This window comes from Schistocerca piceifrons, chromosome 2 (assembly GCF_021461385.2).
Source record: "Schistocerca piceifrons isolate TAMUIC-IGC-003096 chromosome 2, iqSchPice1.1, whole genome shotgun sequence".
Lineage (NCBI taxonomy): Eukaryota > Metazoa > Arthropoda > Insecta > Orthoptera > Acrididae > Schistocerca > Schistocerca piceifrons.
This window is the reverse complement of record NC_060139.1, coordinates 869,765,965-869,910,143: the sequence shown is the minus strand read 5'-3', so window position 1 is coordinate 869,910,143 and position 144,179 is coordinate 869,765,965. Positions and strand designations below refer to the sequence as shown.

At 39.2% G+C, this 144,179-nt stretch overlaps 4 protein-coding genes across 4 annotated transcripts in view; 2 read left to right on the top strand and 2 right to left on the bottom strand.

Moving 5' to 3' along the window:
* Positions 1–35,426: 35,426 nt before the first annotated feature.
* On the bottom strand, positions 35,427–52,876 carry LOC124776887 (60S ribosomal protein L34-like). The gene is made up of 4 exons (XM_047252073.1): positions 52,806–52,876; positions 52,604–52,677; positions 35,942–36,139; positions 35,427–35,579 (listed from the first exon to the last, which is right to left on the bottom strand). Exons 2-4 carry the CDS (start codon positions 52,666–52,668, stop codon positions 35,483–35,485), a joined length of 360 nt encoding a protein of 119 aa, XP_047108029.1. The 5' UTR covers positions 52,669–52,677; positions 52,806–52,876; the 3' UTR covers positions 35,427–35,482.
* On the top strand, positions 46,361–48,711 carry LOC124776886. Its single transcript, XM_047252072.1, has 2 exons — positions 46,361–48,418; positions 48,651–48,711. The coding sequence occupies exon 1, from the start codon at positions 46,650–46,652 to the stop codon at positions 48,402–48,404; it is 1,755 nt and encodes a 584-aa protein (XP_047108028.1). The 5' UTR covers positions 46,361–46,649; the 3' UTR covers positions 48,405–48,418; positions 48,651–48,711.
* Positions 52,877–53,187: 311 nt separating the features above from the next.
* On the top strand, positions 53,188–96,016 carry LOC124776923 (vesicle transport through interaction with t-SNAREs homolog 1A). The gene is made up of 5 exons (XM_047252137.1): positions 53,188–53,574; positions 53,696–53,754; positions 73,277–73,418; positions 95,423–95,634; positions 95,717–96,016. Exons 1-5 carry the CDS (start codon positions 53,487–53,489, stop codon positions 95,876–95,878), a joined length of 663 nt encoding a protein of 220 aa, XP_047108093.1. The 5' UTR covers positions 53,188–53,486; the 3' UTR covers positions 95,879–96,016.
* A 12,589-nt stretch (positions 96,017–108,605) lies between these two features.
* LOC124776279 (long-chain-fatty-acid--CoA ligase 1) overlaps positions 108,606–144,179 on the bottom strand; it is a 188,157-nt gene continuing 152,583 nt past the window's right edge. The window contains exons 8-12 of the mRNA XM_047251182.1: positions 133,532–133,682; positions 126,151–126,429; positions 125,918–126,061; positions 114,374–114,547; positions 108,606–109,711 (exon numbers count right to left, since the gene is read on the bottom strand). Of these exons, the coding sequence (XP_047107138.1) occupies positions 109,574–109,711; positions 114,374–114,547; positions 125,918–126,061; positions 126,151–126,429; positions 133,532–133,682 (886 nt within the window). The 3' untranslated portion in view covers positions 108,606–109,573. The remainder of the gene's footprint in view (positions 109,712–114,373; positions 114,548–125,917; positions 126,062–126,150; positions 126,430–133,531; positions 133,683–144,179) is intronic.

Here is a 144,179-nt window from a genome sequence, read left to right as displayed (position 1 = left end):
CTTTTTACATTCTATCATAGACAAAAGAGTTGAAGTTCTGTTTTCAAAGTCTGAACATTGATTTCCAGGTATAGACCTACCACATCATCTTTGTTTTCCATTCACACTTTTTCCAAGAAAAGCCGTTTCTTCATGCCTAGTTGGTCAAGTATTCGATATCTAAGCCCTTGGACAGCCACATCAATGACTTCAAAATATTCCTGCTTGTAAGTTCTTCAAGCGACAGAAATTCATGTAGGTCCTTGGACAACCACTTAGGAACTTCTTTTTTTTTTTTTTTTTTTTTTTTTTTGTTTTTTTTGGTAGTTGCAGCTGTTCTAACATTACATTCTTCATATAAGGAAGAAAAATTCAACTGATAAATAAACTGTTCTTTCTTCTCCTTGGAAACTTGTTCAAGATTTCTAGAAGCTCAATTACTTACTTTCTCATTTTGAAAACAAGGTATGATTTGTCAACCTCAAAAACAATAAGTACGCCATTGGCTCCTTCGTATTCTTGTTCTGTTAGTTCCTTCAGTGTCTTGAGACCCAAAGGATATCTGTTCAAAATTTCATTGATTTGTGACCACCGGCATAGCCTAGCCATCTAGTATGATAACATTACTGACAGGCCTTCATCCACATCTTCATTAACATGTATGAACTTGCCTATTGTTTCTGTGTTTGAAAAAAATATTCGTAATTGATAAGCTCATTTCATAGTTTTTGACAGTTCTCAGAATTCTGCAGCTTGTTTCAAAAATAACAGGCTACAGTAATGAGTGCCACAGTGTTTAAAATGTGCCAAAGGCTGCTTGTCAATTATAACTGATCGAGTCCCTTTATGAATGCCAAGCGTGTTTCCTGCTACATCATATGTCTACCCCCAAAGGTTACTTACAGGCAGCTGTAGTCTAAGAAGACTATCACAAGTGAGTACAGCTATGTCTGCTCCACATACATAATAAGTTTTATAGAATACTAAAAAGCTTTTACAAGTATCTAAATTGTCATTAGATCATCTTACACAAAAACTAAGTTGTTCATCACTTGAAACATCCCTTGTGTCATCACAAATCACTGAATCCATCAAAGGAGTCACTGACCTAATTTTTTTTAACTATACTGTTAACGATTTGTTTTTACTAAGAATTTCAGTTAGTTCATTTTGTATTTTTGGATGGGTGAACTTCGTTCTCTTTGAAGCCACAATTTTGAAGATGGCTTGTCTTCACTACAGCGTTTTGACAGTTCCATTAATTTTCCTTCAGAGTTTGTGTGTCCTCTAATAGCCAATACTTGCCTGGTAAGATATTTAAGATTACTAATAATCATAATCAATGATTCTAAAGACATTTATTGTTACTAAAATTTCAGTTGAGACAGTTTCCCTTCAGTAGGTGCTTTTAACTGACTATGGCTCAATGCAGCATGACAATGGGCTGCACTCTTCTTGTTTGCTTTAAATTTTTTAATATCCTTTCTCCATTTCTTAAATCCTTTTCCAGTAAATGCTGTATTTGTTCAATAAAACAAGCTTAATCCTTCAGAATCAAGTCCAACTATGTGAAGCCAAGCAAACATTCTATATCAACTTTTCTGGAACCTAAGTACTTGGCCTGGAAGATATTGCACTAGGAAACAGTCTGGTAGAATTTCAGGCTGTTGTGGAGAGGGGGGAGGGGAGGGGGGGCAATCAAAGCTAGTGTTAGGCATTACCAACTCTTCTGCAGTTGCAGTCTCTCAGCTGTTGATGACCGTGACAGTGACAGGATCTGCTCTTCAGATTTTCCTTCGGGTGAAATTTCATCAGTATTCTCTTCCAAATTCTCTGAGAATGAACACACATTTTATGGGGCTGGGGTCAGGATTCTAAATGAAATCAGGAGTTTTTTTGTAGTCCCCAAAAGTGGTATTTTAAAATAACAGAAAATATTCTGTATTGTTATGGTCACCTAGTTGGTATACATAAGGAATACACACAGATAAGAAGAATATTTTTCACAGTTCTCAAACTGACCCAAGGAACGCTACAAGAACATAATGGTATATCATTTCTATTTTTAACTTTTTTGTGATTTTGTGAAACAGTTTATGAAGGATGTAGTCCCTAATGATTGAACTTCGGTTCAATATTTACAGTTTTTTTCCCTTGAATGTATATTTAGCCACTGTTCACAATGGAAACAAAGAACCAGGTTCTCTCATCTTATTTATCACAATGCAAATCATTGAATTGGCTATTACCATGAAATTGTAAAATATTTTGAAACAGCACTGGTACTAAGCTCTTTCCACATGTAAAAGCTTCATTCATGCAAAATTTCAGCTCAGTCAGCTGAACAGTTTGAAATGCTGTATTAGTTTGATAGTCAAAACCAGTTGAAGAAAGTGTAAATAATCCACTACAAAGCAGAATGTATTTCATTGTTTAAAGTAGAGACCTATGCTTTTAAAACATGGACAACACTGGAAAACTACAACTTTACAAGAATACCATCCAAAAATTTACATTGCATGATTACTGAGTAATGTGGATGAAGCTGTGATGGATAAATTGTTATTTTGTTATAAACCTTCTTGTAGGGAAGAATCAAGAAAAAAATAATGTGTGTAGGACATAATACACTGTATGCCATATTTAGATCAATGCAGAAAATAGTTGATAAATTCCTGTAAAGTAGGTGTTCTACTACAGTGTAGTAGTAAAATTGAGTAAACTGGAATACATTTTGTAATAAATATTTGTTTACTATCAGCGCACTGTTTTTTTTTTAAAAAAAGGTAGTATTAATGAATTGTCTTGACCTCTCTTCATAGCAATTCCTCTTGACACATGCACTCACTATATCTTCATTGCTATACCAATGACTATAAGTGATTGTTGTATGGCATTCAGTTCTTAACTGTCTGCCTCCTGGCCACTCGTCTTACAAACTCACAGAAAACCAAGCAGATTCGGGCTTATATACCCCGCTCCTCCATCACTCATAATTGTGTCAACACAATTAGTTAAAACTTAGAATATTGTCTTTTTAGGGAATAATGCATATGGATTTGATTTACTGGCACATTAGTAAATCCTGCAAATCATTAATTCTTACGGCTCAAGAGCTTTCAGTATGTGAAATTAGTTGAGCAGCTAGAATATATTCATTCAATGCCATCATTTTTTATCAACTAAGACTCAAAAAAGCATTAGTGTTACCCATGGATTTAACCTGTGCCTATTTTCAACATTCCCTGATGTGGTAATGAAAAAAATTTGCGGCTGTCAGTTCAATTCAATTTATTGCTCATATCACGTAATCTTACATGCATGTGCATTTTCAACTAATTATAAAGTTCTTACAGTTACCATTTTTTTAGTTTGCATTATTTCTTATTACATTGTTATTCATGACAAATTCAAGTTGTAAGGGCATTTTTGGATAATCCACTGCTTGACTCGCTTTTTAAAAGTATTCCCTGTCAATATCTTAACTTCATTTGGTAACAAGTTATTAAAAACAGCTCCTTTGACATGGGAGCTTTTTACTGTTAAAGTTCATCTTCTTTTAACTATATGAAAATCTTTTCTATGCCTTGTTTCATGTTTGTGAAATCCATGTTTCTTTTTGTGATCTTATTGTCTTCTTTCACTAGCATTATAGTTTCTTGTATATACATGGCATAAACTGTGAGAATATTGTATGTAATGAATAGCGGTTTGCAAGAAGTTCCTGGTTTTACTTTTGCTATGATCCTCAAGGCTCGCTTCTGCAGTATGAAAAGTCTTTTCATATTAATTTGGCATGTCCCATCCCACAGTACTATTCCATAAGACAAAAAAGGATACACTAATTTGTAATATACAGTCCTTAGGGATTCAAAATTGAGATATGGTGATAATCTTCTTAATACATATAGACTGGATGTTATTTTTTGACAGACTTAATCAGCTTGCTGCTTCCATGAAAGTCGATCATCTACGCATAAATCCAAGAATTTGCAATTTGTACAGGTTTTTGGTAGCATTTCAGCAGTCACAGTATTTTGTCTGTTTGTACTAATTGGCTTAAAATTAATAATGTTAGTTTTTTCTTTGTTTACTTTTAGGTTCTCTCTTTCAAAGTGAACTCTTGCCTTTTCAATAAAGTTATGTATCTCTTCAACTAGGCTGGGCGCATTGTCTGCATAGCAGACACCAGATCTATCATCTGCATACACAGTGATCAATTGCTTATTGTTAAGAGAACTTGGGAAATCATTTACATAGCATATGAATAGGACTGGACCTAACATAGAGCCCCAAGGAACACCGAACTGTACAATTCTTATACTTCATCTTCTCCTCTCCAGTATTTCTCCATTAGAGTACATAATCTCCGTGCACTGTTGTCTACTCCTTAAATATGTTTCTAGCAATTGCATGAGTTTTCCAGACACCACTCTTTGCAATTTTTTATAAGAGCACATCATGATGTACTCTATCAAAAGCCCTTGAGAGGTCCAAGGATACTCCTACTGCTTGGGAGTTTTCATTTATATTATCAAGTAAATTATGGACAAATTGTTCTGCTGCTGACATGGTACTTCGATCTCTTTTGAAACCATGCTGGAAATCACTTGATACATCATCATTGTTGTAATGTTCCAACGTTTTTTAAATATTATTTTCTCCATCAGTTTGCTGAAAGTTGAGATTAGGGCACTGGATCTGTCGCTATGTAGACGATTTATTTCCCCCTTTTTGTATAATGATTTCACTACAGACAGTTTCAAATTGTCAGGGAACACACCATCTTCGAGAAAACAGTTTATTAGATGAACTAATGGTTTCATTAGTTCATGTTCACATTTCTTCAATAGATATAGAGAAATTTCATCTCATACTACTGATTTTTTGTTTCTGAGGTTATCAATAAGTTGCAGAATGTCATATGTGCTTACTGCGGCTAGTGTACTGCAGTTCTGTTTGTTGCAGGACTCAAATGAATGCTGTATATTTTGTTTCATAGAGACATCATTTTCGACAGTATCTATGAAGTAATTATTAAAAATATTGCTGACTAGAAGAGGATCAGAGATATCTTCATTATTCACAGTTAATTGTACATTATTAATTTTAGTTCCTGTTTCATTGTTTCTGATTTTATTTACAGTTGACCAGCAAGTTTTGAAACGTTATCTGAACCTCGTATCTGTTGGCTGATTCTTTCTGATTTTGATCTCAACTTCTCTGTGGTACTTATATTTGTACTGCTTGTATAGTTCTTTATGTAACTCTGAGTTAGTCTGTGTAAGCTATACATGTATTCCATTTTTTCTTTCAGATTTTTTGTTTTAAAATCTAATAGCACAGGTTTTGATTTTCGGATACTCACTTTTTTTAATGGCATGGCTCTATTTAAGTGCTCAGTCATAATTTCTGTGAACATGTTTCATTTATTTTTGACCCCAATGGTAGTCATAAGTGATTCCCATGATTCCTGGCTTAAACTGTGTCTTAGTGTGGCAGCGTTGTTTGCAGATAATATTCCCCTGCGTTTGTACATTTTTCTTGGTTTGAATTTGATATTACATTTTAGCACTAGTGTTTGGTCTAAATGATCTGGAAGGTGACCATTATTACATCTGTTGAGATGATGTGGTCATAATTTGTGATAACATGGTCAATTGAGTTACTATGTGCGTTAGCTATTCTGGTGGTTACAAGTCTAAGAAGAGCTTTAGCCCCATAACACAGGATACAATCTGTAAAACATTTGCTTTCCTGACTATCATGTAAAGTGTTGATGTTCAGATCTCCCAGTATGACAAGATTTACACTTCTACAGCCTGACATTAATTTACCTAAAACTTCATCAAGAGATGATTACAGAAAAGCATCAAAGTTTCCACAGAAGGATCTATATACACCTATGACATACAAAGGAACAGTGCAAAATGTGATTTTAAGAATTGCAATTTCGAAATCTCTGTCGACACAGAAACTGTTCCCCTATAGCACTTTTTCTGTGTGGTTATGAAATTATATTTTGTTGAGTAGATGGCAACACCACCACCTGTATTGTGAGTTCTGCAGTAGAACATAGCTAGGCTGTAGCCTTCTAATTTGGAATATTGAATGTTGTTCACTGTTTTATGGTGTTCTGTAACTATTACTACATGTGAAGATAGTAGTCCTGTGATAAATGATTCAAAAGCATCTTTTTTTGCCCCAACCCTGTACATTATAATGCAAAAGTGACAAATTATTGTCATGTGGACTGACGTCTGCTTGAGGCACATATGAAACACATACACTTGCTTCTAGTGTTGCAATGGTGGAAGGTTTTATTGTCTTAAAAATATCGCTCTTGTTTTGCCGATGTATTGTTTTACTGACCTGGCATTTTGTGGTTGATTCTCCCAAGTATTCGTTATTTTTGTCCTTGAGAGAGATGGCCTCTGTAGCTCAACACTACACATTCAATTTGCTGTTCACTATTTCTTGGGTCCATTTTATAACTAAGTCCTTCCCTAGTCTGTTGAGATGTAAGCCATGGGATGTGTGGAATCTTCTTCCTACACAGCTTACGAATGTAGCATTATTTAATCTCATGCTTATATTTAAGATCTGTTTATTTGCACTTCATGCTTCTTTATTAACACACAACCAGATTGGCAAGTCATGTTGATGTGATACAGAGAAGACGATCATGTTTGAACTTCTCAGCTCATGTAGCCTTCTTTTAAGTGAGATCACTACGTCTTTCATTTTGTTTTTTGCTACGTCATTTGTTCCCGCTAAGAACATGAAAAAGTCATTATTTGTTGCTGCTGTTTTCATGTCATGGTTCATGGAAGTCACTGCCTGAAATTTTGCACTGGTTTCACTACATTAGTTATTTTGTGACTGCTTCTAGACTGAAATTCGGCTGCTAAGTTCTGTCCTTGACTGTCTGCAAATAGGTTTATTTTGCATGTTTTTGTTGGCTGGTGATAACTGTTTTTCAGCCTTCTGGTACTTGGACGTTGCATGGTGGCACTGTTTGTTTTGTCTTTTTTGTCCATATTAGTCAATAATCTAACTTGAGGAACACTTGATTTTGATTCACTGTTGACGACTGCACTCATGTGGTTGAATTATTATTATTATTATTATTATTATTTTCCTGTGGTTGAAAGTGAGTCTGTCATTCTTAGTTTCTGATGCCCTTTTTCTTTCCATTTGGTTCAACACAGCATGTTGAGATATGCACTCTGGGTTGTATCAATACCAGCACCTTCACTTCAGAAGCAGATCCACTTCTGTGCTCCTTCCACACTTTCTTGAACAAGTAATGCTGAAAGTTCTGTTTTGTTCAAATTATTTGGATGACATCAATGTGTCCAGATGAACACCAGAACAGTATATCAAGAATTTAGAGTCTCTGTTTTAAGTTAAACTGATGCACGACTCAAGTGCAATACAGGAATGTTCATTTTTCAATACCAAAGTTGAATAATTGGGACATCTTTCTGATGCCCACAGTGCTCATCCCCAGACTAGGCATTAGAGCTCATCCAGAGATTATCTTCTCCTCAAAATGTATGAGAACTACAAGCAGTTCTTGGAAAAGTAACCCACTACATCAATTTCAATCTGAACGCAGTGCAAATTGCTGCTCCTTTTGCATCACATTAAGCATAAAAATGTTCCTTGCGAGTGGGCTGTTGAATGTGAATGATTTCAAAAGTTGAAAAATTCATTGCTTTGTCACCTATGTCTTAATTGATTTTGACCTGCAGAAACCAATAGCACTTGCAGTTGATGCATCACCACATGGGGAAGGAGCAGTTCTGTCTCACGAGGTTGGACATACTGAATATCTCATAGCATTCATGTCTAAGATGTTGAATAAGGCCCCAGTTAACTGCAGCCAGTTGGAAAAGGAAGCCTTCACCTTGATATATGGCATCATGAAATTTTATCAATACCTTTACGATAGAAAATTTTCTCTCATGACTGATCATAAGCCACTGACTCCTGTTCTTCACATGAAGAAAGATGTACCTGATCGTACAGCACAGAAGCTGCAACACTGGTCATTACATATTTCAAATTACCAGTATGGAATTCTTTTTCACTCTACAGCACAGAACACAAATGTAGACATTCTGTCTCACTTAACTAAGGGAGGTGATTATAAATTCAGTGCATCAGAAGCTTCTTATCTCCAAATCGATCAATCTGATTCACAAGCACTGCAAGTTTTTCCCATCAATTTTTGTGGGCTTGCAGAAGCTACTGAATAGCATCAGTCACTATGGTCAATTACTAGATTCACATGGCTTGGTCTTGTAGTCTGAAATCAATTTCAGATGCTATATTGCAAAATACCATTTACAATGCAACATCTTCTCTCTTCAGAATGGCGTAATTTTATTGCATACGCTCAATGAACAAATGTGCATCATTAATCTCCCATCAGTCCAGTAACATCTTGCCACAATGGACCACTGGTTCCCGTCAGATCGCTGAAGTTAAGCGCTGTTGGGCTGGACTAGCACTTGGATGGGTGACCATCCGGTCTGCCGAATGCTGTTGGCAAGCATGGTGCACTCAGCCCTTGTGAGGCAAACTGAGGAGCTACTTGAGTGAGAAGTGGCAGCTCTGATCTTGTAAACTGACATACAGCCGGGAGAGTGGTGTGCTGACCACACGCCCCTCCATATCCACATCCAGTGTCACCTGTGGGCTGAGAATGACACGGCAACTTGTCGGTACCATTGGGCTTTCATGGTCTGTTCAGGTGGAGTTTTTTTTTTTTTGCAGTAACATGCTTTGAAACTTCTACGTAGTGGACACAGTGGAATTGTTAAAACTAAGTAACTAGCACACCAGCATTGTACATGGCGTCAACTTGACAAGCAGACCGTACAGATGACTGTTCACTGCCGCACATGTGCTGGTGACAAGGCAGCATTGCACCAAGGATTTTTCAGTTGGCCATGACTTGACAGTCCTTGGAAATGCATCCACATTAATTTTTCTTGCCCTTTCTGGGGCACAAGGTGGTTAATTATCACTGACGTATGAGATCTCTTCAAAAAATTCCAGAACATTTGTAATTTCACACTAATGGTGTGTTGGAGTGAAATACAGTTGGCATCCCGGCACATGCCTATGTTTAATGTATAACTTCTGGAAGTTTCATTGATGTATGTCCGTTAGTTATTGCTCAGTGCTGTATTGAGTAGAATGTTGTGTCACATAGTTTGCAAATTTTGATATGGCAACGCGTCTGCATTAAATTTTGCGTGAAACTAAGAAAATCTTTACAGAGACACACCAAATGCAGGAAGCTTATGGTGATGAGTGCTTAAGTGATACTAGATGTTAAAATGGTTCACACTGTTTAAAAGTGGCCAGATCAAAGTTAAAGATGACCCTCATTCAGGATGCCCTTCAACATCTACCAACGATGCTCATGTCAGGAATGTTACCAAAATTGTGTGTGCTAATCAAGGACAGACTGTCCGAGAGATTGGAGAAGAATGTAACATTTCAGTTGGATCATGTCATGAACTCCTGGCACAGCATCTTGGAATGGATCGTGTTGCTGCCAAGTTCAGTCCACAGCTCATGAGTCAAGGCCAAAAATACTTTCACCTTGTAAACTGTGAAGAATTTTTGATTGTGCAAATGAGAACAAGATGTTCCTTAAGAGGATAATAACTGGTGATGAGACATGAGTCTATGGTTATGATGTTGAGACCAAGGTTCAATCTTCACAATGGATCAGGAAAGGTTTCCAAGACCAAAAAAAGCTCGTCAGGTCAGGTCAAATGTCAAACCTATGCTGATAGTTTTCTTTGACTCTGAAGGATTGGATAACCATGAATTCATGCCAAAGGGATAAACTGTTAATCAGTGGTACTATTGGAACATGTTGTGATGCCTGTGAGAAAATGTGAGAAGGAAACAGCCTGAAATGTGGTGAGACAATTGCATCACAATACTGCACCTGCATATTCACCCCTATTGGTGTGTGACTATTGAAAAAAAAAAATAAGGAAATCACTGTGCTGTCTCATCCTCTGTACTCTCCAGACCTGACGACCTGGCCCCTGTGAACTTATTTTTATTTCCAAAGCTCAAAACCCCATTGAAAGGAGGAATATTTGCAATGACAGATGATATAAAAGAAAATTTGCAGATGGTGCTTCATGCAATCCAGCAAGAGGTGTACCAAGACTGCTTCTGGAAGTGCAAATGATGTTGGGAGCAGAGTATCAATGGTGGAGGAGAATATTTCAAAGGAGACCATACACAATAAGTAAAAGGTAAGCATGGAAAAATTTTGTGCACAAAGTTCCGGAATTTTTTTTTAACAGACCTCATATACAGCAAATATTGACTTGTATTTCCAGTGAATTCAACATCTAATGCTAGCATTATAAAGGCACTTGCTTCTGTCTTTTATGTAGAAGGCTTGCCATAGACAATCGTTTCAGGCAATGGTCTGCAGTTTTCTTCACTCAAATTTCAGCAGTTTTGTCAAGGAAATGGAATTCAACATATTCCAATGACTCCAATCTTTCTTCAATTGAAAGGTGAAGCTGAACATTTCATTCACGTTTTCGTGGCTTTCCAATCTTCTTGTTTCACAGTCGAGGGAAAATGTTTTGTTGTTCTTGCTCAGCACATATCAGCCTCTAACTTTTCACAACACTTTATGGGCAGAATTGTTACATGGACGTCATCAACACTTTGCTGTTTCCAATGCCAACTTCACAACAAAGCTCCGCATGAAAGAAAGTCTTTTGACATGTCTATAATAAGCATCACAACTCGGAATATGGCATCATCATTCAGATAACTGGTCAAGCTCATTATACCATTCATCCACACTGCTACCTCAGCAGCTTTTGGGCATGCTTCACATTCAGTTACATGGGTCAACAGACAACTCTGCTGGGGAGGTTGACCACCATATGCCTATGCAGTCACTGCCACAGCCACCATACCTGTTGCCATTCAAAGTGGGTTAGTCATGGAGTTCAAGCCTGCATCAGCCTCACTGCCTTTGGTGTCCTCAGCAGTGCCAATCGCGCCCAATTCGTGCCACTGGATGGACATCCTACTTCTGGTTTTATCGAAGATGTTTCCAGCGGTTCACAATGTAAATGATGGAACGTGGGTTGCTTGACACCATCTGCCATGACACTGAAACCAGCTTCACATTTTCCCCATGTCATCATCTAAACAAACACCATGCAACCAAAGGGTGCAATTTTGGGTGAGAGAATGCAGTGTTGATATTTTATTTGTTCACTGCATATGACACTCCATGCCACACACATCAGTGCAGAAGAAAATACATTTAAATAGACCACAGTGCACCACCACCCTCACTCTCACCAGAGCTTGCTGGTTTTGGATGTATGGCACCACAGATGCCACTAGAGGGCCCCGTCTTCATTTAGACTCATTGATTGCAAATGTACCTTCTGTGTGTCTTTTTAAGTCACCGCAAACCAAGCTGTGCCCAAATCTCAAAAGACTCTCAGTGAAAAATAGAAGGACCTAGCATGATGCTACTAATCTCGTAACAGGTAGCAAGTGATAATACATTGTAACTGCCTGCTGGTGATCCACTGAACGAAGCCAGTGAAGAATATTTAGAACCGAGGGTCTCAAAGTTATCTATAAAAACTTCTACCTCGTAAATAGTGTAAATGAATATGCTCATGTTTCAATCATTTAAATAAATGTTGACATGTCTTGCCCTCTTGTTGACTTATGGCCACAACTGTTGGACCTGAGGAGTCCAAGTAGTCGTGGTGAAGGACAATTTGATGATTACAGCAAAGGAAAAATGATGCAAGGGGAGAAAGAAAGATTTTGAGAGAAATAGTGCTGAGAGGGAAACCTAGAGAGGAGTTTGTGTGAGGTCTGAACATAGATTCAAGGGTCTGATGAGCTGATACCAATCAAACAGGAGATGAGAGAGGGTTCTCAAATTATAAGGGAAAGCCTTTCTGAAGAAACAGAGACCAAAAGCAAAGCTCTATAATGAGTGTTGAGATTAAGGGTAGTGAGGCAGTAACAGTCATTGATACATGTAGTGAATTGTGTGATCTTGCAGAAGGGCAAATACTGGAGAAAAGAGAAGTATCGTGTTAACAAGCTAGTTTCTTTTGATGTCAGCAACTTATTCACTAATATACCTGTCCAGGAGCACCTAAACATTCTCACAGACATATTAGATAAATCAGGAGGTACCTCGTTTGTCACAGATGACAAAGTTAGCTACAAAAACCTGTCTACCACAAAATTATTTCCATTTCAGTGGCATGATATACAGTTGGATGGTCTAGCTATGGGATCCTCCCTCAGTTCAGTTCTTGCTGAAATCTTTATGGAAAGTTTTGAAACTGTAATACCTGCCAGTTCTCAACATCCAGTGACCCACAAACATGCTACTTTTCATTCAATGATACATTGCCTAATATCTGTCCCCACGAGTGAAGATGACTTCCAAACGACATTAAATGCAATTAAATAAATAGCATCAAACAATGACTGCCATTCTATATTATTGGACTCCATAACACAAAAAAATAAAAAAAATCAGAAACTATGGTCATACTATCTTCCTTGCCCTATTCTTGAACCACCATCTCAAGAATTCACTTTTAGCCCGGTGGTAAAGACAGCACTCTAGCTTTCAAAAAGAGTGGAATACATACATTACTTGTAATTGTAGCAAATTCTATATTGGTCAGTCTGGCAGGGCAATATGTACCCCACAGAAGTTGGAAACTTAAAGAAGACTCTACTTTTGCAGACCACCAGCTAAAAGAAAGCCTTAGTTAGAGGTGAAACATGAACTATTGTATCACAAGCATAAAGGAGGGAAGATGAACTATATTGAAATTAATAAACGTATGTCCATCAGCCCCAGCTTAGTACTGAATGACCAGCCACAGTTAATCATCACTTCTCACTGCAGGCACAACTTATAGTCCCATCCAGGGGATGTTGTAAATTACCTCTCTTATCACATGCACCATTTTCCTTTATTTTAGTTACTATTATTTCTCTTTTTGCGTTAAAATTTTACCTTGTATTATATGTTATTTTGTACAATCACAGCTGCTTCATTCATTCACCTGCTTAATATCATTATTATATCTCATCAGTAGTCCACATGCTTAGCTGAGTGGTAACGTGTTTGCCTACTATGCAGTGGGCCTAGGATCGATTCGCGGCCAGGTTGGAGATTTTCTCCTCTTGTAGACTGGGTGTTGTGTTGTCCTCATGATCATCTCATCATCACCGATGCACAAGTCGCCCAATGTGGCGTCACCTGAAATAAGACTTGCAACCTGCCAGCCAAACTTTCCGATTTGTAATTTAGGACCTTTTAAAGACATTATTATTTTATTCAGCCACATCTTTGGAATACATCACGGAAGTTCATTGTTCAGTTTGTTTTCTTCTATGAACAACTATTCTAATTTGCATGCAGTTCATTAGTTAATGAGTCACATATTTTATCTCAGTTAAATAATCATACATTATATTTACACTGAAATAATCCATTGTTTTATCCCTAAATCTAACATTAACATTTTTCAACTCTGGAAATGGAGATACTCTGTATATGCAATAGTTCAAAATCTTTGTCCTAACAAAGTTTAATTACACCACATACTTATCTTTGTACCACATTATGGCATAACAGCCGAAAAGTAGTTTATGAAATAAATAATAAACATTTTAGAGTATTGTACCAGTGTTGTGTGTGTTTTCATTCATAAAAAATCAGTGATAATGGTCTTCGGTTTTTATATAAACCTTGGAAAGATAGACTGGAAAGGTTATATAATTCTCAAATAGGGGAGAATGTAACAATATTATGAGAAGGAAAGTTGCTACTCACCATATAGTGGAGATGCTGAGTCACAGACAGGCACAACGAAAAGACTCTCACAATTATAGCTTTCGGCTGTTAAGGCTTTCATCAACAATAGACAGACACACAAAGCTATAATTGAGAGTGTCTTCTTGTTGTGCCTGTCTGCGACTCAGCATCTCCGCTATATGGTGAGTAGCAACTTTCTTCCTCATAATATAGTCAAATAGGAGAGAGCTAAGTCTGAAGGGGAAAAGGAAATTAGCTTTGAACAAGCTGTTAGAAAAAGGTGACTCTTGAAAATCTAGTTAAGAAAAAAGATTTCTACATAAGAGTAATTGGTAGGCGATATTGTGCTAATTAGAACATGGGAAGTGAATGCAAAGATAAGAAAATTTTTGAAGGTCCATGTGTGGTGATCACCTCATTGAAATGCTGTAGTGCCACATCCTATGTCCAGTCAGTAAAATGATTGATTTCTTTATTAATCCATGTAACAATTTACATTGTGTGGATTTCGTCAGCCAAATCATATACAATACAATATACCTACAATTATACACATAAAATTAGTATTTACACACATTTTTGAGGTATCTTAAATTAGTTTTATCTCCTTATGTAATTTTCTTATAGTACTGTACAATTCTGGATTTCATATTATAATTATTTCCTCATGTATTACAATGCAGGCTACTTTAATTACACAACATGTTTTAATTCAGATAGTCCATTACTGCGTAATAACTTTTATTTAATAAAAAAAATTTTAGTTTTGTTTTGAACTGTCCAATTGTGTCAATATCTTTTTTTTTTTTTTTGGGTAATTTATTATATAATTTAACGGCATTGTACAACAAGCTCTGCTGAGTTTTAACTTTATTTTTCCTCTTTAGATGAGGATTGTATTGGTTTCTAGTTTCATGGCTGTGTACTAAAGAATTTTTCATATAGCAGTCAATATTTTTTTTTTTTTTTACATACATAATACTTTGAAAAATGTATCCACAGGGGAAAGTTAGGATTTCCAGCTTTTGGAAATGTTCAAGACAGTGAGCCCTACTGCCACTCTTGGTTATTATACGAATTGCTCTTTTCTGTAATTTGAAAACTATTTGAATATTTTTACTGTTGACTCCCCAAAATAGTATTCCATAGGTAATAACAGAGTGGATATAAGAAAAATATACAGATCTGACACATGTAGTATCACACACTGCAGTCAGAATTCTAAGAGCATAGCATGCTGTAGCGATTCTGTTACTAAGTATTTTAATATGTTCTTCCCACTTTAACTGACTGTCAACATGCATACCAAGAAATTTTGTGTAGCCTACACATTCTATAGTTTCATCGTTTAACATAAAGTTGTTATAGTGGGGTTTTTTGCAGACATAGAAGTTAACACCATTTTTTTTATTCATTATTATTATTATTATTATTATTGGATGCCCACTCACATACACTGTTTAATGTTTGTTCGGCTTTTTCTTTCAGTGCATCTGGAGATTTGTCACTGATTAGAACATTTGAGTCATTTGCAAACAATATTGATTGTCCATGCTTGATGCTCTGTGGGAAGTCATTTGTGTAAATGAGAAATAGTATTGGGCCAAGGACACTACCCTGTGGGACACCTACATTTACATAATTTTGGTCTGAAGTATACTTTACAATATAGTTTGAGCAACTTGAAATATGTGAGATTTCAGTTACCTGTCTTCTATTTTTTAGATATGACTGGAACCACTTTTTCACAAGTCCCCTTATTCCCAGTTCATCTAACTTATTTAACAATATGTTGTGGTCTACTGTATCAGATACTTTAGCTAGATCAAGAAATATACCTGTTGTGTAGTTCCCTTTATCTAATGCTTCTAGAATGTGTTTTGTGAGGTGTGCTGTTGCTGATTCTGTGCTTTTCCCTGATCGAAATCCAAACTGGTCAACAGACAGTAAGTTGTATTTATTTAAATAATTCATTAGCCTATCTTTCATAATAGTTTCTACTATTTTTGCAAAGCATGATAGTAGAGAAATTGGCCTATAATTTTCAATTTTTCCTGCAACACCTTTTTTGAAGAGAGGTAGTAATTTCGCATATTTTAAATAGTCTGGAAAGTAGCCCTGCTTGAAAGATTGATTTATAATATCAACTAAAGGTGGAAGTAGGCTCTTGATACAGTCCTTAATTATAAAAATGGGGACTTCATGCAGACCAGCTGAGTTTTTGTTTTTCAGTTTGCTGACCGCTTTATAGACTTCTTCCTGTGTTGTAGGGAATAACACCATTGAGTGTGATGCACCATTATTTGGCTTCTTGACCTGAGGGGCTGTTAGAAAATTTCCCTGTAATTTTATTCCTATGCTACTAAAATAATCATTTATATAGTTTGCCAAATACATTGGGTCTTTTATTAGAGTCCCTTCCTCTTAGATTTTCAAGTTTGACAGATTCATTTTCCTGTTACCAATTTCCTGCTTCACAATCTTCCATACTGCCTTATTTTTCTTTTCAGCAGAGAACACCAGTTTGGAGGTATGAGCTCTCTTTGCTGCAAGCAATATTTTCCTATATCTTTTATAAAAGAGTGTGAAAGCAGGATTAGTTTGGCTGTGTTTAATGGAGCTCAGGTACTTTAGTGTTTCAGACGATTTTTTGATGCCTTTTGTGACCCACTTGTTTTTTCCTGCTGTTGATAATCGACATAATACTTTAGGAAATGTTTCTTCAAAATTTAATTTAAACAATGTCATGAAATTTTTGAATTTTTCATTTGTATTTACCTCTGAGTGTACTGAGTCCCACGTTTGTCCTGCTATCTGTTTGGCAAACTCATGTCTATTTTGTTTAGAAAAAATTCGTCTGTAAATATGCATTTTCTTTGTTTCTTCTGGAGCCACTCGAGATGTCAAAAGATAATGTGATAATAAAAGAAATCTGCTTAGCTTTGGTAAAATGAATACCATATAGAAGAAGAAGCATCTCTTTTGTGGATAAAAAAAGAACTGTTGGTTCAAATGGCTCTGAGCACTATGGGACTTAACATCTGAGGTCATCAGTCCCATAGAACTTAGAACTATTTAAACCTAACTAACCTAATGACATCACACACATCCATGCCCGAGGCAGGATTCGAACCTGCGACCGTAGTGGTCTCGCAGTTCCAGACTGCAGCGCCTAGAACCGCACGGCCACTCCGTCCGGCAAAGAACTGTTATAGAACATAATATTAAGTAGGGTTAATAGTATACGAGGATTGGAACTTTAATAGTGGCAATTATTTATTTACAGCTCGTACAAAATAGATATGTGTTTCAAAGTTTTACTGACCTTCAAAGTAGTCACCAGTATTGTGTACAACCCATTGCCAGTGATGTGGAAGTTGTAGGACACTCTTGCTTGCACTGTAGGTCCTTGAGCATTGTCCCGCAAAATGATGGTCAGGTCCTGCAGAAAGTGTCATCACTTCTGTCTCTATGCTGTTCATTTTTGGAACACCCTGCGACCAGCTTAGAGACTTCCTGTAGGACAATGCTCAAGCACGTACAGTTACTGATTTGTTTGACTGATGCGGCTGCTAAGTGCTGTACCACCTACTGCACTCCCCTGACTCATGCCCTCGTGAGTTCAACTCGATTTCTAAAATGAAGGAAACATGTCACGGCATTCGCTTCAGAACTGCTACAAATTCGTCAGGCAATAGACCGCGCCACTCGAACTGTCAACACAGCTGGCACTGCTAAGAGTATCCTACGACTTCCACATCACTGGCAATGGGTTATACACAATGCTGGTGACTACTTTGAAGGTCAGTAAAACTTTTAAACCCTTATCTATTTTGTACCAGCTGTAAATAAATAGTTGCCACTATAAAAGTTCCAACACTCATATATTGTAAACTAACAGGACATGTTTCACATGAGATCTACATCTGCATCTATATTCTGCAAGCCACCAAGTGGTGTGTGGCGGAGGGCACTATTCGCACGAAAGTCATATTCCCCCCCATCTGTTCCACTCGCCGATCGCACGACGGAAATACTACTGTCTGAACGCCTCAGTAGGAGCACTAATTTCCTTTATCTTTGAATGGTGATCATTGTGCGATTTGAAAGTCGGTGGTAATAATATATGCTCTACATCCTGGGCGAAGATCTGATTTTGGAATTTAGTGAGCAGCCCCTTCTGTTTAACATGTTGTCTATCTGCAAGTGTGTCCCACTTCAAACTTTCTATGAGATTTGTAATGCTCTCACGATGGCTAAATGTACCAGTCACGAATCTTGTCACTCTTCTTTGGACCTTCTCAATCTCCTGAATCAGACCCAACTGGTAAGGGTCCCATACAGAGGAACAATACTCTAAGACTGGACAAACTAAAGTATTTTAAGCATTTTCCTTTGTTGAAGGACTGCATTGCTTCAGGATTCTACCAATAAATTGCAATCTACAGTTCGCCTTACCCGTTACTTGTGTAATCTGATTGTTCCATTTGATATCATTTCAAATAGTCACACTCAGATACTTGACAGATGTTACCACTTCCAAAGGCTGGGCATTTATTTTATACTCATACAGGGATTTTCGCTTTGTTATACGCAGTAGGTTACACTTACTAATATTGAGAGACAACTGCCAGTCATTACATCAGGCATTTATTTTCTGCAAGTCCTCATTGATTTGTTCACAACTTTCATGTGATACTACTTTCCTGTAGACTACAGCATCATTAGCAAACAATCTAATGCTGCTGTCAATACCATCAACCAGATCGTTCATGTAAATCGTAAAAAGCAGCGGACCTATTATGCTGCCCTGGGGCACACCTGAGGTTACGCTTGTTTCTGTTGAAGTCTCCCCATTCAGGTTAACATACTGCTCTCTGTCTGTTAGAAAACTTTCTATCCAGCCACATATGTCATCAGCTAGACTGTAAGTGCACACTTTTTGGAGCAAGCAACAGTGCGTAGCTGAGTCGAACGCCTTTCGAAAGTTGAGGAATGTGGCATCAACCTGGGAGCCAGTATCTACAGTATATCATGCACAAACAGGGCCAGCTGTGTTTTGCATGACCGCTGTTTCCTAAAACCATGCTGGTTTCTGCAGATGAGCTTCTCGGAGTCTAGGAAGGTCATTATGTCTGAACACAAAATATGTTCGGGGATACCGTCTCAACCAGATGCTTTCCTGGCGTCTAAGAATCATAAGTGTTTTACAATCCCAGATACACTAAACACTATGTCAGACATCCATGCATTTGTTCAATAATTGAATGGGGGAATGGTGCTGCAGTGCTCTATTGTAAAAGAGTTTTTGAAAGCTAGGTTTAGAATTTTGGCCTCCTGGTTATCACCATCCGTTACGTTACCCATACTGTCAGCAAGAGAAAGTATTGAATTATTTGTAGCGTTCATACATTTTACATGCGACCAAAATCTTTTGGGAGCATTTTTAGAATCTGCAGATAAAATATTGCTTTCAAATTCATTAAAAAAATCTCTCATTGACCTTTTGACAGCTGCTTTCATTTTGTATAATTGCTGTTTGTCAGTGGGGCATAACAATGTACAGCTGTACATTAATGAGCCAATAATTATAGGTAATATTTGTTTTGTTTAATGTTTATCAATGTATGAGAGTAGTTCACTGCTTAATGGAAAACCTTATGAAGGATAAATGAAGCAGAGTACAGACTAGCAAGATGTTTAAAGGGCAAAAGACAGGTGTGTGGCTATACTAATACGAATGGAATGTCACAACTAACTTTCAGTGCTGATGCAAGCAGGGATTTCATAGTGACATATGCAAGGGCATGTCACAGTAGGTGGTGTATGTAAACAAAGTGCAGAAATTGACTTTATCATGGGTTCGACTGATATCCTTGTAAGACAACTTAACTAAACTGTAACTAAAGAGTATTATTTTATGTATTAAGAAAGTAAATTCTATAACTAATTACCTGGCAATTTTAATAATATGTGTGAGTCACTTGGTCAAGATTGGATACTAATACACACATCAAAAAGTTTTGCATCGTCTCGGTTTCGGAACCGGTGAAGAAAATTGGGATAGAGATCAACATAAAAATCATTTCCGCTCTTTTTATTGCTCATGAAAACCACACATTGCACGTTGTACCAACATACAGTGAGACCTTCAGAGGTGGTGGTGGTCCAGATTGCTGTACACACCAGTACCTCCAATACCCAGTAGCACAGCCTCTTGCACTGATGCATGCCTGTATTCATCGCAGTATACTATCAACAAGTTCATCAAGGCACTGTTGGTCCAGAATGTCTCACTCCTCAATGGCGATTCGGCGTAGATTCCTCAGAGTGGTTGGTGGGTCCATAAACAGCCCTTTTCAATCCATCCCAGGCATGTTTGATAGGGTTCATGTCTCGAGAACATGCTGCCCCTTCAGCTGAGCGATGTCGTTACCCTGGAGGAAGTCATTCACAAGATGTGCATGATGAGGGCACGAATTGTCATCCATGAAGACGAATGCCTCGCCAATATGCTCCCAATATGGTAGCACAATTGGTTGGAGGATGGCATTCATGTAATGTACAGCCGGTGCCTTCCATGACCACCAGCAGTGTACGTCAGACCCACATAAAGCCACCACAAAACAGCAGGGAACCTCCATCTTGCTGCACTCGCTGGACAGTGTGTCTAAGGCGTTCAGCCTGACTGGGTTGCCTCCAATCACGTCTCCAATGATTGTCTGGTTGATGGCATATGCGACACTCATCAGTGAAGAGAACAGGATGCCGATCCTGAGTGGTCCATATGGCGTATTGTTCGGCCCATCTGTACCGCGCTGCATGGTGTCGTGGTTGCAAAGATGGACCTCGCCATGGATGTCGGCAGTGAAGTTGCGCATCATGCACCCTATTGCGCACAGTTTGAGTCGTAACACGATGTCCTGTGGCTGCATGAAAAGCATTTTTCAACATGGTGGCATTGCTGTCATGGTTCCTTCGAACCATAATCCATAGGTAGCAGTCATCCACTGCAGTAGTAGCCTTTGGGCGGCCTGAGCAAGGCATGTCATCGACAATTCCTGTCTCTCTGTATTTCCTCCATGTCTGAACATTGCTTTGGTTCATTCTGAGACACCTGGACACTTCCCTTGTTGATAGCCCTTCCTGGCACAAAGTAACAATGCAGGCATGATTAAACCGTCGTATTGACCCTCTAGGTATGGTTCAACTACAGACAACACGAGCTGTATACTTCCTTCCTGATGGAATGACCGTTACTGATGGGCTGTCTGATCCCATCCGTCTAGCAGGCGCTGCTCATGCAGGGTTGTTTACATCTTTGGGCAGGTTTAGTGACATTTCTGAACAGTCAAAAGGACTGTATCTATAATACAATATCCACAATCAACGTTTATCTTCAAGAGTTCTGGGAACCGGGATGATGAAAAACTTTTTTTGATGTGTGTAATTTATAGCATTATGGAAAATATAAAAATATTTTGCATACACTGTCTAAAATACTTTTCTTTTGATACTTGTAAACCTAATGTAACCAAAGATGCCTCAAGTCATGGGAAAAATTTAAGCCATGATGACCAAAGTTCAGGGTCAAAGCCTAAAGAAAAAGATACAGTTCCAGGCTGTGTGACATGACAGCCATCACTACCATTGAGTCATTGTGGAACCACAGTACCAATGGTCACTATATTCCATGAAAGAGTGAAAAACAGTTTTAAAAAAATCTCAGTGGCTTGTGTAATCAAATGATGATTTCAGGCTCATAAGTGTTTCAAGAAATAGTTGTGATGAATGGGAATGCGCTGTAATGAAGTGAAAATAAATACTTATCTCCTGCTTGTAGTTAAATGAGTCATGAATGGCAACAAGCCGAGATTAAAGGTATTATAAATAATATTATATGCTTCTGAAATGGATCACTGCTAAATGGTAACCTGGCAACAGAAAAACATGAGTGTATTGCCTTTGCTTGTAGAGATACAGTAAAATTGAGATTTAAATAAAGATTATTATCAATACTTAAGTTAATGAGAGTAACTGAAATTTTGTGGAATGCACATCTCAAAAAAGAAAAATTCTATTAATTACATGGCTTCATTCTGCATGTGTAGAGCAGCATCTTCGTACAATGTATTATCGTATTAATCAATTAATAAGAAATACTGCATATTCTATGTAAACATTATCGTATTTGTGGTTCATTGAACTAAAAATGGTAATGAAAACCAGTAATGTAAGAGAATGACAAACAGCATCTGAAGCTTATTGTAATCTGAAGAGATGAATGTTAGTATGAATCCAACATATTTACACAACTTTGTAGTAAGACTCTCAAGGAATCAGTTAATGAAGAATTTGTGTATAGTGAAATTTGCAAGGAGAGTCCATTTCTTAATTAATATAGTTAAAGGAACAATCAGAAAGCTTCATTTAAAATTTTATTTTTGATACTTAGAGAATGTACAATTTACTGCATAGAGAAAATACAAGATGGAAAGGTTACCCTAACATACTCTTAAATACCATGACCCTACTTATTTTCAACAATGGAATTTTGTGGGTATGTGAATTTCCTCTTCATTTGCACACTTTCTTTAACACTGTATTGGGACTATGAAGTTACTAAGCGTAACTTGATATCTTACACAGTAATATAGATTGCTACTGTGGCAAACAGAAAAACAGTTTCCACAACTGGAACACGCTCAGCGAGGCTGGCATTGTAATATGGCACTAAAACTCTGCCAATGGTGTTACGAGCTATGAGTAAACCATGAGAGCAGATCCAATTTGGTGATCTTAAGTGCCCGGAACTCACTGAAATTTAGCTGTGAACCAAAAACTTTCCTATGTTAATCATTAAATGCCATTTCTGACATCTTAAGTGCTAGGGGGAGCCTAATTGTCATTAAGGCTTTATTACTTTAATTCCACTATACAGTAAACTATTTACGAGGGCGGTTCAGAAAGTAACCTCCGATTGGTCACAGTGCGGGTTGTGGGGGGAGTAGCGACGCCATCTGTGCGTTCACGCACTCAACAGGTCAGTCGGCATCAAGCCGTGGTCGAGTGAACGTCGTACCTGCGCTAGTTTAGTTTTTGTGGCAGTTTGAAATGTGTGCTGCAATAGAAAACCCCGCCAAATGTGAAGTGCGTGCTGTCATAAGGTTTTTTACAGCCAAAGGATATTCTGCAGCAGCTATTCATTGTGAGCTTTGTGCCGTGTACGGACCAAGAGTTATGAGTGAAGGAATTGTCTGTGAATGGGTACGTTTATTTAAAAGTGGACGAGAAAACGTTCATGATGAAGAGAGGAGTGGTAGACCATCATTGGTGACTGACGAACTCGTTCAGACAGTTGATGCAAAAGTTCGTGAAAATCGACGTTTCTCAATGTCGGAGTTGTCTACTGGTTTTCCACAGATTTCTAAGACTCTCTTGTACGAGATAGTGACAGCAAGATTGGGTTACCGTTAGTTCTGTGCACGATGGGTGCCCAAAATTCTTACCGACCACCACAAAACTCAAAGAATAGCCTCTGCATTAGACTTTCTATCACATTATGAGGACGAAGGAGAACCATTGTTAGACAGAATCGTGACCGGTGACGAAACCTGGATTAAGTACGTGAATCCTGAGACAAAAGAACAATCAAAGATGTGGGCACATTCAAATTCGCCTACCAAACCAAGAAAAGCCTCGCAAGATTTTTCTGCCAGAAAACTGATGGCAACGGTGTTTTGGGATGCCAAAGGGGTGTTGTTGGTTGAATTCATGGAACGTGGTACGACCATTAATCAAGACGTGTACTGTGAAACAATAAAAAAGTTACGACGGGCTATACAGAACAAACGCCGTGGTATGCTGACTTCCGGTATCGTTTTTTTGCACGATAACGCCCGTCCTCACTCTGCTCGCAGAACAATGGCCCTTCTTGAATCCTTCAAGTGGGACATTATCAACCATCCACCTTACAGCCCAGACCTGGTGCCAAGTGATTATCACCTCTTCATGCATTTGAAGAAATGGCTCGGGTCACAGCGGTTTGATGATGACGAAAAGCTCAAAGATGCGGTCACAGGCTGGCTCCAGGCACAAGCGGGTGATTTTTATGCAGAAGGAATTTCAAAGCTTGTGAAGAGATACGATAAGTGCCTCAATCGCTATGGAGACTATGTAGAAAAATAGTGCAAAGATGTAGTTGTAAGATGTATATATTAAAATATTTTTATTTACCTTGGTGTATTTTTTTAAATCAACCGGAGGTTACTTTCTGAACGGCCCTCGTATATTAAGAAACAAATGATAGGTAACATTCTGATGGCAATGTGTGATTCGTGCCAAAGTTATGTGAAGTGTGCTAGAGAATTCTGTAAAGCACCAAAATCTCCAGTCAGCCATCAGCTCTTCTCTCACATCATATAATAATAATAATAATGTAGATAGTGGCCGATACAAAAAGAATTTACAGGTGTACAAAATACACGTTTTGTGATGCAGTGAGTTCTGGGGAGAGGAAATTTAAGGAGACTGGACCACTAAGAACACTGAGAAATAAGAAAGAGCTGGTTGGAGAGAAGGACGTATACAGATAATAAGTGTGTACAGGGAAAACGCAATCATTATTGTTGCACTAGCAGATATGCATTAACTGTCTTCTGAATCTGGACATGTTATTCAGCTCTTGAATATAATGCAGGAGGTTATTCCAGAGTCAGGTTCCTGCTACTACATCTACATCTGCATTTATACTCCGCAAGCCACCCAACGGTGTGTGGCGGAGGGCACTTTATGTGCCACTGTCATTACCTCCCTTTTCTGTTCCAGTCGCGTATGGTTCGCGGGAAGAACGACTGTCTGAAAGCCTCCGTGCATGCTCGAATCTCTCTAATTTTACATTTGTGATCTCCTCGGGAGGTATAAGTAGGGGGAAGCAATATATTCGATACCTCATCCAGAAACGCACCTTCTCGAAAACCTGGCGAGCAAGCTACACCGCAATGCAGAGCGCCTCTCTTGCAGAGTCTGCCACTTGAGTTTGCTAAACATCTCCGTAACGCTATCATAGTTACCAAATAACCCTGTGACGAAACACGCCGCTCTTCTTTGGATCTTCTCTATCTCCTCTGTCAACCCGATCTGGTACGGATCCCACACTGATGAGCAATACTCAAGTATAGGTCGAACAAGTGTTTTGTAAGCCACCTCCTTTGTTGATGGACTACATTTTCTAAGGACTCTCCCAATGAATCTCAACCTGGTACCCGCCTTACCAACAATTAATTTTATATGATCATTCCACTTCAAATCGTTCCACACGCATACTCCCAGATATTTTACAGAAGTAACTGCTACCAGTGTTTGTTCCGCTATCATGTAATCATACAATAAAGGATCCTTCTTTCTATGTATTCACAATACATTACATTTGTCTATGTTAAGGGTCAGTTGCCACTTCCTACACCAAGTGCCTATCTGCTGCAGATCTTCCTGCATTTCACTACAATTTTCTAATGCTGCAACTTCTCTGTATACTACAGCATCATCCGCGAAAAGCCGCATGGAACTTCCAACACTATCTACTAGGTCATTTATATATATTGTGAAAAGCTATGATCCCATAACACTCCCCTGTGGCACGCCAGAGGTTCCCGTCTGTAGACGTCTCTCCATTGACAACAACATGCTGTGCTCTGTTTGTTAAAAACTCTTCAATCCAGCCACACAGCTGGTATGATATTCCGTAGGCTCTTACTTTGTTTATCAGGCGACAGTGCGGAACTGTATCAAATGCCTTCTGGAAGTCAAGGAAAAAAGCATCTACCTGGAAGCCTGTATCTAATTTTTTCTTTCTCATGAACAAATAAAGCGAGTTGGGTCTCACACGATCACTGTTTCCGGAATCCATGTTGATTCCTACAGAGTAGATTCTGGGTTTCCAAAAACGACATGATATGCGAGCAAAAAACATGTTCTAAAATTCTACAACAGATCGACGTTAGAGATATAGGTCTATAGTTTTGCACATATGCTCGACGACGCTTCTTGAAGACTGGGACTACCTGTGCTCTTTTCTAATCATTTGGAACCTTCCGTTCCTCTAGAGACTTGCATTACATGGCCGTTAGAAGGGGGGGCAAGTTCGTTCACGTACTCTGTGTAGAATCGAATTGGTATCCCGTCAGGTCCAGTGGACTTTCCTCTGTTGAGTGACTCCAGTTGCTTTTCTATTCCTTGGACACTTTTTTCGATGTCAGCTATTTTTTCGTTTGTGCGAGGATTTAGAGAAGGAACTGCAGTGTGGTCTTCCTCTGTGAAACAGCTTTGGAAAAAGGTGTTTAGTATTTCAGCTTTACGCGTAACACCCTCTGTTTCAATGCCATCATCATCCCGGAGTGTCTGGATATGCTGTTTCGAGTCACTTACTGATTTAACATAAGACCAGAAGTTCCTAGGATTTTCTGTCAAGTTGGTACATAGAATTTTACTTTCGAATTCACTGAACGCGTCATGCATAGCCCTCCTTATGCTAACTTTGACATCGTTTAGCTTCTGTTTGTCTGAGAGGTTTTGGCTGCGTTCACACTTGGAGTGAAGCTCTCTTTGCTTTCGCAGTAGTTTCCTAACTTTGTTGTTGAACCACGGTGGGTTTTTCTTCTACTGAGAAGGACTGAGATAGTGGCCGAATGAGGGAGTGGAACAAGAAGGAATTTGCTGTGATAGAAATGAGTGTTTCTGCCATGTCGTACTCAGACAATAGTGTTATGGTTGAGGCGAGAGAGGAGGGACAGTGTATGTTGATAAGACACTAGAGAAGACAGAAGATATGGAAATTTCTGTGGTTGTATGCACACAGCAAGGATAGCTGTGCATACGATGGTAAAATATGATCAAAGAGTAGAACATTATGGATATAATGAACACAGGCATTCATAAGCAATTACAGGTGCCAAGAGCTTTTTGTGAAATATCTTGCAGGATAACATCACTGTAATCAGTAATTGGAAGTATAAGTGTTTGCACAAGATCCTTTTTCAATTCAAGAGGGATGAGCTTTTTGCATTTTTGTAGTGCATGGAGAGATGTTAATATAACACAGATGTGTGTTCAGACAAATTTCAATTTCCATCTATTATTACTCCTAGACTTTTATATCAACATCTTCCATCTTAGCCCATTGCTGTTTTCCTTTTCTCTATTGTTTGACTACTCCTAGATTCTTAGCTGAGGAAGAGAAGTTGATACTTGTCCCATCTAGGATTGAAGATGATAGGGATTCCTGATATTTTGGAGTGACATGCCTAGAATGACCAATCAGTAGTTTTTGGATGAATTAAACTTTAACCCTGTATCCTGTGCCAATTTTGATTCTGCACACAGGTCGGTATTGAGATTCTCAATAGCTGTCTTCAGGTTTATTGGTATTTAATTAAGATAGAACTGGGGATCAGCAGCATACACGTTGTCTTTGAAGTAACGCAAAACTGATGTCACATCATTGACATACAATGGAAACAGTATAGGACCTATACTCCATCCATCGTAAGAATAAACCTGATGTAAACAAATCCAAATGCAATGATTGGTCAGAAGCTGCAGCACACGTACACTGCTGGTGTTACGCTCTTGGAAGTAGATCTTACTTATGTATTAGATATAAAATTACTAAGTTACGTCAAGTGAAACTTTAAGAGATTCAAATGTGTTAACAGCTATAAACACTTTTCTTACTCACATTTTACTTAGGTAATTTTTATTTCAAAAAATGTTTATAGCCACAGCCTCTGCAGTGTTGTGCTCCAATTGTCGTGCTGTTAATACGCAATATTAAAATGGCTGAGGCTGCCTCCTGTTCTGTAGTGAAACATGCGTGTGGAACATGGCAGTCTGCCTTCGGCGTTGTAGCGGCTCGGACATGCCTAGTGCACCGGCCGTGCCATGTTTAGCATGAGCTTTGTTTATATCTGTGAGGGTTCGCAGTGGTACATTGATTACTATAATCACAATGGCTCTTTCTTATCAAAATGCGACTACCAAGTTCACGTTTGATGCACAATATGAAAGACCAAAGGCACACAAAATCGAACGTTTCATGCACGACGTGGTGCAACTACATCCCTGGGAGCTGACAAATTCACCTACCAACAGTAGAGGGCGTCACACATGTAAAACTCATAGACGAGGCTGCATGCATCAGACTCATTCGTCAATCCACCAACAATTACAATTTCTGCCACGCCAACAGGAACTGGGTGTTGTTTCTGTTGATAATGCTGGTCTGGGAATGAGTACAGTATGCGTATTCAAACCTCCGTCTAAAGTTCTTGCGGACGTGGTTATCACAGCACTTCGCCCCTATGTTGTGAACCTTAATCATGCTGTGGAGAAATGGACCAGCTTCGAGATGTATCCCGCACTCAGCGGAGTGTAACAAATAAGAATTGAACTCCAGAAGCACATACCATCTTATGTGTCAATAGGTGGCTGTCGACACATCGTTATATACGATGATCAAGAAAAAACCTGCTCTGGCTGTGGGCAGGAAGGCCGTGTCCGAACTGACAGTCTTAATCGACATCTCGTACAGCTACCTCAGAACACCCACTACCCGCCACAGCAGATGACATCGCTACCTATTACGCACGTGGAAGCACTATGAAGCGACTTGCATGAGAGGCTGCTGCCCATAGAGTCTGCGAGTATCGAAACCGATCCCATATCACTGACAGTGCGAATGACCTTGCCAGATGCCCCAAACAGCTGTGAAGTCATGGTCCTACCACACTCCAACTGAACCCATCTTCACATATGGAAGTGGATCCGGAAGATTGCACTGAACAGCATCCCTTAGCAGACGTGGGAGTTCCATCACGAAAACAGCAGTCAAGTAAGCGAAAGAAGAGGCACCACAACCGAGGCTATGAACAAGACAGTGGGAATGATCATGATACGTTTTGACCGACCGGCCAGGACGACGTCACACCCACAGCGTCTGTGCTACGGACCATGGAGAAGCCGCCACATCAAAGAGACACAATGGACACAGTTATGCAACAGGATGAGGCCCCATCTGCAGATGAAGGTCCGTCCACAGCGAGAGTCCTCACCAATGCTTTATGAGATTGGGCACAAGAAATGGAACAAACTGATGAGATGCAGGAGGTCCAAGTTTAGTTACTGGCTCCCACTGACAACAATGAGGCCGTGTCGTGTGGTCCCAGTCCAGGATGAATGCTCCATGACAGGAAATTCCTTGGTGCATGACTACCCAGCAGTGCACAACTGATATCACACGTCTACTTGTAATGGATCTGGGAGATTTATTATTTTCTACTGGATTTGTCGACACCAAATTTAATGAGAGAAGTTGTAAATGTTTTCTTATATTTTTGTCAGAATTTTTTAAATTGTAATTTAGCTTTTTTTATGCTAATTTACTTATATTTTTGAGAGTGACAGCATATTGATTACTATTAGCAGATGTGACGAAGACTATCAAAGAGACTGATTACAAGTGGAAGCTTGTGTGTTGTGTAAAATGTCTTTGACGCTGGAGTCGTCTTTGACTGTAGTCAGTCGGCAGTGAACTCTTGGTGTGTGTTGACGGTAGAACATTGTGCAGGTCGCCGTCATAAATATTTGCTAGTGAACAGGAAAAATTGACTGTTAATACTTTTTTTATATAAATGTTAAGAAGAAACCACATTTGAAGAAATGGTATTTGAAGCACCAAAAATGAGGCAAATGCATTGAACCAGGTCATTTCCGCAGCCGACAAAACTGCATTGTGGAATCATATTTCCACTAGACGACTGAAGCCAAGACAAATATCATCTTGTAAACATTTCACGGAAAATGTACTGTCACGAAATATGCCAAATTTAAGTAAATAAAAATAGTGAGCTTATTTCATACTGTATTGATGCAGTTAACATCAATGGTATTCGCACCCCAGTAAAGATCCAAATGCTACAAGATATGCTGTGGGCAACAGATGTCAACATAGTTTTTCTGCGGGAGGTGCAAAACAATGCCACAGTTGAGTTTTATGGTTATGAAGTCTATCGTTTAACAAGTTATGACGGTAGCGGTGGCAAAGCCATACTGTTACGAGAAGGAATAGTGGCGGAAGATTTACCATTGACCTGACTGTAGGGGATGTCAGCTTGGTGAATGTTTATGCTCCATCTGGCACGACAAAGAGACAAACACACAACCATGTACACGGAGTCAGTGTCACCGCTATTTCGGGGATGTCATTGGAATTATATTATCAGCAGTGACTTCAAGTGGTCTCTGCAGCCCGAGGACTAACGACCACACTTTGTCCCTTGCCTGGCATGTTTAGTGGGCTAGAATTTTGTCTAGATATTGTGAATTCCAATAACTTCTGTATACACAGTGTGTTCCATGTAGTTTCAAGAGAATGGACAAATCAATCTCAATGCAGAGGCCTTTTCTGTAGTGTTAATTCTTTAGTTCTACCTGCTGCCACTGTCTCTTTTATGCTTTTAATGTTTATTAATAAATGAGTAGCTAAAGCAAACTAGTCTCCACACACATTTCTACTACAGTGGTGAGTGGTGGCTTTGTCTACCTAACTTATAATAATGCGGCCATAGTTGATCGACATTCCTATTGGTTACTGGATCCATTTGTACATTATTTGCATGGAATCTGTTGATAACAACAAAATATCATCAGCTGTTTCTATGGATGATCATAGCACATTTCCATCATTCAGACTACTAGATTATAACTATCAATCAGCTTGATCACGAAGGTCCCAGCCGCATCAGTGGTTGCACAACCCAAAGTTGTATGTGAGTATCAAGAGCACGGATAATGAAAGGAAACCATAACCTGCCAATAAATTGTTGTATTAATAGTGATTTTCTTGTGAGGATACATGTGGACAAAAGGAATAGTAAAATTACCTGAGGTTTAATTACTTCAATTGCTACTGCTTGACAGGAATCACTAGAGTTCAGTAATATTTTATTAAAGCCAACTGTTCCTTGTATTAATATTGTTACACAACTTCTCTTCCTTCAGATGTCATCACTAATGGCATGAAATCCTTTTAAAACTACATTTATCTGAGATTCAAGCCACATTTCACAAAGTGCTACTACCGTATTTACTCAAATCTAAGCCGCACCTGAAAAATGAGACTCGAAATAAAGGGGGAAAAAAATCCTGAATCTAAGGCGCACGTGAAATTTGAGACTCTAAATTCAAGGGGAGAGAAAAGTTTTAGGCCGCACGTCCAAATCGAAACAAAGTTGGTCCATTGTAATATGAGACACAATTTAGGTAGAATGAATGACGATACAGCTACAGTAGTTTGGTTCGAGTCGTAAGCTTAACAGTCAAGCTTTACCAGGTAGCCATTGCTAAGCGTCAGGCGCTCCGTCCGTATTTATACGGGTACCCTTCCTTGTTTACGTGCTGTCTGGTTTCAATCGATTGCTTATTTTGCTTTGATCTGATAAGTGCCGTTCTCTTTGTTATAGGTGTTTACGTCACTGTAAGCTGAAAATTCGTTACTGTACTGTGTCATGCATTGTTTGTTTCATTCTGATAGTGCGTGTTTACGGCCTGTCGCCGCTCGCGGCATGGCTCGCTTTTGTGCGCGCTACCGCCGCTTTTTTTTTTAAAAAAGGAGAGGAATCGTCTCATTAGCGAAACAATGACAAGAGACTGCTATTTGTTGTTACTTACACTGCTGCTTTCTTTGATACTGATCAACAAGAACCAAATAATAGACTGCGTATGATAGAAGATGTTCTGAACGAGAGTTAGGCGAAAATTTTTCTCCGTTTGAAAATCTTTGCGGCCACTTCTTTAGTAGATCAAATTCTGCACAGAAATTAGAGTCATCTTAGATTTAAAAATTAGTCAGTTGCTGTGCTTCATTTCTGACTGTATCACTATTAGGCATAAGAATAATACGAATATAAACACGACACGATATGTATATTCTCCCGCGTTTGCTGTTGCCTCACTCTCGTTTCGTAGTTTATTAGGCAGACAGGATTTAAATGAGATAGCAGCAAATACGAAACAATACATGGCATAATGTTTATCTTCGTATTATTCTTATGGTGAAGAGAATACTGCATGTGATTCACGATTCATAGAAGTTCCTATTAGCAACCATCTCTTCTCACAGGTAGGAAAAAATTCAGAACGTAGAGTTGGCCATATTGACAAACATCCCAAACAGTCTTGCCAGTCTGATTTTGGTAGTACATTGAAATTCTGCTACATTCGAAGACGAACAATACGGAATTTGTATTTACTTCGTTGGATAATGTATGAAAATGCAGTGGTCAAAACTCGGGGCGGAGAAAAAAAGCTCGTCTTTCACTTTTTTTTTTTAATTTATTTACTGATGCAGAGGTTTTGGCGCCAGTGCTTTGTGCCTACACAGCATGCCTGTGCAGCGCTACATATATTCGACGGCAGAATTTAGTTGTGGCGGCACCTACCAACATTTTTCAGAACTTCCGCTTACTTTGCACTCTAAGCCGCAGGCGGTTTTTTGGATTACAAAAACCGGAAAAAAAGTGCGGCTTAGATTCGAGTAAATACGGTACTCAAATTTGACCAGAAGTAATTATTTCCTTAAGTTTCATTATATATAAAAACAAAGATGAGGTGACTTACCGAACTAAAGCGCTGGCAGGTCAATAGACACACAAACAAACACAAGCATACACACAAAATTCAAGCTTTCGCAACAAACTGTTGCCTCATCAGGAAAGAGGGAAGGAGAGGGGAAGACTAAAGGAAGTGGGTTTTAAGGGAGAGGGTAAGGAGTCATTCCAATCCTGGGAGCGGAAAGACTTACCTTAGGGGGGAAAAAAGGACAGGTATACACTCGCACACACGCACATATCCATCCACACATACAGATGAGGCAACAGTTTGTTGCGAAAGCTTGAATTTTGTGTGTATGCTTGTGTTTGTTTGTGTGTGTATCGACCTGCCAGCGCTTTCGTTCGGTAAGTCACCTCATCTGTTTTTATATATAATTTTCCCCACGTGGAATGTTTCCTTCTATTATATTGATTTCCTTAAGTTTCTCTATATTTGAAACAGCTGAGTGTCCATTTTTTTATACTCGTTGGCACCCTTTCTTCAGCTGAGTTTATATTTCTCTGAAAACAAATCAAGCTTGTTTGTCAAATTCACTGTTTCCTATCAACAAGTTGGTCCGACAAGCAGGCGTAGCAATAAAATTAGTCATGATGGAGTACCTTGATGCAAATGGGAATAGCTACCAATGCAAAGAATTTAATTTCTTGCACTGACTTTAGCATTTTGTATAAAGAAAGAAAACAAGACATGACACGTGTCCAGGAAATGGCTGAAATTGATAAATAAACATACCCAACAAAATCTAATGAATGTCCATTTAAATATCACTATGTGGTAACATATACCTAGTTCATTTATTTTATCACACTCCCTCTTATGCAGAAAATTTATTTTCTGCTTAACATCTCCCTGTGAAATATATGGCAGGGAAGGATCCAACAGCTCAACCATTTTGGTAATAGCCAGTGCTCTATCATAGTTAGCACAGTTGTGGAAACTCACCATACAATGGAACAAAACACCTCACTAAACATCCACAGAAGATCATCAACAAAAACACTCAACATCTTGTCAAATTGGCCATCAATCAGGATATCTTGAACACACAATATGTTTGACAAGCATATCAAACAAAGCTGCACTCTGTCACATAATCTGAGAACCAAGAGAAGTGTGACTTTACAGTGGCTTTATGATTACTAATTATTGTGGGTTTCAAATAAGTTATTCTCATAATGAGCCATGTTACTTTTTGGGTAGTATAATGGAAACTTATTGCATACTTCTACAGGGTCCACATTTTTTACTGGAAACGGATTGATGTGCTGTATTTAATATATAAGTTTGTCAGTCAGTGATGTGTTCTTGTCTTCTCTTGTAGTACTCCAACTTTGTTAGCCACTTATTTCAGCCTGATAAGTTTGAAATAAATGTGAGGTTTAGGTACAGAGGAACTCACCACAACAGCACTAGTTAACAAATGTATCCTCGGAAATAGGGGAGCAAGAGGCAGGGAAGACTTTGTAGTTGTAGACAGAGAAGGTTTTCATTACACAAATTCACAATTGCAATCAGTCTTGTTTTTAATCCAGTTTAATCCCATTGTGGTCTTCTGCGTAACTTGGGCACTCTGTCTCTTCCTCTGCTTCCTTACATCAAATATTGACAGTCTCTGTTTTGTAACTTGGCGCTGTTCGAGGTAATCTCAACAGGATTTGTTTCTTTCATTATCTTTGGTGTCACAAACACTGTGGTATTCATAAGTGCATCTACCTCACCCTCCCTCGAATCTTTAAATGTCAAACCTCTACTTATATATCCTAAATTAAAAACCAATAGAATTTGAAAATACATGTTTACAGTTCTCCTGATTTTCACTACTTTTAAATAAATTCTTTATAACCACAACAATATTTCCATACCTGAAAAAAAGGAGACATCAGAGTTATAATTACAACAGTCATCATAACTGCAGTTGTGCAAGGAATGTCATAATGCCAACATCAACCCTATTTCTTCGATGGAATCTACAGCCTAGCGAGTAAAAATGGAATCTATAGAAGTATGTCAACTAGTAGCAGTTACTTTGTCAATAACATGATTTATTCACAGAACGTACACTAACCCATTAAACTGCCATGTCACTCATTGTCAATAAGCATACTCAGATCTATCTAGTAAGCTCTGAGATCATCACACCAGTTATATTGTAATACCAATACTTCCCTACTAGGCCACAAACAGATGCAGATGACCCCTTCGTTTTATAGGAAGCATGGTAGTCACATCATGCTGACTCCAAGTGCTATTTCACTGTGCAGGACATAGCTGTGATGTCCCCTAAAGTGTCAAACTAAGAGGCCTCTGCCTGTCAGGCACAACAGAAGAACATTATGTTAGTACTGTAAAAACCATCTACCATGTGTACCTCATGTAACATACTAATAAATATGTTTCTTACAATGAAAGACTTATTTTCAGAAGGACAAGAGAACTGCAGACTTTCCAACATCCTATGCACTTTTCATCACAAAAGGCAGACCTTAAAACTGAAGTTACAGCCTACACTCAATCTCATTGATGGCAAGAAAGTATTTTCATGTTATGCTTTCCCTTTTTTTTTAAAAAAAAAAAAAAAAAAAAAAAAAAAAAATGTATGCTGGGCAAGTCTGTATGTGACTGGTATGAGGCAGTTAAGTGAAAGTTTAAAGTTTCGGTGTGTGTGAAGGCAGCATTCTCGCCCAATCTTTAAAGATATAACAAACATCCAAACTAACAAGAGAAAACCTCAAAAATAAAAGAAAGCTTTTGTGTGCAAAATGCCATTCCTGAATAACCTTTCACCCTTCTCATATTTAAGACAAAATTCACTATTGTCACTAAGTTGAAGGAGCTATTCTGATCAATGAGCAGATCCTCTCCACGCAAAATTGTAAGTCACGAAAGAATACAGGTATCATTACAAAAAAATCAGTTTAATAACTTTTATAGTTTATTAAATATGTCCATTGATAATTATTTATCAGCTTTCTTTGCATCTCCAGATGACTGACGAGCCTTCAGCACCTCAACGACGATCTTCTGTTCTTCAATGAGGAATGCACGAATAATTCTGGAAGGAAAAAAAGGTGCGTTCATTAAACTGACACAACATAAGAAGCAAATATCAGATACTGTGATTCAAATACAATTTGCACCACAAAAATAACCTCACTGCATTTTATAATACTGGCTTGAAAACAAAAATCATTACCAGACATTTAAATGCACAAATATGTCAAATGATGACTACATGTTACCTCTATGAAATTCATCTGTGCCAAAACCAATACTATTCCACCAAACAAAAACTTTTTAGAAAGATTCTGTTGAACAAGGCAACATAACTTGAGCATACTATGCAAAACAACGTTGACGTATCTTCTCGCTGTTCAATGTACAATAAATTCCTAGTTAACAAAAAGCAATACTAACCTTTCCTTTACACATTTATGACACAAGACTCCACCATATGCCCTTTTCACAGTCTTTTTCCTGCGGCACATTCTTGATCTTTCCATTGGCCTAGCTGGAATTATGCCCCTCAGCTTGTCCTTGCATTGTCCACACCTTGGGATCTTCTTAGGTTTTTTCAAATATTGGTATACCAGCTTTCCACCAGGAGTACGGACACTGCAACAAGCAAGATATTTTATTTTACCTACTGCCCATTCACATCTAAATGAAAACAAATAATTCAACAAAGTTTACTGCGAGAGATTTTTTTAATCAGTCAATTCCCTTCTCAAATATGATGGGAGAACTGCAGAATTGTCTAAGAACTTCATTGCATTCCACAAACAGAATAATAAATAGCAAATATTTTGTGTAGGCAGTGTTTGCCAATTGCCAGTAATGTTAGGAACTGACCATATAACACAGAACTGTAGCTACGTATTTTATTCTGACTATGCATTTCAGTCATATTCATCTGTGGGTCATCCCTGTCAAGGCGACCAGAAGGTCCCCATTTGACCACCTCCAAATCTAATGAAATTTTGTGTGGAAGTTATATATAGTGTTTGATGGTTATATACCAACTTTCAGTCCAGTATCTTTAGTGGTTGAATTTTTAGGGGCTTTTAAAGAGAGGCCACTCCTCTCCACATCACATATGAAGGTGTAAATGTGCCAAGTTTTCTAGGCTTCTGTAAAAGTTCTAGCATACATTTGGTCATTTGGTTTAATATACACAGATAACTTTTTTATGCTGAATCACACCACGGAAAAAATTGGGAATTTAGTCATACATAAATATAGATACAAGCCTGTAAAGTGGATCAAAAATTTGTCACACTATTCTGATAGCCAATGTTTGACCGACAACTGCTACTTCTCATATGAACCAATCACACCACAACTTCAGAAGGTTATTCCTACCTATGATATCTACATATGGAAAAAATTAACAATGGATGCCTAGCTGAAAATATATACATGCATCTGCAAAGTTGGCCAAAATTTTCTATATGCAAATTGTTCCAAAAAATTCCATTTGGCAGTGATGCCAAAATCCTTTTCATGCAGACATGAATTGATGGAATTTTTGAAATTCTTATACTAAGCAGCTGCAGCTGAACCATCACAAAAATAATAAACATTCTTAATGTTTTCAATCTTTGTCTTTAAATATACTATTAACTTTATCTGAAACACATGGACAGCAATGGTATCATGACGAAGCAGTAGCTGAGCACACAAATGCTACCAAAATAGACAACAAATATATGTGATGTGTCCTGAATATTAACTCAATGAAATCCTTGCACAACTCCTTGAACAACAAATAATTCTTAGCAAAATCCATCAATATAATTATTTTCTGCAAGATTTCTTTTTAGCTGTTTAATGTATAGTCTTTAGTGTGTTCACAAAATGTGAAGGCTTCTTAAACCAGTAATTTTCAAAATCAATGTCTCCATGAAATCTTGAACAGTTCTCTGACATGTTTCCAATGTATCTCTGTCACTATGAACCCACTGTTTGTATTCCATTGTTTTTTTCTGGGTCATAGTCTTTAAAAGTGTCTTCAAGAAAAACCTATAATTGCATTTTTCCTGGACATTACTCTCAATGTTGCAGCATATAATATTTTGATTCCAACCTGCATACTTTAAAAAAAATTAAATCCTTTTAATCACCTTGGTTGGATATTGCTACACACACACACACACACACACACACACACACACACACACACACACACACACACTGAATGTGATTCCAGAAACACCAACTATAGAACAAAATTTCGGCCTGAGCTCAGTTGATTTCCTTATTGCTTACAATAAGCAATGAACATTTCTTTCCAGTCGCAAAGGAGTAGGTGTTTCTGCTTATGAATCTCTTCGCCATTTATTCTTACGCAACACAATGCTTTTTGCCTCGGCATAAACAAGAGAACTCCTATTTTTAAAAAAGTGCGGACATTTTGTTTTACTTCATCATTGAGATTTTCCTCTTTTCGGTTTGCAGGTGTTGCCAACCCATCTTCTATCTTTGATTTCCTAGCCTTCTTCGCCATTTCAGTTGAAACAGCAAATTCTTTAACAGCTTTTTCAATAGTACAATTGCACAGGGCCAGAGTCCAAATTCGAACTTTACTGCAATTGCTTGAAGTCTGAAGCTTAAGATTAAGCTTTAGCAGCTGTGGCAAATACGTTAGTAATGCTACCTTTGGCTTACAGAACTTTGTGCTTTATGTACCCCACTGAATCCTTTTTGCTGATCTGCTGAAACTTTAATGGTGGGTCTCTGAGTGATGATAATTAAATATTAGCAACAGCACAAGCATCAACAACATCCATGTCTTCAGTGGATGGTGATTCTTGCTTATGCTGATGATTCTTTTCGGGCCATTTCAAAGTCTACACCTGGTAGAAATTTTGTGACCAGGTTTAAAAACTTGGCTAGTCACAAACTTCAGCCCATCAGACATTGGAATTGTTGCTTCTTGGTTACATGTTTTTCCTTACCAAATGGGTTGCAGCGTGTCTTCTGCATGAATTGAAGTTTTGTCATCAACAAGACATTATGGTAAGAACAAACTTGGGCATCTTCAGTAAAATCAAGCCCAGGCCTATTTTGTACAAACTCTTAGTCCTTGTCACATTTCCTTAACTGATTGTAGTCGACGTCTGCCATAATAGAATGGTGATAACTTATTACAATCTTCTCCATCAGATCCCCCACAGTAGCGGGTGCAATGGTCTCTTGGTTCATTTCGTACTATAGTTTATTAACTTGTAGTAAGCAATTTTGAAAGGTCATGAATATCCTGATTCAGTCATTGTTTTATGTAAAATATACAAATGAACCTACCAAATCATATTGCTTTAGTGCTTCAATTCAGCTACAACAATGGCTATTGATTATTCAAAAACTCAGCACTCAACACTAAGATTGCACACAGTCCACAACACTTCCACTTGTGTCGCGATTTAGTTGCAGTGAGTCTGGGCGATCGCTGCGCGCTGTGTTTGTTTTGTAGCAGTTTAGGCGTTACTGGATTGTTTCTGTGACAGTTATTTGTTGTGTCTTATTTAATATGTCAGAAGAAAGTACATTAAAAATTAGAAAAGTTTGACATCATTCTAGTGGACAGGGGATTGCTGCATGAGGAAAGTGTAGAGAAATGGTTTGTCTGTTAAGAAATTACTTTGAGAGTGAAAAACTTGATGGTGGCCCACTACTCTCCGTTAGCAAGGTAGTATATAGAAAGGCATCAGCTCTGAATATCAACAGAGACACAGTCGTAAAAATTGGGAAGGAACTGTTTGAGACAGAAAAGGAAGTTGGAGAACCATCCAAACCTGGTACTCCCAGGAAGAAACCTTCTATGGATAGGCGTGTTACGAATTTAGATTCATTCGCAGAGGACGCAATTCGTCGTTATGTTCACGATTATCATCACAGAAAGGAACATCCCACACTCTCAAAGTTATTGGTTACACTTAAAGAATCAGGGCTTTTTCAGGGTAGTCAAACATAGTTATTCACAGTTTTGCACAATGTAGGATTTGACTACGGACAATTTTGTGGTCATACGCTATTGATGGAAAGGGAAGATATTGCTGCATGGCGATGCCGAGCTTTAAGACAAATGTTTAGCATAAGAAGTGGTTTGGCTCGATGAAACGTGCTAATTCTGGTCACGTAGTTAATCAGGGGCGGACAGACAACACGATTAAAGGAGCAACGCAGGTGCCGTCTGGTAAGGGGAGCTGACTGATTCTACTGCATGCAGGCACCTCACAAGGTTTTGTACCAAACTGTCTCCTTCTCTTTAAATCAAAGAAGACAGGAGATTATCATGAAGATATGAACCACATTACATTCACAAAGTGGTTCGTAGAAGCTCTTGCCCCATCTACATAAACCATCAACAATTGTTTTAGACAATGCTCCATATCATTCGGTTGTTGATAAAGCACCTACCATGGCAAAGCGGAAGGAGGAAATGATTAATCAGCTTGAGCGTCTTAACATAAATATATCTCATGACCTTAAGAAGGTCGAGCTTGTGGAAAAAATAAATTTCCATAAACCGCAATTTCCAAAATATGAAATCGACGAACTGTCAAAAAAAATATGGGCATACAATCGTCAGGCTGCCACCATACCACTACTACTTCAACCCTATAGAGTTCATATGTGCCCAAATTAAAAGGTTCCGTTGCCAGGAACAACCAAAAATTTACACTCTCTGCAGTAGAAGCACGCACTACAGAAGCTATTACTCATGTTACCACTGAAGATTGGAAGAAAGCCGTCAAACATACACACAACATTATGGAAAAAGCATGGAAAGATGAAGGTGCTTTGGAGACTTCAGTGGAAGAGATGATTATCTCTTTAAATGACAATAATGACAGTGAAACTTCAAGTGTCTGTAACAGTGACGAGAGTGATGTCAGTGGAGTTTTATCATTATCCACATAAAGATGCAGCACAAACGGATCCAGTTACACATTTGGAGTGCGTAGTTTGCACTATTAAGTACTGGCAGAACAAAATCAATCCACACTAAGTTTTGAAATTTGGTGTGATTCAGAATAAAAAGTTGTCTATGTATATTAAAGACAATGACAAAACATTTGCTAGAACTATTAAAAATGTCTAGCAAGCTTGGCACATTTGCACCTTCTTATGTTATGAGAAGGTGAGTAGCCTCTCTTTAAAAGCCCCTAAAAATTCAACCACTGAAGATACTGGACTGAAAGTTGGTATATAACCATCAAAGACCACACAAAACTTTCACATCAAATTTCATTACATTTGCAGATGGTTGAGGGGAGGGGGCACTTTTAAATATCGGGCCCTTTGATGTGGAATGACCCTGTATCACATAACAATTCATGAAGTGCAGTCTCATTACTATACTTTCACTGGGACTTATGACAAATCTAATGTTAAGTACACGGTCAACTGACCTTTTTGACAACCTGGATTTGTTACTGGTAGCTTCTATCAATATGCAAGCATTATAGGTACGCTTCCTGAGCTCAAATAGGAATTTAAAAATGTTGTTGTTGTTGTGGTCTTCAGTCCTGAGACTGGTTTGATGCAGCTCTCCATGCTACTCTATCCTGTGCAAGCTTTTTCATCTCCCAGTACCTACTGCAACCTACATCCTTCTGAATCTGCTTAGTGTATTCATCTCTTGGTCTCCCTCTACGATTTTTACCCTCCACGCTGCCCTCCAATACTAAATTGGTGATCCCTTGATGCCTCAGAACATGTCCTACCAACCGATCCCTTCTTCTGGTCAAGTTGTGCCACAAACTTCTCTTCTCCCCAATCCTATTCAATACTTCCTCATTAGTTATGTGATCTACCCATCTAATCTTCAGCATTCTTCTGTAGCACCACATTTCGAAAGCTTCTATTCTCTTCTTGTCCAAACTATTTATCGTCCATGTTTCACTTCCATACATGGCTACACTCCATACGAATACTTTCAGAAATGACTTCCTGACACTTAAATCAATACTGGATGTTAACAAATTTCTCTTCTTCAGAAACGCTTTCCTTGCCATTGCCAGCCTACATTTTATATCCTCTCTACTTCGACCATCATCAGTTATTTTGCTCCCCAAATAGCAAAACTCCTTTACTACTTTAAGTGCCTCATTTCCTAATCTAATTCCCTCAGCATCACCCGACTTAATTAGACTACATTCCATTATCCTTGTTTTGCTTTTGTTGATGTTCATCTTATATCCTCCTTTCAAGACATTGTCCATTCCATTCAACTGCTCTTCCAAGTCCTTTGCTGTCTCTGACAGAATTACAATGTCATCGGCCAACCTCAAAGTTTTTATTTCTTCTCCATGAATTTTAATACCTACTCCGAATTTTTCTTTTGTTTCCTTTACTGTTTGCTCAATATACAGATTGAACAACATCGGGGACAGGCTACAACCCTGTCTTACTCCCTTCCCAACCACTGCTTCCCTTTCATGTCCCTCGACCCTCATAACTGCCATCTGGTTTCTGTACAAATTGTAAATAGCCTTTCGCTCCCTGTATTTTACCCCTGCCACCTTTAGAATTTGAAAGAGAGTATTCCAGTCAACATTGTCAAAAGCTTTCTCTAAGTCTACAAATGCTAGAAACGTAGGTTTGCCTTTCCTTAATCTTTCTTCTAAGATAAGTCGTAAGGTCAGTACTGCCTCACGTGTTCCAGTATTTCTACGGAATCCAAACTGTACTTCCCCGAGGTTGGCTTCTACTAGTTTTTCCATTCCTCTGTAAAGAATTCGTGTTAGTATTTTGCAGCTGTGACTTATTAAGCTGATAGTTCGGTAATTTTCACATCTGTCAACACCTGCTTTCTTTGGGATTGGAATTATTATATTCTTCTTGAAGTCTGAGGGTATTTCGCCTGTTTCATACATCTTGCTCACCAGATGGTAGAGTTTTGTCAGGACTGGCTCTCCCACGGCCGTCAGTAGTTCCAATGGAATATCGTCTACTTCGGGGGCCTTGTTTCTACTCAGGTCTTTCAGTGCTCTGTCAAACTCTTCACGCAGTATCATATCTCCCATTTCATCTTCATCTACATCCTCTTCCATTTCCATAATATTGTCCTCAAGTACATCGCCCTTGTATAGACCCTCTATATACTCCTTCCACCTTTCTGCTTTCCCTTCTTTGCTTAGAACTGGGTTTCCATCTGAGCTCTTGATATTCATACAAGTGGTTCTCTTATCTCCAAAGGTCTCTTTAATTTTCCTGTAGGCGGTATCTATCTTACCCCTAGTGAGATAAGCCTCTACATCCTTACATTTGTCCTCTAGCCATCCCTGCTTAGCCATTTTGCACTTCCTGTCGATCTCATTTTTGAGACGTTTGTATTCCTTTTTGCCTGTTTCACTTACTGCATTTTTATATTTTCTCCTTTCATCAATTAAATTCAATATTTCTTCTGTTACCCAAGGATTTCTACTAGCCCTCGTCTTTTTACCTACTTTATCCTCTGCTGCCTTCACTACTTCATCCCTCAAAGCTACCCATTCTTCTTCTACTGTATTTATTTCCCCCATTCCTGCCAATTGCTCCCTTATGCTCTCCCTGAATCTCTGTACAACCTCTGGTTCTTTTAGTTTATCCAGGTCCCATCTCCTTAAATTCCCACCTTTTTGCAGTTTCTTCAGTTTTAATCTACAGATCATAACCAATAGATTGTGGTCAGAGTCCACATCTGCCCCTGGAAATGTCTTACAATTTAAAACCTGGTTCCTAAATCTCTGTCTTACCATTATATAATCTATCTGATACCTTTTAGTATCTCCAGGGTTCTTCCATGTATACGACCTTCTTTCATGATTCTTAAACCAAGTGTTAGCTATTATTATGTTGTGCTCTGTGCAAAATTCTACCAGGCGGCTTCCTCTTTCATTTCTGTCCCCCAATCCATATTCACCTACTATGTTTCCTTCTCTCCCTTTTCCTACACTCAAATTCCAGTCACCCATGACTATTAAATTTTCGTCTCCCTTCACAATCTGAATAATTTCTTTTATTTCATCATACATTTCTTCAATTTCTTCGTCATCTGCAGAGCTAGTTGGCATATAAACTTGTACTACTGTAGTAGGTGTGGGCTTCGTGTCTATCTTGGCCACAATAATGCGTTCACTATGCTGTTTGTAGTAGCTTACCCGCCTTCCTATTTTCCTATTCATTATTAAACCTACTCCTGCATTACCCCTATTTGATTTTGTGTTTATAACCCTGTAGTCACCTGACCAGAGTCTTGTTCCTCCTGCCACCGAACTTCACTAATTACCACTATATCTAACTTCAACCTATCCATTTCCCTTTTTAAATTTTCTAACCTACATGCCCGATTAAGGGATCTGACATTCCACGCTCCGATCCGTAGAACGCCAGTTTTCTTTCTCCTGATAACGACATCCTCTTGAGTAGTCCCCGCCCGGAGATCCGAATGGGGGACTATTTTACCTCCGGAATATTTTACCCAAGAGGACGCAATCATCATGTAATCAAACAGTAAAGCTGCATGCCCTCGGGAAAAATTACGGCCGTAGTTTCCCCTTGCTTTCAGCCGTTCGCAGTACCAGCACAGCAAGGCCGTTTTGGTTATTGTTACAAGGCCAGATCAGTCAATCATCCAGACTGTTGCCCTTGCAACTACTGAAAAGGCTGCTGCCCCTCTTCAGGAACCACACGTTTGTCTGGCCTCTCAACAGATATCCCTCCGTTGTGGTTGCACCTACGGTACGGCTATCTGTATCGCTGAGGCACGCAAGCCTCCCCACCAACGGCAAGGTCCATAGTTCATGGGGGGGGGGGGGGGGGGGGAATTTAAAAATAAATAAATAAAACGCAAATGGCCAGCATGTAGCCATATTTATATATGAATGTGAATGCAAAATAACATGTTCCACCCAACTAACACCTGGAGGGAAGAAATTCTTTTATGTAAACAATACTGCAAAAATTTAGAGAAGCAATATTTGCAATAGACTGCAGAAGGATTCTACTGCCACCAACATATAATTCACATAATAATCGCGAAAACAAGTCCGGGGAAATTAGGCCATGTATGGAGGCAAACAGGCAAATCATTATTCCCCTAACTTCATTTGTGAGCGGTACAGGAAATATAATGACTAATAGTAGCATAAGGTACACTCCACTATGACCAACAGGGTGGCTTGCAGAGTATGAATGTGGATGTAGATAAATAAATTACAGTATTCTTACAACATTTGATGCTCAAATTTATGAACATACTATGAGAAATCACAACAATACCACAGCAATCAGTGTATTCTGCTGTCTGAAATGGCAGCTGACATGCCTGAACTATGCTGCTATCACATTATTAAGCAATACACAGTCGACGTGATAAAGTCCACTATATTATTAAAACTACTTCACGTTCTCTAAGAAGTGCAGTATACAACATTCTCCATTCCACGTATCACAGAAACTAATCTTTTTGTTGCTAATGAGAATAAGTGCTCTGCATATCTGTCTATCCTTGGAACACAGTATGCACTGCCTTTCATGATAAAAAATAGTGATATATGGCCTACAGCTGCCAAAATCTACAGATGGTTGCACTACAAAATTGTTGGTGCATATTTCTGGATTACATACAAGTATTTATTTACGTTCAAACTCCGAAACCCATTTAAGATAAATGGTAACTTCCAACCGATTATCTGTATTATTTGCCCCAAAGGAAAGATACTATCAGAAGTCCTCTGTATCCACCAAACACTTATCTGGCACAATCCAAATGAAGCAGCAGAACTTGGCATTGAAATGCTCTTCTGACACCAACAGCCTACCACAAGTAGAAAATAAAGTGCAAGTGACAAACAATACAAAGCGACCTTGAAACATTAGATAGTCAACATATGACACTTGACTAGCACAGAACAAAAATAATACAAAAAATGCCAACTTTTAGTTCCTATTAGGCCTCTATCAGTTATCTTGGCAATCAAAGCTGCCTCACCTATATTGCATTGTGAAAATGTAAGCAGGCAATTTGTGGAGAAACACATTTACAACATCATCCTCAGCCTCAAAAGATTCCACTAGAATACACAACAGAAAACATTCTGCAAAGAGTTGAAGCAAATTCGTAAAAGTTAAAATGTTGCTGGAAAGATTAACATCCCATAAATGATGAGGTAATGTGGATGGTGCATACTTTTGGATTGGAGGAGGAGATTTACCCTGCCCTTATCAAAGAAAACTATCATAGCACTTGCCTTAAGGGATTTAAGGAAACCATTAAAACCTTACACCTATAAGGGCAGGCAATGATTTCAGGTATTGTCCTTGGCAGTGAGAATCCAGTTTCTGAACCACTTTGTACACTGCTGGGTCAGCCAAGCATGAATAATATGCTACAAACCAACCAGTGGCAGCCAAATCTGTGGAAAGAACATATTTATGCAAATGCCTCCTTGCGTTTACATGTTACTCCATGCGTAAGTAGCCTACTATGCATCCCCTTCTTTTCTCAGGAGCTGGTGCTGCATTTACTGTGACAAAATGCAACATAAAAAGAATAGAGGAACAGAAAAAAGTGGCAACTATTTGTTTGCAAATTTCAGGTCACAGCAAGATTTTAGATCTAGATTTTCAGCGTGGGTAACTGCAGTGATAAGGCTGACAATAACTTTTGTTAGCTGGCAATGAGTGAATTATATACCTGTTGATTTATTTCACACTTCAAAACAAAACATTTTAGTGACTATACTTAAGGGGGGACGTACATGAAAATGACCAAATTTGTGAAAAAAATTTTATTGGCTCTTCATTTACTACATGGTATTGAAATTTCAATTACCAAATATTACGTTCCAATTCCGCTTCTAAGGGGGAAAAAAATAATAATTTGTAATAGCTTGCACAGGGCGACGCCCCCCCATCTTGGTCTTCATCCTCTCGTATATCTATTTATACTGCGTTTTTTTCCAGTTTTGTGCAGTCACAATGCAGGGAACGTTTGTGTACTACATCAAGAAGGCTGTGGAATAATATCTCTGCCGCTGGTTTTATATTCTTTGATTTATAGCGTTTGTTTACGAGTGTTTGTTTGGAATACATTTTTACGAAAGTTGTAAGTAGACTTGTTATTATATTTTGCAGCATGCCGCGTTCTAGTAAGGTGTTTAAAAAGGTTAGAAAGTGTCAAGCTTCTCGATGTAGTAAAGACAACTTGAAAACCAGCCCCATAATAACAAATGGAAACGATACTTCAACCAAGAAAGCGAGTGCTTCGAGAAGGAAAATTGACAGCTGTCAATCACTTGATGATTGTGGCTCAGACACTCAAGCTACTAGTGGTTTTAGGCTTATTGATTTGAAAATACTATCTGATATTATATCATCTGCTTGTGTATGTGCTGACTGTGGTGCAAAAAGTTTGAGATTATATGACGAAGAAAACAGAATTGGAATAGTGTGTATGTTGCATCTTACTTGTGAAAGCTGTCATTCAGACACTGCTTTTAGAACTTCGGCATCAAGTAACCGGATATATGAAGCAAATATGCGTTTAATATATGGCATGAGATGTTTGGGCATAGGCAGGGAAGGTACCAGACTGTTTTGTGGGATCATGAACATGCCACAACCAAGTGCTAGGTACACCACTGGAAATAAAACACTGCTAAGTGCTCTTCAAGAGGAAGTGGAAGAAAACTTGAAGTCCTCTGCAAAGGAAGCTGTGAAGATGAATAGTGAACTAAAGACAGAAGCAGATAACACGCCAGACACCGATTTGTGTGTGTCATGTGATGGAACGTGGATGAAGCGTGGACATACATCACTGTATGGAGTATCATCTGTCATTAGTGTTGATACTGGAAAAATTCTTGACGTTCAGGTAATGAGCAAATATTGCTATAGCTGTGTACTCGGAAAGAGAGCTGGTGAAGTGGAAGAAAATAAGTGGCAGGTTGAACACAAGAAAGTGTGCTGTAGAAATTATTCTGGTTCTAGTGGTGGAATGGAACCTGCAGCTATGAAACTTATGTTCCATCGAAGTGTGGAAAAGTACGGTGTTAGATACACAAAATACCTTGGTGATGGTGACTCCAGCTCCTTCAAAACTGTTTTGGAAAGTGAACCTTATGGTCCCCATTGTGCTATAGAAAAGTTGGAATGTGTTGGACATGTGCAAAAACGAATGGGAGGCAGACTTTTAAAATTGAAACGTGAATTGAAGGGCAGGAAACTTGAGGATGGAAAACTTTTAGGTGGTCCCAACAGACTCACAGACAAAGAAATTCATTCTTTACAAGTGTACTATGGCAAGGCAATAAGGGACAACAGTGGAAATTTGAATAACATGCAGAAGGCTGTGTGGTCTATTTATTTTCATAAACTATCCACAGATGACAAACCTGTACATAATTTGTGTGACATATCGTGGTGCAAATTCAAGCAGGCTGAGCGTGATGGCATGAACTATTCACACAAGCACAGTTTACCTGTGGCTGTTTTAAGTGCTATAAAACCAACATTTAGGTGTTTAGCAGAGCCAGACCTCCTACGAAAGTGTGTGCATGGAAAGACACAAAACCCTAATGAAAGTTACAACTCACTGATTTGGAAACGTTGCCCAAAAACAACATTTGTTTCAACAATTATTGTTGAAATTGCTGCATATGATGCTTGTTTAGTTTTTAACAATGGTAATCTTGGAAGAATAAAAACTCTACAGAGGCTAGGATTTCATCCAGGAGCTTTCACCTATTCAATATTGAAGGACATCGATGACAAAAGAGTTGCTGCGGCTGATATTACAGCCAATAAAATTGAACAGCAGGTTAACCAAAGAAGACAAGCAAAGAAGAGACTGCTTGCAGATGAAGAGGAGTATGCATATGGCTTGCACTAGTTCACACAGAGACGGTAAGACCTAATACAAACACTATCAAATCATTGATTCAGTTTTCCCGTAACTTACATTTTTATAACTTTATGTACCTTTTTCTCAAAAACCACAAAAGGTAGAGAAGTGAAATTTGGTATATGACTAGTCAGTACTATAGTGAAAAATTCTGTGGAAGGAATTTTCATTTAATAAAATAGTAAGGTATTTATGGTAGAAAATATTCCTTAAATTTGATATATTATTTTTCAGGGAAATTGGGAGACCCGTAAAAACTGAACAAAAGAAGATATAAAAATTCTGCTCCACAGAGTTTTGTAATTATTTGGTATGAAAGTGTGTACAAAAATTCATTAACATTGCTCTCACAGTTTTCTCAAAAAAGGAACATTTGTAATTACATTGTTGAAAAAAAATTAATTGTTAATAATTAAAGATGTAAAAGGTCAATAAAAATGAAAATTTAGGTTCATATGCGCATAACATTTCTTAATAACTGTACCAAATTTGGATTGATTATCTTAAAAAATTAGAGTTTTATAAAATACTTTTAAAATTACTGCAGTTTCGTGTACGTCCCCCCTTAAGTGAGGTTCTTAACCATTGTGCGAAAGTAAATTGACTTTCAACATGCCAAATGTGCTGTATTATATATATATATATATATATATATATATATATATATATATATCTTATGTAGGCTAATGATGGGCTATATAAAGAATAATAACCCTGGACTCAAATTTGAGGATGTTGCAAACCCCAGAATCCACTGCAACAGAGATTTCATTCTCAAGTTTAGTATTTTTTGCATCACCAATGTCCATTTCAATTTCTAGTCATTTGTTGAGGATCTACACATAGGCTACCTCTTCTTTTGTTCATATGTCAGGCTCTTCAACTGTTGTGCTATTAAGTTGCCACAGCATGAATACTTGTTCATAGTTTTCACTCACACACTTCATAAATTTGTAGACTACGACTCCTCCATTATCCTATTTTGAGACTTATCTTATTCTCTACAGTTATATGAACAGAGATTTTTTACCCATTACTTGAGGCTTAGGGCACCAAATCAAGACTTTTTATTCCAATAATCTTCAGAAGCAGAGTTCCACGTGACTTCTGTGTTTGTTATCACTATAAATTTCAGCATGCTTTCTTTGGCGTCTATGTACACTGTTGCAGATAAATTGCCATAAGACATAAAATGAAACATGTGGTCCTCAGCTACCTGCCATCTGCTTAAGAGCACAAGAGATTGCCATCTAACCTGGGAAGCAACACACACACACACACACACACACACACACACACACACACACACACACACACAAATGCGTGTTTGCACTGTTGGAAAAGGCATGTGCAAAGCTGAACAGAAAAATAAGCACTTTGTTCATGCAACAGTAATACTTTTTGTGGTGGGAAGGCTGAGTTATTTGCAATATTTAATGTTTAATAATATATATAACTATTTTACATAGCAATCTTTCACACAGTTACCAATTGTGACACAACAATATGAAAATGTCTGTGCACCTATATTAGACACAATCTACCTGCTTGAATAAAGCTACTAAACTTTCCACTACACATGTTTATGTAGTTGAGATCACATTAGATATAAAGACTGCCATTTTGTATCACTGTAAGCCTTACATCATTGGCTCAAAATAATACGCTATCAAGGGGATGTCAGTTATTTTAGTGCTTTACTGCACACACCCAGCCAAGTTTGTTTGCTTTTTTTTCCAAGGTATATTTACAGGGTACCAAGGAAAAAACTTTTCAATGCCGAAAATTTTTTTCTTTGTACTTAAAGACAGAAAAAAATCAGCTGAAGAGTATGTGTAAAATGCCACAGAAAAGTTGGTTCAGGATCTTGATTGATCAGCATTCAAAACTAGTGATCCTGGGGAGACACCATAAATTAGTGTCCTGAAATTCAGTACATTTTTCACAGTGAAACAGACAGAAAACAACTTAGGAAATTGAATAGTAAAATATTCAACGAGTGGACAGTATGACACTATGAATGGAATCATGGTGTAAAACCAATAGATAAGATAAAACAGAAGATTGCAATGTGTACAACCATCAGCTCATCCCAGAAACGAGGGATTGAATATCATTGTGTAGCACACACGAAATGGATTAACAGGAATATCTGACAGTGATATTAATGATTGGCTTTGACAATGACACAGGAAATGAGCGACAAATGTTGTAAAACATATGGTAACCATAGTGTCTTATCAGTGGCAACAGGTTGTGCTACATATCAGCTACCACATCCAAGGTTTTTGTTTCCACAAATTACCATTCAACTGCGAAATACACACCAGAAGATGACATGATAGCAATCATTTACATTACATCACTGGTCGAAGATGAGGTATCGAACATTCCTCTTGACCCGTGCAAACTATATGCAATCGTATACTCCTGGATAATGAGTGACAAACAATACAAGTGATTACGACAGCAACACCAACGAAGACTAACATTTAATTCGTAGGTGACAAAATCAATACACATCTTGTTCTGAGGTGACATATATACTCAACTCTTAACTGGCAGATAAATGACTGTATGTTGCAATTACAGGGAAAAGGTAAACTATTTAGAGCACTGAAGGTCAAAAGCTTCATTCAACTTTCATGACCATCACAGTTCGGAAAAAAAAATTGGAATCAGCAGGAAACCAAATAAAATGCGGTACTAGATACTAGTCACGCAGAAAGTATGATGTAGGTATCATAAGGTATCACAATTATGTTGTGCTGTTATTAACATAGCCATCTACAAAACTGCAAACAAAATATTTATTAATAGAAGCATGTTTCAAAGCCAACAGAGAATAACAAATTGGCATTTAAGAAAGAGCAAGTTGTTGCACTGTAGGTGATTTACAAAGGAAGGAAGTATTAATTATCACAATAGCTGAATTTAATCCACATGAAGGTGTATGGAGTTGTTCCTATGAACAGACCTGGTTATCTTCAATAGCATAGAACCTTAGGGCAATTTAAAGTCCACACAAATTTGTAACATCAAATGAACCAAATAAAATGCTGAATAGTATAGCCTGAAAGATGTAGACTGAAGACCAGCCACCTAACCCAGAGGACAAAAATGGACTTAAAACTTCAGGATTTATTGTAAACAGCAAAAGAATTTAAGAGCTAAAATGTACAAGTAACATATTTATCCAAGTATCAATTACAAAGATATAGGACCCATCAGCCTAATATGAGGAAAATTTGAATAATATAAACAAACATATGAATAAACAATTGAGGAAAAACACAGTCAACCTAATTCACTGAATGAAATACCTAAGCTAGTTTTTAACAATAACGAACCTTTCACAGAACAATTTGGGCTTGTGTTACAAGGACTTCCAGTAGCACGTAATGTTCTGATCATTAACAGTTACAAAAAATTACCGAACACCACTTGTATTTTGGCAAACTAATTTATAAACTATGTCTTGCAAATACTTCCACACAGAATCATAAGTTATCCATTCAGCAAAGGAAAAATGGTGATGTTACTGTATTAAGTAGTATGAAAAGCAGTTATCTGTACACGGAGATTCAAGATTCTTTCAAAACTAAGAATGTATTCCTACTTAATTATACAGCAGTATGTGACAACGAAACATCTCGTCCAGATTTTAATGGAACCTATGATTACATCATAAGCGAAAGCAGTTCGAATACATTTTGAAAATCTTTTGGCTCCGTAATTGCTTCTTCCACAAACAATGTTTTGGGGCATTTCACTTTTACGAGGTATCCAGCAACGCAACAAAGAAAGTCTATCACCTAACATTCTATATCACCATGTACAGCAGCACAGAGTGTCTTAATCGTGTATCCTCAGGTCAGAATTCATCTATTTCCCAGTATTTTACGTATCGTGTTTTTTCACTAACAGTACAACGAAAGTAGTAGTATTCTTCGCCAATCGCCTAAATAACGGACACTGCAGTCTATAATCAGAATAAAATGATCTGACCACACGCGATTCTACTAAGTATGCTAGCAGGCATTTATGATCGCGGAAGATCCGTATAAATTACAAATGCTTTATTTAGAACTGATTTTCACATCTTGGGCAAATCTGTTTCACAACCACGTATCGGGCAAATATTTACTCTCTCTACGATATTTTAATGAAAGCGTTAAGGTACTTACACACGCCTCCTGTTGCTTTTCGTGTTGTACGACAGGCGTCGCCGATACACCAGACGCTGAACCATTTTTAACACCTATGACAAAAACTAACAGTGAAGTAACAAGATTTGGTTGACTTACGTACAACTAACACCAAACACTCAAAAATAAAAAGCTCTCCGTAAGGATTGTATCAGATACTCGTGACAAATTGCACACATACCCCCTAGACCTCCACCGGAAGAAGAACTGATCAAAGAGTAATCTCTAATACAGTCACCAGGGGTACCAACAGTGACTTGTGTTCGAAAAGAAAGATCCAGTCTGAAATCTTTCAAATAAGTGTACCTGAAGAAACATGTAAATTTCGGATAGCCAGGATTTAGACATTTTTTTAATGTATCAAAGGAAATTACAAGACAAAATTCGATGGACTCGAAGAACATATCAAAAATTTATTTTGGATTGTCTTTTTATGGCTGATACATGTACAGGATCAGCAAATAAAATATGGGCACTCGCTGTATTTACAATATTATGTGAACTTGTCACAGATAAGAAAGAAGTTTCTGTTCAGTATCCAATTACTTGAAACAGCTGTTGAATGACAGTTCAGAACTCCAGCGCAAATGAAAATCGTTGGTATTTCGTGGAAAAGAATGCATACAAAACTTACAAACTGATAGGCGTGTCTGTTGTAGTGTGAAGTGTTTGTAGGGAAGGTACAATTTCTTATTTAATTATATACAAAAAATAGGGGTACGAATATGGTAGTGTAGATACTGTTACGTCGGTTTAATTACGTGGCAGGACAATCGGGTTTGTGAAATGTTATAGACAAAATAGATTTGTATGGTTGTGCTATACAAATGAGACAAGTTTTGCGAAGAAAAACCTCGGGGGAATGGCGTCACTAATAGAAAGCCACGCGCAACAATATGCTGTTTTGACAGCAGATATCACAGCCAAAATAGGAAAGCTGGCAACTCATGGTGGGCTGTAGTTTCTAATTCAGTCGGGTTTCCATTTGAAATATGAATATGGAATGAACTGTGTCGAAGTGATGTAAAATTACAGCTGCACATTTAATTTTATTTCTGTTGAATGTTATAGCGGATAAAAAGAGTATTAGTCAGGAGATCGAAAGACATGTCGAAGAGGCTCAAGAGCTGGTACGTTTATTTTAATATTTAAGTGTGTACAATATCTTATTCCGCAGCATTTTTCTGGTGTGTCACGGTTTGGTACAGCCATATGTTTGATTGCATGCTTGCCCTACAATCGCCACTTTTCATCTTTTCACTTGGATTAGAAACTTTCCTGCGCATAATACTTAAGGTTGCTGGTTTATTGGCCCAACAGACAATGCGTATCACATGTTATGTAGTAGGCATATATTTCATCCAATACATAGTTTTGTTTACCGTACACATACTCCAAATTACTTGATACTGAGATGTTCATCCAATAACCATGAGGAAAACACTTGTTTCGAAATTTTGAAGAAAGCATCCCTAACTTTAATCATTTTGAATACTAAATGTACTTCCTATTCTTTCTTTGTAGTATACAGGGTGCCCGAGAAAGAATGATCAGTGGTCTGGGATATGACGCGAACAGTCATTCAAAGCAAAAAGTCGAATAAACATGGGCTCTATAATGCATACATTAAGAGCTATGAACATTTGTTCACCATTTCTGCCGTGAAACACATCTCTTTTACTGAACAAGCACTCGTAACCGTTAAGATATGCAACTTGGGAGCTCTTGTTTTCTAGACCTTTCGGCTTTGAATGATCATTCCAGTAGTATCCCTGAGTAGTGACCCTTATTCTTGGAACATCATGTCTTGTTTTATGGTTACAATTACAATACAAAGTAGTGTCTTTGTTGTTGATGATTGAAATATAGCAACAAAAATAGTTCTGTTTCTCTTGTTCAAAGGGCAACTAACAACAATGGTTCACGGCAGATTGTCGAGTTTTTGCAAGACTTTGTTTACATTTCTCTTTTTTTCATAGACCCTATTCGATTTGAATAATGAAATGCAAGAAACTATTTCATTAGTGACTTCAACTATTTTCTGTATAGCAATATTGGGGAGCAACTATAGGAAAACGGAAGCGTCCGATTCCACCCGTCTGCTTTGACCCATGACGTCACAAATATGGCGGAAACTACCATACACTACGACTCCAGTATGGCGCCTATGACGTCATTTCGTAAACATGACAATACGAAAATACATTGAAAAACCAACACACACATTCCACAAATAACCTAATCAAACTAACGGGACAAGTGTGTGAAATTGGGAGTTTTTGGGTTGGGACAAAAAATAAATATAAACAAATTGACACAAACCACCATACCAAACCACACAAAACTCCCCAAATTCCACTAAACACATACTTTGGAATCAGACACTTCCCTTGACCTACATAGCTCAACAGTAACTCCTGGTACCGGAACACCCACAGCCACAACCACCCATTAGAATCGAACAGTTCCCTTCACCCCTATAGGTCAACAGCGACACCCAATGCCAAAAAACCCACAGATACGACCACAAATTGGAATCTAAAAGTTCCCTTCAACTACATACCTGCAAAACAACACACAATACCAAATCACCAATACAACAAACCACACAACTCAGAACCACCCCACCAGCCACAACAACACACAACAAATACACTAAAATAAATAAAAACTTACCACAACAAAGTTCCGGCGCCGCAACCTAGGTCAGCCACCACAATCTCTCTCCCTCATCCAATAATAAAATACCTAAAAAAAAAAATTACATCATCATCATCTTGGACAGTTTCCACCCACTGGCTGGGTCTGTTGGGAACACAAGCCTCTCCATCGTGTTCTGTCTTTCCACCATTCCCCCTCTTCCACCTTCGTCCAGTTCTCTCCTCTTCTCGTCACACATTCCTTCACTCCCTTCACCCATCTATCTCTTGGTCTTCCCCTGGGCCTCTTCCCCTCCAGTTGCAGATCAAACATCCTCTTTGGAATTCTTCCCTCATCCATTCTCTTCATGTGTTCATACCACTGCAGTCTTGATTTTTCTATCCTGTCCTGTACTGGTTCCTCCTTTAGTCTTTCCCACACATACACATTTCGCAATCTGTCTCGTCTTGTTACACTCAACCTGCTCCTCTGGAACTTCATTTCACTAGCTTGTATTCTACTTTTGTCGCTTTTGTGCATTACTCATGTCTCACTTCCGTGTGCCAATATGGGGACAAAGTAGGTTCGGTATATAATTCCCTTGGATTTCTGTGGCACCTCCTTGCTCCAAATAAGCCCCCTAATGCATTTGAAGAACTGCCCTACTTTTCTGCACCTTTCATTTATTTCCATTGCGTTTCCCCCCTTACTTTCAATCATGCTTCCCAGGTACTTGAAGTTCTCTACCACTTGTAGTTTTTCCCCTCCACAAGTTATATCCACATTTGGCCTATTCTTCTTCCTTGTTGTGACAATTATTTCACTTTTCTTTGCAGAGAAATGCATTGCATACTGTGCTGCCGTTGCCTCCCATACATCTAACTGCTCTTGCACCTCCTCCTCGCAATTTCCCCATAACATCAGGTCATCGGCAAAAAGCACTGCTTTCATTTTATGATCTCCAATTGCATCTGATACTTGCTGTAGGATTTCATCCATAACAATAATAAACAATAAGGGCGAAAGTGCACTTCCCTGTCGCAGCCCATTTTCCAGCTTGAACCATGCAGTACGTTCCCTCCCCACTTTCACACAACTCTCACTTCCCTCATACATTTTTCTGACTTTTCGTGTTATCTCTTCATCTATCCCTTTTGCGTTCAGTACATCCCAGAGCTTGTCCCTATAGATACTGTCATACGCCTTCTCAATATCTAAAAAGGCCATGATTAAGTCCTTCCCGTACTCATAGTGCCTTTCCTGCAGTTGCCTTACCGCAAATATGAGGTCCGTTGTTGATCTTCCCGGTCTGAAACCATACTGCTCCTCTTGCAGTCTACTTTCAATACTGCTTCTTATTCTCTTCTCCAGGATCTTTTCATAGATTTTTCCACAGTGGCATAGCCGGGTGATTCCTCTGTAGTTCTCACATCTCCTTTTATCCCCTTTCTTGAAGATCGGGACTATAATTCCTTTCTTCCAATCCTCAGGAATTCTGTTCTCCTTCCACACCACCCTCAGCACTCTGTATAGCCACTGGGTTCCTACTTCTCCTGCTGCTCGTATCATATCCACTGTTACTTCGTCCCAACCTGGTGCCTTGCCCCCTTTCATCCTCTTTATGGCTTCTTCCACTTCATTCCAAGTTAGATCATCAATTTCCCCACTATTATAATCGTCTGCTGCCTTAGGCTCTCCATCGCTGTTAGTTACCCGCTTGACGGCATTCAACAGATCTTCAAAGTACTCCTTCCAAATCTTTTTGAGCTCATGCATTTCCTCTACAACTCTTCCATTATTATCCATGATCCTCAGGCACTCGCTTCTGTCGTTCCTCTTATTTCTTACCATGGTGTAAAGTACTTTTTTGTTCCCTTCGCTGTCCTCTTCTAACATTCTTGTCCATTTTTCCATCCACTTCTTCTTCTCCGCCCTTACTATGGTCTGTGCTGCTTTCTTGCTTCCCTTATATTTTACCCTAGCTTCTTCTGTTCGGGTCTGGAACCATTCTCTGAAGGCTTTGTTCTTTCGAAGTACTGCCTCTTGACATATGTTGTTCCACCATGGGGTTTCCTTACTTCTCTTCTTTGTGCTAGTTCTTCCGCACACAGTCTCAGCTGCCTCAACTAGAGCCCTCTTAAAATCTCCCCATTCTTCTTCCACTGTTCTCTGATCTTCCTATGGCAGCTTCTTCCTGATCAGTGTCCGATACTGGGTCCTCCGTTCATCCTCTTTCAGCATCAATGTCTTCAACCTTTTCTCCTGTATGTCTGTTGCCCTCCTATCTTTTTTCTCTCTCAGGGTGGCTACCAACAGCCGATGGTCACTGTCTAAGGCCTCAGATGGAATGACCTTAACATCTGTGAGGCTGCTCATCATCTGCCTATCCACTAGTACATAGTCTACTGCTGAAGTTTGGGACCAGTCTCCACTGTACCAAGTTATTTTGTGGCTACTTCTCTTCTTGTACCAGGAATTTGCGATCGCCAGCCCATTCCTCTTGCAGAATTCCAGCAACAATTTTCCTTCTCTATTTCGGTTCCCCCAGCCCTCTGGTCCCATTATCTCCTCGAATCCTTTCCTGTCTGTGCCAACATGTGCATTGAGGTCCCCTATTATAATCTGATTACCTCCATTTAGCTGCTTTTGCCTGTCATCTTCAAATTCCTCCTTCTCCTTTTTTGTACACCCCACCTGTGGGGCGTATGCTTGGATGATTTCAATGCTTTTTCCTTTCACTCGTACTTCGATCATTGATACCTTCCACCTCCTCCTGCAGACCCTCTCTGACCACTATTGCCACTCCATTTCTTCCCCTCTCATTCCCTATCCAGTACAGTTTACATCCTTTACTTAGTGTTTTTTCACCAACTCCTCTCCACCTAGTCTCAGCAAGTCCCAAGATATCCAATTTCCTCCTTTCCATCATTTCTACAATTTCTTCTAACTTCCCAGTTAGAGTCCTTATGTTTAAGGTGCCCATTCGTAAACCATCTCGTAATCCTTTTCCATTGCTTGGTCGGTTTCCTTTAAATCCGTTCCGTGATCCGAGGCATGTTCCCTTTTTGAAAGCAGTTGATTTATCCACTACTGGCTTGCTAGGCCTATCACAGCTTCACCAGAGCCCCGTTAGCCGTCACGTTTCAGGGTTCCCATAGGGCCTTCCCAGCTACCGTAGCGGTCCTGGGGCACACGAAGTCCCCGCTGTACATCGCCCCTATAGGCAGTCCCCTACTTTGTGCCGTTGCCCATCTCCCACGACTTGGATGAGGGGTTGGGCTTATGGGAGATTAAAAAAAAAAAAATAATATTACAAAATAAACAAATCGTAATCACACACTAAAACTCAACAAAAACTGCAACAAAATAGATCCTCCACAACTAAATCACAAACACACATACTCCCCCCCCCCCCCCCCCCCATCACAAACACTACCAACCACTAAACCCCCCCCAGCCGCAGCCACCCACCCACACAAACCACCGTCGGCCTGTACATATTACTGATAGCCCTTAAAAAAACCCGAAAAAACAGTAGCCCTCATGGTCGCTCTTCTGCCAACAGTACTCATCTAAATGAGACTGAAGGTTAGAAGAGTGCTTCTCCTCCTCACAAGAACTGTCTTTAACGGCCCCTCACATCCCCTCTATGATATTCGTACAAGCCCCTGTCTCATAATTTTTAATCTTTAAACTATGGTTCAGTACTAAATGATTGTAATCCCTCTCACCCAAACCCCTATAAGAAGAAAAAGCGTCAGAAACTACAGTAGAACCTGGTTCTATAAGCTCCTCAATTACACACACTAATTCCCTCTTACCCCCCTGCGGGCTCGGGGGTAAGAATAGGGCCGCGGTATTCCTGCCTGTCACCAAGCGAGGTGGCGCAGTGGGTAGACACTGGACTCGCATTCAGGAGGACGACGGTTCAATCCCGCGTCCAGCCATCCTGATTTAGGTTTTCCGTAATTTCCCTAAATCGCTCCAGGCAAATGCCGGGATGGTTCCTTTCAAAGGGCACGGCCGACTTCCTTCCCTGTCCTTCCCTAATCCGATGAGACCGATGACCTCGTTGTCTGGTCTCCTTCTCCAAACAAAAAACAAAAATATTCCTGCCTGTCGTAAGAGGCGACTATCAACTGTTTCGGCCTTTAATGTGATGGTTCCCTAAGGGGTTTGACCCCTCTATTTCAAAATTTTCCGTTAGTGTGTACCATTTGGGGAAGGACGCCTTACGTGGTGCATTCTATATCCATCTTGCCCTAAGATCTGACACACCCGATATTGTCATGGAGTTGGACTTACACCGAGCTTCCGGCCACATCAGCTGCAGTGTGTTCCGGGTAGCGTACATTCCCTCCATTGTGCACTTCCATGTTTGCCCTTGTGATATACATGGATATTCGACACCCAACATCCAGCACAGTAGCCAGCCCGTTGTGGTGGGGTCGTCATGTACCCTCTTAGTGGTAGCCCCCTGACTACACAGGGATCGCACTGCTGATGCCTGAGCTGCTACCTCCCCACGTATGCCGAGGAGTAGGTGCCTATCCTTCTGGGGCATCAGGACTCCCAGCAAAGGCCATCCTGCCAGGTGGGCTTTGCTGTGGCTGGGTGGCGCCCATGGAGAGAGCCCCTGGTCGGAGTGGGTGGCATCAGGGCAGATGACCTGTAATGAAGTGGGGTATATCATCTCTCGCTGGTGGGCCTCCACCAGCAGTCTCTAAGCGATCGAGGTCTAACCTCAATGGCAAGAAATATGATCAGAGATCATTTCCCTTCCCTGGCCACTCCACAGGAGGAACGTATGGCTACAGACGGTAGTGCAGATTATTCACCCCGGTACCTCGTCTGTACGCAAGTTGATGGTGAATCATTTATGTCGACGAAGCCTCAGTTTTTTGTGGAGCATATAGAGGACAAGTTCGGGGAGGTGGAGGGCTTGTCCAAAATGCACTATGGTTTAGTTATAATCAAAACAACATCCTCTGCCCAGTCACGGAGGTAGCTCGCTTGTGACAAGTTGGGGGATGTTTCAGTTACCATCATGCCCCATAAAAGTCTAAACATGGTCCAGGGTATTATATTCCACAGAGATCTTCTTCTGCAGTCAGACGATGAACTATGCGCCAACCTAGAATGACGAGGTGTTCACTTCGTCTGGCGGGGTCCGAGGGATAATCAGGTAGCCACCAGTGCCTTCATCTTGGTCTTTAAGAGTGATGTCTTACCCGAAAAGGTCAAGGCGATGGTTTACCGCTGTGATGTGAAGCTATATATCCCTCCTCCGATGCGGTGTTTTAAATGCTGGAAGTTTGGGCATATGTCATCCCGACGTACTTCCGGCATCATGTGTCGAGATTGTGGATGTCCTTCGCATCCCAATACTCCATTTGCCCCGCCTCCCATCTGTGTTAACTGCAGAGAACACTATTCCCCCTGCTCGCCGGACTGCCGGGTATTCTAGAAAGAACAGAAGATCGTAGAATATAAGACCCTGAACCGCCTGACCCACACTGGGGCCAAGCAGAAATACGAGAGGCTACATCCTGTGCCAACGACGTCAACCTACGCCGCTGCTGCAACAACGGTTTTCCCATCTCCCGTGTCGTCATGTACGGTTGGCTCTATGATCAGTCAGAATCCACCGGCCCCCTTGATTGTTGGGGGCACTTCACTCCCTGTTGCTCCTGCTCCATCTACTTCAGGACCAACCCCCCCCCCCCCCCCCCCCAACCGTCAGGGACATCAGTTCCCACTTCCCAGCTGGAGAAGCGTAAGACTTCTTTGGCTCCTTGTGCCAGGAAGGGGTCCCTTGTGGACCTCCCTTCGCAAGTTCCGACCAGCGGAAAAGCGGACACCCGCAAGTGGCTGAAACAACCACCGGTCGCTGGTCGTAGGGCTTCACGGTCATCGTCCGTCCCTGAGAGTGACCCAGTGAAGCCCTCCTAGCCTGAACCACTGAAGGCACAACGCAAGAATCAGAAAAAGAAAGAGGTTCCCAAGAATCCCGACATTGTGGTGGCACCCTTCCCACCGCTTCCTACAAGCTCAGCGTCTGAGGATGTATTAGAGATTTTGGCATCTGCTGAAGACCTGGATCTCGCCGGACCCTCAGACGCAATGGATGTCACTCGCACGGGTACTGAACCGGTGGCAGCAAGTGACCCAGTGGCGTAATCTACCTCCCCAGTCCCTACACACCTTTCTCAGCCATGGACAATGTCATCCTCATTCTCCAGTGGAACTGCGGCAGTTTCTTCAACCATCTTGCTGAGCCCCGACAACTTCTCAGCCTTCACCCTTTCTTCTGCATTGCTCTTCAAGAAACTTGGTTTCCAGCGATACGAACCCCCGCCCTCCGTGGCTAACGGGGTTATTATAAGAACTGGGCAGCTTATAAAAGGGTATCTGGTGGCGTCTGCTTCTATGTCCTTCACTGTCTTCACAGCGAGAGTGTCCCTCTACAAACACCTTTAGAGGCTGTCGCTGTTCGGTTGTGGATGCCACAGGCTCTATCTTCCACCGGATGGTGATGTCCCGCAGCATGTCCTGGCTGTGCTGATAGCCCAATTGCTGCCACCTTTCCTGTTGCTGGGCGACTTCGACGCCCATAACCCTCTGTGGGGTGGGTCAGTGGCATCAGGTCGAGACGCCACCGTTGAGCATGTATTGACACAGCTCGACCTTTCCATTTTAAATGATGGTGCCTTCACACATTTCAGTGTGGCACATGGCACGTACTCAGCCATCAACCTTTTGATCTGCAGCCCTAGCCTCTTACTGTCTGTCCAATGGAGTGTACATGATGACCTGTGTGGTAGTGGCCACTTTCTGATATTTCTGTCACTGCCACAGCATCACTCTTCTGGGCACCCTTGCAGATGGGCTATGAATAAGGCTGACTTGGACTTGTTCTCCTCCATGGCCGTTATTGCGCCTCTTTCTAATGAAGACATTGATGCGGTGGTTCACTCGGTCACCACTGGCATTGTTACTGCCGCCGAATCTGCCATTCCCCATTCTTCTGGGTCCCCTCGGCGGAGTACTGTGCCTTGGTGGTTGCCTGCGATCGCCGAGGCGATTAAAGATCGCCGGCGGGCACTCCAGTGTCGCAAGTGACATCCCTCAATAGAACACCTCATCGCCTTTAAACGGCTGCGTGCACGGGCCCGCCGCCTTATTCGCCAACACAAGCAGGAGTGCTGGGAACAGTATGTCTCCACCATTGGCCTCCATATCTCTCCATCACAGGTTTGGGCCAAGATTAGGTGCCTCTGTGGCTATTGGACCCCTGTTAGCATCCCTGTGCTCTCACTGAATGGAGCAGTTCGTACTGACTCCGACCACTTTGCTCTCGGTTCCGCTTCTGCGAATTACCCACTGGCCTTCCGCTCCATTAAAGAGCAGTTGGAACGTCGGAGCCTTTCATTTCATACCCGCCATCCTGAATCCTACAATGTTCCATTCAGTGAGTGGGAATTCCAAAGTGCCCTAGCCGCTTGCCCTGATACAGCTCCTGGGCCAGATGGCATCTACTGTCAGATGCTCAAACACCTTTCAGTGGACTGCCAGCGACGCCTCCTCGACCTCCTCGAGGATGAGTTTCTGGCGCAATGGCGGGAAAGCATTGTTATCCCCTTCTTGAAACCTGGCAAGAACCCATTGGAAGTGGACAGCTACCGCCCCATTAGCCTCACCAATGTTCTTTGCAAGTTGCTCGAATGCATGGTGAGCCGGCGAATGAGTTGGGTACTCGAGTCTCAGGGCCTCCTGCCTCCGTCTCAGGGTGGGTTCCATAAAGGCTGCTCTGCCGCCGACAATCTGGTGAGTCTGGAGTCAGCCATCCATATGGTCTTTGCCCGCTGTCAGCATCTCATAGCTGTCTTTTTTTGACATGCAGAAGGCGTACGATATGACATGGCGCCATCACATCCTCTCTACACTTCATGGTTGGGGTCTTTGGGGTCCGCTGCCGATTTTCCTACGAAATTTTCTGTCGCATCATACCTTCCGCCTGCAAGTCGTGGCCTCCCATAGTTCTCCCCGAGTTCAGGAGAACGGGGTACCACAGGGATCTGTCTTAAGTGTCTGCATGTTTATAATTACAATTAACGGGCTCGCTGCGGCGGTGGGATCGTCTGTCTCGGCTTCCTTGTAGGCTGACGACTTCTGCCTCTACTACAGCTCCATTGGTATTGCAGCTGATGAACATCAGCTGCAAGGCGCTATCCGCAAGGTGCAGTCTTGGGCTGTAGCGCATGGCTTCCAGTTTTCGGCTGCCAAGACCTGCGTTATGCATTTCTGCTGGCAACGCCCTGTCAATCCTGAGCCACGGCTTTATCTTGCTGGCGAACTTCTTGCTTTAGTGGAGACTCATCGGTTTTTGGGTGTGGTTTTCGATGCCTGGTTGACTTGGCTCCCACATATTCGGCAGCTTAAACAGATGTGTTGGCGGCATCTTAATGCACTGCGATGCTTGAACCATGCCAGCTGGGGTGCTGACCGATCTACCCTCTTACGGCTCTACCAGGCGTTAATCCAGTCCCGTCTGGATTATGGGAGCCTGGCTTATGGCTCAGCATCCCCTTCTGTGTTGTGGGTGCTGGACCCAATCCTTCACAGCGGGATCCGACTTGCTACTTGTGCTTTCCGGACCGGCCCTGTGAACAGCATACTTGTGGAGGAAGGTGTCCCTCTACTGCGGTTATGGCGCCAACGTTTACTGGCTGCTTATGCTGCACATGTTTGTAGCTTGCCTGGGCATCCTAATTATTGTCTCCTGTTCCCTCGGTCGGCCGTCCATCTCCCAGAACGTCGGCCCAGTCGGGTTGTACGATTGTGGTCGTGAGTCAGAGAGCTTCTCTCCAGGCTTGGGGTTTTCCCTATTCCACCTCCTTTCCGGGCCCCTCTGCATACACCCCCGTGGTGTGTGCCCCGCCCTTGCCTTCGGCTCGAATTTGCACAGGACCCTCCGGAGGCTTTCCACCGCCGCTTTCTTTCCATCCTTGCTGCGTATCAGGGCTCTGGCGTTGTTTACACTGACGGTTCGATGGTTGCTGGTCGTGTCGGTTATGCCATCACTCTAGGGGACCATTACGACCAACGCTCATTGCCGCTTGGCTGCAGCGTTTCACTGCTGAGCTGGTCGCCATTTTTCGTGCCCTAGAGTATATCCACTCCTGCTCAGGTGAGTCCTTCGTTATCTGTAGCGGCTCCCTGAGCAGTTTACGAGCTATCAATCAGTGTTTCCCTCGTTCTCGTCTGGTGATGGCTGTCCAGGAGTCGCTCTGTGCTCTTTGTGTGGCCTCCTGGTCATGTCGGCATCCCGGGCAATGAACACATTGACCGCCTGGCCAAAAAGGCCACCAGTAAACGAACTCTGGACATTAGCCTCCCGGAGACTGATTTGCGAGCAGTCTTACGCAGCAAAGTTTTCTCACTTTGGGATGCTGAATGGCGCGATCTGACCACACCCAATAAACTCCGTGCTCTCAAGGAGACGACGGCTGTGTGGCGGTCATTCATGCGAGCCCCTCACAGGGACTCAGTTGTCCTTTGACGGCTCCGCATTGGCCACACCCGGCTGACGCACGGATATGTACTGCACGGTGAGGACCTGCTTCTCTGTCACTGCAGGGCGGCTTTGACAGTGGTCCACATTTTGTTGGCCTGTCCCCTTTTAGCTGTGTTCAGGCAGACATTTGCGCTGCCTGATACGCTCCCTGCCCTTTTAACAGATGACACTGCCGTGGCAGGCTTAGTTTTGCATTTTCTTCAGGCAGGGGGCTTTTATCACTTTATCTAAGTGTTTGTCTTTTTTTGTGTTGAGTCTGGCCTTTGGCCTACGATTTTAGACTGAGTTTTAGTGTGTTTCTCACTGGTTGGCTTTTCCTTTTTTGTCTCTACGGTCAGCCAACCACTGTCACACTCTGTGTGATTTTAATTCCTTTTGTCTGGTTTCTGTTTAAGTCTTTCTTGTCCTGTGTCATCTGTCATTTTTTCCATTGTTCGTTCCTAATTATGTGTGGGTGTTTGTAGTTCTGGAAAAAGGGACCGATGACCATCGCAGTCTGATCCCTTCAATCTCACAAACCAACCAACCAAATTCCCTCTTAGACCGCCGCTCCACAACCCTAAAAACACATTCTGAACCCCCCCCCCCCCCCCCCCCCCCCCCCCCCCCCCCCCCGGTACAACAACCCCTTACACCCAGAGACCAACCACACAACCACAGACTTACCCCTCCCATACTCCCTTTTCCCAAACTGCGACTCGGTTCACCTCCACCACAACACCAGGCCCACACAACTTACCCCTGTACTTAATAAACTCAGAACATACTTCACGATAAAACAAAAACCAGTCAAGCACACTCCTCTCACTCACACCAGTTTCATGAGTGCAAAAACTGTGAGAGGAGTTATAACAAAAGTAGTACGTCAACAACACAATCTCACGCATGCCCAACCTAGTCTCCTTGAACCAGGAAACGCGACGTATGGAGCGCTATGGTTATCCCACACAACACAAAACCCCTAAACACACCACCAGAGGGCACCACAAACAGCAATACAATGACACCTACAAACACACCACAACAGCCTTACATCACTGGTCAAAGTCGATGGGTGGTATCAGACGCTTCGGTCGACCCGCATCTTTACTATTATTCTGAAAAGTAAGAAACTGCTTGGAAAAGTTTTGCGTTTGTGAATATGGTTGGGATAAATCATGGAAAGTCGGGAGGGGGGACACTAAATCTGCACTGTGAAACGAAAGATATAACCAAAAAATTACAGCAGCCTGTTTTAAAGAGCCATTTAGTAAAATCAAAATTTGTTACTGGGTGATATCCAATATTGTTTTTCTCCACCAAGCATTGTAACATGCTTGAATTTCTTTTGGCATACTGTCTAAAATGTGATCAAGACATTATTACTCAAATCTGTCCCTTTTCTACAGCGGCTCTCCTGAGGTCAGTGAATGAATGAGAGAGGTGATGCTACTTGTAGAAGTGTCAACTGGTCCCAAGCTTGCTGAATCTGGTTCATGTCAGCATTCCATTCATTCGATTGCTTCATGTATAGCATAGTTTGCACGAAGTGAATGTGGTGGGCTTGTGCATTATTGAGTCATATGGATAGAATAGGGAATATACTTTATTCTCAGCATTTCACATGAAGAAAGTGAGTCAGAGAATATAATTCTCAGCTTTAGTAAAAGGGTGGCAGAAGTTGCTCAACGTGAAGAACATTCTCCGGATACACCAGACACCTGTGCCAATGACATTTTCAGATGTTCATCATACTAACCAAAACTAGAAGCGGTAAAAATTAAGTGGTAATCAAGGTACCAGTGTATGTTGGGGGGACCCTTGATTGCATGCGTGAGCCAGTCGTGAAACTTTCTGCACATGGACATAAATATATTAACTAAAATGGCTTTCCAAGTATCAATGTGGAGGTGATATGTAATTATAGTGACATGTTTTCTAGTATTGATGCTTCATCACATGGGTCTGTACATGATGCAAAGACGTGGAGAAACTCTGACGTATAGCAGATACTAATAGTGAGTCAGTATACTGCTTTATTTCAGGAGACAAAGGCTGCGGCATTGTAGCATAGTTAATGCTCCCATTCCAGAAACCACAAGCACATGATAAGTCCTACAAGAGACTTCAGCATAGAATGAAGCTGTTTTGGAAAACTCAGTGGAGGTGGTGGTCAAATAATTAAATATCTATGATTACAGTGACGTTTCAAGTAGTTGCCATAGTGATGAGGGTGATTTTAGTGGGGTCTTTCCATTCTCACCTTTGGAAAGAAGCACGGGGGGGGGGGGGGGGGGGGGGGGGATTCAGCTGTATGTTTGGAGTGTGCAGTTTAGAATTGTAAGCAGCTTCAGTAACATAATTATGCTGTCATACAGTTTGGAATTTGATTAAGAAGGCCTTGTCAGTAAGTATTTCAAATGAAGTTCATCACAGGAATTCAGTCTGTGTCACACAATTTAAATATTGCTGCAATCTGAGCTACTTTTTTTTCTGCCGCTTTTGTTCTTTCTCCAAATACCAGTTGGCACATTTCAGATAAGATTTATCACAGAACTTATCAAATTTTTTGTTAACAAGTAAGCAGATCAGAAAAATTAGTAACTGGTTGATTACAAACCTAGCAGCTGTTTCTCATAATAAAACCACATGTACGTCCACTTAATACTTAACACACACATCTGATGACCATTGGGCGTCATATTCAACGAAAATTGTCTTGTGTAAGGAAACTTGACAGTTCTGGTTTGTAGTAAGACGAAAATGAAGTGTGTAGTATTAGGAATTTGTTTGCATAGCGTGTACATCTAATTTCAGTAACAATAGAAAGTTTCCAGCATGTGAAAATTGAGTATAATCATCATAAAATTATACATTTTCGTAAACAGACCAAATATCATCTTAACAATTTGTTGCTGCGAGTACTTTGGCTATTTGAGCGAGGTGAATGAAATGTATAAGTACGTATGTGTTCTGTGCCGGATGTGGCAACGTGACATACAGTGAGAACTTGTCCAAGAAGGAGGGGAGAAAAAGAAGTACCTGGTCAGAGCAATTACTTTGAATTCTTTAAAGATATGAAACTGAGAACTTTATCTGTGTGTTCTCTTGCTCTGAGAATCTTCTCCGGAAAATGTTCTCTTTATTCATATAACTCAATGTCTTGAAACATGAACCCATTGGTGAAATGTCAGCTGTAAGGTTGGATGTTTTTGGATAGTCCTGTCCCCATACTGCACACCCAGTTACCCTAAGCAGTGGTGAGACATCATATATCTATAAGTGATGTGACCCAAAAGTGGCTGAAATATGTCCCCACTGAACTCTTCGTAGTGCGTGCCTGAGACATCTTTGTACCTTGTTGCTTACACACTCTTCAGTGAAAATCATCAGATGTCAAACAATTCATGTAGTTATATATCAAAAAACAAAGATGATGTAACTTACCAAACAAAAGCATTGGTATGTTGATAGAGACACTAACAAACACACACACACAAAATTCAAGCTTTTGCAACCCACGGCCGCCCCGCCAGGAAAGAGGGAAGGAGAGGGAAAGACAAGGATGCGGGCCCCAAGGGAGAGGGCAAGGAGCCACCCCAATCCCGGGAGCGGAAAGACCCACCCCAGGGGGAAAAAGGGACAGGCACACACTCGCGACCGCGCGTGCGTGCGCGCGCCCACACACACACACACACACACACACACACACACACACACACGAGCAGACATATGTAAAGGCAAAGAGTTTGGGCAGAGATGTCAGTTGAGGCGGAAGTACAGAGGCAAAGATGTTGTTGAATGACAGGTGAGGTATGAGCGGCAGCAACTTGAAATTAGCGGAGGTTGAGGCTTGTTGGGTAACAGGAAGAGAGGATATATTGAAGGGCAAGTCCCCATCTCCGGAGTTCTGATAGGTTGGTGTTAGTGGGAAGTATCCAGATAACTCGGACGGCGTAACACTGTGCCAAGATGTGCTGGCCGTGCACCAAGGCACGTAGTTATGCTAATAAAAGATAAAGATCATACAAACTGTGTGGAACATAACACCACCTTTTTTTTAACATTTTGTGTCCCAAAACACCTATTTTGGCTCAGTAATGTTTCATTCTGTCCATGCTATGATTAAAATGCATATTTAGTTTTGTGTAATTAAACTGTCCACCATTTTAAAAATAAGGGAGAGCAGTATGTTAAAATCTTACAGGCACACTGTTACTGTACATATGTTATTCCCAAGATCAGCTACAGGAAAGTCATGAAAGCAGCTTCGTACATCTTTAGTTATTTATTGAAGGAGTGTTGAGTCAGGCCTATTTTATAGCTGGCTGCAATTTCAATTATACAGCAGTTAGGAGTATATTTCCTTGCACTTAAAGTTTCTCTTTCAATTCTCTTTTGTGAAAGACAGAGTAATCATTTCATTTTGTGAAAGTGGTGGGTGTCATTTCAGATTACGCCACAGTTAAAGCTAATGTCACTTGTAACATAGGAAAGGCAGCAAGTGAAAGAGTCAGAATTGTGACACCAGTGAAGCTGCACTTTCACAGATTAGGGAAATTACTCGCCATTGTGGATATACCATCTACAGGTGGGCAGACAGTATGGGAGAGACATTTTTCCACTCAGGAAAGCAGTTTTGTAATACTCTAATTCTTCTGCTCTGCTGTAGCTATAGAGAATAATAAAAGCCAGCTGTCCTGTCAAGTGAATGGTCACGTTAAAATTATGGTTAAGAGTGAAGTTGGGCACTCAGTAGCAAAGTGTGTCATTGAACGCAATGTGCTAGGGTTCAATATATGCTTCACAACTTGTGCCATCCATACCGTAATATCATCTGAAGACCACTGCTTTCTTGGAGAGAAATGAGTTTGCTGTGAACGCTTCAGCAATTAACCAAACCGAGCGAGGTGGCGCAGTGGCTAGCACACTGGAATCACATTTGGGAGGACGATGGTATAATCCCACATCCGGCCATCCTGATTTAGGTTTTCTGTGATTTCCCTAAATCGCTCCAGGCAAATGTTGGGATGGTTCCTTGGGAAAGGCACGGCCGACTTCCTTTCCTGTCCTTCCCTAATCTGATTAGACCGATAACCTCGCTGTCTGGTCTCCTCCCCCAAACAACCCAACCCAATTAACCAATTCTATTTCAATATTGTCTCTATCTTTATTGGACATCCAATTATTTGTTTCTGTGCACATTTTTGTCGGAAGACTTTGGAGTTTCACCATACCTTAACTTAAATAGAGGTACAGTAATGTGGATTCCTCAGATACTTCTGCCAACTGAGTGCTCGCTTTTTGTTTATAGTCTAAATTGAATCTATCTGGCGTGGCTAGCACAAATCAAGGAATTTACAGCCACAGTTAACGACAGAGCCAACTGAACCTCTGGTTTTACATCCTTCATTTCTCTGCTGGCCAGAGGTACCTTAAACAGCTGTCGAAACAAAGTGGTACAAATTGACAGCACTCCTGACACCCATGTGTGAGGCCTGTCACAGCTTCAGCTTATCTACAAACTAACCAAAAATTGTCTCAGGTGAAGGTGTGATAGATGAAATTGATTCTGACATGAGCAACTACATAATATTGACAGAATTTTTTCTTTTACTCACTCCCAAATGAGCTTCTTTTGTCTTGTGTATAATTCCTCGTGAAACACACAGAAGAGCATTTTGAATTTCTTATGCTCTCTTGGTACTATTTCCCTAAGTGGGACCATTGAGCACCTAAAATTCAGATTGAGGGGCTGTTGCTTCATTGGCTTAGTCAGGACATGCTACTTGTCTCTTTATCAGTAGGACTAATGCCTCAAATCTACACATTTTAGGAAGTGTGAGTTGGTTGTTCGTAAGTTTCTCACTGCTTTATGAGTGAAGCTAGCGGTTTGTGCTGCTGCTTTCAGAGCCCAGAAAGACTGAGGAATAGCGTCAGAGAACAGGAAATAGACAGTTTTTGATCTGATATGATCAAAAATACTTTCAATTGCTCTGTCAAGTCCTCTTCGACCTCTTGGATGATTGCTGTGGACAAAAAGTGAATGCAAATTTTCTCATCTTTCTTGGTGCTATTTCTCATAAGAGGAGCAGTCGTATATGTAACATTCAAACTTTCTACTACTAGCAATCATTTCTTCCCTTCTAAGGATCCTTGAACCTGATTTACGTATGGGAATGTTGGTTTATATATTTGGTATAGGAAAAGATCTCATAACAAATAAAAATATGTAGAATTTATCACCTTGTCATTTGTTCTGTGGTTTAGAACATATTTGTTTATGATTCAAAGTCATAGCAACCAGCCAAAATCTACTGACAAAGCTGAGGTTAGTTTCCAGTAGGGACTATATAAATAAGTAAGTTAATAGTTTGATCACAGTGACTCTTCACAACTTTGCTGTGAAAAGTGTCAAGGTGTCTAAAAATTAATGCTATAGGGAAACGAATTACATGCAGAGGAACAAAAGGAATTTAAAAATTTTATTGGTAGTGTTTATTTTCAATACCAATTTAGCAAACTTCATTATCAGAAGTCAGATGTGCACATCACAAACTGTCAAACAGGGTCTTAACTCCTGACGCAGGTGAGAAAATTCATCCTTGTGGAAAGGCAAACAAAACTCTGCTTTAGGTGTCCCTGAAATAATGAGACTGTCTCTGACAGTAATTGTACCTGGATGTTTAGTAGGACTTCATTATTTGATTAGCCTAAGAGGTGTCATAAGAAGTGGCAGTGTCTACAAAGTATTTTTTTGGCTTCCCAATATTAACTTTTGGACTGTTAGAAGTTTATTCCAGTAAAGGGCAGTTTCCTTACAGCTGTATTGTATTATTTTGGTATTTATTTCATGTATGAACAACCAATTTCAAGAAAATATTGTTTTGTCTTTGGATACCAGTTAGGCACGCTTCATGAATCCAATGCCATAAATACTGTAAATGTCATTCCATTGAGGATGGCAAGTATGATGAGTCTGTGACACAGCCTGATAATTCGTGTCAAAATACCATATATTCTCTGCATCAAAATGATATTTTTGTTTTGATGCAGAGGGTAACGAGTGTCTGACACAAATTATCAAACTTTGTTGCAGAAATATTATAGACACCTCCCTTGATGTATTTATGTATTTATTTATTTATTTGTCACTCAGTAGACCATACAGTAAAACAGTATTGTACATGTCAGACACATTCCAGAAATATATATCAGAAGAACTCAACAGTAAATGAGTGCTTAGTATTCCTGTAATTTAACATATTCACTTACATTGTAGTAACCCTTCTTGACAAGAAATTATTTTAACTATGTTTTATAACATGTTCTATTCTTCAGCCTCTTTTGGCAGTGCATTATAAAGAATGATTCCAAAGTGGATCATATGTTTTTGTATATTACTTTTTCTGTATGGCGGGACACAGAGTTACAAGTATTAAACCTGTGGTAATTGCAAGTGATTTGCTGGCCACCAAGTCTAGCTTATTCCATAAGCCACAAGGGAATGGAAGTAACTAAAAGAAGCCATTCTAGCACCATGAGCAACATTCATTCGTAAAATGTTTGTGCATCATACCTATCTAACTCATTTCAGCCCAATAACAGTTGCAGAGCTTGCTTTTGATTCATGTTTTAAATTCAACTCAATTTGTTTTCTTCACATTGCGGATCAACCTGTTCACATTGAAGTATGAATGCGAGGGCTAGAGAACTTTACCAGGTATTGTGTACAGAGATTCCTTATCATCACTCACTGTTACACTGTCATCTTATTTTATGATTAGAATGAGCTGATGTGACATTGACAGCCTGTGATCATATTTTTCAAATATGATATTAATCAATCACTTATTTACTATCCCTTTTATCCTCACTACTTCCAACTTAGCTAAGAGAATTGCATGACTGATTGTGCCGAAAGGTTTTGATAGATCTAAATCAACTACTACAACACTGCTGTTGTTATCCGTGTTTAACTGTTTCATCTGTGTAAACCATTATCACTGTATCTTTACTTCTACCTATTGTAAATAGAGTTACTGTACTTAATTTGATTAATGAAGCATGCATAACAGCTGTGTTAAGATGTACCCATGAGTCTGTAACATTATGTGTTCATATTTTGCAATGAATCGTGTAGCACCTTTTAATGGAACATAATAATTTTCGTAATAACTCAGTATTAACTGTGTGTATTTCTTTGTACAGCGTGGGTGCAAAGTTACAAATTCTATCTGCCTTCCGCATGTCTCTCCCTATCCCCTCTCCTGACTCCAGATCCCAAAATACACACACAACTAATAAATTGACAGCATTTTCACATATAAACGTGTTGCTATTGTGTTTGGCACACACACACACACACACACACACACACACACACACACACACACACACACACACACGTGAGAGAAAGAAAGAGACTGGCTTTTAAACACATGCTTTAATTGCAGCTTGAGCAGATGGAGCTGGAATCACGGGAGGCTGAACCTGCCGTTAGACCCAGGCTGAGAACACAGCTTGACAGTTACAGAGCAGAACTCAAAAGATTGACCCAAGAGTTTACAAAAGTTCGCAACACACAATTTGAGGATGGTAAGTGGTGTTCATTGCTATCATTCATCAAATTTTATTCGTAACGCTCCCTACCCAATCCCACTCTCACCAGAAGGGTCATGTGGGAAATATAACATTGAATTTGTCAAATTATTGTTCAGTAGCTCTTTCCTTCATAGTAATCGTTCTCTCTGTACTTATCTAGTATAATTTTGTACAACAACTTAATGTAGATGTCTTAAATTACATAAAGTTCAAGACTTTTGCTACAATCCATTGTAGTTTATGAAAGGATATGGAAAGAGTATATAAGTTCAAAGAAATACAAAATGCACTAAAGTCTGGAGCCATTGGCTGTGTAGACCCAGCAGCTGATGTGCACACTTTCATTCCCTTCATATCACACAGAGAATGATGACAAGACAACTGCTGAAACGTGTAAGTATGCCATTGCTTCTGATCTAGTCTTTTACCTACAAAATGTATTTGGAGCAATCATTTTTTTCATTAGCAAAGAACAGAAAAAATTTCAGTATGAAAAAGGTTGAAAATTTGTAAAAGGATCTGCATGTGGACTGGCTCACTTTTTGTCATTCTGCACCTAAAAATCAGTGTGTTTGCAACACTGTAAGTCGAACCAGAAACTGCTAACTCACGACAGCTGCTGATTTCCCTTTGGGTTGTGAATTTTCTGATCAAGAAACTTCAGTCGCACGGGAGTAGGATTTTTGTTTTCATAGATTTGGAGGACTCTAAATCATCTGAAAAGTCAGACTGGAGTTTATAATCCAAGAAATCAAACCTATCGTCCGATTCATCCCCAACACCGCTGATCAGTTGCCCAGTTTCCTCACCAGTATAAATTTGTGTACACAATTTCTTTTCTGTTGTAACATGTCTCTTCTTGAATAACCTTCACAGTGTTGATGGTACAGGATTATCATGATTTCACAAAAAAGAGAGGGTGGAGCAGTTCCAATGGTATGACTGTTTGTAAAAGAAAAATACATGATCCACTTCCTGGGAAAGGAACCAGTACAAAAACCAGAAGAGATTGCCAATGACAGAAGCCATTGTTACCTAAGTTGAGTAAACAGTAATAAAGCTTCCAGTGGAATTGTGTAGAAGTCTGTCCAAATAATTCTTTGAAAGCACAAGATCATACTTTGAAAAGTGTGCCTATAATAATCTCAAGATGAACACACAGACTGCAACTAGAGACAACAATAACTTCCGATAAGTAAACCCAAACAAAGTGTGGTGCAACAAGAAGTGACTGTCAGTGCTTTGCATATTGTTAAGGGACAGCCACAAACACAGATTCTTAATGACATGGCAGGCATGTGCGACACAGCTAGTAGCATACTGCTGTCACAGGATTGTAACCTGCTGAACACATCAAACAAACATTGAAAGCTCTCTGTATTTGTTAGACTTAAATGTGTAACATGATGATAATCTTGTTGTAGTACTCCTTTTCCACTAGGCCAAATGCTTTAGATTCACAATCAGTTTGCATTTTCTCCAGATATTGTACTTTTGAGACAGCACTTCCAGTCAATATCTCCAGGAGGTGAAGTTTATAGTATTAATACACACACACATACAGGACGAGTTTGTTAAATGGAGACAAATTACAGGAAATGATCTCTGAGAGGATAAGGAGCAAATAGTCATAGGGACATATGACTGGAAATTTGTTCTGTGGGAGGGACACTCCACTTGATTTGGAGATAAAAGATTTTTTGACAGTGTAGGTTACAATGATTGAAAGCACATATGAGAATACATCAGGGAAGTGGGAATGTTCTGTCTACTCATGTTTTAGCTCCACACTCACGAGGGCAGTGAGCTGGAATACCATCATGTCGTAGCCATGTTATCCTTCATACCACCAAAGGCACGTGTTCCAGCAGGGGAGGCAGGGCCTTATGGAAGAAGTACAGAAATGTCTCACCAGTGAAACATTGTGGAAGGACGACTGGCTCCTCAAGGCAGTCACCAGTAATGACTGCCCCACACATCCGAGGCTGAACCTTTGCTGATGGTTTGCTGCCACCATACCATGGATGTTCTCCATATCCCACTGGGAAGGGGGGGGGGGGTTTGGCAGAACATTCTATTGCCTCCTCTGACCAGGCTGGGCTGCAGCTGTATGGGCTTAGTGTTCCAGCCCAGTCTTCATCCTCCCTGCCGTTTTACTCATCCCCCCCCCCCCCCCCCCCCCCGCTTCCTCTTGTGGTCTTCCATGTGTCTGTGTCTGTGCTTCTCCTGTTCTGTCCGTGTAGCTAGTCTTCTCAAGGCAGTCTTGGAGTAGAGTACCTCTAGTAAGTGGCAGGGGCTGGGGAATGTATGTCCTCTCATTCCACTCTGCTTTCAGGGGCTTCCGGCTGCTACCTAGATGGTCCACCTTTCTTTTCTTCTTTGGCTCCCTTTCTTCTTTTAGTCCCTTACCTCATATTCACTGACATTGGTTGGTAGACCTTGGGGTTTTCTTCCCCTGGGTCTTGCGTAGTAGGTGATCTCTGATCTGGAATCATATAGATCTTGCTTTCTGTCTGAGGACAGAGAGACTGATGACCTAGTAGTTTGGCCCCTTTAAGCATCCTATCAATCCAAAGGTGAGTGGACCGAGCGAGGTGGCGCAGTGGTTAGACACTGGACTCGCATTTTGGAGGATGACAGTTCAATCCCTCGTCTGGTCATCCTGATTTACGTTTTACGTGATTTCCCGAAATCACTCCAGGAAAATGCCGGGATGGTTCCTTTCAAAGGGCATGGCCGACTTCCTTCCCCATCCTTCCCTAATCCAATGAGACCAATGACCTCGCTGTCTGGTCTCCTTCCCCAAACAACCCAACCCCACAGGCGAGTGGTGTAAAGGCTGATGCTACTGGCCCTTGTAAAGGTGGCCTCATCTGTGAATAGGATGGGTGATAGACAAACGAGCACTATGATAGATTGTTCAAGGAGCCAGCAATGAAACTGTTGCCGTAGAGGCCAGTCTGTAGGTAATACGGTCTGCATGAATTGTGAGTGATACAGTTAGTGGTAGTTACTGTGGAGAACGTTCTGATGGTCATCTGGCTTTCCCCACGCTGACAGACAAACTGCTTGGTGCTGATACTGCAAACGCTGTCAAAGATCTTTTCTCTCCACCTTCAAGTGACCATAAGTTCCTGACTGTTTTTCAGGAATCGTTTCTTCCTGACTGTTTTTCGGGAATCGTTTCCTGCAGTTTGCACTCCCATTTAGCAAAATCACATTTTATAAGTAAAGATGTATGTCTTGTGGGCAGTACTCTAAAATGTTGCTTCCTGAAGGTGAGTACTAGCCAGCAGTTCAGTCTTGTAAGTTTATAGTTTTCTCTGGTAACCTTTCCTTTCAGTAAAAAAGTATTATCTTGAGATTGTTTCCACAAAAAGATTAATTTCATCTTGCCGTGTGTTGTTTCATATATGTTGTTGTTGTTGTGGTTGTGGTCTTCAGTCCTGAGACTGGTTTGATGCAGCTCTCCATGCTACTCTATCCTGTGCAAGCTTCATCTCCCAGTACTTACTGCAACCTACATCCTTCTGAATCTGCTTAGTGTATTCATCTCTTGGTCTCCCTCTTACAATTTTTACCCTCCACGCTGCCCTCCAATGCTAAATTTGTGATCCCTTGATGCCTCAGAACATGTCCTACCAACCGGTCCCTTCTTCTTGTCAAGTTGTGCCACAAACTCCTTTTCTCCCTAATTCTATTCAATACCTCCTCATTGGTTACGTGATCTACCCATCTAATCTTCAGCATTCTTCTGTAGCACCACATTTCGAAAGCTTCCATTCTCTTCTTGTCCAAACTATTTATCGTCCATGTTTCACTTCCATACATGGCTACACTCCATACAAATACTTTCAGAAACGACTTCCTGACACAGGGTGTATACGACCCGGGAGATCCGGGAAAAACCCGGGAATTTTTCCATCCGGGAAAAACCCGGGAATTTTTTAGAATTCCGGGAGTTTTTCATTGTTTTAGTTTTCAGTTAAATTTTTGTGATTTTGACTGGTAAGAACCAATACTCTAACAAAGGAATTATTGTATCCCACTACTGCAGAATGATACTGCAGCAACAAAACATGAACGGGAGAAAAAAAACTAAAATAAAACTTAAGTTGCAAAGGAAATGCGCCATATACAACAACAAAACAGTGCCCGTACAAGCGTCTGCCAACAGTAAAGTGTGTCAAAGGCTTTAGAAACACTATGCAGTGCTTTATAACAACAAATTGCCACCGATGAGCGTGACGTGACAACTGTTTAAATTAGATTCGTTTGAGCAGTTGTGGGCGGGCTCTTGCACATGCGCAGTTGAGTCGCGTATGAGTAGTACCTTCTCCCGTTTCTGGTTCGGAAATATCATAGATCCGGGGCTGATGCACAGAACAGTCAGAGTTGTGGTGGGGAGGTGGGTCGTGACCTGTGTTTACGTTTAGTGATTTTGTTGTTTCCTCTTCGTTTATTGCTCTCATGTTAAATGATAACAAATCTGATTTTTGTGTTCGGGAGCTATCAGATGATTTAAAATACGTTCACATAATTATGGCAGGATAAAATATGTTAATAATTTCAGATTTCATTTCCACCTTTGACAGTCAAGCATTAATCGCCTTACAGAACAATGAAGTTATTTTTGCTGGTTTGCTAAAGAGATTTGGCTTTTATTAATCCTTTCTACTGAGGTAGTAAATTTATTTGAAACGAAGTGTTTAATTTCACACTATTGGCTAGTTTCAACTGTTCGCTTCATTTCAAGTGCACGTATGGCGCCGGCCGAAGTGGACGTGCGGTTCTGGGCACTGCAGTCTGGAACCGCGAGACCGCTACGGTCGCAGGTTCGAATCCTGCCTCGGGCATGGATGTGTGTGATTTCCTTCGGTTAGTTAGGTTTAACTAGTTCTAAGTTCTAGGGGACTAATGACCTCAGAAGTTGAGTCCCATAGTGCTCAGAGCCATTTTTTGCACGTATGGCATTATGCTATAATGAAGAACCAAACTTGAGTACTGGTACTCCAAGAAAATTTACATACGGATGTGCATTTTAAGCTGAATTATGCACTTTAGTATGGTTCGCGAAATCCCGACGCTCTTGGAGTATCCTTTGATGTCTTGTTTCTTTTATGACATATGTAAGATCTTTTAATGTTTTACACGTACGAACATATGGGCTTCCTGCATCATCGTGGCTGCGCAAGTGCAGTGATGCCAGTTATCTGGCGCTTTCTTGCAACTGCTGAAACGAACCTATTTCTAACAGGTGGGGGGAAAATATTGCGAATGGTGGTTTGAAAAGCATTACATTCAAAGCAGATTTCCTTTTACGCAAGATGAATTATGTGCGAGGATGTACAATGAATTTCTTAAAACACAAAGCATTTGACTCTCATTTAAAAATCAACTCTTTGAGGACGACCATGTAGAAGTATTTCGATCCCAGAAGATGAGACATTTGCGTCATTATTAAAAGTTTTACTGGCACATTTGTGTGTGTATCTTAAAGTGCAACAAGCGCAAAAAAGATCAACATTATATGTGGAAACTTAGCTTCTCTTCCAACTTATTAATCTTAGAGACCAATATTATATGTGAATGCTATGTATATATATTTAAGCCATTAACTTTTCTTATTTGTATATTCGCGCTACTTAAGAGTGATCTTGCTATTGGCTGACTACATCACGCGTCCTATTGCTGTCATCAGCTGGCGAGATCACGTGAATGAGCTATGATGCTTACAAAAGGGCATCGCAGTCTCAGTTTCAATGCTTCGGAAAGTGACATGCGTTATTTGGTGGAATTCAAATTTATACCTTCGTAATACGAAAATATGCAGCGTACATGTTGCTGCACATCAAAGGTCTTTCAGAATGTGTTTTTCCTCCTACGTTTCGTTTTCTAAAGTGCCGGGAAATTATACGTCGGTATATAAAACCATAAACATTCAAAGGATTGATGACTTTTACAGTGCCGAAGAAGAGTATACTGTCACTTAACATGGAAAAAGTGTGTTTTCATCCGGGAGAAAGTGTATTTTTAACCGGGAAATCCGGGAATTTTTTTTCCTTGTCCACGTATACACCCTGTCAGACACTCAAATCTGTACTCGATGTTAACAAATTTCTCTTCTTCAGAAACGCTTTCCTTGCCATTGCCAGTCTACATTTTATATCCTCTCTACTTCAACCATCATCAGTTATTTTGCTCCTGAGATAGCAAAACTCCTTTACTACTTTAAGTGTCTCATTTCCTAATCTAATTCCCACAGCATCACCTGACTTAATTTGACTACATTCCATTATCCTCGTTTTGCTTTTGTTGATGTTCATCTTATATCCTCCTTTCAAGACACTGTCTATTCCGTTCAACTGCTCTTCCAAGTCATCGGCGAACCTCAAAGTTTTTATTTCTTCTCCATGGATTTTAATACCTACTCCGAACTTTTCTTTTGTTTCTTTTACTGCTTGCTCAATATACAGATCGAATAACATCGGGGAGAGGCTACAACCCTGTCTCACTCCCTACCCAACCACTGCTTCCCTTTCATACCCCTCGACTCTTATAACTGCCTTCTGGTTTCTGTACAAATTGTAAATAGCCTTTCGCTCCCTGTATTTTACCCCTGCCACCTTTAGAATTTGAAAGAGAGCATTCCAGCCAACATTGTCAAAAGCTTTCTCTAAGTCTACAAATGCTAGAAACGTAGGTTTGCCTTTCCTTAATCTATTTTCTAAGATAAGTCGTAGGGTCAGTATTGCGTCACGTGTTCCAACATTTCTACGGAATCCAAACTGATCTTCCCCGAGGTCAACTTCTACCAGTTTTTCCATTAGTCTGTAAAGAATTCATGTTAGTATTTTGCAGCTGTGACTTATTAAACTGATAGATCGGTAATTTTCACATCTGTCAACACCTGCTTTCTTTGGGATTGAAATTATTATATTCTTCTTGAAGTCTGAGGGTATTTCGCCTGTCTCATACATCTTGCTCACCAGATGGTAGAGTTTTGTCAGGACTGGCTCTCCCGAGGCCGTCAGTAGTTCCAATGGAATGTTGTCTACTCCCGGGGACTTGTTTCGACTTGGGTCTTTCAGTGCTCTGTCAAACTCTTCATGCAGTATCATATCTCCAATTTCATCTTCATCGACATCCTCTTCCATTTCCATAATATTGTCCTCAAGTACATCACCCTTTTATAGACCCTTTATATACTCCTTCCACCTTTCTGCTTTCCCTTCTTTGCTTAGAACTGGGTTGCCATCTGAGCTCTTGATATTCATACTAGTGACTCTCTTTTCTCCGAAGGTCTCTTTAATTTTCCTGTAGGCAGTATCTATCTTACCCCTAGTGAGATAAGCCTCTACATCCTTACATTTGTCCTCTAGCCATCCCCGCTTAGCCATTTTGCACTACCTGTCGATCTCATTTTTGAGACGTTTGTATTCCTTTTTGCCTGCTTCATTTACTGCGTTTTTACATTTTTCCTTTCATCAATTAAATTCAATATTTCTTCTGTTACCCAAGGATTTCTACTAGCCCTCGTCTTTTTACCTACTTGATCCTCTGCTGCCTTCACTACTTCATTCCTCAGAGGTACCCATTCTTCTTCTATTGTATTTCTTTCTCCCATTCCTGTCAGTTGTTCCCTTATGCTCTCCCTGAAACTCTGTACATCCTCTGGTTTAGTCAGTTTATCCAGGTCCCACCTCCTTAAATTCCCACCTTTTTGCAGTTTCATATATACCAGAAGGAAATTTCCTTATCTGCCGACAGAAGAATCCACAATCTGTTGAGTCTTATGTTATTTGGATGGATAACCAGGTTCATCCCTGTAGATATCATCAGTTCTTAAGAGGAAACTAAATATAAAGTTGCTTCAGAATTTTTGAAACATGAACATATTCATACAAACTGAAAGACAAGTAGTCTTATTCCCTTATAAGACAGCAAAACAGAGGACATGAAAGTTGTTAACTGAATTGTCTAACAAGTGATGTCATGCATAAATAATGATACTTTGTGATTTGATGGATTAAAAAGAATAAAAAAATGTATACTCACGAAGTGGTGGCATGAGTAACACGCACGTGTGCACCTCCCCCCCCCCCCCCCTCGTACACACACACACACACACACACACACACACACACACACACACACACAAAGGCTTAACTCATGCAACAGTTTGGAGCCAATGGCTGCTTCTTGTGACAGAAGAATTGAAGGGGAAGGAAGTGGGTTGAAGGAAAAGGGCTGGAGAGGTTCAGGAAAGAGGTTACGTTACAGTTCAGAAGTCACCCAGAACCCCAGGTCAGGGGAGACTTACCTGATGGGATGAGAAGGAAAGACTTCTCATTCCATCCAGTAAGTCTCCCCTGACCCAGGGTTCTGGGTGACTTTTCTGAGCTGCAGCTCCTCCGCTTACGACTACTTGAAGTGCGGCTGTTGCTGTATCGGCAGCAACAACAAGCAGCCAGATGCCACCCGTAAAAATTTTTCTGGTGTGCCCAAGCTGCCACATCCGTGCATGCACAGAGCAATCTGAGCTGTTGTGGGGAGGGGGGTAGTCTCCACTCGACCCATGTTTAGGTTTAGTGATTTTGCTGTCTCTCTACGTTTACAGCTCTCATGTCAAATGAAAACAAAATGGATTTCTGTTGCTGGGAGCTAGCAGTGAATTAAAATACTTTCACATAATTATGGAAGGCTAAAATATGTTATTAGTTTCAGTTTTCTGATTTTATTTTATTTCCAGGTTTTTGGCAGTCGCACATTAATTGCCTGCAGAACAATAAAGTTATTTTTGTCAATTTGCCAAAGAAATTTGGCTTTCATTAATATTTTCCACAGAGGCAGTCAATTTACTTGAAATGATGATTTTCATCCGACACTATTGGCTAGTGTCAACTGTTTGTTGAATTAAAAGTGCTCATTTTTATCTTCTGGCACACATGGCATTATGCCGTAATAAGGAACTAAATGTTAGATATTACAATACTGGTGATCCAAGATAATTTGCAGCCCAATAACCTCACTGAAAAGCTTAATATCATGTTGGGGCCTTTTTCTTTGTGAATCTGGACAAACGAATGTGCACATTAAGCCAAATCACGCATTTAATTATGGGTTATGAAATACTGATGCTCTTGGAGTATACCATGATACCCTGTTTTGTTTATGATATAATGTAAGATCTCTTAATGTTGTATAGGTACGAACATGTGGGTTTCCTATGTCATTGTAGCTGCACATGGTACTCTGTCAAGTGCTGGAACAAATTCTAATAGGTCACGGGAAAATACAGCGAATATTGGTTGAAAAGCATTACTTTCAAAGTAAATTTCATTTTACGCAAGATGAATTATGTTATATGTGTGAATGTGCTTTGAATTTCGTAAATCACAGAACATTTGATTCTCATTTAAAGCTTAACACTTTTGAGGGCCAGTCACTTAGAAGAATTAAAGTGTAAAATGCAAAAAAGATCAATATTATATTTCAAAGCTTATCTTTTCTTGTAGCTACACTACGTATATTAAATAAAACCATCAACTTTTCCTATTTGTGTGTTAGCATTCCTGAACAGTGAAGTTGGTGTTGGCTTAGATTAGATTAGATTAGATTAGATTAATACTAGTTCCATGGATCATGAATACGATATTTCGTAATGATGTGGAACGAGTCGAATTTTCCAATACATGACATAATTAGGTTAATTTAACAACATACTTAAGTTAATATAACAACTTTATTTTTTGTGTTTTTTTTTGTTTTTCTTTATTTTTTCTTTATTTTTTATTTTATTTTTTATTTTTTTTAAATATTTTTGTTTTTTTTTCCTTAATTTATATCTAAAAATTCCTCTATGGAGTAGAAGGAGTTGTCATTCAGAAATTCTTTTAATTTCTTCTTAAATACTTTTTGGTTATCTGTCAGACTTTTGATACTATTTGGTAAGTGACCAAAGACTTTAGTGCCAGTATAATTCACCCCTTTCTGTGCCAAAGTTAGATTTAATCTTGAATAGTGAAGATCGTCCTTTCTCCTAGTATTGTAGTTATGCACACTGCTATTACTTTTGAATTGGGTTTGGTTGTTAATAACAAATTTCATAAGAGAGTATATATACTGAGAAGCTACTGTGAATATCCCTAGATCCTTAAATAAATGTCTGCAGGATGATCTTGGGTGGACTCCAGCTATTATTCTGATTACACGCTTTTGTGCAATAAATACTTTATTCTTCAGTGATGAATTACCCCAAAATATGATGCCATATGAAAGCAATGAGTGAAAATAGGCGTAGTAAGCTAATTTACTAAGATGTTTATCACCAAAATTTGCAATGACCCTTATTGCATAAGTAGCTGAACTCAAACGTTTCAGCAGATCATCAATGTGTTTCTTCCAATTTAATCTCTCATCAATGGACATACCTAAAACTTTGGAATATTCTACCTTAGCTATATGCTTCTGATTAAGGTCTATATTTATTAATGGCGTCATACCATTCACTGTACGGAACTGTATGTACTGTGTCTTATCAAAATTCAGTGAGAGTCCGTTTACAAGGAACCATTTAGTAATTTTCTGAAAGACAGTATTGACAATTTCATCAGTTAATTCTTGTTTCTCAGGTGTGATTACTATACTTGTATCATCCGCGAAGAGAACTAACTTTGCCTCTTCATGAATATAGAACGGCAAGTCATTAATATATAATAAGAACACCAAAGGACCCAAGACTGACCCTTGTGGAACCCCATTCTTGATAGTTCCCCAGTTTGAAGAATGTGCTGATCTTTGCATGTTACGAGAACTACTTACTTCAACTTTCTGCACTGTTCCAGTTAGGTACGAATTAAACCATTTGTGCACTGTCCCACTCATGCCGCAATACTTGAGCTTGTCTAGCAGAATTTCATGATTTACACAATCAAAAGCCTTTGAGAGATCACAAAAAATCCCAATGGGTGGTGTTCGGTTATTCAGATCATTCAAAATTTGACTGGTGAAAGCATATATGGCATTTTCTGTTGAAAAACCTTTCTGGAAACCAAACTGACATTTTGTTAGTACTTCATTTTTACAGATATGTGAAGCTACTCTTGAATACATTACTTTCTCAAAAATTTTGGATAAAGCTGTTAGAAGGGAGATTGGACGGTAATTGTTGACATCAGATCTATCCCCCTTTTTATGCAAAGGTATAACAATAGCATATTTCAGTCTATCAGGGAAAATGCCCTGTTCCAGAGAGCTATTACACAGGTGGCTGAGAATCTTACTTATCTGTTGAGAACAAGCTTTTAGTATTTTGCTGGAAATGCCATCAATTCCATGTGAGTTTTTGCTTTTAAGCAAGTTTATTATTTTCCTAATTTCAGAGCGAGAAGTGGGTGAGATTTCAATTGTATCAAATTGCATAGGTATGGCCTCTTCCATTAACAGCCTAGCATCTTCTAATGAACACCTGGATCCTACTATATCCACAACATTTAGAAAATGATTATTAAAAATATTTTCAACTTCTGACTTTTTGTTCGTAAAGTTTTCATTCAATTTGATGGTAATACTGTCTTCCTCTGCTCTTGGTTGACCTGTTTCTCATTTAATAATATTCCAAATTGTTTTAATTTTATTATCAGAGTTGCTGATTTCAGACATGATACACATACTCCTGGATTTTTTAATAACTTTTCTTAATATAACACAGTAGTTTTTATAATTTTTGATGGTTTCTGGGTCACTACTCTTTCTTGCTGTCAGATACATTTCCCTTTTCCGGTTACAAGATATTTTTATACCCTTAGTAAGCCATGGTTTGTTACAAGGTTTCTTACGAGTATATTTAACTATTTTCTTGGGGAAGCAGTTTTCAAATGCATTTACAAAAATGTCATGAAATAAATTATATTTTAAATTGGCATCAGGTTCACGGTATACCTCATCCCAGTCTAACTGCTGTAGGCTTTCCCTGAAATTTGCAATTGTTAAATTGTTGACTGAACGTACTACTTTGGAGGACTGTTTAGTATTGCTGAATGGAGCTATGTCATATATTGTAACTAGCTGTGCACCATGATCAGAAAGACCATTCTCAACAGGCTGAGCATTTATCTGGTTAAACTTATCTTGGTCTATAAAGAAGTTATCTATCAGTGAGCTGCTATCCTTTACCACCCGAGTAGGAAAATCAATAACGGGTGTCAAATTGAAAGAACCGAGTAATACTTCAAGGTCATTTTTCCTATTACCCTCTTTCAGAGAATCTACATTGAAGTCCCCACAAATAATAATTTGCTTCCCCCTGTCTGACAGATAGCACAATAAGGAGTCCAAATTTTTCAGAAATAGATGAAAATTTCCTGATGGGGACCTATATACAGTTACAATTATAAATGTGCCTTTATTTAATTTAAGCTCACAGGCACATGCTTCTATATGTTTCTCTACACAAAACTTTTTTGTTTCTATACTTTTTGCACAATGATAACTTTTGACATATATGGCAACTCCTCCTTTCTCCATATTTTCTCTCATTACATGTGCAGAGAGCTTATAGCCACTTACATTTACCTTATCCATATCAGTAACAATGTGATGCTCAGACAGGCATAGTATATCTATTTCATTCTCAGCTTCTAAATCTTCCAAACAAACCAGAAGCTCATCTACTTTATCCTTTAAACTCCCAATATTTTGATGAAATATACTTACATTATTTTTAATTATACTTTTATGAGAACCTTTCCTTATTCTAACATTTGCAGTACTCTCCTGTCTGAGTTTCTCACTGTGCTTAGGCCTAGTTCCTATACCAGTGGTCACATGGTGTTCAGAGAGGCAGATTATGTCAATTGGGTTGGGTGACTTTAGTTCATCAATGCAATTACCTAGGACTGAGATACAACTTGGTGGAGATAAAATTTCTGGTGATTGGTGAAAATTTATAATTGATAGCTGTGATTGGTGATCCAATGTGCTAGAATTGTGCTGTTGAATTTCTTTCCTAAACTGAAGATTTATTTCAATCTTGACCTCTCGTAGAACTTGACATCTTTCTGTCTTACCTATCCTAAAAAAGGTGCTGCTCCAACACCTGTAACCACTGGTATTTTACCATTCATGGCAGTGCCTCCCCCCCTTAAATTTCCTGCTATTACCCCAGCCAATTTCCCCTTCCCTTTCCTGTTGAGATGTAGGCCGTGCCTGGTATAGTCCCACCTACTGAGGTAATCAACAGGAACCACACCAATATGAGCCCCCGCACCCGACACAAGCAGCCGTTCCAACTCCAAATTAACTCTCCCAACAGAAGAGTTCAAATGAGGCCGGTCATGGCGTCTCAGGACAGATACAAATTCAACATTGGTGTGTTTCGATGCCGACGCAATCTTTACCAGGTCACACTCTATACTGTACCCAGGATCTCTGTCGATGCTGTTCCCTGGCCCTCCCACAATAACCACGGTGTCTTCCCTGGTAAATCCTTTACAGAGTGAACCTAAATCCTCTGTCACCTGATCCAGACTAGCACTTGGTTTCAAAAAATTTGTGACCTGGTATTCTGGTCCTAATTCCTCCTGCAGAAGTTGGCCTACACCTCTGGCATGAGAACAGCCTAACAACAAAACTTTCTTCCTTTTCGATGAATTTCCTACATTCTTTTTCAATTTCCTATTGAAAGTTAGTTGTGTCCTGTCTACACCTACCTCTGCTTGAGGCTCATCAGTTTCTAACTGAAGCAACAGGTCAAACTTATTTTTGACATTCACCACAAAACTGTCAGACTTAGTTCTAGGCCTGTTCCTTCTGCTACCTGTTGCCACTTCCCACCTCTCTTTGCCCTTCTCCCTCCTTAACCTGTCAAGATCACTACATCACGTGTCCTCAGCTCTGAATATCTGCTGTCATCAGCTGGAGAGATCTTGTGACATGAGCTATGATTGGCTTATTAAAGCACAAAGCAATCTCCATTTCAATGCTTCAGAAACTAATGTGCTGTGTTTGGTGGAATTCGAATATATATTCTTTTGTAGTATGAAAATATTTTGCTGCTCATCAAAGACCTCTCCAGAACACGTAATCCCCACCCCCACAGTTCCGAAGGAAAATATATGTCACTTAACACGGAAATAGTAGTGTATTTTCACGTGGAAAAAATGTATTTTTAACTGGGAAAAATCCGGGAATTTCTTTTCCTTGCCCACATACAGAGGAGTCCAAAAAATGTATCCACTGTTTAAAAGTCCATAACTTGCAAACTAATGGACGGAGTTGTCTCATTTTTGGTGAAAGTGTAACTTAAAGTCCAACTCAAAGATATCGCTGTAGGTGTTCGAAATGGTCACCATTAACATCCACACACAAATGGTGCTGCTGAACTGCAGCACGAACTATTGACTGTAACATGTTCAATTGGATATTTGCACATGAATGTACGATGGATTCTCGAAGTTCATCCAATGTGCGGGGCTTTTGTTGATAAATGACATCCTTTAGTGTTCCCCACAGGTAAAAGTCCAGAGGAGTTAGGTCTGGGGAATGTGGTGGATACTCCACAGCACCTCTGTGGCCTATCCATCTTCCTGGTAGATTTTCATTGAAATACGCCCTAACACGATTTTGATAGTGGGCTGGGGCACCATCTTGTTGAAAGTAAACTCTTCCATCTCCATACAAGTCTCAGATGGCAGGTAAAATGGATGTCTGAAGCTTCTGAAGGTACACCTTACTGGTAACTGTGCCATCAAAGAAGAATGGCCCAATCAAGTGCCGGTAAGACAACCCACACCACACATTTACTCCTGGAAAATTCACGGCTTTGTCTACACGGACGTTCGGATTTTCGGCGGCCCAGTGGATGCAATTGTGGCGATTTACTGTACCATTGGGTTTGAACTGTGCCTCATCAACCACACAATCATCTCTGCAAACTCTTGATTGTTGCGCACCATGTTAGTAAACCACTCACAGTACTCCATTCTACGATCTGGGTAATCCTCGATTATTGCGTGTAGCAGTCGTGGGATGTAGCACTTCCACTTTGCTGTCTTCAAAATTCGCCAAACACTTGAGCGACTCACTCCAGTTTCACGGTCACACTGTCTCACAGACTTCTGTGGTGAGTGAGTGAACTGTTGTAGCAGACGACGGGAGTTAGCTGGACTTGTTACTGTTACAGGTCATCCAGATCGTTATTTGTGTACATCTTTAACGCACCCTTCGGCTTCAAATTTGTCTCAAATGCGACGAATCGTTAAACGTGTCTGTGGCTCTGTTTGATACTCATTTCACCATTGCTGTTGAACCTCATTAATGTATTTGTACTTAAAATACCACTTCAAAACTGACTTCCTTTCATTGAATGTAAGCCTTGCGCCAGCCAGGTTTAATCGAGTAACTAGGTGCAACTAAGTACGAAGCACTGACTATCGGGCGACTGTCATCTGACAAAACAAAACAACGCAATACTACGCTTGTGTGGCGATTGCCGGAACTACAAACTATTACACTACCAAAGATGACACAACTCTGTCAGTTAGTTTGCCAGTTATGGACTTTTAAACAGTGGATACATCTTTTTGGACCCCTCTGTATATATCCTGCTCTAGCTCCTGTTCCTTATCTGAGTTTCATTTTTTCCTTAACATCATTTCCACCACTCGCATTATCTTGTGTGTGTGTGTGTGTGTGAAATATACTATTTTAAATATAGCTTTTGATGCAGTGTCAAATTCTAAGCCCCCCTGTAATTAACAGTGTGAGTTGGAGTCCAGGTTGAAGGAAATCAGGGACATACCATACCCAATAAGACCATACTATATGGAACCATGAAATGGCAAGTGGAGGTACCACTTTTCCTGCGTGTGTCGACCATTGGAATTCTCGCAGTATCCCGTAGTTGGCAGAAATTGAAACACCTCAGACCCACACCTGAATGGGTTAAGAAGCTTACTGCACCATGCTGGTGCCCCCAGCACTGTCAATCAGTGAATAAATAAAACCTGAAGTACTTGACAGCCATACAAAAGTACTTTTAAAGAAGAAAACAATGAGTGAGGAAGAGATGTGTGCTGAAATGTTGCAAAACTTAGATGCAAGGAAGGCATGGTAATGAAATGATGCTGGCAAAGACAAAAACCTCCAGAAAAATAGTATATTTTATTCATTGCTAACCAATCTTCATCATAAAACAATATTGTAGGGGAAGAAAATATGATTGATTGTTAATAACTTCCTATTTTTAATGTTCTATTTTTGTGGGAAATGTAGTGTGTAACCAGATACATCATTATTAGTCATCTGTTAATTTATAAAGAAATTGCAATTTCAATTAGACGAAGAGTTGAGCATTTTGTATGCAAATTGGCTAATATTTCTCTTATCAAAGATGTCATCACCAGTAGAGTACTCACCAACTCAACAAATTATCCATTTGATGTTGATAATAATTTTCCTTGTGGATGTATGTTGTGTGGCATTTTATAGTTTGGATTAATATGGCTCAGTCATATCTATGATGAAGTATTACTTGGTTCTTTCAATTTGACACCCGTTATTGATTTTCCTACTCGGGTGGTAAAGGATAGCAGCTCACTGATAGATAACTTCTTTATAGACCAAGATAAGTTTAACCAGATAAATGCTCAGCCTGTCGAGAATGGTCTTTCTGATCATGGTGCACAGCTAGTTACAATATATGACATAGCTCCATTCAGCAATACTAAACAGTCCTCCAAAGTAGTACGTTCAGTCAACGATTTAACAATTGCGAATTTCAGGGAAAGCTACAGCAGTTAGACTGGGATGAGGTGTACCGTGAACCTGATGCCAATTTAAAATATAATTTATTTCATGACATTTTTGTAAATGCATTTGAAAACTGCTTCCCCAAGAAAATAGTTAAATATACTCGTAAGAAACCTTGTAACAAACCATGGCTTACTAAGGGTATAAAAATATCTTGTAACCGGAAAAGGGAAATGTATCTGACAGCAAGAAAGAGTAGTGACCCAGAAACCATCAAAAATTATAAAAACTACTGTGTTATATTAAGAAAAGTTATTAAAAAATCCAGGAGTATGTGTATCATGTCTGAAATCAGCAACTCTGATAATAAAATTAAAACAATTTGGAATATTATTAAATGAGAAACAGGTCAACCAAGAGCAGAGGAAGACAGTATTACCATCAAATTGAATGAAAACTTTACGAACAAAAAGTCAGAAGTTGAAAATATTTTTAATAATCATTTTCTAAATGTTGTGGATATAGTAGGATCCAGGTGTTCATTAGAAGATGCTAGGCTGTTAATGGAAGAGGCCATACCTATGCAATTTGATACAATTGAAATCTCACCCACTTCTCCCTCTGAAATTAGGAAAATAATAAACTTGCTTAAAAGCAAAAACTCACATGGAGTTGATGGCATTTCCAGCAAAATACTAAAAGCTTGTTCTCAACAGATAAGTAAGATTCTCAGCCACCTGTGTAATAGCTCTCTGGAACAGGGCATTTTCCCTGATAGACTGAAATATGCTATTGTTATACCTTTGCATAAAAAGGGGGATAGATCTGATGTCAACAATTACCGTCCAATCTCCCTTCTAACAGCTTTATCCAAAATTTTTGAGAAAGTGATGTATTCAAGAGTAGCTTCACATATCTGTAAAAATGAAGTACTAACAAAATGTCAGTTTGGTTTCCAGAAAGGTTTTTCAACAGAAAATGCCATATATGCTTTCACCAGTCAAATTTTGAATGATATGAATAACCGAACACCACCCATTGGGATTTTTTGTGATCTCTCAAAGGCTTTTGATTGTGTAAATCATGAAATTCTGCTAGACAAGCTCAAGTATTGTGGCATGAGTGGGACAGTGCAGAAATGGTTTAATTCGTACCTAACTGGAAGAGTGCAGAAAGTTGAAATAAGTAGTTCTCATAACATGCAAAGATCAGCACATTCCTCAAACTGGGGAACTATCAAGAATGGGGTTCCACGAGGGTCAGTCTTGGGTCCTTTGTTGTTCTTATTATATATTAATGACTTGCCATTCTATATTCATGAAGAGGCAAAGTTAGTTCTCTTTGCTGATGATACAAGTATAGTAATCACACCTGACAAACAAGAATTAACTGATGAAATTGTCAATACTGTCTTTCAGAAAATTACTAAATGGTTCCTTGTAAACGGACTCTCACTGAATTTTGATAAGACACAGTACATACAGTTCCGTACAGTGAATGGTATGACGCCATTAATAAATATAGACCTTAATCAGAAGCATATAGCTAAGGTAGAATATTCCAAATTTTTAGGTGTGTCCATTGATGAGAGATTAAATTGGAAGAAACACATTGATGATCTGCTGAAACGTTTGAGTTCGGCTACTTATGCAATAAGGGTCATTGCAAATTTTGGTGATAAACATCTTAGTAAATTAGCTTACTACGCCTATTTTCACTCATTGCTTTCATATGGCATCATATTTTGGGGTAATTCATCACTGAGGAATAAAATATTTATTGCACAAAAGCGTGTAATCAGAATAATAGCTGGAGTCCACCCAAGATCATCCTGCAGACATTTATTTAAGGATCTAGGGATATTCACAGTAGCTTCTCAGTATATATACTCTCTTATGAAATTTGTTATTAACAACCAAACCCAATTCAAAAGTAATAGCAGTGTGCATAACTACAATACTAGGAGAAAGGATGATCTTCACTATTCAAGATTAAATCTAACTTTGGCACAGAAAGGGGTGAATTATACTGGCACTAAAGTCTTTGGTCACTTACCCAACAGTATCAAAAGTCTGACAGATAACCAACAAGTATTTAAGAAGAAATTAAAAGAATTTCTGAATGACAACTCCTTCTACTCCATAGAGGAATTTTTAGATATAAATTAAGAAAAAAAATATTAAAAAATAAAAAAATAAAAATAAAAAATAAAGAAAAACAAAAAAACACAAAAAAATAAAGTTGTTATATTAACTTAAGTATGTTGTTAAATTAACCTAATTATGTCATGTCTTGGAAAATTCGACTCGTTCCACATCATTACGAAATATCGTATTCATGATCCATGGAACTTGTATTAATCTAATCTAATCTAATCTCAATGACAAATGGCATTGCAGAAGAGTTTAAATCCTGCTGACACTGCAGAGTGCAACAGCAAAGACATGTTATGATATACTTTGAATACCACAGAGAGAATGTACAGAAGCATGACAAATGGAAATATGTGCTAAAGAAACTGAACTTCAATTTGAGGCAAAAATGTTATCGAACAAGAACTGCCACAAATCTGGAGATAATTTAGTTAGAATTCTGTGATTGTGAATAGTACACCACGTACGAAAAGATGGCTGGTGTCAGACTTGTATATTTGTTAGATGGCCTTCAGAAGGAAAGCATCAAAGATAATTTCATAGGCAATATTATCATTGTTTCAAATGATTTTATACTAGATTTTCAATATACCTTAACAGTTCTAGAGAACAGGGCAATTACAAAACCAATAAATTGACAGTAACCGTTAAGTGATATTTATTGTACCTATTCTTAAACAAACTCTACTCCCTGCATCAATTTTGCAGCTCATGGTAGAAGAGCTGTTGAGCATACACAGTCTGTGATGGCATGTTTGCCAATTTTGAGACGAGGGGAATAGTGACATGCTTTATACTTTTACTGAGGTTAAAATTTACATGCAGTGGTCTGAACTTACCACCTAATTGAAATTGCTTTATAAATTGACAGTTGAAGAATAATGGATCATTTGGTTACAACCTGTATTATCATTCTCACAAAAATGCTTTATAGATAACTGCATCATCTGCAAAAAGCCAGAGTAAGGTTACTATTTTCTGCCAGGTCATTAATACGCAACATGAACAGCAAGGACCCCTATATGCTTCTGGGGTGGGACACACCTGTATTTACTTCAGCACCTGCTGATTACTCTCCAACCAAGAAATCCTCAATCCGGGCACATGTTTCATTTTATGACCCATGAGATAATTTGGTGTGTTTACATAGAAATGCCCTATTTTGAGTTTGATCCCAGTCCAGAATTAAATGAAATAAATTTCCTTCTCAGAAATAAGTTTTATGACTTATTAAGTTAAAAGAAATAGATCAAATCAAAAGACTTCCATGTGAACCCGAAAGTTTGGAGGTATTGAAGGTTCTGCACTGCAGGGACGAACACCCTGTCCTTCATGTAGCCCCAGAGGAAAAAAAAACCAGTGGTGCGATGTCATGAGAATGGAGGTCAGTTCACAGCCCATCTCATCCTGTCTAATGTCCTGGGAATTTTAGATTCAGAGTTGTCCACAAGTCTAACAAAGAACGAAGTGGAGCACCATTTTGTTGAAACCAAGGATTTGGTTGCAGGTCTCCAACCTGGAGAAAAGCAAACATCTCCTGGTATGCCGTTCCTGTGACAATCTCCTCAGAAAAAAGAACGGTCCAGTGATATTGTTGCACATATGGTGCCACAAAACATTCACTTTTGGGCTATCTTGCACCTTTTGCCTCATCCTGTGTGGATTGAGATGTGGAATGTGGCCTCATCGCAAAACATATTATAAAGTAAGATTCTAATGATTCAGTTACACATTGAGCTTGCAAATTCATATTGCCATTTCTTGTCATCAGGCTTTATGGCCTGCAGAATCTGCATCTTCTATTAATATAGATACAGCTGCAGTTTGAGGACCTTATGAATGACATCTGAAGTTCCTGTGTAGTCTGAAAAATTCATTTGCATGGAGTTCATTGGAATACTTGGTGAACATCCTGAAACTTAGTCTGCAGAGACTTGCTGACCCCTGCATGCTACCAGTGTCCAGGAAACTGCCAAGCTATGCTTTCATTCTCATCCATCTATATTCTTGTAAACAGAATGAAACTGCCTTTGCACAATAACTGTATATCAAAGATCTGGATGTGCCTTTCTCCTGAACTGATGCCATTTTCACATGGATGGACAAAAGTGAATCAGTAAAATAATTAGAAGCGTTTTTTGGTCCTTCTGCATCCAACAGATAAGTCAGATGTGAAACAAAGATAGATTCACTATTTTTAATTTGCCTCAAAAAATAGGCCATTTTGGCGTACTTTCATCAATAAATGTGGATGCAGTACTGAGTCAGATGTGTGTCTGTAGTCAAGAAATACTGTTTCTACCTGATTGTATTGATTCGTGTCTTCTGGGCTGTCATGTATGAAAGCACAAATTCAGTTGTACATGGTGAATGTTTGTGCAACCCATGTTTGTTGGTATTTTGTTCAAAAATCTCGTTACAATTGAGCTCAGAATTATGTTCTACAATTCTACAATCGTTGTATCTCATTGCTCCTGTATAGTATTATTGCGGGTCACATTTGCTGTCCCTTCTGGTAGACAGGTGTGACAGTTTTCTGTTCAGGGAATCTATGGTCGTATCAATGAGCAGTTAATCACTGTGCTTGAAAAGATAGCTGAGAAATGGAATGTAGGACAAAAGGTAAGAAAAAATGATAGTATTGCCAGTTGGAGACCATCTGTAACTAGATAAGATAGGTTTCTTCCCCCATCTGTTACGAATCTATCATTTTTACTGCACTATCTTAGTGAATAGTGCTTGGTGTAGCTGATTATTTATTTGCAAATGATCACACACACACACACACACACACACACACACACACACACACACACAGTGGGTCTAAATTCATGAAAAGATTATGACTGTGAATAACTTTATATGTATTTATGAAAGTAGAATGTAGATGATGTTTCATTATTCTGTTAATGTAAAGACAAATAATAGTAGATAAATGAAAATTTAAACAATGATACATTTGAAAAAGGTGTTGATAAGTTTCCAAATGTTGTACTTCACTACTGTTCCTTAACTATCATAAATTTTGTATAGATTTTCATATTCTCTTCACATACATAGCTGCTACTTATCTGTTGCCCACTTTGTTTTAAGGTCTTTACTCTCAAGATGATATTTACAGTAACAGTGTCAATGTTACTGAGGAACAAAAGCGATCACTATTGGATAACTCAGAGAGACTGGAGAGAACGGGAAAGCAATTGACAACAGGCTATCGCATGATTTTGGAGACCGAAGAAATTGGTTCACAGGTTTTACAGGATCTGAATTCTCAGCGGGAAACTATACAGCGATCACGAAATAGGGTAACGATAGCGTTATGCTCTTTATTTGTGAAATGTGACGTAGTACTTTATTTTGCCTCACTATATTCTCCTTATTTTTCAGCTACGAGAAACGAATGCAGAACTTGGCCTTAGTTCAAGACTGATAAGTGGAATGTTGAGACGTTCATGGATACATCGATTTATATTGTATGGTGTTGCTGTGGTCTTTGTTGTGACAATTGTTGTCGTCATCAGTTTAGTGGTAATGAAACATACTAATTAAAATTGTATTTAATGATGGAACTTCTGAGTTTCTGAGAGCCATGTATCTAATTAATATGGTGCCAATGTAGTATTCATTGTATGGTTGTGCCATGGCAACTGTATGTTTTAAGGTTGTAAACATTCCTGATTTTACATATTACTGTGAACTTATTTCAAGTGCAAATTAATGTATGAAAGTCTGGCAAGAAAATAGTTGACTGTTTTGAAGCAAAATCTTCAGCGAATATTTAATGGTATTTGGTAAAATTTGTGAAGAAACATCTATCAGAAATTTTGTCGTTTCTTAATTTTGCATCTTTGAGGCTTCACTTTGGCAACCAAGAGAGGCTAGTTTGGTACAGCTACAAGAGTCCATTTACATCACCTACTGAACTTTGGCTTGTTCTGTTTTTATTTACTCAGCTAACACCACGAAGGTCTGACATCATCACTGCATGAAATAACATTTGTTTGTGCTGTGCAAGTGTATTTGACGTTACCTGCTCACACGTAACATTATGAGACAGATGTACCTTCGGGAGTCAAAATTCCTAGTAATGCCAATACATGCATAGACAAATACAAGAAAGTATCCTAGTTTTTGGAGCTATTAATTCTTTCCTCGAGGAGGAAAAAGTGATACGTTAGAAAGGTAGGGTAGGTCACTTTGCCCCAGGACCTCATTCTGCATTTTTTACACTTTCTTGTGTGTTATTGACAGTACTAAGAATTTCACTTCCTGAAGGCAAGTACTAGCCAGCCATTCTGCTTCAAAATCTTATTATTTTCTCAAGTGAATTTTTCCTTTTGGTGCTATTAAGTGAACAGTATGTTCCATTTGAAGAATTCTGCAGTGAGAGAATGGTGTAACACAAGAGAGAATGCACAGTTGCTTTAGCTTTCAAATTGACTTGATGTATCCCACATTCTTACTGTCAAACGTATGTACCTGTGCTCTTAAACCTGGCATGCATTATTACAAGCATACTGAAATTTCAGAAAGAATTTAAGCTAGGGAGAGATGAAAGATTTGGAGAATATGAGGCAGTACCCAAAAGAAACTGAACTTTTTATTTTTTTAACTTATTTATTCATATTTTAAGAACAAACCTTCACACCCCTTCAAAGTACTCTCCACTTGCACTGATATACACTTGTCTAATATTTCATTCCATTTTTAAAACATTGTTTAAATTCTTCTTTTGTATGATTGGCAGCACCTCTGTCGCATGTTTCTTCACCACAGCAACATCAGAAAAACTCTTTCCTTTCATGTCTGTCTTCATTCCAAAGAATAAAAGAAATTGAACTGTGCAATGTCGAGTGAGTATGGGCTGTGAGGAACATGGTCAAACCATTTTTGGTCATGAATAGTCATACGGACAGAACGGTGTGAGCAGGGGCATTGTCCCGATGGAAAAATCAGTTACCCAACTGCCACAAATAGGGCTGCTTTCGTCGCACACTGTTGTGCATTCTTTTCAAAACTTCCTAATAGAAAGCCTGGTTAGCTTTATAACCCTGTGGAAGAAATTCTGAATGGATTACTCTTGTCACATCAGAAAAACAAATTAGTATTGTCTTAATGTTTGATTTCACCCTATGAGCTTTCTAGGAGTGAGGTGCCTTTGATGTCTTCAACTGGCTTAATTATTGCTTTAATTCAGGACCATAAGCATAGCACAAAGTTTTGTCGCCTCTGATAATTTCTGGAAAAAAAAAAGTTTGGATCATATCGGGACTCTTCTTTCAAAGCACAACATGCTTCCATGTGACCTTGTTTTTATTCAACAGTTAGCAGTCGTGGCATGAATATGGCAGCCACGCTTTCATTCTCAAATTTTCTATCACAGTTCGCTGCACTGAACTTTAAGTCACTCCGTACAGCTCCACAACTAATATAGTGGTTTGTCGTCAATCTTCATTGATGATTACTTGTATGTTTTCTACATTTTCACATGTTCGGGCCATGGAAGGATGATCAGAACATGGTGTGTCATCAGTTGACATTTCACCAACTCTCAGACATCTGAGTTTTCTCCATAACATCGTCCTTGTATTTCACTGCTGCATGCTACTCGTGAAAATCGGCCATTGCAAAAACAACAGTGTCACAAGATAGTTGGCACTGTAAACTTTGCTGAAACCAGTCCTGACCTCCTTCAGCGACAAAGCACTTGGCTTAGTGGAAGGTTCACTCTGTGCCTCCTAGTGGAAAAATGTGATACTACAAAAGCTCTGTCTACCAAAAATTTGGTTTGGTTTCTTTTGGGTGACGAGAGAGAGAGAGAGAGAGAGAGAGAGAGAGAGAGAGAGAGAGAGAGAGAGAAGCTTAGGAACAGTCACACTAGTGAAGGAAGGTAGGCTGGAGCATTGATTCTAAAAAAAAGCCACTTAGTACTGCAGTAAGAGGATGGTCATCTAGTGATAATGTATGGAAGAAATGATTTGTGCAAAGAAGTTGCAACATGTAAAACAATATTAGAGACTAATGCAACATAAATAAGGTGTGCATCTAAGAAACCTAAGGAAATTTTAAAGCAAAAGGGTAAACAGACTGATGAAAATGTAAATTTGCTTGCATGAAGAACATAGGAATTTATGTACATTAATACAGATAATTTGTAGACCATAGAAATGGTTCTCAGGTGAGATGTCTGATGCTTTGAAAGCCTCACAGTATTTCATCATCGCAGCTGACCGACATTTCAAGGTGCTACACACACGTTGCTGAGGAGTGACTGACGCCTCCTATTTTTGCTGGTTAAAATGTCACCCTTAAATGTGAGAGAGGAGGGAAGCATTTTAGTTACCACTGACACTGAGTGACCACAAAAAGGATATACACTTTCTCTAGTTCTGACTATAGTTGGTTGGTATAATAGTGAATTCTCCGTCATACCACCAGAGAAACTTAATAGGTTGGGCCTCCACCATTCATAGGTACAAAGCCGAGTGAAACTAGAAAATTTCAATCACTGTTATAAAAGTTCCCATAACAACTTCGCTGCTTCATATGATGAGACACACAACTTTGATATCCTCTTGGGGGGGGGGGGGGGGGCTTCAGAAAGTCCTGGAATCTTGCATTGCTGTTGTACTAATTTTTAAATAAATCACAGAGTATAACACTTTCCTTGTCATATATTGTGCCTGATTATCAAGTACATAGGTGGAATATACATTTGCCATCTGACAGCCTCCGAAAGACAATAATGCAGACTGACTGCGTGGCTCATGCACCATTTCCTTTTGTATAAAGCAAAACGGTCAAATACATTAAACAGTTGTTTATTTGGTCATTCAGACAGTTCTTGCCACCATTTCATTTCTGAGAGCTCTTTCAGCAAACAGAAACGTGAAAAAAATTGTCAAAATAGCTTTTGTGAAGTTCAGAAGATTGCAGAAGAGAGATCATTTTCAGTACAACTACCGCTTTGGGAAGAGCACATGATCCACTGTTTGAACACAGTTCTCACTGGTTTCTGGTTAATGAATTGTTTTAAATAATGGTGTCCATAATATTGAATTGTTTGCTCATCAGTGCTCAGACTATTGGAAAAAAAAGCTTGACATTTCATGAAATTCTTATTCAGAAAATCTATCAAGGGACAAATTTTGAAAAGTTAATCCCTCTTGTCACCTGTATTTCTGTTCAGATGTATGTTATTGTTGAAATGAAGGTGGCACTTGATTTCCAAATAACTGTTGCTGTTTCTACACTGCCGTGCACACCTTATATCAGAATACTCATATTCATTCCAACATAACTACTCCTGGGGAAGAGCAAGGCATCCAGGGAAGAGCAGTATACCTAATAGCTTTTTATGCCTTCATTGGATAACTTACTGGACTCGAATTTCGAAGGATGACAGTTCAAACCCACATCCAGCCACCCTGATTTAGGTTTTCTGTGATTTTCCTAAATCACTTCAGGCAAATGCTGGGATGGCTTCTTGAAAGTGCACTGCCAGTTTCCTTCCCCATCCTTCCCCAATCCGAGCTTATGCTCCATCTCTAATGACCTCAATGTCAACGGGACATGAAACACTTATCTCCTCCTCCTCTCATTGGTTAACTCAAATGTGTGATTATTGTTCTGCGTAGGATTCAGACACTTTCACTGGCATTCAAGTTCAGTACTTTTTCATAAAAAAAATTAATCAAAGCACTCGACTGCAGACTTTCCTTTTAATGCTGCTACCAAACAGCATTTGCACTGTTCAATTCCTGCTAGACAGGAATAGGTATATACCCTCCTTAATAAGTACTCAATATTCATGTTACATTTTAAATTCTTATCCATATTTAGTCCTTGAAATTTGAAACAATCAGGTAAGTTGAGGCAGTTCTAAGCTATTAAGTCACATTTTCCCAGTATTTTCATTTAAAATAAATGTATCATCAATAAATAAGGATGGAGCGGAGCAGAAATAGATGGGTAAATTATTAGCATGAAACAGAATTTTTCTACCTTCATTGTCACGTTTGTTGCAAATCTTGCTGCAGTGTATTTACATTCTTGGTCACTAAGTTGCTCCATGTGTTCCTGCAGTGAAATAGTATTGCTTCAATTACTGTTTCAGTATACTAGGGGAAAAATGGGACAGCATCTCTTGTGGATATTAATGGTAGGCGCTTGAATCCATATAGAAAAATTGTACTGTAGAAATGAGGAAACAGCAATGGCAAACAAATGGAGCTTTAAAAATATAGAATTAGCTTCGCAGTGGAAACTAGACACGTGGCATTCAGTCTCCGTGTGTCTGAACAGCAGTGTACATCAAACTGAACAGTAGACTTATGGCAATAAGGGAAGTGGATATCTATCTGCCCTTTCCTGCATCAAGAGCTGATTAATACAGTTGACGTCAAAAACTAGTAATCCTAAAGATACACCTACACTTCTTCAGAACAAAATATTTGACACATTTGCAAAATGCCAACAATGGAGTATTACATTCAGAAAACATATCTACATCCAACAAAGAAAGGAATTATGGATCCTCAAAAATTTCTAGTTAGCCCAAGAGTAAGCTTGGAAAATGCAGTGTCACTAAAGAACTCACATTGATAGTAGACATTTAACCCACTGGAATTGTTCCTTGAGAAAAAGAAATTTAAGGAAGAGAACATTGTCAGTACTTCTTTTAAATCGCTTTATTGTGCTCTGTTACTGAATGTTTGAAGGTTGATCTTTTAAAAAAATACTATTATCTTAAAATAAGGAGGTAACTCTGTTACATTAATCTGAACAGACAGCAGTGAACTTAAGATATGACCATGTGGAATCAATTAAAGATTATCTGATTTTCTACATTACTTTTATGAAATTTAGAAGAATTAATTTGTGAAACCATCATCACCATTAACTTTTATGTGACATTTTGGATTGGCGTAACTTTCATCTACCGATATCAATAAGTAGTCTGAGAATCCAATTCCCCCCATGCAAATCCTGTAACACAGAACATTTTTATTCCGTTGTTTTGTTGTCTTGTCAAAGAACTGAATTTAATTCTTAAGTAACTTCAAACCCCAGGGTTTTTTAATTTTTTCACTACTAGCATAGTACGAAACCTGTTCTATTATCCTTATATCTATAATTGTAAGACTGTCTTTGGTTTCCTTTGTTATCTATTTATCACAATTAATATCCAGCAGAACTTTACCAGTGACACCATTCACTTCTGAATTGTGGTCAACTGACCCATTCATATTACTTACTGCTGTAACATTCTTAAAAGGAGCAAGGTCCTCTATTACAGAAAATGAACCAAGATTATCTAAAATAACATTTACAGAAATTTAGGTTTTAAATTTGTGAAGTAAAATACATTACCTTTTCTGTGTAGAATATATTAGAGGGGGTATCACGGGAATATATATTATACAGCATATAATCCTGGTGATGTGAGATCATTTATTTTCAAATCTTAGTCACATACACAATGAACTAAAGCCAAGAACTCTGTGCATAGGTACGTGGCCAGATATTTTGGAGCAATACAGAAAATGGTTCCAAATTTATGCTGCCACAGTTGGCTTTCCTTACGTCATGTTTCAAGGCTCTGCAGTGAGCACTTTGATCTTACATGTTGTGTATGACTTGAAGCACTGGTTTCTTTTTAATCAAATCACAATACAGCAAATTCTTAGCTCAAATGTTAACTGATTAATTTCTACCAGAGGAGCAGCTTATTGATGCTCAACGGTGTGGTTATCGACAATTTCTACCAGAGTAGTTTCTCAAGATGTGTGAAGCAATTATTGCAAGAAACCCGGCCTTTGTGTTCCTACATAAGCTTGTCACTGCTCTGTCAAGGTCAAGTATGGTGCCCAACAAAGTGTGGATGACTGGCTTGCTCTCAGTTCATTCAGATTCTAACAGCTAAACAATCCAGAAATCCAATCTCACCAATTCACTCACAAATTCAGTCCTGGACAACTACATGCTAACAATAGTATTTTTGACTATGGCCTCCTTGTGAGTTTCAGAATGTGTACCTTTGCTGACAGCATATCACAGGTCATTTATTAGTATATGAGCAGGACCACTGACAGTGGACGATTTAAGCATGGAAAAAAGTTGTGTGTAAAGATGGATCATGCTGCATGTTGGCGTGAACAAACCACAGCATACAGTTTCATCTGAAGGTGCCAAGCAAAGTATGCCTTGTACAGGCAGGGTCAGTTGAAGATGACGGTGATCCCTTACTATGGAGAAAGTGCCTCAAAGGAAAAACAGAACAATCTCCTAGGCGATCTCAATAAGAAACACTAACGATCTAAAGCAATACACCACATTGACACTGTTGAATGTTACCAGAGTAATTTGATGATGAATCTATGGGAAAGAAATTATTCCCTTGCCCTCGCAGTTACTAGCTTGAATCACCACCGCTCACATAAGGGTATATAGTAGTGCACAGCTTGATCCATGCCTGTGCAGAGGACGACTAGAGCTAGAGAGAGAGAGAGAGAGAGAGAGAGAGAGAGAGAGAGAGAGAGAGAGAGTGTGTGTGTGTGTGTGTGTGTGTGTGTGTCAGATGCATTAATTTTTATTATTTTATATATAGCTGTTATTTTTACAGCAACTGTAGTGTATATACTGAAGGAAAAAAAATTCTGGACATCAAGGAGGAGTTGCGCAACAGAAATTAAAGTAGGTAGACATGTTTCCACATTTGAAAGATGATTTCTATTACAATTTTGTGCCAGTTGCATAAGAGTGATGCTAGTAGCACCACTATCAGGATGCAAGTCAAGTTTGTTTTAAATAAACGTTGAAACAATCGTGAGCATTAGTTACCTCATTAGTTACCTCTGAGATTGGACATGGTGAGTAGATGTTAGTCAAGAATGGCTTTAAGGTAACGAAGACACCTTTATCAGCACCTCACTGAAGTTAAATGAGTTTGTGTAATAAGGCTATGAGAAGCTGGTGGTGCTCTACAATTTTGCAGAAAAGCTTGGCAGCAGTGTAGCCACTGTACATTATTGCTGGCAGCATTGGCCACAAGAATGAAAGGTCACATGGCTTTACAAAGAGGGAAGACCATCATGTTCAGTGAATGGCTCTGGTACATCATATTGCATCTGCAGCAGCAATTTGAGCAGCAGTTGGCACCGCAGCGACACAAAGAACAGTTACAAATTTGTTACTTCAAGGACAGCTCTGAGCTAGATGCCTAATAGCATACATACCACTGACCCCCATGAACCATGGACCTTGCCATTGGTGGGGAGGCTTGCGTGCCTCAGCGATACAGATGGCCGTACCGTAGGTGCAACCACAACGGTGGGGTATCTGTTGAGAGGCCAGACAAACATGTGGTTCCTGAAGAGGGGCAGCAGCCTTTTCAGTAGTTGCAGGGGCAACAGTCTGGATGATTGACTGATCTGGCCTTGTAACATTAACCAAAACGGCCTTGCTGTGCTGGTACTGCAAACGGCTGAAAGCAAGGGGAAACAACAGCCGTAATTTTTCCCGAGGACATGCAGCTTTACTGTATGGTCAAATGATGATGGCATCCTCTTCGGTAAAATATTCCGGAGGTAAAATAGTCCCCCATTCGGATCTCCGGGTGGGGACTACTCAAGAGGACGTCGTTATCAGGAGAAAGAAAACTAGCGTTTTACGGATCGGAGCGTGGAATGTCAGATCCCTTAATCGGGCAGGTAGGTTAGAAAATTTAAAAAGGGAAATGGATAGGTTAAAGCTAGATATAGTGGGAATTAGTGAAGTTCGGTGGCAGGAGGAACAAGACTTTTGGTCAGGTGAATACAGGGTTATAAATACAAAATCAAATAGGGGTAATGCAGGAGTAGGTTTAATAATGAATAAAAAAATAGGAGTGCGGGTTAGCTACTACAAACAGCATAGTGAACGCATTATTGTGGCCAAGATAGACACAAAGCCCATGCCTACTACAGTAGTACAAGTTTATATGCCAACTAGCTCTGCAGATGATGAAGAAATTGATGGAATGTATGACGAGATAAAAGAAATTATTCAGGTAGTGAAGGGAGACGAAAATTTAATAGTCATGGGTGACTGGAATTTGAGTGTGGGAAAAGGGAGAGAAGGAAACATAGTAGGTGAATATGGATTGGGGGGAAGAAATGAAAGAGGAAGCCGCCTTGTAGAATTTTGCACAGAGCATAACTTAATCATAGCTAACACTTGGTTCAAGAATCATGAAAGAAGGTTGTATACCTGGAAGAATCCTGGAGATACTAAAAAGTATCAGATTACGTAATGGTGAGACAGAGATTTAGGGACCAGGTTTTAAATTGTAAGACATTTCCAGGGGCAGATGTGGATTCTGACCACAATCTATTGGTTATGAACTGCAGATTGAAACTGAAGAAACTGCAAAAAGGCGGGAATTTAAGGAGATGGGACCTGGATAAACTGAAAGAACCAGAGGTTGTACAGAGTTTCAGGGAGAGCATAAGGGAACAATTGACAGGAATGGGGGAAAGAAATACAGTAGAAGAAGAATGGGTAGCTCTGAGGGATGAAGTAGTGAAGGCAGCAGAGGATGAAGTAGGTAAAAAGACGAGGGCTAATAGAAATCCTTGGGTAACAGAAGAAATATTGAATTTAATTGATGAAAGGAGAAAACATAAAAATGCAGTAAATGAAGCAGGCAAAAAGGAATACAAACGTCTCAAAAATGAGATCGACAGGAAGTGCAAAATGGCTAAGCAGGGATGGCTAGAGGACAAATTTAAGGATGTAGAGGCTTGTCTCACTAGGGGTAAGATAGATACTGCCTACAGGAAAATTAAAGAGACCTTTGGAGAGAAGAGAACCACTTGTATGAATATCAAGAGCTCAGATGGCAACCCAGTTCTAAGCAAAGAAGGGAAGGCAGAAAGGTGGATGGAGTATATAGAGGGTCTATACAAGGGCGATGTACTTGAGGACAATATTATGGAAATGGAAGAGGATGTCGATGAAGATGAAATGGGAGATACGATACTGCGTGAAGAGTTTGACAGAGCACTGAAAGACCTGAGTCGAAACAAGGCCCCCGGAGTAGACAGCATTCCTTTAGAACTACTGATGGCCTTGGGAGAGCCAGTCATGACAAAACTCTACCATCTGGTGAGCAAGATGTATGAAACAGGCGAAATACCCACAGACTTCAAGAAGAATATAATAATTCCAATCCCAAAGAAAGCAGGTGTTGACAGATGTGAAAATTACCGAACTGTCAGTTTAATAAGTCACAGCTGCAAAATACTAACACGAATTCTTTACAGACGAATGGAAAAACTGGTAGAAGCGGACCTCGGGGAAGATCAGTTTGGATTCCGTAGAAATGTTGGAACACGTGAGGCAATACTAACCTTACGACTTATCTTAGAAGAAAGATTAAGAAAAGGCAAACCTACGTTTCTAGCGTTTGTAGACTTAGAGAAAGCTTTTGACAACATTAACTGGAATACTCTCTTTCAAATTCTGAAGATGGCAGGGGTAAAATACAGGGAGCGAAAGGCTATTTACAATTTGTACAGAAACCAGATGGCGGTTATAAGAGTCGAGGGGCATGAAAGGGAAGCAGTGGTTGGGAAAGGAGTGAGACAGGGTTGTAGCCTCTCCCCGATGTTATTCAATCTGTATATTGAGCAAACAGTAAAGGAAACAAAAGAAAAATTCAGAGTAGGTATTAAAATCCATGGAGAAGAAATAAAAACTTTGAGGTTGGCCGATGACATTGTAATTCTGTCAGAGACAGCAAAGGACTTGGAAGAGCAGTTGAACAGAATGGACAGTGTCTTGAAAGGAGGATATAAGATGAACATCAACAAAAGCAAAACGAGGATAATGGAAAGTCAAATTAAATCGGGTTATGCTGAGGGGATTAGATTAGGAAATGAGACACTTAAAAGCAGTAAAGGAGTTTTGCTATTTAGGGAGTAGAATAACTGATGATGTTCGAAGTAGAGAGGATATAAAATGTAGACTGGCAATGGCAAGGAAATCGTTTCTGAAGAAGAGAAATTTGTTAACATCGAGTATAGATTTAAGTGTCAGGAAGTCGTTTCTGAAAGTATTTGTATGGAGTGTAGCCATGTATGGAAGTGAAACATGGACGATAACCAGTTTGGAGAAGAAGAGAATAGAAGCTTTCGAAATGTGGTGCTACAGAAGAATGCTGAAGATAAGGTGGGTAGATCACGTAACTAATGAGGAGGTATTGAATAGGATTGGGGAGAAGAGAAGTTTGTGGCACAACTTGACTAGAAGAAGGGATCGGTTGGAAGGACATGTTTTGAGGCATCAAGGGATCACAAATTTAGCATTGGAGGGCAGCGTGGAGGATAAAAATCGTAGAGGGAGACCAAGAGATCAATACACTAAGCAGATTCAGAAGGATGTAGGTTGCAGTAGGTACTGGGAGATGAAGAAGCTTGCACAGGATAGAGTAGCATGGAGAGCTGCATCAAACCAGTCTCAGGACTGAAGACCACAACAACAACAACAACAACAACAACATTTGCAACATCAGTGGTGTCAGGGGAGAGTTCATTGGAGGGCAGGGTGGAGGCCTGTTGCGTTTCCTGATGAAAACTGGTTCTGCCTTGTGCCAGTAATGGCTGTGTGTTGTTTAGGAGCAGGCCAGTTGAGGGTCTGCTACCAACCTGTCTGTGTGCTAGACACACTGGACCTACACCTGGAATTATGGTCCAAGTTGCAGTTCATAAGAAAGCAGGAACACTCATGGTTATCCCATGCACCCTGACTGCGAAGTTGTACATCAATCTGGTGATTCAACCTGTCTTGATGTCATTCATGAACAGCATTCCAGGGAGTGTTTCCCCATCAGGTTACTGCTCTCCCACAAACCACCTTTGTAATCCAACATGCTCTACAGAGTGTTGACATTTTGCCTTGGCCTGCTCGATCACCAGATCTGTCTGCAATCGAGCACATATGGGACACCGTTGGGATGACAACTCCAGCATCATCCATAAACAGCTTTTAACTGTCCCTACATTGACCAACCAAGTTCAACAGTCACGGGACTCCATCCCACAAACTGACATCCAGCACCTGTACAACACAAAGCATGCACATTTGCAAGCTCTCATCCAACACTGGCAGTTACACTAGTTATTAGTGTACCAGCATTTCACATTCACAATGGCTTATTTTGTACTTACATTACCTGTGGTCTTACCGTGTTACTCACTCACATATGTTACCAAGAGAAATGTATTTCCAGAATTTCATTACTGCGGTTTTATTATTTTTTGGTGTTGCAATATTTTTTTTTTTTTTTTTTCCAGTCAGTGTATTTCAGAATAAAATTGAGTCATCAGTTGCACAGATCGTTTTACTTCAGTGTACAAATTCCGACAAATTAATTTGTCACCTTCACAAACTTACTATTGGTTTAGCAGATGCCAATATCTTCCTCATAGTTATAAGTTCCCTGCTGTTGGCACAATAGCTTGACATGTACACAGATGTGATTCATTTACTGTAAATTTATCAATCTGTAGTTATAAAAATCACATACAATATATGCAGTTTTGGACACATCGTGGCATTAAGCTTCTGTGAAGAAGATATTGACATCTGCTAAACCAATACTAAGCTTCTGAAGACGACAAAATAATTTGTTTAAACTTGTAAAGAGAAATAAAAGTATCTGTGCAACTGATGACTTAATTTTATTCTGAAAGATGTAGTAATGGTTATTAGTAATGCTCCTTATCTGGTTGTAATTATGTAGACCTACTTGGCTGATCAGCCTCACTATCAGTTTTTTCATGAAAGCCACTTGTACCGACTAGTTCTCCTTTCCTGAGAATCACAGTCCTTCAGTTAATCAGCCATTTCAACAACTTTTTTGCAAAATCTCTCTCTCTCTCTCTCTCTCTCTCTCTCTCTCTCTCTCTCTCTCTCTCTGTGTGTGTGTGTGTGTGTGTGTGTGTGTGTGTGTGTGTGTGGGTGTAGCTTTCAGTTTTTATTTTCTCTGATATCACATGTGGAAAGATGCACAATATTACAAGGTAAGTATCCTGTGTTCCTGGGTCAGCAGTAGATTAACAGCCAGCTGATGCAACATAAAAAGCTTGAAAACAAATATTTCAATATCTTGAGCATCAAGTATCTTTGTGATGTTGAAACCATTTTATGGATTTTATTAAAAACAGTTGAATTAAACGTAATAAAGGATTTTACTAAGAGAAAATCACAAACTATGGAATTTTATTTGAAGTTGCACTGATCTGACTTGGTGTAATTTTTTTGACAATCATATATTGTGTTAAGTATTAGAAAGGCACATGCAGTAACATCAGTAATTCACATATCTGACAGCAGAAGGAAAAAAAAAATATATTTAACGAAGTTTAAAACAACTTCAGTACCTATTTGTGTTTAGTGCATGTTTGCACAAACATCATTCTCATTGAGTAAATACTGACAATATTTTGAGATTATAATCAAGATGATGGTCTTTAATTATAGGAATTGCAGTACTAAATAGAACTAAACTTTACCTAAGAGCTTTTTTTTAAACCACACACAACTGAACCATTTGAAATTTGCAAGTGAATACAACAAATACAAAAAAAGATGTAACAATCACTATATTACACATGTATACAACAGAACACATCTTTAAATAAACCATTTTAACTATAAAAATGTTTTGTTCTAAAGCTGAAGTATGTTAAACAATTAAAAAGTATCTTCTTTTTAAATAAAAAACAATGTGTGTAAACATTATTTTCTACAAATGAAATTGCAATTAAGAGCTTAGATGCAGATTTTTTTAAAAGAATCAGCCACTCACTTGTGAAGTTTTTTAACTAGCAGTAATAAATTACACATGATCATTCAGAACATTAAATCGTTAACAGGATGAATGCTGTTTCTTAACATTTTTGTCATTCCAAGATCATATGCACTTTTCTTTCAGACATCCACATTCATTTATCATATTCACAAGTCTCACGAAATAATAGTCACAGTTAGTAGATCCATCTTTTCACAAAAAAATGTAGTTTTTGTTCTCATGAAAAACTTATCACATTGTTTTATGATCTTTAAATATATTATAAATAATGGAAATAAATATATTCAAGAAAAATGTAGAAACATATTCCCATGATTCTTACATGGTATCAGTATCACCTTCTCAGGTTCATAACTTGATCAGTTTTATTAACTTTTTAAATGAAATGTCTACGCGAGTTTTGCATACATATCTTCAATTTGAGGTTTGAAGTAAGCCTTCAGCTGAGGTCGTTTACTCTTCAGTGTTGGTGTTAATAAACCATTTTGTACAGAAAATGGATCAGGATGCAAATACACATCTTTAACCTAGACAAAAGACAGCAATTTTAATTAAATGTAAGAAGAAAGTACAGTTAACAATAGGTTACAGAAAACAGATATTGTGAAAAAGTTGACAACATTCCAAGCATTGGAACAGATGTACACACTGGTATGGTCTTAAGGAATAACAACAAAATATTTTGTAAAATGCAACAACTATGATTTTACAGAATGCTGTAACTAATGTAATAATTATTTTTCTATTGTTTAACCAGGTGACAGTTAACAGTCACCATTTTCAATGGAAATCTATAGGCATCTTCAGATCTGAACACAGGGTCTGAAGATTATAGTTTAAGCAGGTAATAGCTCGAGTGAAACCTGCAATTCTTGTCTGGTTAAATAAAATAAAAAAGAATACCAAGGTATGTACCAGGGAAAAAGAGATATGTGATGAATGAACAATGAGTATATGAAGCAACAGAAACACATTTTTTTACAAATGTAAACAATATTGTAGTAGAAATACTAAAAACAAGATCTTAAGTCCAGGGTAACTAAAAATATGCGAACAGTGAGAAGATAATTATTACTATATTTGGCTGTGAGTGCATGGTTTAAACAGAATAATAATTACACTTGTACACACTTGTCAAAATCCAATATCTGGCAACATCACAGTTAAAAATCAACTGGACAGAGCAAAATTTTAATAGAATACACTTTCTTACCACTATTTGATTGTACTAAAATACCATGACAAAAATAGTTTAATAATTTACTGCGCAATTACTGTTAGCTTAGCTTAGTGTAATGGTAATAACTCTGTTAATGCTGCAATATCAGGATGGTGAAATATACTCAGGCTTAATCTTTGCTTTTTGTTGCCAACTCTTTCCTTCTTTTATTGTATGATAAAATTAGTTCATAAACCTAACTGAAGGAATATGAAAATAAAATAAATGTAATAGCCAGCAGCAGTGTAAAACAGAAGTAAGGCAAAAGAAGGACAATGGTTGTGATAAGGAGTAAAAGGAAAAGTATAACAATGGAGTGGGGAAGAAGAAAGAGGAATGTTGAGAAAGAATTTTGTTGTAAAGAAAGTGGCTTTGTGGATTTTATGATTTTTGCGATGGTTCTGCAAGCATTTGGGTGTATGAAAAGTATCCACCTGCACGGAGAGTCCAATTACATACTAAATTACAGACACCCATTAATAGGATGGATGAGATAGTTCTCAGGTCACAGGACTGAGAAAGACTGTCACCAACAAAATGATAGTGCATAGGACAGCATTCTGGATTGGTAACTGCTTTGTAAATTATAACAGAATGACATAGAATAGTGTTCTACATATAATGTATATACAATCCTAGCAGCTGTATTTATTAAGTTGCAGTACGAAAAATCCAGCACAATTATAGTAAAATGGAGAGAGCAGCTTTTTTTTCCCAAAGTAGCAGCTTCCTTTCCAGTTTACTCAAATTTAGACAGAAAAATTGTGAATATCATTAATCAGTATAATGATTGTTATTACAAAGTACAGATTAAGTTTCTATGATTTCCTTGTCTTTTGCCAGTGTATACCTTGACTTACTCCGCATCTCTGAAAGTTCTCCTTCTAGATGGATCTACAGAACATAGTGGATGAATGAATGAATAAAAGATTGCCGCAATATAAGAGCGTTCCTTCCATGTGTACTCTGCCCCATGCTTGAGAGGGATCTTATGATGGATACCAAGGAAATAAAATACTTGGGGTGCACTAAAATAAGCACTGCTGCCTTATGGTAGATTGAGGAATCTACAAAGACTAAGGGAGAAACACCCCTACAGAAAAAGACTCGGTCCTCCAGGTTGAGGATTGTACGCAGGGCCAGTAACCCAGCTACAGAAAACTCTAATATTACAAATATCTCACATAAGCCTTGGATGAAAAATGGACCCCAAAATATGATGACCTTGCAATGGAAATCAAACATGAGAGTCGGAACATGGAATGTACAGAGTATATTTAAAACAGTATCCTTCTGAAGACTCAGCAAACAACTAGACATAAGTACACAATATTCAACTGTGGAAAAGAAAATGGTTATCACAAATTTGGAACGGCCTTCTGTGTACTAAATGATGTTCTCCCCACAGTAATAAGGTTTGAAGCCATTGATGAAAGACTATGCTACCTTAGAATCGGGTTCAAGTGGTTCAACTTGTCACTAAAAAACTTTCATGCACCAATTAATGACAAAGATGATGTAACGAAGGATAACTTCTATGAAAACTTACCACACCTGTGGAAAAAAAAAACTACCAAAACATGATATCAAGATAGTAAGAGGCGATTTTAACGCAAAAATAGTAAAAGAGGATATTTTTAGACCAACTATTGGAAAAGAAAGTCTGCATGAGGAAAGTAATGATAATGTCATTCGGCTGATAAATTTTGCTGCAACAAATATGATCATTAGCAGTACTACGTTCCCTCATAAAAGAATACAGGAAGAAACATGGTACTCAAGTGATAAGAAAACAGCAAATCAGATTGATTATGTTTTGATATATAGTAAACACAGAAAAACAATTAGTTACGTACAATCCTTCCGAGGAGCTGAAATGGGGTCAGATCATAATCTAGTAATAAGCACAATGAAAATCAAGCTGAAGGAGCACCAAAAGTAAAATTTATACTGGGAAACATGAACAGATGAAGTTTCAAACTGGTTTGATGCCTTAAGTAATATGGAAGAAAGCCTTGAAATGACCAGTGATTAATACTGGAGCAATGTAAAAGAAGCCATCCTCACAGCAGCAAATAATAACCTGCAGAGAGCTACGAAAGGCAGGGAGAAATGGTTCAATGAAGAGTGCGAAGAAGCGAAAACAAGGTTATGAAGCTACAAAAGAAATGGTTGCAAACAAATAAGAATCCTTAAATAGAACTTTATTATCGGCAGGCTCAAATGCAGGCAAACAAAATTAACCAGAAGAAAAAGAAACAATTCCTAAAACAACAGATTGAATCGATTCATGAATATCATCAAAATAACAACATGCGGAAAATCTATGGTACAATCAACAAAATTAGAAAAGGTTTTAATCACAAAACCAAGGTGATGAAGGATTTAAATGATTGAACCAAGAAAAATTTTAGCAACAAGCAAGGAGTATTTTCACAACCTACTGAATTGTTCTGATCCAGATGCACCCGTTACTAGTTCTGGCAACAGTCACAACTGTGAGGAAATTCCAGAACCCACATATGAGGAGGTATTAAGAGTGTTTCAAACGCCTAAAAATGGTGAAGCAACTGGCAGTGACAGCATCCCAAGCGAGATACAAGCACTGCACATACGTTTACTTCATCTTATACAAATAATCTGGGAAACAGAGGACATTACAACAGAGTGGAGAGAATAATTAATAGTCACTATAAATAAAAAAGGAGAAAGGGAAGATCTCAGAAACTATAGAGGAATATCATTAGTCAATACAGGTTATAAGATCTTATCTTGTTTATTGCTATGCTGCTTAAAACCATATGCAGAAAGTTTAATTGGGCATTATCAAAATGGCTTCCGCGAAAACAGATCCACCACTGTCAACACATTTGCAATCAAATCAATAAATGAAAAAGTTTGTGAAGATAAAGAAAAAATACATTATCTGTTCATTGATTTCATGAAAGCTTCTGACTCCATCCATAGACAAAGCTTGTGGAATGTAATGACTGAATTTGGTTTTACTAAATCGATTAAAATCTGACCACTAAAAAAAAAAAAACTGGGTTAAGACAAGGAGACGCTTTGTCCCCCCTTCTCTTCAATATAGCTTTAGAAAGAGTTGTGAGGAAACTGAAACTGGTACCTGCTGGGATCCTCCAAGAAAGGATATGCAGGTGACATATTGCTCATTGGAAACAGTGAAATAGAGATTAGGCAATTATTTGTGGAACTTGCAACAGAAGCATCAAGACTTGGCCTGAAAGTAAATGACGAGAATACAAAATACATGATAGTTCAAAGACGTAGAGATCAGTGGGATAACCAGTCACATCTAATAGTTGGTGAACACAAATTTGAGCATGTTGAACAGTTCAAATTTCTGGGATCAGTGATAGATGAACAATATCAGAGACAGGTAGAAATAAAAGCGAGACTGCAAAATTCTAACCGAGCCTATTATGCAGTACAAAATCTCTTAGAGTCCAAACTGCTGACTAGGAAAACTAAAATAAAGTTATATAATGCAATCATCAGACCAGTTATAATCTATGGGGCAGAAACATGGAGCCTAACGAAAACAGAACACCACCATTTCCAAGTGTTTGAGAATAAAGTTTATAGACAATGAATCACAATGGAAGAGAAGATACAACATAGAAATCCACAAGCTATCACAACAACCAATGATAGTGAACATAATAAATGCTAGAAAACTGCGATGGGCTGGACATCTGATGAGAATGAAAGAAGATCAAATTGTGTTACGGATATTCAGGGAAAATCCATACGGCAAAAGATAAAATGAAATTGATTGCATATGTGAAAGATTGGGAATAAATAACTGGCAAGAGGTAGCACGAGACAGGAGCATCTGGAGGAATCATGTGAGACTGGCACAGGAGCTTTGAGTCCCTTAGAAGCCCAGTACTACTACTACTACTACTACTACTACTACTACTACTTGTACAAGTGGAGAGCTACTTACCTGTTCAAAGGACTTGAGGCCTGCTTCCTTGCCCCATGAGATCATATCATCAAAAATTAGCTTTTTAACTTCTGGGTGGCTGCATAGCACAGAAAAGGTTCCTGGTATTCCATTTTCAAGAGCCCAGCATTTTATAACATCAACATCAGGAACAACAACTGCCACTATGCATGACTGCAAAAATAATAAGACAAATATTAAAAAAAAGTGAAACATGGTATATTTAAAATAACAGACAGTACATAATGTGACACTACACCACAATATCCTCAGTTTCATAATTAGTAGCTGCAGATTAAGAGATTCATTTAAACCGAATGCTACTGAATACATCCCCTACTTTACGAAGTGTAGTCAGAACTGCCATGGGCTTCATCAGACAGACATCTTTTACCTGATATGCCATGATCATATTTTATGGTTTTTGATTACCTGCATATCAGTGATTTTGAAGTTGCAGTCTAAGACTGCCTCAGTAAAGGCAACCGAATGGAAGTGGAAACCTACATTTTAATTTAAACCACCATAGATTGTAATAGCTAATGTCTAGGTTACATGCTACTATACTAAAATTTGTTACTGGTTTCAGATTTGTAGTCAACATCTGATTTAATGATTACAGAAGCAACACATAGGCTTGTAGATAGTAAGTACATGTATTAACTATGTGCCTGTGTTGTTGCTGTAATAGTTAGATCTGATGATGCTGGGAAATCTGAAACATGTAATCAATTTCAATAAAATAGCGAGTGAACAGGCTATTGACTTTTATAATCTACTCCAATACAAAGCTCCCAGATCTCCTCCTCAGGTCCAAAATTAGTGAATATCAAACTAATTAATATAACTACCTTAGAACATCAGTTACATCACAAGCATTCAGTACAGGAAGTTTTTAGTGCCAGAAACAATCTTCTTCTTCTTGGAAATGCAGTTCAATTAAGCAATTATAAACAGAAACTTCTCATCATTCCTGTGAGTGACACTATTTTAAATTTTAATCTATTTATTTAAGCTTGAATCTGATCCTCAGTCAACAACAATATTTTTTAAAATGTCTTTTGACTCCAAAATGACGATACAGATCATCATCATCGTTTTTGTTGTTGTTGTTGTTGTTGTTACTACTACTATAGTTTGAGACAGATCTGTCGCCATCTGATAGCTTGCTTTCTTTTTTTCTGAATTTCACACTGGCCATTTGTTAGCCACGTTGAATTGTAAGGAGAAATGGTGTTCATCTTGTTCACTTACAAAATAAGCACATAACCAGTTAACTACATTTCCTTAAATTAATGAGTTGTCATCAAAACAAGCCATTAATTTTCAGACAGTGAAAAATTTCAAGCTTTCGCAACCCAAGGTTACTTCATCAGGAAAGAGGGAAAGACGAAAGGATGTGGGTTTTAAGGGAGAGGGTAAGGAGTCATTCCAATCCTGGGAGCGGGAAGACTTATCTTAGGGGGAAAAAAGAACAGGTATATACTTGCACACACACACACACACACACACACACACACATCCATCCGCACATATACAGACACAGACACAGGCAGACATACGTAAATGTTCATGAACTTGCTCCGCATCTGGTGTCTCTCAGTCACATTTGAAGATGTCTAAAATGTATCAGAACTGGTCAAGAATGTGAAGCCCATACCTTTCCAGGAATGAAGTACTACCAATCACTACATGGATGCCAAACAGAAAACTGAATGAACAGGGAATCTGCTGCTTTCGAGTTAATCCTCAAAACTCAGCCAAATGAAGATACTTTCCTGTATGCATTTTTGTTACCACAGTTACATGCATACTTTGGAAAGGAGAAACAAAGCACAATGAGGAAATGGAAGGATAGGTTTTACAGTATTGTTCCAGTGTTTGGAAATATTATCAGGTGTACACAACAACAGACATCAAACAAATTCAAGGACAAGTTCCTAGTATTGTAACATGACAATATTGCTCTTATGAAAGTGTTGCAGAAATGACCCAGGAACGTTAATGGGAGTTATTGGAAGAAAGATGAAGTTCTTCTGAAACTCTTAGTGTGTAAGTTCAGAGAACCAGTTTCAACTGAGTGATCATTCTATTGTCACCATCTATACTTCATATACAAATCATCTGCATAAGATAAAAGAGATTAGGGCATGTACAGAGTCACAGAGAAAGTCATTTTTTTTTTCTCGCACTATGTATGAATGAAATTGGACAGAGAATTTCTATTATTTGTACAAGGTACCCTCCAGTATGAATGGTACAGTTGCTTATTGAGTGTATATGGAGATGAAGGACAGAGAAAGGCTCATACTGTAACCTGGTTGATGGAAAAGGTAGCATGAATTACACAAGTGCTACAAATGAACACTGAGAAACTGAGGAGTAAGCGAAGGCCAGAAGACAGAAGTGTCAAGAATTGAAAATATCCAGAGATACAAAGAGCAAGCTATGAATGAAGAAAACAGCAACCTGACATTACAATAACTTTTAAACAAAAGTCTACGGGATGTAATGAAAATATGAACTGAAGTTAAGATTAAATCTTTATTTACATAAGCTTGATTCATAATGTTGCATTCTCATCTCTCAGGTTTTGTGCAGACTGTTGTATCCAGGTCAGAATTAAATACAGATACATTAAATCCTTCAAAATTCACTGACACTCCACTCCACAAGGGCCTAGGATTTGGCTGCTCAGCCCCTACTTCTGGCCAGTCTATGGAGTAGAAATCACAACTCCTTACCTCAAGTATAGCTCTTGGCAAGCATACAAGGATGTTGCAGAACTCACATCACCATTTGGATATATTGCCGATTGCTATCTACCAGGTTGTCATTCCGGTTGCCATATGGACATCCTTCTTTGGAAACGAGATGCCATAATTTGGATACTCTCAAGCTTATAACAGTTTTCACAATGGAGAACCACTGCAATTGACACTTTTAACTACATCTGTCCATACTAGCTTCTGTTGACAGAATTTGTGTTTAGTAATCTAGCCTCTCATATCCTTTTTTCCTCACATGAAGGAAACGTGTAGCAAAACAGGATGGTTTTTGAGACAGATTTTCTCAACTAGTGTATATGTTATTTATTTCATAATCCTTTGTTCTACAAATTTTTTTTCTCTTACTGGAATGTTTTGACACATTTGACACCACACTGGGAGATTACCTAAACAACTGACGGACTTATCGTATGGAGGATCCTTGCCTCATATTCATAGATAACCTTTCCATTGTAATAGGAGTCAGTGGGGGTTGTCCGTAATGTTGAAAGAGTGCACTGAATTAGAAATGTAAGGCTTCATCTTAAGGTGGATGAAACTGTCTGATTTGTTCAAGTGAAGTCGGTGAATCAAATGTCTGCATTAATGCAGCTGTTCTCCTGGTTTCACAGTTGACTCCCTTTATTATACACTTCAGATGAGCACTGTCTTCCCCTTCCCATTATTCTTTAACACTCTCATATTTATGTGAATCGAACATTTGCAAGAGAGTAACCTTCTTCAAGTTGAGAGTTTCGCAAAATTCTGGTGTTATCGGATATTGTCGAGCTTTTTCTCATTCTAGATTTGCAACTTTGATGGGAAAATAGCTGTCTCTGCTAACAATGCTCCATATCTTAGAAACTTCTCTAACTCTGAAATACTGCTATGCACAGGAAGGTTTTTTCTGTGCATAGAATGGTGGCACTTTTCCAAATATCTAATGTACTCTTAAAAACTATAAGGAACACATTCTCAGAGAGAGAGAGGGAGAGGAAGAGAAGTAGTAGTGTTGGAATTTACAATATGTTTCTGATATGGAGCTCCACATATGCCCAGTGACGGGAGTGTTTTTAGGTATAGTCTCTACAAGAGATTAAACTGAAACATAAAACTATTTTCCTGAACTGAAAAGATGCTCTAGCTCCAGCCACAAAGGTAGGAGCTGCTGCCAATAGAAACAGCAGTTTCTATTTCTACACAGTGATTAGTTTAGTATTTTTCTGACACATTTCTGTGACGAAGTAAATATTATGTGAGTGTTTCCCTGTACAATTTGCAATTTTTTTTCTAATTATGTGCATATTTTTTCTCAATAATTGTGTGAGCTCACTTAATTTCATATAGATAGCCAGAAGCAGTGTAGAAGCTGCACTCTGACTGCATCTAGCAACTGCTGTGTGCTGTTATAATCCTTGTTGTATAGACAAATGTAGTTTCACGGTGGACAGGGACTGAAGCTGTTGTTTATGGACACAGAGGAAAATGGTGACTGTACAATTGGAAGCCATGTTGACCATGGTTGACAGGCTTTGGGCTGCTGCTGTAACCTGGAGTGAAGTTTAAGCACTTGAGGTGAAAGCTGTGGCACCTCTTAAGCCTGTGGCATTGTCTGCAACCCCTGATGTTGTATCACCTTCAGATTCACTTGTTTTTGTAGGTCCACTTTCATCTGACTGCGTATGGCAAACATGGTGAAGTCAGGAGTCTCAGGGTGGAAGGCATAAGTGAGTACTGGCTACACTGCTGACCCCTTTATACTTTGGAAACATAATTGAGGTCTTGTCCATTGCTGAAAGTACATGTGACTCAGCACAGGACATTTTGTCTAATAGGACTGGGGCTGATCTTCATGAAAGGCATGGATAAGTGGATAAGAGAAGAGGATGGATTTGCTGGTCATTGGGAGCTCCAACATAAGGCAGGTGTATCCTCTTAAAGAAATAGAAAGCTTGCCAGGAAGGAAAGCAAGTTTCAGTTCTGTACGATTCCTAGGGGTCTTATAAAAAATTTGGAGGAGGCTGTGTTGACAGTGACTGAGTGCACTGGGCACACCTGGGTGTAAATCATGGCTCCTGTTGGCATGAATGGTGCCTAGCACTTAAGCTCTGAGGCCATCCTCAGTTCCTACAAGCAGCTGGTTGAATTAGTGAAGATAATCAGTGTTACACACCATGCAGAAGCAGAATTAGCATTTTGGAGGATCATTTCCAGAACCAGTTATGGTACACTGGTTTGGAGCAAAGTGAAAGGCTTCAACCAGAGACTTTGACAATTCTGTCATATGCCCAAAATTCATAAATGCCCATGCAGTTATGCATTTTAAAGATTAATTGACAAGCGGCACTTCTAAAAAAAAGTTTAAGCTGATTTTTGTATTGGAAAAGATGTTTTGCAACACTGCTTTTCAGTGACTGGGTAAGAAAGTTGAAAAAGCTTTTTGAGAGTTAGGGGAGAGTTATTAGGAGAAATAAATTGGACTCTAACCATAACTTTTTACATCTTTAATGTGGTCAAGTCTTGGGGTAGTACATAATAAAAAAAGAATACAACACTCAAGTTAAAACTTAATTTTTGAACTAAGTATAGTTTACATTAAGTAGCTAACCAGTAGGTGGAAATCAGACAATATTATGAGAAGGAAAATTGTTACTCACCATACAATGGAGATGGCGAGTTGTAGATAGCCGCAACAAAAAGTCTGTCACAAATAAGCTTTCAGCCAGCAAGGCCTTCTACAAAAATAGACACCACACACACACACACACACACACACACACACACACACACACACGACTGCAGTCTCTGGCAACTGAAGCCACACTGAGCAGCAGCAGCACCAGTGCATAATGGGAGTGGCAAATGGGTTGGGGGGTAAGGAGTAGTCTGGGGCATGGGAGGGGAGGGATAGCATGGTAGGGGTGGGTAGCAGTGCTGCTGGGGAGTGCAAAAGGACAAGATGGAGAGAGGGTAGGGCAGTTATATGCAGTCGGGAGGTTAGGCAGAGGGCAGGGGCGAGGAGGGGTGGGGGCGGGGGTTGTGGAAAACTAGAGAAGTAAGAAGAATGGGTGTGTGGAGGAATGAGGGCTGTGTAGCGCTGAAATGGGGACAGGGAAGGTGCTGGATGGGCGAGGACAATGAGTAACGAAGGTTGAGGCCAGGAGGGTTACGGGAATGTAGGATATATTGCAGGAAAGTTCCCACTTGCACAATTCAGAAAAGTTGGTGTTTGTATATCTCGCGAAGAGACCATGAGGATAAAATCAGAGAGATTAGAGCCCACACAGAAGCATACCAACAATCCTCCTTTCCACGAACAATACGAGACTGGAATAGAAGGGAGAAAGGATAGAGGCACTCAAGGTACTCTCCGCCACACACCGTCAGGTGGCTTACGGAGTATGGATATAGATGTAGATGTAGATCCATGTAGCACAGGCTGTGAAGCAGTCATTGAAATGAAGAATGTCATGTTCCAAATCCACCAGAAACAAACACAAAATAATTTTATGTAAAAAAGTGGATAAAGTGTCACTAGAAGCCTTCCTAAGAGACAATCTCCATTCCTTCTGAACTGACTATGCAAATGTAGACGAGATGTGGCTCAAATTCAAAGATATAGTAGCAACAGCAATTGAGAGATTCATACCTCATAAACTGGTAAGAGATGGAACTGATCCCCCATGGTACACAAAACAGGCCCGAACGCTGTTGCAGAGGCAACAGAAAAAGCATGCGAAGTTCAGGAGAATGTGAAATCCTGAAGATTGGCTAAAATTTACAGACACGCGATATTTGGCACGGACTTCAATGCAAGATGCCTTTAATAGGTTCCACAATGAAACATTGTCTTGAAATTTGGTAGAAAATCCAAAGAAATTCTGGTCGTATGTAAAGTACACAAGCGGCAAGACGCAGTCAATACCTTCGCTGCGCAGTGCCGATGGTACTGTTACTGACGACTGTGCTGCTAAAACGGAGTTATTGAACGCAGTTTTCTGAAATTCCTTCACCAGGGAAGATGAATGGAATATTCCAGAATCTGAAACACGACCAGCTGCTAGCATGAGTTTCTTAGAAGTAGATACCTTAGGGGTTGCGAAGCAACTCAAATCGCTTGATACGGGCAAGTCTTCAGGTCCAGATTGTATACCGATTAGGTTCCTTTCAGATTACGCTGATACAATAGCTCTCTACTTAGCAATCATATACAACCGCTCGGTCACCGATAGATCTGTACCTGCAGATTGGAAAATTGCGCAGGTCGCACTGGTGTTTAAGAAGGGTAGTAGGAGTAATCCATCGAACTACAGACCTACATCATTGACGTCGGTTTGCAGTAGGGTTTTGGAGCATATACTGTATTCAAACATTATGAATCACCTCGAAGGGAACGATCTATTGATACATAATCAGCATGGTTTCAGAAAACATCGTTCTTGTGCAACGCAGCTAGCTCTTTATTCGCACGAAGTAATGGCCGCTATCGACAGGGGATCTCAAGCTGATTACGTATTTCTAGATTTCCGGAAAGCTTTTGACACCGTTCCTCACAAGCGACTTCTAATCAAGCTGCGGGCCCATGGGGTATCGTCTCAGTTGTGCGACTGGATTCGTGATTTCCTGTCAGGAAGCTCGCAGTTCATAGTAATAGACGGCAAATCATCGAGTAAAACTGAAGTGATATCAGGTGTTCCCCAGGGAAGCGTTCTGGGACCTCTGCTCTTCCTGATCTATATAAATGACCTGGGTGACAATCTGAGCAGTTCTCTTAGGTTGTTCGCAGATGATGCTGTAATTTACTGTCTAGTAAGGTCATCCAAAGACCAGTATCAGTTGCAAAGCGATTTAGAAAAGATTGCTGTATGGTGTGGCAGGTGGCAGTTGACGCTAAGTAACGAAAAGTGTGAGGCAATCCACATGAGTTCCAAAAGAAATCCGTTGGAATTCGATTACTTGATAAATAGTACAATTCTCAAGGCTGTCAATTCAACTAAGTACCTGGGTGTTAGCATTACGAACAACTTCAGTTGGAAAGACCACATAGATAATATTGTGGGGAAGGCGAGCCAAAGATTGCGTTTCATTGGCAGGACACTTTGAAGATGCAACAAGTCCACTAAAGAGACAGCTTACACTACACTCGTTCGTCCTCTGTTAGAATATTGCTGCATGGTGTGGGATCCTTACTAGGTGGGATTGACGAAGGACATGGAAAGGGTGCAAAAAAGGCAGCTCATTTTGTATTATCATGTAGTAAGGGAGAGAGTGTGGCAGATATGATTCGCGAGTTGGGATGGAAGTCATTAAAGCAAAGGCGTTTTTCGTCGCGGTGAGATCTATTTACGAAATTTCAGTCACCAACTTTCTCTTCCGAATGCGAAAATATTTTGTTGAGCTCAACCTACATAGGTAGGAATGATCATCAAAATAAAATAAGAGAAATCAGAGCTCGAACAGGAAGGTTTAGGTGTTCGTTTTTCCCCGCGTGCTGTTCGGGAGTGGAATGGTAGGGAGATAGTATGATTGTGGTTCGATGAACCCTCTGCCAAGCACTTAAATGTGAATTGCAGAGTAATCATGTAGATGTAGATGCCCAGCAACAGGTTGGTCCACTTGTTTCTTGGCCACAGTTTGTTGGTGGCCATTCATGCAGACAGACAGCTTGTTGGCTGTCATGCGCACATAGAATGCAGCTCAGTGGTTGCAGTTTAGCTTGTAGATCACATGTCTGGCTTCACAGATAGCTGTGCCTTTGTTGGGCTAGGTGATGTTTGTGACCGGACTGGAGTAGGTGGTAGTGTGAGAATGTATGGGACAGGTCTTGCATCTTAATCTATTACAGGTACATGAACCATGAGGTAAGGGGTTGGGAGCAGGGGTTGTGTAGGAATGGATGAGTATGTTGTGTAGTTTTGGTGGATGGCGGAATACCGCTCTGGGAGGGGTGGGAAGGATAGTGGGCAGGACATTTCTCATTTCAGAGCATGATAAGAGGTAGTCAAAACCATGATGGAGAATGTAATTCATTTGCTGCAGTCCTGAGTGGTACTGAGTTACGAGGGGAATGCTCCTCTGTGGCTGGAAGGTGAGGGCTTGGGAGGTGGTGGGAGACTGGAAAGATAAGGCATGGGAGATTTGTTTTTGTACAAGACTGGGAGGATAATTACGGCCTTTGAAGGCTTCAGTGAGACCCATGGAATATTTTGAGAGGGACAGCTAATCACTATAGATGTGACCACTGTGGGCAGCTAGGCTGTATGTAAGGGACTTCTATGGAATGGGTAGCAGCTGTTGAAGTGGAAGTATTGCTGGTGGTTAGTAGGTGTGATATGGACAGAGGCACTGATGTAGTCACCTTTCAGGTGGAGGTCAACGTCTAGGAAGGTGGCCTGTTGGGTTGAGTAGGAGTTTCTGGGGGAATGTGGAGAGGGTGTCCTCACCCGCAATCCAGATCTCAAAGATGTCACCAATGAATCTGAACCAGGTGAGGGGTTTAGGATTCTGTGTATTTAGGAAGGATTCCTCTAAATGGCTCATGAATAGGTTGGCATAGGATGGTGCCATGCTGGTATCCATAGCTGTACCCCAGATTTGTTTGTAGGTAATGCCCTCAAAAGACATTACAAACTAAGCATGACAGTGAGCAGATGTCAGATTACTTCAGGGGTCAGAATCAAAAATTTATCTCCGAAAATGTTGAATATAAATGTTCATAATTCAAGAGCACTGTAAAATATGCCTCAGACAAATATGTGCTAAGAAAAGTTATGACGGATGGGAAAGACATGCTACGGTTCAGCAACCACATTAGAAAGCTGCTCCAAAACTGAAGAATGCTTCACTGCAGGTTTAAACAGAGTCAAAGTCTCATTGATAACAAAAACTGAATTAAACCAAAACTAGCCTAAAGAGAGCCTTACATGAAACATTCAATGAATTTGAAAGTAAAATTCTAACTACTGATTTGGCAGAAAATACTTAGAAGGTTTGGTCTTATGTTAAATCAGTAAGCCGATTGAAACCAAGTGTCCAGACATTCACTCAGTGACTAAAATGGCATCAAAATAGACGACGAGAGAAGGCCAAAATACTAAAATCTCTTTTTCCAAAATTAATTGATTAAGGAAGATCGTACTGAGGTTGCTCTTCTGATTCAATGCACAAATACAAAAGTGACATATCAAACTAAGTTGCTGTGGGATAGAAAATTAACTAAAATCATTTAAGAGGAAGAAGGTGACTGATGCTGGTAGAATATCTGCACGATTCTATGTAGAGTATGCAAAAGAAATTTTAACTCTACCAGCAGCAATTATTGTAGATAGCTGGAGGAATGAAGTGTTCCAAGTAACAGAATGAATGCACACTCATATTTTCAAAAAAGAATCATCAACGAAATGCACAAAACTACGGGCCTGTATCACAGCTGAGAATTTTGGAACACATATTATACTACATATTATGACCTATCCAGGCACCAAAAATAGCCTGAGCATGTGAAACCTGGCTCACTCAGTTTACAAAATCCAGAACACAGAAAATTCAAGCACCCAGATGAATGCCATGTTCATCTTCAAGAAGGCATTTGATACAGTTTCATATTGCCTACTAATGAATTGAATATGACTGTATGGAATATTAGACTTGCTTTGCAACTGGACTGAACTGAAGAGCTTTTTGCTAATAGAATACAGCACATCAATCTTAAAAGAGACTTATCTTCAGAGGTAAAAGTAACTTCAGGTGTACTCCAAGGAAGTGTTATAGGGCCATTATTGTTCATACTTTTATTTAAATGGCTTGGTAGATAATGTCAAAAACTTCTGGAGAATGTTCTCAGATGCTGCTGTTGTATGTAGAGAAGTTGCAATGCCATAAAATTTTAATGAAATGCAGGACAATCTGTATTGGATTGACGCTTCATGCAGGATCTGGCAGTTAACCCGCAACATAAATATGAGCTATTGCACAAGGTGCCTTATTGTATGATTACACAAGTGTTGCACAATCACTGGAAGCAGACACACCTATTACCTATCTGTGAGTGCGCATACAAAATGACATCAAGTGGAACAACAAAGTACAACTAATAGCAGGAAACACATTTGCCAGGCAGGTCCATTGAAAGAATTGTCAGGAAGTATAGTCCATCCATGAAGAAGATAGCTTACAAAAGCATTGTTCGACCAATATTTTAATACTGCTTGTCAGTAAGGGAAATGGAGGAGATACAAAGATGAGCAGCACATTTCATCAGAAGTTTGTGTAGCAAGGGCAAAATGTTATGAAGATGCTCATCTGACTCCTGTTACAGACTTCACAAGAGAAGCATTACGCATCATAATGTCGTTTACTGTTAAAACTCTGAGGGTGTACATTCCTGAAGGAGCCAACTAAAATTGCTTTCTTATGTGTGTATGTCATGAATAGACCATGAAGGCAAGATTAGGGGTGTTCAGGCTCACATAAGAGATTACCAACGATTGTTGTTCTCATTGACAATTGTTGACTGGCACAGAAGTAGTAACCATAGTACACAAAACAACCTCTCCCACGTATCACAAGGCAGCTTGTAGAGGGTAGATGCGATGATGAATATTTTGTTCATAACTGGTAATAGCAAGGAATAATATGTGATTTAGAAACGTCATCAAGTAAATAGTTGACAGCCACTGATCACAACTTAACATGCTCTATCCTCAACATGCCATCTACATATAATACAGCTCAATACAAATTTACTGATTTATAATTTTGTTTATACAACACTGACCTTTAGAGATTCGCCACAAACAAATACTTGCTGTACATACTGGCTTCGAATGTAAGTATTTTCAATTTTTTCGGGAACTATATATTCTCCCTGTGACAATTTAAATATATGTTTCTTCCTATCAATAATCTTCAGTGTGCCATTCTGAAAACAATTTAGAAAATCTATGATCATCCAGAAAATTTTCATTTGATAATTACAACAAAATTAAAATTATTTTACAGTATACCCACTGGCAGCCATTGTCCAACATCGCCAGTATGGTGCCATCCATCACTGTCAACTGTTTCATTTGTTTTCTCTTCATCCTTGTAGTAGCCTAGAAAAACATTTGTGCCTTTGACACAAACCTCTCCTTGGCCATTTGATGCATAATACTCCATCTCAGGCACATCCACTAATTTGACACAGCAGCAGGCAACTGGAGGCCCTACATGGTCTGGAACGTGATCACCTTGTACAGTCAGAGTTACTGGTGCAGAGCACTCTGTCTGCCCGTAGCCCTCCACTACCTAAGGAACACATGTGATACAACAATAAGATCATAAATTTTCAGTCCATCAGTGAAACAATAACAATGTTTATATTATTGGATTAAAAGAGGGGGGGAAGGAACCAACCACAAGGTCATCAGTCCCTTGTTCTGAATAAAAGTGTGAGAATAAAATAAACAAGACTGACAACACAAAACAGAGTGAAAGGAAAAAGCACAAGAATGATGAAGGACAACAAACATGTAAATGGACAAAAGGAGGACAAGAAAACCACAGAAATGAAAGAAACGGGATGAAGAGAGTAAAACAACAAAGCAGATGACCATGGCTGACAGACCATGAGAATAAAAAGGAGAAGCCAGCCACTCTGCAACACATTAAAACCTCCACCCTAAAAGCACTAGGATGGAGGACAAAGAGTGACAAAGGACATGCACTAAAACTTAGATCAATGATAAAACCCACCCTCATGAATAAAACATAAAACTAATTCAGCCAATGAGGTGTTGTCAGATAAAATTAGTGGCAACGAGTCTGGTAACCCACTGGCAGGTGTCATCTTTCCCACTACCAGAAACCTGGGAAGGGAGTGACCCAAGAGACCCCTTCCTAGCGAGAGGTGCCAAAGAGGAGTTATGCTTCTCTGGCTGAGGAGTGGGGACTGGTGTTCCCAATGGTTGGAAGGGGCAGTCCTGAGGTAGGTGGTGTGGGAGCAACAGGGAGGAAAGTGCCCCCCACCATCAAGGGGGCAGGTGTAGTCTTCCGGCTCGGAGAGCTGACCGGAATTTGCGGAACGGATGGGGCTACAACTGTTCTCGTAGCGGCGGCGTAAGAGGTGGTCATAGCCACAGGATGTAGACCCACAAATTTCCTCTTAGCCTCAGTGTAAGTCAGTTGGTCCAGGGTCTTTTATTCCATGATTTTCCTTTCACTCTGTAAAATCCTGTAGTCTGGTGAGCAAGGGGAATGATGCTCTCTGCAGTTGACACAGATGGGAGTATGGGGATGTGATGGATGTCCTCAATCTTGACATGTGACGCTGGAAGTACAGCGGGAAGACATATGGTTGAACCGCCAGCACTTAAAGCACCACATAGGGTGAGGGATATATGACCTTACATCACAGCAGCAGACCATCACCTTGACCTTCTCGAGCAATGCATCACCCTCAAAGTCCAAGATGAAGGCACCAGTGGCAACCTGATTATCCCTCGGACCCTGATGGATGCACCAGACAAAATGAATGCCTCATTGCTCTAAGTTGGCATGCAGCTCGTCGTCAGACTGCAAAAGAAGGTTCCTGTGAAATATAATACCCTGGACCATATTTAAGCTTTTATGGGGCATGATGGTAACAGAAACATCCTCCAGCTTGTCACAAGTGAGTAATGCCCATGCCTGGGCAGAGGATGCTGTTTTTATCAAGACTGACCCTGACCGCATTTTGGATCAGCCCTCTACCTCCCCAAAATTGTCCTCTAAATGGTCTACAAAAAACCTGTGGCTTCATCAAAACAAAGGAGTCCCTATCAGTTCTCGTACATACGAGGTACTGGGTTGAATAAGGTTCGCTGCCATCCTTAGCCTGCCATGGTGTGGCCAGGGAGGGGAATGATTTAGGGTCGTACTTCCTTGCATTGTACTGAGACTTAGAATGTTTAGTGACTGCTGGTGGTTAAGGGGCCCTCCCTGCAGGTGCCACCCAGCCGCAGAAAGGCCACCTGGCAGGATGGCCATTGCCGGGAGTCCTGATGCCCCAGGGTGACAGGCATCTACTTCTTGGCATAAATGGGGAGATAACGGTGCAGGTATCAGCAGAGTGATCCCTGTGTTGTCAGGGAGCTACAACCAAGAGGGTACATGACAGCCCCACCACAACGGACTGGCTATCGTGCTGGATATGAGGTGCAAACAAGTCCAGGGTCATCGTTGGTGCAGGAAGCTACACTGCATAGTGCATGGTGGAAAATGCACCCAGGAAGGTGTCCTTGCCCAAGAGATGGAGGATGAGCGAGACTGCAATGCGCCAACGAGAAAGCAGGCTACAGATCTCAAGGCACAATGGACACGATGCACCATGTAATGCGCGCTTCCCCCATTGGCTCGCTCTTTGGGAAAGTTTTGAAAAATTGAGGTCAAACCCTACAGGGGACCATCTCTTAATGGCTGAAACATTCGAGTCTCCTTTTAGTCGTCTCTTACGACAGGCAGGAATACCTCTGGCCTAATCTTACCCCCGAACCCGCAGGGGGGGAAAGTTTATATCTCGGTGCTCAATATATATCATGAACTCTTAATCCCCACACAATAAACCATGCAGATAACACCTTACTCTTGGCGTTACAGAAATAACTAAGTATGTCAATGATTAGAGCTTGAAGATGAGCATCAGTGACTTTCAGTTGGTGGCATTTAAAACTGGAAGTTCTCGCCACAACAAGGTAAATCGTGTATGTAGTATCTTGACAACATCTTGGTGCATCTAAATGATACAGAAGCTCTGATGGGAAAGCCAAATTGATTTTGTTTGTGGAAAAATCAATACTAACGTCCATCTCTTGACAAAGATAGTCCATAGCAAAATGTTAAGAGTTATATATAATGGGATAATTTATTATTTTATTAACTATGAGATTGAATTATGTGGCTGTGCTGTAGATATACTCTTCAACAGAATACTGCTGTTACACAAAAAATGGCAATAATATGTATACATGGAAAATGCCACACAAAATCTTGCTGTGACATGTGCGTATACACAGGATAAATTCTTAACAATGTATTATCCCAACTTTTTGAATTAATTACTCTTTTGTGATAGCAAATTGAAGCAACAAGTGTAAATGATTCCAACATACTTCTTTAAATAAAGAATAATATTAAAATTTACAGATCATAGTCATTCATCAAGGGTTTGATTTAGTTTATTGAGCTGCCGAATTCACTGGAAACACTTAAGGCAAATGATTTCTGCAATCTCTGTCTTCCTCATGCAGTGCTGGTACTATGTGTTTGCTCTGTACCAGTCATCTATAAAAGCAAATAACCAACTCTTTACTACCTATGGTAACCCTCTTTCTTCAAGAATTCTTTGGTAATGCTCGTGACAGGCACATCATACATTCAAAACAGCATAGTTAGTTAGTTAGTTAGTTAGTTATGTGTTCCATTGATCTATTGCACCAAAAGGAAGCTCAGTGATCAACAAAAGTTTTTCAGGCAGTATTGTTTATAACAGTATCCCAGCAAAATTAACTTTACCTGGACAGGTGGCAACACTGTCACGTTTACACCACAGAAGGAGAGCAGAGGTAGTAACAGCATGCATTTCACTACACTCTTGCAAGTGCAATGGTGTCACATGACACATCTGTATGCACCACCAAGCCAAGTGCATGTTAACAACAAGAGCTGAACAGGGTGCACAGTGTATCTCACTTTGACTGCTCACAATGCTTTGCTGGCAATCTTTGTTAAATCACTGTGCCCAGTGACATCAATATCTTCCTTAGCTGTGTCTGTTAAATTATCATCAATGACAATGCCAACTTGTTGCTCAAATGTTGACTGATTTTATTACATTTTGAGTTTCTTCACCAATAAAAGTATATCTCCACTAATAGTCATCACACTTATTTCTGGAGTGATACATGGCCTTTCAGGTCTTCAAATGCCACGATAGTAAAAGCTAATGATATAACATTAGTTTGTGTGGTGTAGTAGTTAATATTTTTGGCTATTAACACTGAAGTCCAGTGTTTGATTTCCAGTGACCACTTCTAATTTTTCTCTGGTGGAAAATTCTGGAAGATGGCTCACTCAGCCATGTGAGACCAACTGAAAAGCTACCTGAATATAAGAGTAGTGAAGCTGACATCCAAGTTGCTGAAGTAGCATTATACTGAAAGGTTTGCACCAAGCTAGGTGACACTCAACATTTATTTATTAACAGCAAAAGCATCATCCATTTTTTTGGGGTTACAGAGTGAGATGTTTTCGAAAATATAATGCAAGTTTACAGATAAAAAATCTACTACCCAGTGGTGACGGGATAACACAAACATAGCAAGTATTAAACTTTGCCAGCTTTCAGAGCCAATGGCTCCTTCTTCTGGCAGATAGGCTGAAAGGGGAGTAAGAAGGGTAAAGAAAAAGGACTGGTAAGGTTTGGAAAAATAAGGTAGAGTTTGGATAATGGGATAGATAGAAAGAAAAACAGACTGACTGCTGGGGCCTGCATTAAATGAGATTTGAAAACCCGAGAGCTTAAACGCAGAAGACAGAGTAGCACACAGCTGTTACGTAAACATTGTTCAGCCTTTTACACTGGCATGACCACCACCAAGCAATCAGTTGGATAAGTGGGCACAGGCAGAGGCAGAGGCTGTACACTGGCAACAGACAATATCTTCTTGCAGAGCATGCTTTAAGACATGTTCTTGGTTCTTGCCCCCACCTGCCCTTAATTTATGTTAATTTTTTCCATCTCAGCATTTCTTCACAGTAACTATTCCTTTATTCACTTCCTTTTAGTTTTTCTCTCTTTCATTTTCTGATCTGTCTATTTTTTGCCAGCCCCTCCCACCTCTATGACATAAAACCCACTTAGCTTTTTAACTCATGCATGATGTTCTGGTGTTTTGGCAGTATTTTTTGTTTGTGTGTGTATTAGCCCATCTTCCATCTTTAAGCTCTCTGCTTTGCAGATCTCATCAGGTGCATTCCCCAGCAATCAGTCTTTCCTTCTCATCCTGTCTGGTAAGTCTCACCTGACCCAGGGTTCTGGGCTACTTTTCCACACTCATCCCTTTGCCTAAGTCTCATCAGTTCTTTTCCTTCACCCCTGTCCCTTCTACATCAACCCTTCTGCCAGGAGGAGCCATTGGTTCCAAAATCTTGCAAACTTCAATTTCTTCTATATGTGTGTTGTTCTGCTACTGATGGTGAGTACATTTTTTACATATATCCACTGACATTATACTTTCAAAGAGTGAGCTGTTTGATGCATCGTAACTATGGATCGTATTCTTTGCAAAATTTCAGACTAGTTCTATAGGAATTAGGTCTAGTTGATATGATGGCAGTAGAAAGGGAAACCATTTTCTTTGCAAAATTTTCTCAACTGTGTAAAAAGAAGATTAAAGCCCCTTAATTAATGCCAAAAATTTGCATTCCTTATTTCTATGTACTTTTAATTCTTTTTCTGTTCATTTTTACATGAAAGTCTTAAGTTTTTCTGTTATAGAGAAATGACCAAAAAATAATGTGTGCATTCACAACAATGAAACATTGCCTGACACCATCATTTGGCAACACTGTTCACACACTGTCACTTTACAGCATTTATTCACACTGCAGTGTTTTTTTTTCTAATGTATTGTGCTCTTATTTGCTAATATGTACTCTTGTCCACACATAATGACTCATTCATTCTGGTATCCTTTAAAATCTGATCCCATGGGACAGTCTCTGTCACAGTTTCTTTGCTAGCCTGGAAATTCGGTTGTGTGTGACAAAAGCTGCTAAGCTTTTTTGCAAAGATGGTATTTCTATGTATTATTTGTAACATCACAGAAATTGCTAATAACAATTGACTGTATCATTAATGAAATATGTACTGTGTGTATTTCACTTGTTCTGCTTTGGGGCAAACACTTGAATCTTGCTCCACTCAGCATCATGCTCCACCTTCTGCAATTAGTACACCATTCCATTGCCTTGTCTGTCAGCACTATCACACCTTTCTCATTATCATTGTCAGTAGAATTAATGACATTAACAGCACGTAATTGTGGTTTTCTGCAAACGTATTTTTCATGATGACTTTTCTTGCCTGCACTAGGAGGTAGCAACATGCCCTACTGTAAACTGGAATGTGACTGTACCTAGTCACATGAACAAGTTCTTTCCCATTATGGCCGGGTAACTACTTCAGCTTGCTGAGTTATATAGTATATGTATATTTCTTTCAAAGTAGTTGTTTTTCTCCTAAAGTAAATTAACATTCCTCAGGCAACCTAGAAGTAATTTCCAAATTACCAGCATAGTATTTTATCACTCATCACAAATTGTTTTAGTTTTAGTTGCAGAATTAGCCTGCAGTGGGTGCTTCTGGCTGTTATACATTAACTTGACTCACTCCACATTCCTAAAGGCTCTTCTTTATGACAGGATTTATGAAACAGCATGCGAATGAATGAAAATTGATGAATAACTATTTTTAGTAAATATACTTGGAGACAAATTTAACCCATTTATTTTCTTTATCTATTTTTCTTGTTCACTGAACAATTATACTCATTAGTAAAACAATGCTTTTTTCTTAAGAAAGCAGTCACTGTAGCATTGTGTGCTGAGCCATTTACTACATACTGTTCAGTATTTTCCTTTACAAATAAATATTGCAGCAGATGATGTACAGACCTGTCATATACTCAAGTTTACCTAGCACCATTCTTTACCTGATAATTCACTGTTTCACCTGTCCTTACACAGATTAATATTTTGAAGTTCGCTCTCTCTCTCTCTCTCTCTCTCTCTCTCTCTCTCTCTCTCTCTCATTTCCTTTTCTTTTATTATTTATTTTGCAATGTGTTACGTGGCACACTGTTACAATGACTCAATGCTAACAGACTGTCAGCCTCTTGCCTCAGTGACCTCAATACTTGCAATACTTGAACATTTATACTTTTTGCTTGTCTCGTTATTTAAGTATGCTCCTATAGTCACTCTGCAGCCCTAGCATATTTCAGTGCTGATTTCAACAGTGGTTTAATAAAATACGTGCCCTTAGCAGCAACTCTACCCTACATGTGCTATGTTTTAATGTTTGCATTCAATACTTTCCAATACCTTGCACCCCTTGTGGCATCAGACTCTGAGTGACTTTTACTTCCTCATATAAGCACTGCCATCTGTTTTACTTTCAGTTACATTAAATATTAAAATGATTAATATGGTAACAGGTACTTATGCTAATCATTTAATGCCAGGATCTTTACCTGCCACCAACAACTTATTTGCACATGAAGCTATCACATATCCGACATGAACATTAAATACATTGGATAAATATGTTTAAAAAAGTTTATATTCAGATTTTCATAAAAATTTTACTCACTAGGCAACCGAGGGCACAGCGAATGAATGTGAGCACATTACCAGCAAGTGGTGCAGAGCCAACAAGCATGAGTCGCAGACGGCCACCAACTTGCTCTTGCACCTTTCTGAAGACAAGTTTGTCCCAGATGCTATTCCGCCTAATGACTCCCCTGCAAGATCAAGTTTAACGTTATCAGTATTTTGAGAGATGGAAGGAAAAAAAAAAAAAAACAAAAAAAAAACAGTAAAATACAGTGGAATTTTCGAAATTTTTGTTCAGGGAGAAAACTTATCTCAAGAATAAAATACAGAACCTTACTGTGAATTTCAGTCATATATTCACTGGCAAGCAAGAAAAAATAAGGTAGGGGACTGTGAAGGAGCAATAATTACAAATTATAGTATATTTTAAAACAATGTAAGCAAACAATTCACTGTATCCCAACCCCTAATATCAAGTCAAAGAGAGCCATAAGAATATGAAACAGATACAAAATGCATGGTAAGTCACACATAAAACACTATGTGTGTCGCTACCAAGACTGCTTTGTGTAGGGTCTTCTAACCAGCAGTAAAAGTTGTTACACCTGCAGTCACATTTTCGTAGCTTCCTGGCTAGTGAAAAGCAGAAACTTGTTGTCTCATATGAAGCTATGGGTGGTTAACAGAAGCCTAAGTCAAAACTTTTTTGAAAAGCTGAGAGAGACAGGAATGGGGAGGTTGCAAGGATGTGGATTGTACTGGGGGCTTATTTATAAGTTCTAACCAATTTGTTCTGTGCAGGGCAATAAACAGAATTACTCCACATACTATCAAAAGATATTCATGAGTACAACACTAGAAGAAAAATATGGTAAATTTTAACTTTGACATAGAAAGTGGGTGAAATATGTAGCTATAAAACACTTGACATTCTACCCATGGAAATAAAATATCTTTTAGATAGCAGAAGCATTTTTGAAAGTAGATTAACCCTTCACTATGCAGCTTTGTGTATCTGCAGAGTGGAACTAAACAAAATTTTCTCAGGTGTCTTTGCTAGTTTAACACTAAAGTCCCCTTTACACACCTGCACTGCTGCATATCTAAAACTGTGTGCAAAAATTTGCCTCTAGTCCGCACCACTGTTGACTTATATGACCTACATTCGTCATTTACACAAAAACTTCAGCTTGGCATGAAGTGCTATCTTGTAAGAGTCTGTACACATGGTGAAATATCCTGGGGCAAGACCCCTAGTATGGGCCCCCCTCAATATTTTTTGTAAGTCGGCATCCCTGTATACACCATACCAATTTTTTAAATATTTCCTCACTGATAAAATTATATCAAAAACTTAGGATGAAACAAGTATATATGCTACTCAACAAAATCCAAACAAGCCAACTGATTACACAAATTATGACATTTATAAATTTTTTGGCATATGCATCATCAGTACTTTGGCGTCACCAGCCCACAATCATGATCTACGGAATTAAACAATGGTAAATCCAGGATGGAATGTAACAATATTATGAGAAGGAAAGTTGCTACTCACCATATAGCAGAGAGGCTGAGTCACAGATAGGCACAACAAAAAGATTTTCACACTTAAAGCTTTCGGCCAATGGCCTTTGGCCGAAAGCTTTATGTATGAAAATCTTTTTGTTGTGCCTATCTGCAACTCAGCATCTCTGTTATATGGTGAGTAGCAACTTTCCTTCTCATAATATTGTCTGATCTAAGGAATGGTGTCTTAGGAGTTGAGTTGGTAAAACAGACTCTGTCACGGAAGTACTTAGAGAGATTGCATTGTACTTTGCATTTCAGTGACAATGTGAAGCGACCAAACCCCCAAAATCCTGAAAGAGAAACTATGCAAAATAAGGCCAATACTAGACTATTTGAACCAAAATGTCTTTCAGTACCCATGGGTGAACAACTTTCAATTGATGAACGGATGTGTGCTACCAAGGCAAGACGTCAGATGAAAATGTATATGATAGATAAACCACACAAATGGGATTACAAACTCTTTATGCTTTGTGATGACTTGGGGGTTTGCTCACAAATTTGAAATTTACAGTGGACAGGAAAAGATCCTAAATTTCAGGCTGATGAGGAACTTGATACCAGAGCTAGTGGAAATGATGTTATTTGGCTGTCAAGAGAAGTGCCAAGACACCGGAATTACAAGTTGTATTTTGACAGATGATATACTTCTCTGGATTTAGTGGTGTATTTGATCAAGAAAGGAATTCAGTGCATTGGTACAATTCAATGCAATAGAATTCCTAACTGCTAGTTCAGTGACGAAAAAGAAATCAAAAAGGAATCGGATGGTTATTCAGAGGAATTCACAACAAATTTTGAGTTGGTTGACATTTCTACTGTTTTGTAGGAGGACAACAGCAATGTCAGTTTCCTCTCCACTTTTGTTGGAGAACTTCCAAAATCAGAAGTGAGAAGATTTGGTAGGAAGAAAAAGGAGCACATAATAGTGCCTTGTCTAGCAGTTGTCTCCATATACAATTCTCACATGGGAAATGTTGGTTTGCATGACAGCAATATAGGAAGACACCACATCAAGATAAGATCAAAAAGATAGTATCGTAGTCCATTTTTTCCACCTGTTTGATACAATGGTAATAAATTCATGGAGACTACACCAAAGAATGCTTCTTGAAACAAGATTAACAGACATGCCCATGAACCAAAAGAGGTTTAGGAATGAGTCAGCCCAAACTCTCTGACAGGTAGGCCGGGAGCCAAGAAAGTGTGGAAGATCAAGCAGCTTGGACCCAACAGAGAACAAGAAAATAAAAGTCAAGGGATCTTCGCTACCAGTAAACCACTGGCTGATTTGGAATGAGAAAAGATTAATGTGCAAAAATCCAGAGCACAAAGGCTACACATTTGTTGCATGTGAAAAATGTAAAGTAAATTTGTGCTTGAATAAGACAAGTAACTGTTTCACCTCATTTCACAAAAAATGAAGTCGCTTATACATATTTTGATTACAGCGCATTTTAAGTTTTTTCTCTGTTGTTGTAAGACAAATATGAAATAAATATTTGTTCGAATAAGGAAAATAACTGTTTCACCTCATTTCAAGGATGTAAAATCAGTTAGCTGCATGCAAATATACTGTAACTGAAAATAACATTTCAGTTTTTTTCACTGTTCTTGTTAATTCTATAGTTTTGAAATGTTTTAGCTGATTGCTGTTGAGTTTACTTTGTCACTTAGTTCAATTACAAATGTGCTGCTTTACTTATGTGCAAAGTGTCAAAGAATAAAATTTATCACTTAATTCAACTATGTATGCATGGCTTTGCATCTGTGCAAAGTTTCAAGACATCAACTTTTCTCAAAACTGTAAGCAGAAGATTTTTAAAATATTTTTCCAATTTTCTGAAACTCTTCCTAAATGTGTATCAAATTATAGTTTCCAAGGCAAAACAAATCACGTAATGAAGGGTTAAACATGTTTGTTCTTAACAACTCCTCCTAAACCATAGATGGTTTCTTGAACAGAAAATTAGTAATTCTTTACAGAGGAAGCTTGTAAATGACCAGCATGTACCCATTCAAATATTTTATAAAATGTGTGTTTTATGCTTCTTCAGTTGATACATTCCACATCACAAAATTTATCAAGAGTATGATATATGGAACATGTAACCAACTACCTAACACAATTTCATTATTACTGTAATACATATATACAGGCTGTTTCAAAAAGGACTTTACAACTTTGAGAATTCATATAAATTAATTCATAGTACCTACAGAGGTGACTGTAGTGTCAATTTGTAGGTAAATACATCAAGTTTTGCCTCACATTGTTTGCTAGTGTCAAATCACACTGTAAGGAATGCTAGCAGCAGTTGTGTTAAAGATGGCTACTTTCACTGGATCCAAGCATGCTAGCTGTGTTTTTTGGTTTGAAGAATCGAAGTTGGCAACAACAGTTCAGCGTAATTTCCATACCAAATGCACTAAAGTGTCTCCTAGTAGGCCAACAATTTGTGAGTGACATAAATGTTTTGTAGAAACAGGGTGCTCGGTAAGACATGGGGAATCGTCAGGTCATCCAAGCACATCTGACGGTGTCATTGAGTAAGTGAGACAACATTTTGCCCAGAGTCCTGTGAAATCAACCCAGCATGCATCTCGTGAATTGCAAATCCTACATGAATGAAATGTTTACTTCATGCAAGGTGGTGCACCACCCCACAACCTTGCTGATATCTGGGATTTTCTCAGTGACCACTTTTCAGGTAAATGGATTGGCCATGATGTGCCAATTGCATGGCCCCATCATTCCCCAGACCTGATACCACTATTTCTTTTTTTTTATGGGGATTCATCAAGGATATCACATTTTTACTTCCTGTGCTGGCTTCTCTTCCTGAACTTAGAGCAAGAATTTACGTTGCCACTGAGCAAGTTACACCTGTAATGTTGCAGTGAGTTTGGGAAGAAATTTACTTCCAATGGGATGTGTGCAGGGTAACCAACAGAAGCCACATACAACATCTGTAGAGTAAGGTAAAAAAAACTGTGTGTGTTTCCCCACAAAATAAGACTAAACCCAGCTCAATATCTTCTTTCAATAAATTTATATGAATTTCTAAAGTTGTAAAGTAACTTTTTGAAACACCCTGTGTATATCATACTTCCAAAGGAATTAGAAAGATTTATCTGTCACACAAAAATATACCATGTTTAATTTAAAGAAATATATAGCCTTAGGGACTGCACAAGACAACATAACTTCCCATAAAAGAAACAGCTGTGAACATATATGCATATAAATGTTGAGGTTAGGAAAAAAATTAATGAGAAACTGTGTTTGAAGCACGGACAATGAGGAAAACAAATATGCTGATAAAAGACTGTTTAAGATTGGCTGGATTGTTTAAATAAGGAGTGAAAATGGCCTATGGTTTTTTTAGACTGGGCAACTGTTCATCAGATCCATGTATGATAGCTGTAGAAAACCCAGAAGGATCACTGTAAGATCGCAAAAATGCTTCCCACAGGTGAGAGTATTAAAATCCTAATGGTAAACTACTGAAGGATTCACAACAAAGTGCCTGAATTTGAAGTGCTCATGAAAAGCAGTGAAGCTCACATAACAACAGGTACTGAGAGCTGGTTGAAACTTGAAATTGATAGCAGTGAGGTTTTGGGGAAAATTCAAGAGTGTGTCATAGAATAGGCAAATGTAAAATGCAGGTGGTGTATTTGTTGCAGTAGACAAAAAAGCTCAGATCCATCAAGATAGAAATTGAAGTGGCATGTGAGACTGTTTGGGCAAGACTCAGTATCAGGGATGGGCATAAAATGATAAGTGGATCTTTCTATCACCCACCAGACTCATCTCCTGATGTAACCAATAACTTTAGAAAAAATCTCAGTTCAGCTGTACGTAGTAAGTTCCCCAATCATATTATAATCATCAGTGGAGACTTTAATCATCCAACAATTAATTGTCAAAATTACAGTTTTGTTAGTGGTGGGCATGATAAAACATACTGTGAAACTTTGCTAAATGCCTTCTCTGAAAACTACCTAGAACAGACTCACGGTGGAAATATATTGGACTGGATGGCAACAAAAAGACCTGACCTCTTCAAGGATATCCACATCAAAACTGGTATCAGTGACCATGATGCAGTTGTGGCAACAATGATTAACAAAGTACAAAGGACAACTAAAACACACAAAGAAATATATGTTCAGTAAAATAGGTAAAAAATCAGTAATGTCATATCTCAATGAGGAACTTGAAACTTTCAGCTCTGGCTCAAGTTTAAAATAATAGTTGACCACATACTGGATAGATATGAACCCAGTAGAACAGTTCATAATGGGAGGGAACCTCCATGGTATACAGTCATTGAAAAAAAACTTCTAATGAAACAAAGATTACTGTATAATAGGTGTAAAACAAAGTGTCGAGCTACAGATAGAGAAATGCTGAATTAAACATGTTTGGCTGCCAAGAGAGCAATACATGATGCACTCAATGACTAATGTAGCAGAATATTGTGAAATGACATTTCACAAAATTTAAAGAAATTCTAGTCCACTGTAAAAGCTGTCAGTGACACCAAAGTCAGTGTCCAGTTCCGAATGAATGAAACATGAAAAGAAATTGAGGATAGCAAAGCAAAAAAAGAAATCCTTAACTCAGTTTTGAAATGTTCCTTTACAAAGGAAAACCCAGGAGAACTGCCCAAATTTAATCCTTGTACCACTGAAAAGATGAATGAAATAAGTATTGATGTCAGTGGTGTTGAGAAACAGCTGAAATCGTTTAAATTGAAGAAAGCTCCATGGCCCAATGAAATCCCTGTCAGATTCTACACAGAACTTGTGGCTGAGTTAGCCCTTCTTCTCACTACAATCTATCATGGATCCCTCAAACAAAAAACCATGTCCCGCTCTTGCAAAAAGGCACAGATCACACTTGTCTACAAGAAGGGTAGTAGAAGTGATCCACATAACTACCATTCAATATCCTTGAAATCGATTTATTGCAGAATCTTTTAAAATATTCTGAGCTCAAACATAATGAGGTACTTTGAACAGAATTACCACCTCAACACCAACCAGAATAGTTTTTAAAACATTGATGATGTTAAACCCAACTCACACTTTTCTCACATGACACACTGAAAGCTTTGGATAAAGGCAACCAGCTAAATGCAGTGTGTCTTGATTTCCGAAAATTGACACATTACCATACCTACACTTATTGCCAAAAGTATGATCATATGGGATATCAAGTGAAATTTGTGACTGTATTGAGGACTTTTTGGTAGGGAGGACACAGCTTGTTATCTTGGATGGAGAGTCATCGTCATATGTAGAAGTAACTTCAGGTGTGCCCCACAGTGTGTGTTGGGACCCTTGCTGTTCATGTTCTATATTAATGACCTTGCAGACAATGTTAATAGCAAAATCAGGCTTTTTGAAGATGATGCAGTTATCTATAATGAAGTACTATCTGAGAGAAGATGCATGAATATTCAGTAATATCTTGACAAGATTTCAGCATGGCACAGAGACTGGAAACTTGTTCTAAACATTCAGAAATGTAAAATTTTGCACTTGAAAAAGTGAAAAAAATGTAGTATCCTATGACTATAATATCAATGATCCACTGTTGAAACTGGCCAGCTTGTACAAGCACATGGGTGGAACACTTTGTAAGGATGTGAACTGGAATCATCACATAGGTTCAGTCATGGGTAAAGTAGGTAGCAGACTTCAGTTTACTGATAGAATGTTGGGGAAGTGCAATCAGTTGAATATTACTCCCAAGTGTGTGGGGCCCTTACAGGATAGGACTAACAGGGATTTTTGAACATATACAGAGAAGGGCAGCACGAATGGTCACAGGTTTGTTTAATCCATGAGAGAGTGTCACAGAGATACTGAAGGAACTGAAATGGGAGACTCTTGAAGACAGATGTGAACTGTCCCAAGAAAGTCTATTAACAAAGTTCCAAGAACCAGCTTCAAATGATTGCTCTAGGGATATACTACAGCCCCTATGTATTGCTCCCACAAGGATCATGGGGATAAGATTAAAATAATTACTGCATGCACAAGAGCAACAGAACATCATGAGCAAGAAAACAGCAACAACAACAACAACATTTTACAATTGTCTCGCTAAGTGTCAGACTATGAATACAATGAACTGAAGCTCAACATCTGGACAGTCTAATTATTCATCAAGCAGTACATCCCTTCAAGTATGTTCCTACGTCAAAGGAAGCAGAGAGCATGCCACTTTCAATAATCTTTCCTAGTGAAGTACTGTGACATTCAAACCAAGCTTCACAGAGAGAACAGCTTTACTTTTATATGCAATATACTAATGTGACTTCGAAATGACTAGTTAGTTAGTACACTCTCTGTAAAAATGTGTCTGGAATTGTCAGTTTTTCCATAAAAAAGAATGGAAGTCTGTTTTAATGTTTTCAGTATCATAGTCACTGCTAAAACACCAACTACAATTATTAGTTTCTTTTTGTAAATATTCCTTTTTGCTTTAACCTACACCTTATAGATTTGCAAACAGCAAAATTATTTGCAATACCAGAAATTCTGGTATACTGTTAATAGTAGCTGCACATTGGCAGTTTCCTCATGACAATTTGAAATATTTCATAGCATTTAAATGATATCACTGAAAATGCATTTTAATTCTAGTGCTTCTAACTGCTTTTGATACATCAGAGGCCTGGCAGCAGCAGAGTTATGGCTAAGATTCCAAGTCTGTATCGGTAGGCTTGTAGCACCAACTGACGCATGGCAGATGCAGTGCGTGACCCTTTCATGCCAATCCTATCATACTCGGCTAAGATAGGGTTTAAATGCAGCTGCTCGGCACTGACTTTGTGGAAGGGCAGTGTTTGTGTGTCTCCATGAAAAAGTATGGAACAGGGTTACTGACTGGCATCTGCCTGTTTTAGACAGCTGTATGTCAAACTACAGAAGCTTCATGGTGGCTGGTCTACATCCAAGGTGATCAGCATGTGGTCGTATGAGAAAACACAAGAGGGCATCTGGCAAGTGGGGTGCTTCTTTCAGCAGGACATCAACTGCAGCTGCTGGCATTCTAGGTAAGTTATTCACACTGGCTGTGGCTTAAGCCCTTGCAACAGTCACTGCATTTTCACAGTATACTGCCACAGAACCCAAGTCTGCCACCTAACACACCTACTTCTAATACTACAGTTTTGCATTTTGTGACATGCATAATTCTATATTTTTGATCATTTAAAGCAAGATGCTAATCTTTGCATAAATTTGAAATCTTATCAAGAACTGAATTAATATTTATGCAGCTTTTTCAGACAGTACTTAGTTACAAATAACTGCATAATCTGCAAAATGTTGGAGGGTACTATTAATATAAAACAACAATAAGGACACTAACACATTCCTCTTGAATATACTTGATATTATTGTATATTTGTTGATAATTCTCCACCTGAGAGAATATAATATGTGGGTCCTATAAAGGAATCCTCAATCCAGTAATAAATTTTGTTTGAAACAACATATGATCACACTTTCGTTAATAAATGTCTGTGTAGTATTAAGTCAAATACTTATTGAAGGCCACGAAATACTGCATCATCCTATTTTTCTTGATAACTTTCAGGACATCATAGGAGAACAATAATGATGGGTATCATTATCTTTATAAGAAGTCTCCCCTCTCCACAAAAAACAGGCCCTTTAGTAAAATAACAGCATCTGGCTTAGTGGGTCCAAGTACTAATAGATAGATAAAGTACTTACTGTGCCACAAATCAATATGTGCAGCATTAAGAACAAGATAGCAGAATCAGAACATTATTCTACATGTAAAAATGTGAATGTAGTTTGCAGATCAGATCACTGGCTAACTGAATCTGAAAGACACCTTTGTTGCTCAAGGATATATTTTTACCAGCATTATGTGTTGGAAACAGAGAAAAATGGTGGAGTTTTAATTCTCGTCAAATGTGCTCTGAAATTCACAAAAGTTTTTGTAAGCCAATTTTGTGCCAAATTAATAATGAGTTCAGCTGTATAAAGCTGATTGGCCAGAATAGGGTAGTTCTAAGTCTTTATAAGCCTCCAATTTTGAACTTCTTGTGAAAAAGTATTGGGGGGGGGGGGGGGGGGGGGGCAGATGAAAGGAGAAAAAAAAAAAAATCACCATCTATGGTAACCTCAATACAGACTGTCAAATTTAAATTTATTCTGTACAAACAAAATAGCTACTCATCAAGAAGCATGCTCATACAATATTATTGTTAACTCTTGTAACAAGATTTTTTACTGTTAGTCATTCATTCAGATGAATGTTTCTCTGACCATGAACCATTACTCATCACACTCTACAGCAGTGGTTTCCAACCTTTTCTAGAGTTGGCACAGGATATAGTGGCCAAAGCACAGTGACCAATTTTCATCCAAAGCACTGGATGAGTTCATTCATTTGTTCAGAAGGGGATGCCAAAAGTGTTTTGCCACCTATTGGCCAGTCAGTGATGACAGAATTGAGGTGCATGCCCTGCAATCTTTCTCAAACGATTTTAGAGAAACTATTCAGGAAAAAAAAATCAGTGTTGAGGTACTTACAGCTTTATTTGTGAGGTTCATGATGACAAGCTCATCAATTCATTAATGGTCATAGTTATTGTGAAATTTACATGGAAGTAACACATTGTACAAAATTCAAAAAGCTTGCAATAATAGGGGCCACTATGATTTTGTGTTTGGTGCATATTACATAATATGTTGCTGAATATTAAATTTGGCTAACTGTCGCCAATCTTGAGACAATTGATCTGATGTAACGCATTTGCATCGTGCTGTGCAGGCAATACAGCTAGGCTGAAACAGCCACAACAGTCTTCATATTTCATGAACAGTTTGAGATATCAAAATGAGATTTTGGAAAATGATATTATGCAAAGAGGAGAGTATTTTTCTATGTGATTATTATGCAAAACTTCATTAACTACCATGTTATACCTCTAACTGCACACTTTTCCAATGAAAGAACAATTTTAGGGCCATTGATAGCTGGTGAAATGAGAAATGTTATGGTTTTTGGAATAACATAAGTGATGACATTACATGTTCATTCCATATTGAGGACA

Bases quoted from the DNA above. Each gene is read 5' to 3' on its own strand.
- LOC124776923 (XM_047252137.1), top strand. From the start codon at position 53,487: ATGGCGTCACTAATAGAAAGCCACGCGCAACAATATGCTGTTTTGACA. The intron at 53,575-53,695 runs GTGGGCTGTAGT...TGAATGTTATAG, and splicing joins AGGAAAGCTGGCAACTCATG to CGGATAAAAAGAGTATTAGT. The intron at 73,419-95,422 runs GTAAGTGGTGTT...CTTTGTTTTAAG, and splicing joins CAACACACAATTTGAGGATG to GTCTTTACTCTCAAGATGAT.
- LOC124776886 (XM_047252072.1), top strand. From the start codon at position 46,650: ATGCCGCGTTCTAGTAAGGTGTTTAAAAAGGTTAGAAAGTGTCAAGCT.
- LOC124776887 (XM_047252073.1), bottom strand. From the start codon at position 52,668: ATGGTTCAGCGTCTGGTGTATCGGCGACGCCTGTCGTACAACACGAAA. The intron at 36,140-52,603 runs GTAAGTACCTTA...TGCTTGTTGCAG, and splicing joins AAAAGCAACAGGAGGCGTGT to TGTCCGTACTCCTGGTGGAA. The intron at 35,580-35,941 runs GTTAGTATTGCT...TTTTCCTTCCAG, and splicing joins CATAAATGTGTAAAGGAAAG to AATTATTCGTGCATTCCTCA.